General features: G+C 49.7%; 4 protein-coding genes across 6 annotated transcripts; 2 read left to right on the top strand and 2 right to left on the bottom strand.

Moving 5' to 3' along the window:
- Positions 1-1,113: 1,113 nt before the first annotated feature.
- DDX24 (DEAD-box helicase 24) lies at positions 1,114-17,597 on the top strand. Its single transcript, XM_080917253.1, has 9 exons — positions 1,114-1,155; positions 2,438-3,157; positions 7,901-8,425; positions 9,144-9,297; positions 9,562-10,077; positions 11,051-11,126; positions 14,407-14,595; positions 15,624-15,753; positions 17,111-17,597. Exons 2-9 carry the CDS (start codon positions 2,443-2,445, stop codon positions 17,374-17,376), a joined length of 2,571 nt encoding a protein of 856 aa, XP_080773379.1. The 5' UTR covers positions 1,114-1,155; positions 2,438-2,442; the 3' UTR covers positions 17,377-17,597.
- Positions 17,598-19,157: 1,560 nt separating this feature from the next.
- Positions 19,158-36,961, bottom strand: OTUB2 (OTU deubiquitinase, ubiquitin aldehyde binding 2). Of its 2 annotated transcripts, XM_080941357.1 has the most exons (7): positions 36,797-36,961; positions 32,056-32,373; positions 24,904-24,999; positions 24,164-24,282; positions 22,600-22,684; positions 22,077-22,271; positions 19,158-21,295 (listed from the first exon to the last, which is right to left on the bottom strand). In XM_080941357.1, exons 1-7 carry the CDS (start codon positions 36,797-36,799, stop codon positions 21,089-21,091), a joined length of 1,023 nt encoding a protein of 340 aa, XP_080797483.1. In that variant the 5' UTR covers positions 36,800-36,961; the 3' UTR covers positions 19,158-21,088. The 2 variants fall into 2 exon arrangements, with proteins under 2 accessions (XP_080797483.1, XP_080797484.1); XM_080941358.1 differs by lacking the exon at positions 32,056-32,373.
- A 29,857-nt stretch (positions 36,962-66,818) lies between these two features.
- On the top strand, positions 66,819-100,070 carry ASB2 (ankyrin repeat and SOCS box containing 2). Of its 2 annotated transcripts, XM_080928416.1 has the most exons (11): positions 66,849-66,976; positions 68,035-68,133; positions 75,161-75,436; positions 82,303-82,407; positions 84,368-84,534; positions 85,327-85,482; positions 86,947-87,192; positions 90,001-90,172; positions 95,525-96,086; positions 97,172-97,325; positions 99,538-100,070. In XM_080928416.1, exons 2-11 carry the CDS (start codon positions 68,066-68,068, stop codon positions 99,672-99,674), a joined length of 2,043 nt encoding a protein of 680 aa, XP_080784542.1. In that variant the 5' UTR covers positions 66,849-66,976; positions 68,035-68,065; the 3' UTR covers positions 99,675-100,070. The 2 variants fall into 2 exon arrangements, with proteins under 2 accessions (XP_080784543.1, XP_080784542.1); XM_080928417.1 differs by lacking the exon at positions 68,035-68,133 and having other exon boundaries at positions 66,819-66,976.
- A 2,615-nt stretch (positions 100,071-102,685) lies between these two features.
- FAM181A (family with sequence similarity 181 member A) lies at positions 102,686-103,593 on the bottom strand (the record flags this gene model as incomplete). Its single annotated transcript, XM_080930060.1, has 1 exon — positions 102,686-103,593. Exon 1 carries the CDS (start codon positions 103,562-103,564, stop codon positions 102,686-102,688), a length of 879 nt encoding a protein of 292 aa, XP_080786186.1. The 5' UTR covers positions 103,565-103,593.
- Positions 103,594-129,720: the final 26,127 nt, after the last annotated feature.

The following is a 129,720-nucleotide window of genomic DNA, read 5'->3' as shown; positions in this document are numbered from 1 at the left end:
CTGTCAAGTGTGAGCTTGATGCCGAGAAACAAACCTTGAGTCCTCTATTATCAGCCATTGCTCTCAACCCCTGAGCTTTCTCTCTGGAGTCTATATTTTGTTTCTTTGTGTTAGAGAACTTTATAAAATCTCTACCACAAGAGCCCATCTGCACATATACACTACTATTAGGTTGTTGTGAGTCACCCTTCAATCCAGATGCAATCCAACTTGTGGCTTACAAGCCATGGCAGCTTCATGGCCTTGGTGTGGGGAGCTCTCCCCTACAACCCAGAGACTAGAGGATGAAGGAAAAGCAGAATTTCAGAGACAAGACTTCCTACCTGACCAGAGAGAGAGAGGGAGAGAGGGAGGGAGGGAGGGAGGGAGAGAGAGAGAGAGAGAGAGAGAGAGAGAGAGAGAGAGAGAGAGAGAGAGAGAGAGAGAGAGACTTACCTCTTCCTTCTTCATCATCTTCTTCCTCCCCCACTCCCCAACCCATGCTCTGTAGACCAGACTGGCTTTGAACTCTTTCCAGACCTTTCTTTGCCTCCCCAGTGCTGGACTAAAGGCATGTGCCATCACTACCTGGCCCCTGTTCTGTTTTCTTATTCTTGTGTATCCTTATAGCTCTTAAGAAAACTTGTTAATTTAATCTAATTAATGTTAAAGCCTATTTTGTCCGGGTCTAAAAGTTGCGTTTGAGACAGGCAGCTCTATCTTAACCAGTTTTGTAAGTTAGGGAGGCACTGAACCGGAGAACATGGCCTTTTCAATGCAGGCTTAGGTGGTTTGGAAATTAAGGAAATGTTTTAAGGCTCCTGGTATTCAGTTACCCATTGAAGTGCGACAGCTACTGCACACAAGCTACGTTACGCGGACACTTGCGCCCCCTAGTGTACAGAAAAGAGCGCCAAATGACTGCCTAAGCCATAAACAGGAAGCGTAACCTAGGCCACCAAAGGCATCCTAGCCCAGCCCTCCCGGTTCCGCCCTAAGTCCTGAGGGAGTGCCAATCAGATAGACGCTTCCGCACGGAGGCGGGACTTCCTTCTGCAGTGTGCACGCGTATATGGAGACCCGCCCCGGAACTGTGCTCCGGAACTGCAGTACAGAGCTGCTGCAGTTCCGGGTCGGGTTGGCGCAGGCGGCCCGGAGTGTGTTGGTACAGCGGCGGTGAGTGCTCTTTGTGGGTTCGGAGCGGAACAGGCCTTGGCCAGCTGCGGGTGTCTCCCCGGTGTCCCCGAAGCATAGTCGCTCACGGGTGTCCGCACAGCTTAGTTCCTAATGGCTCACGCCTTGATTTGGGCATCAAGGCCCAGCAACCTCCCTTAAAGTCTTTCAGCTTTAGTGCCCGTGGGACTCTTGCAAGCGGTACAAGCCACTCTCCCCGCCTTATTTCTAGTGACGTTCTCTTCCCCTTGTCAAGGTGGGACCGAGGTGCGGTGGGGGTCGGGGATTGCTTTGCGTCCCATGCCAGAGACTGCTTGGCGAGCCTTGTCTGAGAGTCAACATGCCTCTTTACACAGGCGCCATGTTAAGCGGTTTTTGATGTGCGTCACTATTTCGTGTTCAGTGACGACCCAGTGGGTTAAATATCTCATTATCTTCATAATTGTAGATAAGGAGACTGAGGCACAGAGACGTTCGGCAAACACTCAGAGCTGGCAAGTGCACGATCCAGATTTGAACCGAGTTTTACCTTATGCTCCACAGTATCCATTCTTTTTCATTTATTTTTCCTTAAGACTTATTTATTTATTGTATATGAGTACACTGTAGCTCAGACACACCAGAAGAGGTCATCAGATCCCATTTCGGATGGTTGTGAGCCACCATGTGGTTTCTGGGATTTGAACTCGGGACCTTTGGGAAAGCAGTCAGTGCTCTTAACCCCTGAGCCGTCTCTCCAGCCCTTCTTTTTCATTTAAAGAGGGCCATGTGGAACCACTTCCACTCAGATGAGTCATGCCTAACCACTCTCCAGACTTTAAAGTCAGGGTTTTGTGTATAGTCAAGGCTGGCTTTGAGCTCCTGATCTTCTTACCTCTATTTCTGAGGGCTGGATACCCTCTGTGTACGGTTTTACACAGTGCTGGTGGGGCTGGAACCTAGGACTTAACGGGTTTTAACTTGTCTGGCCAGAATGATGGAAATGGCATTTGTCTAATACTAAATTCTGAAAGGCCTAAGGAGTATTGTTGAAGGTTGTGTGCAAGCTAAGTGCTGGAGCTAGGATCCTAGCCAGAGTTAGCTCTGGTATCTTTTACTCTGTTGCCCGGGTCCCCTCTGGTTTAAGCCAGACTGCCTTTTCTGTGGGTATGTTTTATTTTCTTGAGGAGAGCATCTTCATGCCCTCGGCTGTCTGCGGGGTCTAGTACATTTTAGGAAAGTGTGTTGCCCTAGAACTTGTGCTCCATAGTCACTAACCCAAAAAAAAAACAACATTTCTTTTCAGCAACCATGAAGTTGAAGGAGACAAAATCAAAGCCAAAGTCGGCAAGCCGTGGCGTATTTCAGAGGAAAGGCATTAAGGTTGTGGGGAAATGGAAGCAAGTGACGATCGACCCGAATCTGTTTGCTGATGGACAGATGGATGACTTGGTGTGCTTTGAGGAACTGACAGATTACCGCTTGGTCAAGAATCCCTCCCGTTTGTTCTCAAATGAGGGGACCAAGAAGAGAAAGGCCCAGGCTGTTTCAGAAGAGGAAGAAGAGGAGGTGGAAGGAGAGTCCAGCTCCCCTATGAAAAAGATCAAATTGAAGAAGCAGAGAGATGCTGCTTTAGCTGCTGAAGGCAGTGCTGCCCAGGATGAAAACGAAGTCAAAACTTCTGAGCCAGAGGCTCAGGGAAAAGTCACTGTTTGTTCTGATCAAAAGGTAGGAGGAGCCGCTTCAGAAAGCCTGGCTCAGGCTATTCCAAGAAAGAAGAAAAACAAAGGGAAAAAAAAATTAGATCAGAACACTGCCCCCAAAGTGCCCAAAAAAGCGAAGACATGGATGCCTGAGGTGCATGACCAGAAGGCAGACGTGTCCGCCTGGAGGGACCTGTTTGTGCCCAAGGCTGTCCTCCGAGCACTCAGCTTTCTAGGCTTCTCTGCACCGACCCCAATCCAAGCTCTGACTTTGCCCCCTGCCATCCGTGACAAACTGGACATCCTTGGAGCTGCTGAGACAGGTAAGGGCTGTTCTGTCTGTCCCGGCTATGAGAGCTTCTGGATCCAGTCTTTGGTTGCTCATAGGCTGGAAAACTGGGAGGGGGATTGTTGGGAATGTGACCACAAAAGCCATGGAAGGTGTTGCAACCATCCTGTTCTGGACTGAAATCTGCCCTGCCTGACTCTGGTCCTCTCGCTCTGAGGTCCCCTGTGAGATGAAGGTGAGAATACTACTTCAGGTCTGCATTGCTGGACTGTCAGGTGGAGAGTGTTCTCTACAGAGAGTTTTTAAAATCAAAAATTCGTGTTATAGTTTTTACAAATGTTCTTATGTATTCAGGTATGTTTTGTTTTGTTTTGTTTTGTTTTTTTTTGATTTTTGTTGATAAAGGCAAATCATTGATTTTCAGAAATGAGAACTGAACGTTCCTGCTGCATAGTGAGCTTACAGTGTGTTTATGTATTACTGGGTTTGGTCAAGTGCAAATATGGAATTAGAATAGTCATCTGCAGTTTTCCTGTAATGTTGTCTGGTGTTAGAATTAGTTAACAGTGTTCTCAGTGACTTTTGAAGTGTTCTATTTTTGATTATCAGAAGTAGTTTTAAATAATTGATGTTTTCTTCACCCTTAAATATTTGTTAGAATTCATCTGGGCTTGCTCTTTTCTTCCTAGGAAGATTTTAAAATACAGATTTAAATTTTAAAATAATAGTATTATTTTCTTTCATTCATATTTTTCCCCTTGAGTGATTCTTTTCCACTTAAAATACCATCCAGCTTTTTGTTTCATGTGGCTGACAGTCTGTTAGCAGGTTCACTAATATTTATATATTAAATGAGTTCTGTGAACTGGCCCGTTTTCATTGTGAAATAACCATCTAGGACTTCTCTGTCCTATTGTCTCCTTTCATTACTATAGCTATTCTGGCTTTATTGTGATGTTGGTATGATATGTCCTTTTCCATATGCTCCCGTAGTCAGTCTTTCTCTCTGGACAAGCATTGCTTTTCTGTCTAATGTGCATTTCTTGTGAGGAGTACATAGCTTTTGTTTTTTAACTGAATTTTCAGGCCATTTATTCTTAATGTGATTATGGAGAGCAGTTGAGTTTAAATCTGTTGTTTTGATTTTTTTTTTTAAATCCTAGCTGATTTTTGTTGTTATCTTACTTGGGATTGAAATTTTGGTGATATTACAGATGAAGCATTTGGTATTTGAGACACTTAGTGTTTTCAATTTAGATTTTTGTATTAATATTTGCATCTACATAATGGAATGCCTTAGGGGTAGGATCCAAGTCTATATATGCAATTCACTTATATTTCATACACTCCTTAAACATACAGCCTGAAGATCATGTTGGCACTGAGAATGTATAAAGTTTTTTAGTATTGGGGAATTCAGATGTTCCGGTTGGAGTACTCAACTTATATTAAGGTCTTTTTGAAAACAAACAAAAAAAATGTGAGAGTGCATGCCTTTAAGAAGCAGAAGGGTGTGAGTTTGAGGTCAACCTGGTCTACAGAGCAAGTTCCAAGCCAGCCAGGGAGATGTAGACTCAGACACAAAACAAAAAAAAAAAAAAAAAAAAACAAGATGTTTGTGCCCACAATGCACTTCTGATACAACAGGTTCTCTGGGGTTTTACCAAGCCAACTTCTTCTCTGCCTCAGCTCCAGTCAGATGTCCTGTAACACAGTTCACTTCTGACAATACCTGGAGTGAAAGTCATTCCCCAGTAAGCTCAGCTCCTAGTCTTAGAAGACTGTTTCCTTATTGAGCAACCCCTAGTCCTGATTTATTCTGCTTCAAATTGAGCTTATGATACCTTCCACAGGTTTAATGCTTTTCTCAACGACTCCCAGAACTCAGGGACATGTGTTTACTGCCTTAACAGCTATATAACTTGGGAACAGTCTGGTAGAGGCTCAAAAGGCAAACATTAAGGGTAGTAAGAGGGCTCCCCAGTCTGAAAACTTTTTAAATCCCATTGTTGTAGTGTTCTTACGGAGCTTCCATTGTATGGGCGTGGTTGATGAAACCTCATTGGAGATTGAAGACGATCTTCAGTCCCTCTCTGGTGGTCAGGAGAGAGAGAGAGACAGACAGTGTGTGTGTGTGTGTGTGTGTGTGTGTGTGTGTGTGTATGTGTGCGTGTGTCTGAGTCTCTGTGTGTGTGTCTGTGTGTGTAGAAGTTCCTGCTCTGCTGCCACCAGTTCCCAACTTACAATATCTAAAGACAATTAGTTTTTAGCTCATGGTCATCTGTTTATTTTTTTAAAAAGACCATTGTTATTTCTGAGGTTTTTGAGCCTCTGTCTTACACAAGGAATGTAGAGGTGAAAACTAAAAACCATAACAAAAGATGCTCCTGTCAAGAAGTGCCAAGGTTTTCCTTTCAGGAACTGAGAATGAGACCCAGTATACACTCACTGTACTGTCTGGCTCCTCTCTTGTTACCAGCCAGCTATAGGTCTTTTTGTGTCTTTTAGTGTTTGCTTTAGGGTTCACTGACTACTATCATAGTTTATCCTCACGTGTAGCCCAAGAACCTCTCAAGGGTTGATTTCCATCTCCCCTTCCTTTGTGCTTTCTGTTTTGTATTTCTAGTTCTGTGTTGGAAACTCCAAAATATGCTTTTACTGTTTTGCTGTAAGCAATTTTTTTAAAAGAGGTTTAAAAAGAAAACAGTTTCTTTCTGTTTCTGTAGTTTCTGATACACTTCATTTCCTGTGTGAATGGATATTTTTTCCTAAGCCACCATTCTTCTTCTGCATGGAAGGCTTCAGATTGCATTCTGTGATGGTTTTTTGCATATGCTCGACTCAGGAAGTGTCACTATTAGAAGGTAGCCTTTTTGAAGGAAGTCTGTGTCACTCTGGGAGTGGGTTTGCAGACTCTCCCCCTGCACCTACCTGGATGTTGCCATGTTCCTTGATAATGGTCTGAACCTCTGAACCTGTAAACCAGCCCCAATTAAATGTTATTTATAAGACTTGCCTTGGTCATGGCATCTGTCCACAGCAGTAAAACCCTAAGTCACATTCTTTATCGAAGATCTGCAAGTGAATTGGTTCAACTTTTGTAAGCCTTTGTATTGTATTTGTCTTAAAGAAATTTTTTTCTGGGTAGTTCTGAGTGTCAGTTTTATTTTTCTGAGACTGTTAAATACAGATGCTGTTATGATATCTTTCAGCTTTTATTGTCTTTAATGAAAGGTCTTTTCTCTTTCCTTAAATTTTTGAGTTTTTTTTTTTTTTTTTTTTTTTTTTTTAAAGCTTTTGCTTCTAATGTTTTGCTTCTTTGGAGAAGTTGTTTTTCACTTAGAACTGTCATTTTCTTTGAAAACCTCATAAAATATTTTTCTCTCATTTTCAAAGTTTTAAAAACATTTATTTCTGTATGTGTATACATTTATGTATAGCTTCATGCAAGCCAAGGCCTGTATATAGAGGACAACTTGTAGGAGTCAGTTCTTAACTCCCACCACATAGAACTTGGGAGTGGCCTCAGGTGCTCAGGCTTAGTGGCACCAGCTGAGCATCTCATCGGCCTGTGGGAGCGCTTTGAAGCTTATGGCTGGTACTGTTTTTCTTCCGGAGATGGTGTATTGATTTTTTTCTGGGGCATTCTTACCTGTCAACTTGAGTATCCGGAAAGATACCTGAAAGATCCCCAAAACAGATGAGATAGATGATGCTGAACCCTGTTTGTATTTTTCCCCTGAACATTGATGGACTGAATGTGTTTGATATCTTGAGCATTCATGCTCTGTGGTCTTACTTTGTGCATGTTGATATGGCAGTAAAACTAACATTAACGTCACAGTTTCATGAAAAGAACATCCATTCTTATTGTAGTTCTTAGTAACCAGTTCATGACTTTTTTTTCTGTAAGTCGAGAATTTCCAGCTTTTCCGTCAGAGAGAAACACTTTACAGCTTCTCTTTAGCCTGTCTTAGTAGCTTGCTGGGGTAACTACGCTCAGGAGCTAGGACAGTGGATAAAGTAAGAACCACCTGAACATGAGCAGGCACCAAGTCTGAAAACAGATCACTGAGTGACACGGGTGGGTACCATTTATGGTGGGGAAAATGCTGCACGGAAGGAAGATCCTGTCTTGTGTAGATAGAGCCAGGCAGTGTTCGAGTCCCGTTATTACTTGGAGTGATATGTGGCTTGAAACTCTAAATGTTTACTTATGGAATTATCAGTTTAATAACTTTTTGGACCATAATTGGCCATGAGCAACTGAAATGTAGAAAGTAAAATGAGAGTAAAGGAGAAAAGCTGTACTTCAAATCCTCAGATTGGGGTGTCCTGTGTGTTTTGACCCTTGGGTGTTGTGGATGCCATATGCCTTCAGAGGTCAGTTTTTGTAAAGACAAACATGTTAAGATTTCTGAAAAGAGTGATTTATTTTATTCCTTCCTTCACTGAAGAAGGTCTTAGGGACACGTGCTGTGCAGATTTCTGTACAGTGCAGGACTGACCCTTCCGTCTTTTCTGGTTTCCTTGCTTGTGTGTCTGGTCTTTGTCTCTGGTGACTTTAGGTGTAGTGCCAGCATGCTGCACTTTTCCTTGTTTTGTCTCAGATACCCAGGTGCCGTACGCTGGAGGAACCTGTGTAGAGCGCTGGTGCTTTGGGTTGGCCGGGGTGGCACGTGGCTCTTTCGGGTTTCCTTATTTCTGTGCAAAGGCAGGAACTTCAAACAGTGACATGCACATCACAGATCCCTGGTGTTTTTGCTTTACTTCTAAGGGAGCGGGAAAACTCTGGCTTTTGCCATCCCGATGATTCACTCAGTGCTGCAGTGGCATAAGATGAAGGCTCCACCCATCCTGAGTAGCGCTGGGATGCCACCAAGGGAGACGATGTTCGGAGCTGCAGCCCATCTTGGGTCACCTTGCAAGGATGGAGCTGAGTCTGGAGTATTGCCTAAAGAGGCCAGAATTGAGACTGAAGCACAGCCCAGTGACTCTGGGGTCCAGGCCACACCCAAGACTCCTGCCTCTGCCTCAACCCAGGCACTGCTCTTCTGTGATGATGATGCCGGTGAAGGATCTTCTTCCTTAGTCGAGGAAAAGCCTGTCCCCAAGCAAAATGAGGACAGAGAAGAAAAGTTTGATGAAGAGGAGGCTGGAAAGTTAAAACAGGAGTTGTGTGACCAAATTGCTGTTTATAAAGTACACCCAAGGCGCCCTCTGCTCGGACTGGTCCTGACTCCTACCCGAGAGCTGGCTGTCCAGGTCAGACAACACATTGATGCTGTGGCCAAGTTTACAGGTGAGATTTAGTTTCACATAACAAATGTTTCTAAGCAGGTCTCTGAATGCCAGGTGACAGCAGTGAGAGCTGTGGCCCCTGTCCTAGGGAGCATTCCTACCTGCTCAAGTATTAAGTCCTTTACAAGTCTGTCGATAGTTGTTCAATCTATAACGTGTGTGAGTAACCGGATCTTTTATTAACAAATTTGCTCATCTCTACTTTGAAATAGAAACTTACTTCTGGTCCTTGGGGAAAGATTTTCACAGTATAGTGTTTATCCTAACAAAAGGCACGTTGCACGGCTGAGTTCAAGTCCAAGGTACCTGCTTAGTGCCTCAGCTGTGTTACCATGTGCATTCACTTATATCCCACGGCCCCAGAGCAATGCTGTCTTAGAAAATAACACCGGACCCTAACGGGCTCCTTACGGTGTGTCACAACGTAAACACCCTTCCCAGCACTGTGGTACATTACTGCTCACCATCAGAGCCCTGGAAATAGTGACGGGTTCAAATCCAGCCTTTCTCTTGTGGTTAGGGGAGAGAATGGAAAGAAATGCAAAGTAGACAGGGTCCAAACCATGAAATACAGACTACTTAGACAGTCCTCTAGGAGTCAGGCCAGGCCAACTGTCGCAGCATTTCCTTGGCATAGGAAGCTGTGCCAGTGATCGTGTGCTGATCCATAGGGTGACAGCCAGATGCACTAACATCATCTGTTGTTTTCTATCCTGTAGGGATTAATACAGCAATTTTAGTTGGTGGAATGTCCACACAAAAACAGCAGAGGATGCTGAACCGCCATCCTGAGATTGTGATCGCCACCCCTGGTCGGCTCTGGGAGTTAGTCAAAGAAAAACACCCTCATTTGAGTAACCTGCGGCAGCTCAGGTGAGAGGTAGCCCCTTCCCCTTTTTCTCCTGACCGGCTCTGAAGTGAGCCTGAGATGGCTGTGTGGTTGGTGTGCGAAGTGTTTTCTTGCTATTACAGAATCTTGTAGCCAGCCCGCCCTATTCTCAAAAACTAAGCATGCATGAAAAGAGGTAATGGGTGCCTAGTGGTGATGGCAGGGTGCAGTGCGAGCGCACGTGGATGAGAGCATGCGAGTGGGGTGGAATCGGGACGTCCGTTCTATAGAAGTTTCCTTTCCTGCAGGTGCCTGGTCATAGATGAGGCTGATCGGATGGTTGAGAAAGGCCATTTTGCTGAACTCTCTCAGCTGCTAGAGATGCTAAATGATTCCCAGTACAACCCCAATCGACAGACTCTTGTTTTTTCTGCCACACTAACCCTGGTACACCAAGCTCCTGCTCGAATCCTGCATAAGAAACATGTGAAGAAAATAGATAAAACAGCCAAACTTGACCTTCTTATGCAGAAGATTGGCATGCGGGGTAAGCCGAAGGTCATCGACCTCACAAGGAACGAGGGTACAGTGGAGACGCTGACGGAGACCAAGATCCATTGTGAGACTGACGAGAAAGACTTGTATCTCTACTACTTTCTCATGCAGTACCCAGGTCGCAGCCTGGTATTTGCCAACAGCATCTCCTGCATCAAACGCCTCTCTGGGCTCCTCAAGGTTCTGGATATCATGCCACTCACCCTGCACGCCTGCATGCACCAGAAGCAAAGGCTCAGAAACCTGGAGCAGTTTGCTCGTCTGCAAGAGTAAGTGAAGTCTGTCTCTAGAGGCCATGAACCATGAATGCAGGGGGGCAGGGAACCAGGGACCCCACCTTCTGCCATAGGTGCCCTAGCAGCACAAGGCAGGCTAGCTCTTCCCTCTAACTTTATTTCTATATTTGGCAAGGCCACTCACTCATTGTGTTTGTTTGCTATTAGTGTTGTACAGAGCCTTCCAGTAATTAGACAACCAACATCCAGTTACTTTTAACATCCTTGGAAGCAGCAGAGAAGCTGCGATTGAGAGAGCACAGCTCCAGAAACAGTATCTGAGAGCAGATCCTGAACCCTTCACGTCCTCACTGGTCACGTTAGTCAGTGCGCCTGTGCTTCACTCTCATACGTAGGGTGGCAGGTGTTGCTGGAGTGCCTGGGAACAGTGCAGGGAAAGTGTTGGTGCCGCCCACTGTGGCCTTCCATAACCACGGTGCCACACTGCTTGTTACCGTTGCTCTTCTCACTTCGTAGATGATAGAGTGACTAGAAAAGTTCACCAGCTCACCCAAGCTCCTACAACGTGCAAGTGACAGGCTGGGTCTCAGATTGGACCCCAGAGCCCATGCCTCACCTCGTCATGTTTGTCCATCTGCCTGTGGACCAGAGGATACAGGGAGTGGGTATCTGTCTGTCTAGGGGAGAGTGAGGCAGTCTCTCAGGATGGAGAATAGTGAGAAGGTATTGGGAGACAAGGACAGTGACCCAGAATGGATATGGCTTCACTTAAATCACAGCACCAAGCACAGCATGTGCTTGAGGGCAGTAAGACCCAGGTTTGGGGTCCTGATTCCACAAGACTAGCCATGTACACACCACAGAAAATTTTCAACCTCGCGTTCTTAATTGTAGAAGTGAGATACTAGTATTACCTTATAGGGCATAGTGTGGAGTGCTTAGCAGGTGCTAAGCTGACTGATAATTGCTGTAATTTATAATTATGGATGTGCTTGTTTCCACACAGCTGCGTTCTCTTGGCAACAGATGTGGCAGCTCGGGGTCTGGATATTCCTAAAGTTCAGCATGTCATCCATTACCAGGTACAACTCTTAGTATTAATCTCTCTCTTTCTCTCTCACACACACACACACACCCTCCCCTGTCCTGCCCCCTACGATGAATGAGGAAACGTTAAAGCAAAGGTTGAACAGAGGAGAAGAATATTCCTCCTCAGGTTCCCTGTAACATGTTCTCATTAGCATCTGGTGCCCACTGTTACTGCTCTTCAAACAGTGAGAGCCCTATCAAGTAGCCTTTCTTTCAGGCTACTTGATAATGACAGATTAAAGTATGATCTTAGTCTACTTTCTGTTACTATAACAGAATACCTTAAACGTGATAATTTTTAAAGAGGGTGTGCCTATTGATTCTGGGGATTGCAAAATCCATGGGCATGTTACCAACATCTGCTCAGCTTCTTGTGCGAACCTTGAGGCAAAGGGCAAGCATGTGGTAAGCATGAGGTAACATGCAGAGTACCTTCTCATACCATGAACATTAATCCACTTAAACACTAGTCCATAGGGTAGGTTCTAGGCAGGCACCAGCTCAACTTCTCCATGTTCAGTGAGTTCCATAGGTGTTGTCTTTAGCTGAAGGACTTTACTATCAGTTTGTGGAGAACAACAATTAGCCTTGGCAGTTGCCTGGGTTTTGGGGGCAGGGTTCTATAGGGCCCCTCACAGCTGTGTGTTAGTTAAATGGCTAGTCTGGTGTGCAGTTCAAAGGTGATGTAAAGACTTCCCTTAGCTAACCCACTGTGTGGCCTTCAGTAAATAGTCTCCATCCCTTGGTTTTCTCATTTTGTAAGTGGCAGGGTAGTGCATCTCTGGGTTAGTAAGACACATACGTAAAGAGCTTGGGCGGCCAAATTGGAAACACTGACTACATGTTCTGAGTCAATAGTAGCAGTAACATTAGTGATTGTGAAAAGCCAACAGTAGCATGTGGTTGTAGCTGGGAGCACGGGCTGCAGATCCTGCTGCCAGGAATTGAACAACTCTGATGCTTTAGCTTCATAGCTTTGGGCAGGTGAGAGCCCTCCCCACTCAGGCCATGACTGCTGTGGTGTGGTTTCACATATCCTAAATATTCGTCAGGGATGCTGTGCATGTCATCAGAAACTGGCAGTCATGTATTTGCGACACAAGCCCCCTTCACACCCTGAAATGTGTGTTCTAGCAGCCAGTTAAGGCAGTGGATGGGGTCTGGGTCATCTCCCTGCTGGGAGTAGGTTCTGACACTTGAGGCTCCGCCTGTGGCTTTCCACACACACAGGTACTTTGGGAACATCCATTTCAGTACATTATCTGTAAGCTGGAAGCAGCAACCGCACCTGCCCCATCGGGTTGTTTTGAGACCTGACTTGAGTGGATGGTGACACCTAACACAGTGTAAGTGTGGAAAGCCTGGCGTGAAGTAGGATGCTTTTAGTACTTTTCATCTTTAATTCCATTGCTTTTAAAATCTTTTGAGGGTATAGATTTCAGAGTGGTACATTTCTGGGACAGAGGGTCTGGGTCTGTTGTAGAAGATATAACCACATAATATAGTCCCAGCTCCTAAGTCCCTACATCCTGTAGAGGAAAAGTAAGATGTGACCACTGCTATGACGTAAGGCAGGAGATATTAAAAAATTATCACATGCAATAAAATTTGAGACGGTGCTGAGTGCTTTCTAGAAGATGCTGACATTCCAGGATGGAGAGGTTGGGATACGCAGAGGGGACAGGTAGTGTGTGGTTCGAGGCATGATTGGGTATGTCTTAGGGTTCTTCTGCTGTGGTAAACACCATGACCAAAGTGACTTGGGAAGGAAAGGGCTTATTTCACCTTAACAGCTCACAATCTTCATGAAGGGAAGTTAGCTGGAACCTAGGGCCAGGAACTGGAGATGAGACCGTAAAGAAGTGCTGCCTACAGACTTGTTCCTCACGGGTAGCTCAGTTTGCTTAAGACAACCCAGGACCTGCCCACAGGGCATCGCCACAGTGATATCACTGAGGCTGGGTCCCCTCACATCTGCCAAATGAATCAAGAAAATGCCCCGCAGGCTTATCTGCAGGCCAGGCAATCTGACGGCAGCATTTTCTCAAGCGAGGTTCCCCTTCCCAGATGACTCAACTTACATCAAATTGAGAAAAGCTAACAAACACGGGGCTACTTGACCAGGAGTGAGAGGAGGACTTTGTTGGGAAAGGAGTAGGTGAGCAGTTGCTGAGCCAGCAGAGTAAGTTGGGAGCAGGTGACCAAAGGCTAGAGAGTCATGGGGAGGAGCTGGCTCTTGATTCTCTAAGATGAAGAATGGCAAATCTCATTTCTAGAATCATGGTAAACAGTTCGTAGTGATACTGAACCTACTGCTCTTGATTAGTGGTGGCTGCTACAGGAGTCAGGAAGAGGGCCCCGTTACCCGTGCCTTGTGTTTGTGGACAGCACGCCTGTTATATAGGCTGTCCTGATTAACATGGTTGGAGTCCTGTCTCCCATGGAGTTGGATAACCTAGAGGAAGTGGTGGATCTCAGTGTACTTTAGTGATAAAGCATTTCATATGTCTAGGATAATACTGTCTTCATTACATTTGTAAGACAGTGTGATCAAGGTGCTTGGAGAAGAAATGGTTTATTTGGCTCATGGTTCCCGAGGTGCGAGCTCAGGACAGGGAGTAGAGCTAACGGGTGGGAAATGGGTGGCGTGGCAGCTGAGAGCTCAGCTGCAAATATGAAGCAGAGAGAGGGCACTAGAAATGGTACCCAGCTTTTGTGAGCTCAAAACCTGCCACCAGTGACACTTCCTTCAGCAAGGTGATGCCTCCTAGGCCTCAATAAAACAGTTGCCAATTGGGGACCAAGTGTTCAAATGCCTGAAACTTAACAGGGTACATCTCATTCAAACCACCACATAGGAGTTTTGCAGTTGGTTGGCCTAAAGCATTCACTCAGTAACTGTTGTTATAAATGTACCGTCATCAGCCATGCAGAGCTGAAGAATATGTGGAGTTTCAAAGTGGAGACTCACATAGATGGTATTGGTCGCAAGGTGGGGTGCGAGTGGAGAAAACGAGAGAAAAACAGACAATCAGATTGAATGTGAAGAGCTGAACCATTTTGGAGGCTGGAGGGCGGGAGGGATAGAGCCTGTACAGTGGCTAGACTGTCAACTTAGGGACAGACTGTGTGTCAGCATGTGTGTAGCATGTTTGTCCACAGTGCTAGAGGGGTTCCTGTCCCACAGAGAGATTTCACCAGTTTCAGGGTGTGCCCTTGAGGGAAGGAGCAGTTTTGGACACTGTGTGCTGACCCTTGTTGCTGCTGTGGCAGGTGCCTCGCACCTCAGAGATTTATATCCACCGAAGCGGTCGGACTGCTCGGGCCACCAGTGAAGGCCTCAGCCTGATGCTGATTGGACCTGAAGATGTGATCAACTTCAAGAAGATTTACAAGACTCTCAAGAAAGATGAGGACATCCCACTATTCCCAGTGCAGCCAAAGTACATGGACATGGTCAAGGTAAAAAGTTAAACTCCAGTGTACTGCCTCCTCACAGAGCACCTCATCCTAGGGAACTGAGAACTGCTTCTGCTGATGGCTAGACAGTGGCTTTTGTTAACAAGGCTGAAAGTACCAGATCTGGGAGAAAAGCAGAAAGGGGAGTGACCAAAAAAGTGTGTGTTTTGTCTCTCATTCACTTTGATATTTGGTCCTGAAATCTCCACCTACTTCTGCTCCAGAGCTCAGCCACAGAGACATCTGTCAGATGTGAGCAGCAGGTAAGTGCTGAAGGCTTGGTGCACCCTGAAGCAGGAACAGTGCGACTTCCTATATTTGTATTAACTCGGGAGCTGTGTACCCTGGGCCCCAGGTATCAGGAACTAATAATGGGGTAGTTTTCCCAAGGCTCGCCAGTGTGCGTCTAGGGTAAGAAGCCCACAGCACAGCGAGGTGTCCATGGAGCACTGGGCCTGATAGGTGTGTGGTTGTAATGTGGGGAGCAGAGCCCTCATTCTACTGAACAGATGAAGAAGGGTGACAAGAAGATGGAGTTAGGAGCATTGAGGGCGTGAGAACAAGGGGCAGTTTAATGGTGTGTGATCACTCTGACAAGAATGCTAGTTGTATAAGGACTTAGATGGGGCTGGTAGAAGGTAGGTTTATAGAGAATTCCTCTTAAGGCTCCTGGGAGCCATCCCATTTTCATGCTTATTCCCATGGCATATGCTTTCTCTGTGTCAGGATGAGCAGAGCAGTGTGTCACTGCAGTGTGACCTCAAGAGCCGTAAGAAAGAGGGTTGAGGAAAGAGGAGACAAGCTCACTCTGGGCCACATATAAGTGGGACAGAGCTCTTAGAAGGTGCAAGCAGGCTTCTGTGGTTGTGATAGTCACCTAGGCTGTCAGCAAGAACCTGGGCAAGGGTTTTGTAGGATCTGTTGTTTCTCACTGGTCACTGATCACGTTGCAGTTTAAGAACTGCCTCAGTAAACTTGCTGAGAGGCCCAGACCCTCTATCAGATGAATATCGTGTGTTACTGCCCCTCAGGAACGGATCCGTCTAGCCCGACAGATTGAAAAAGCTGAATACCGGAACTTCCAGGCTTGTCTACACAACTCATGGATTGAGCAAGCAGCTGCAGCCCTCGAGATTGAGCTAGAAGAAGAGATGTACAAAGGTGCGCCAGGGCAGGGTGTTTGTTTTCCCTTTAGCGTTACCTGGTTGAGACCCTCCTTACTTCTGTGATCCCATCAGGAACAGCAAGGTGCCCTCTTCATTTCTCATGGCTGCTTATTCTGTGTGGGTCAGATGCCTTGGGCCTTTCTTGTCCGTCTGACTGCCTCATATGGACAGTCCTTGGACTCCATGACTCGGGTAGATCACAAGCATAATATCCTTGTTAATTCAGCTGTCCTTTTACTGTATGATTGGCCTCTGTTAGGCCTCTTCTTCATCTCTAAGACAGGTGATAAACACCCTAGCTCCTGACGAGGCTGAATAAAGGAGACTAAACTGGATACACTAAGGCATGAAAAATGGAAGTATTGACACTGCTAAGTCGTTATTTATCATGGTAGTTAAACAGCACAGCACCTTCCTGTCTCATTTAACTTCTCTGGTTTCTTGGCATGAATTGAGTAGGAACTATTGTCCTTTTACATGAGAGATAAAGAAGTCAGAGAGCCAGGCAGTGGTAGACTTGCCCAGCAGAGGGCAAGCCTGGTCTACAAAGCTAGTTTCAGGACAGACAGGACTACATAGAGAACCCTATCTCAGAAAAAAAAAAAAAAAAAAAAACAAAAAAAACAAAAAAAAAACAAAACAAAAGACTTGCAGAAAGAAGGAATTTGTACATCAGAATAGCTCTACCACCAGGCACCACCTAGACCCTCTTCTGTCTGTGGGCCAGAAGCCAAGGAAGAGACCAGGGCTGAGGGGCTGCATGACCTGCATAGCATAGCTGAAAACTGCATCTGGGGCTAGGACAGCAGTTATAGCTGATGCTCCTTCTTCCCAACAAGCAAGACTCATTCCCAGGCAGACTGCTGCTCGGTGTAGGAGCCAGGAGTCGCCAACAGTGTGCCCCTCCTTGTAGCTCAGGTCTGGGGCTCAAGCAGAGATGTGAGCCTCCGCCTTTCCTCACTGAGGCCAGGCTTGGGTGGGGACTTGGGCTGTGCCCACCTCTGTGTGCACTCACAGCGCTCGTGAGCTATGAGAGTCAGGCTGCACTGTCTCCTGAGGAATACGGAGGAATACGGTCATCATACCCCAGGTGGCAGGTGTGGCTACAGGGGTAGGACAGGAGACTTCAATCAGGTGAGTTCTGGTCCCTGACAGTTTGCTCTGTGGCCATTATGTGACTCTACACCTGAGTTGCTTTACCTGTAAATTGTTTCTGTCGGACAGTGGTCTACCGTATCCTTCCTAAACGGGTTATCCACTTAACGGTTCTGAACTGTCAAACCAGCACAGCTTGATTTAGTCTGAAGAAAGTATTTCTGTGTAAACATGATCTTATAATTGTGTGTCTGAAGGAGGAAAAGCTGACCAGCAAGAAGAGCGTCGGCGACAGAAGCAGATGAAGATTCTGAAGCAGGAGCTACGCCATCTGCTCTCCCAGCCACTCTTCCAGGAGACCCTGAAGACCAGATACCCCACACAGTCTGGCAGGCCGCCTCAGCCTGTGGTGGCCCTCAGGAATGTCGAGTCTGCGCTGAGCTGCCTCTCCAGGCAAAAGAGGAGGAGGAAGAAGCCAAAAGAACACCAGGCACCACCACAGCCAAGTCCAAGCACAAGCTAACTGCCTGGCCAGCGTGCTGACTGTTGAGTGATGTCCCCCAGTTGTCTGTGAAGCCTCCCCCTCCTTGCCTTCCACCTGGGGAACCTCCTGCTCTTCCAGCCTGTCGCAGGAAAGACCTCCCGCACATGTGTTGTGGAGTAAGTGTGTCTGTTTCCATGTGTGCAGCTTCTTGTGCTCACCTTGTTTTCCAAATTAAATCAAGTACGAGTCAGACACCTTGAGGGTGTTGCAGTGTTTTATCACTGACTTTGAGATTTCCTCAGGCAGACAGAATGCTGTTTCCTTGATAGGGGAAATGGCGTCATAGGCCCCTGGCCATGAGGCACTGTATCACAATACTGTCAGGGCTTCTGCACATGTCCCTGTCCTTCTCCGCAGCATACAGTATTGCTTCTTTGCTCTGTCACACTACCTTCTTTTCATCTTACCTAAGCTGTCCTGGAAGGTGGACAGGGAAGATCTTGCTGGCTGCCCCCAACTCACAAAACTGTCACAAATCTGCAGGATCAAGAGAGAGTGCACGGGATCTGGCCCAAGCTGGGCATGGATCCATGTAGTCCTCTGTCCTAGCTTTTTTGTAAGACAGACTTTTCAGTCTGAACTGTCCTATGTCCATCCTGGAGTATAGCTGTGTGTTCTCTATGAGGAACAAAGCTCTGTGCTCTGGGCTACCTGCCGTCTTGTATTGGGGCCTAGTATGCATACAGTGCAGGAACGTGACCCATGCTGCCCAGCTCACAGCCAGTCTGGCTGAGCAACTCACTTTCAGGTCTGGACTTTGTCGTTCATGGGCCTGCTTCCAATGTCTGCTTTGAGCAGTCCCGTGGGCTTGAATACAGTACACAGGCATGCCTCAATATCCTCAAAGCTAAGAAACATGGTACTCCTCAACTCTCAGCAGGGTTGGGAGGTTTCCATGAGACTTGGATTCTGGTGTCACTGTTGACTGAGTGCCTGGCATTAAGATGCTTTCTAACCCTCTGCCTCATGTGCTAAGCACTTTATACTGGTTATCTATATCACCACCCCTCCCCCCTTTAACTGAATATGGAATGTGATGGAGGATGGTGGCTGCTCACACACTCGGATAACTGGTTCTCCCTGCCACCTTTACCTGGTTCTGGGGATCTGGGTTGCTAGGCTTGGATGGCAAGTACTTGGACCCATTGCTCCTACTTTTTCATTTGAATGGTTTCAGTGTCTAGACGGGCCTCGAACTAGGAATCCTCTTGCCTCAACATCCTCACAAGCTAGGAATGTAGGTAGGGCTGTAATACCAGCCCTGTTAGATGCTTTTATTGATTTCAAGTCTCATTTGGTTGTCTATGAGGTCATGGTTAATCTTAATACTTTTTTCCTTTCCTTTTTTTTTTTTTTTTTGTAGTAAAGGAAGTGGATATTTATCGGTTAAGGTTTAGTCAGTTTGACCCAACAGCCAGACTTCAGGCACCTTAGTTCTGAGTGCGTTCTAATAGTCTGAGTCTTTTCCATGACCCCACTTTGTCCTCCTGGCCTGGCTGAGAGGACAGGTGGCCTCCACTTTCCAAGCGATGCTGTGAGATGTCAGTTGAGTTGAAAAGCAGAAGGTGGGATCAGTGTTCAGATCCCATCTGTGCCCACCTAGTATGGTCAAGTGTGCATAGCTCACTGCATCTGCTCTTTGAGGGGACTAGGGGCCACTCTCTTAGTGTAACCCACTCATGAGTGGCCTGTGGGAACACAGTGGTGGTCTTCCAAACATAACCAATTACCCAGCATTAAGAAGCCAGACTGAGAGTTGTTTATAGAAACTTTTAATGCTAGGAAGGTGTTTTCCCTTGTGGGAAGCTGTGGGGCTTGGCCTTGGGTACTCACTGATCCCCAAGCCACAATTTCCCAGGCTGGCTGTACACTTGGCTCTTAGACCTGTTTCACTTTGAGGTGGCATGCTTCTTTGTTTCAGAGGTGAAGAAGGGGTTTGGCCAGGGTCACACAGTTGAACTTGGGCAGCTGGACCCAAAACTTCCATGTGCTCTCAGAAGACAGACGAAAGCAGGTGTACCATGGTTACTGTCCCCACTGGCTGTTCTGGGAGAGTGAGGGATTCAAAGCCTTTTGAAGATGATCTCTCAGCACCTTCATTCCACTGTTTCTTCTAGAAAGAGCTGGCAGGACTTGTTGCTGTAACCTAGCCATGAAATTGCCATGCTCAACCAGGTTTTAGCATGTTCCTAAGCCCATCCCCCTGTTCCCAGACATTTGAGCTCCTGTGGAGCAGCCCAGGCCATCCGTCAGTCAGGTATCCTGTGCTCATACCATTAAGCCTGGAAATGGAGAATAGTGGCTGAAGACAGTCATGGAAATAGGTGCCTACTCTTGTGGGGTACCTGTCATAAATGCCCACATCAGGGTGAAGCACGGAACACATCAAAAAATGAAGGGCAGACACTCTTGTGCCAGCGATAGGCTCACGTAGCTGGAGCCTTTGGATCTAAATGTTGGCAGAGGTCCCACACTGCCCAGACATCTAGGTGCTTTTGGCTTTCACCAAAGAAAAGGATAGATGTCTGAGATGTGTAAGACTCGGGATCAGGATCCTGCTCCCAGCCTGTGTGCGGCTGTCAGCAGACCCTTCACAGTAGCACCAACAGACTAATTCCTGCAGAGTGGAGCATGAGGGAGCCTAGTAACCAAGGAAACACTAGGGGGCAGTTCCATGGTTGACCTGTAGAGGAGGGTGTGTCCTCAGGTGGACTCCTAAAGATCTTCAGGCAGCAAGGCAAGGTAGAGGCTATTAAGGGGTGGGTATGTGCAGAGGGGGAAATGTCCCTGCTGCCAAAGTTTATGGCTTTTCTCTCCTTTCCTTCCTAGCTGCTTATGAAGCAGAGCTAGGGAAAACCAAAGAACCTTGGGAAGCCTGTCCTCAGCCCTTCTAGGTTGCTGCGCATACCCAGCCTAGACCTAGACCCTACTTCTAGAATTCACCAGGGAGGATGGGCAACTGTAGCCCTTTGGTCCCAGACATGGACACACTGACTCAAGTACAGGCCCTAGTCCTTGGCAAGCCTTATCCAAGCAGGGTTGACAGTAGAACCCTGAAGGGCATGTTCTCCAGAGTCAGGAGTTCTGGTCCCGAAAAGTAGAGGGACCTCACAACCTGAGCTTCATGTTGAAGTCCTTTTCTGGACTACGCTAAAAGTCTTTTGGTTTTTATTCCCTCTTTCCTTCAGTGGATGGGAAAGTATAGCCACCATGAATAAAGTACACACCCTCACATTCAGACAGCCTACCATGACCCACCCAGCTAGACTCTTCATAGGTCCGGTAAGTCATCTTAACATGACAGCTGACCTGAGCTTTTCTTCCCTCTGAGGGTCACTGTCCTGTGTGAGGATAAGCTGATATCCCCCATTTTCACACAGCAGCATAGCAACACTGTCAGGAACCTCTCTGCCAGATAAATAGGTCCGAGGTTCTTGAAGTAAATGGGTACAAAGACAGAGTGTCTGGCCATGTGGTCCAGAGTTAGCAGGCATATCATCTATCAAAATAAATACTAAAATTCCTAGGAAGTCATCACAGTCCATAATGGGCACAGGTCTCAGTTCAGTGGCTTTACCCAAAAGGCTGTATGTTTTCTAGTTGTCTAAATCACTTAAAAAATTGCCAAGGCAGAATGTTCCATTCCGAATGCAGTCCATCAGGTGACAGGCTCAGGCATGGCCTAAAACAATCAGTGTTTTTCCGCTGCATAAAGGATGTTGTAGTGGGATGTTTTATAGAGCAGATAAACAGAAGGGATGGCAGCCTCGGGAAACACGTGGTGGTTCAGAGCGGTGTCCATCTCATCCACGTACTCCACCTGCAGAGCAATGTTCAGTGCCTGCGACAGTGCTGTGATCTGTACGTGGTCACACTCCATGGCCATGGGCTCTACTTCCTGAAAAGCCAAAATAAAATACTTGGGAGGGAGGCCAGGGCAAGGGGATGTGTGCAGCCCTGGCTCCCAGGGTCAGCCACCTCTTCTGTGCCAGGGTGGTGATGCCCACCTGTCACGGAAGCAACACAACCAGACATTGCTGGAGTTGCAGAAAATGAAGCAACACCATTTTTATTCTAGACCCTTGACGGGATGTGCAGAAGAGGAATCTTTCAGGCTGGCATCAAAAACTTAGAACTAAAAGGACTCAGATGCCAGAGTCTTCCAAGTATAAGGCTGCAGAGGCCAGAGCCTGGGGGTGAGGCCTGATGCTGCAGAGACAATAGAGAGGCAGAGATTGTGGCGGGCCAGCATGTGTATCCCAGAGGGCAGCTGCTCTTGTGCCTGTGGTAACTGCCATTTAAGTCAGGGCCCAGTACCTCCTAATTAAAACAAAAAATCCAGATAGCCATATGAAAATTGTCCATTTCTTAACATGTGGGCCACTCTTTCAGATAAATACTTCTGAAACATGAGCCCAGATTAAGGGAAATGTGACAGGAACTGTTACTCTGCAGTTGAGCAGCCGAACAGTCTCAAGTCCTGTGTTCCCAGAGATTCCCTGAGATTACACGCAGCCTGCTCAAGCCAATCGAGGAAGATGTCACCTGCAGGCTCATCTTGCTAGTTGGCTTGTAAGGGTGTCCCTCTGGGCAGAAACAGTGGACCTGGAGTGTATAAGGGACAGACAAGCAAAGCCCAGGCTGGGAGCTACATCACCAGGGAGGACCCAGGGACCTACATGAGTGCAGAAGTCTTTGATGTCCATCTCTTCATCAATGAAATGTCGGAAGAAGTCGGCTCGGTTCCTGATGAAGGCCGACGTGAGGAGGCGTAGGAACTGCACGATTCGGTCCGAGGAGCTCTGGTCGTTGAACACCTTCAGCAGGCTGGACACGGAGCTGTCCTTCTCTACCAGCTCTACCACACTGTAAAACTTAACATCCCTCACCATCAGGGCAGACCCGGCTAGCACCTGCCCCCAACACCCCATAGGACCTCTCATTTTGAGGCTGAAATGAGTATTATTGTTGAAGCCCAGAGACACATCAAGGGCCCTGGCATGGAGTCCCTTCCACCATAAATTCAGAATGGCAGGAGGCTGAGTGTCCACCTAACTGAGACCCCTGTACTCGCATATCCTCACAAGAAAGAAATGACCCTGCCCTGTCCCAGCTACAGCTGCAGAGCTGTGGACCTCCAGCCTGTCTGCTCCCATCTGCTCTGCCCTTGGGCCTCAACCAGTGTGGCTCAGGTGAACTCACAGCATTAAAAAAGTTTCTGAACTTGTGTTCCTCAAAGCCGGCAGCCAGAAGGTCGTTTGGGGTCTGTAGCACATGCTCTTTAAACCTGGAGGGAAGGAGACCTGATGACCACAGGGGACACACAGGGTGCTCTTTGACCAGCAACTGCCTGGTCCACGCCAGCATCACAGAATCGTGAGCACATGTGCTGCCTTCCCTGCTGTAAATGACTCCGCTTCTCAGATGAAGAGACTGGCAGTCAAAACACCCTCCCCCAGATATGGCAATTCCCTTTCCAAACCTTCCTTATCCCTGTGGACCTCCAGAGTGACCAGCAACACTTCTCCCATGTCACAAATTTGCTGGCCTCTGCCCATGGCACTATGCTCACAGGAATGTGTCTCTCTCATCCTCTGCCCAGGGTCATAACTGGCAGTTCATCTACAGCCAACCCTCACTTGCGCTTTACCTGGGCAGGGCCCGTTAGGTCCCCAGTATGCCCCCTCTTTGGGAGCTGCCAATGTGTGGCCCATTTTAAGCTAATGAACTGTTATTTCAAGACTTTGACCTGGCAGGATTTAACGTCCCTTACTAAAACCCAAATGGGTAAAGGTACAAGGAAATAAACCATGCTGGAAACCGGATGGAGATGCTAAGTAAGGTTCCTCCGTTTGATTCCAAGCACAAGTTCACAACCATTCCAGTTCCAGAAGATCAAATGCTCTTTGCTGAACTCTTCTGGCACGGAGGACACATACAGGCAAACACTTATACAATTAGTAAAGTAATGTTGAAAATAAAGAATACTCAGAGCCAGTTTCCTGTTTAGTACTCACTATGCTTCTAGGTCTGTTACACAGGTGAGGTGGGGTAACCAGTAATCAACCCTAATGCCATGTGCCTGGCCTATCAGGTCAGGCCTTCCTGCCCTCAGCCCCAGCCCATAGCTGCTAATACACATCCCTCCAATGCAAGCCCCATCTTGTCACCAGCCACAGGGCCCTCATGAGCACGCTGAGGCACCTGACATGGCCACCAAGCAATTCTTCATTAACCTCAGGACCAGCCTGGCACTGGGCTGTCCTCGCTCTCTATCAGGGTCAAGGGCCAGCAAGAGGGCTTGGTAAAGTGGCTGCCCCTCCATGCGGTGGAAGGGAAGAGAAGGCTCCTAAAGTTATCCGCTGGCCTCTGTGCGCGCACACACAAAACATGACCAAGGCCAGCAGGGACAAGCTTCCTCAATATTCTTTCTCCCTTTCCTTTCTTCCTTTTCCTCTTCTCCCTCTTCCTTTTCTTTCTTTCTTTCTCTTCCTTTTCTTCTCCTTCCTTCCCTCCACCTCCTCCTCTTTCTTGTGTTGGTGTTTGAAATACCAAGTAAATACCAATCGCCCACCCAATGTTGCCTGAAGAGGCAATGCTAAAAGAAGTGTCAGACAAATACAGACGCCTTCCTAAGCCTCTGGGCTGCCATCAACACTGGCACAGTGGGCAGCTAGGTTTCCAGGCAAGTCATGCCTCTACCGGCCAGCTCTCAGCTCCCCTGCTACACAAGTCCAGCAGAGGCGTCTACACGGGTCCCACTCACTTGAGGATCTCTCTGCTCTTGCCCAGCAAAGACTCCAGGTAGGAATAGCCCAAGGCCCTGTAGAAGCAGTTCCCGTCTCCTTTGGTCTTTCGGATTGAGGTGAATCTTTTGCTGAGTTCCTAAGGAGAAAGGAGGACACATGACCTCAGCGGCAGCGACAACATTGGTGTGGGTCAGCCACTGACCTGGCCACAGCTCCCTCTCTAGGGTTCCCACCCTTACCCATCCCACAGATACACAAATATATCGAGGTGTCAGACACAGAGGATATCAGCTCCTGGGCACCAGCCAGCTTCCGTTTGGGGGAGGTGCCACAGAATGAGATGATGGTGACAGAGTTTGAGAACATGAGCTGGGGTGTCCTGGGTCAGAGACATCCATATCAGACTTTGGCAGTCAGGGAAGGCTTCCTGAAGGAAGCTGGCAGCCGAGTGGGGTGGGTGACTAAGCGACCTCAGCAGTCCTATAAAGGTTTCTCAATGGTGTGAGGGGGCCCAGCCCATACATAAAGAAGACTCAAGCAAGTGAATCCAGCTCTTAGAACAGTGGTTAGCTTTAAAATGTATGGTGTTCCCGCAAACGGAGGTGCTCTGTGAGGCAAATGTACAATTTCAGAATGGTCTAAGTATGTTTGCACAGGGACCTGGCCCAAACTCCACACCTACCAAAAGCTGCCCCCGTTATTCCCGACCTCAACCCTCTTTTTTTTAGGCTCTTGGTCCCTCTACCCTCTTCCCCACCTGGATTTTCCTCTGGTAAATCCTGTTTTCAGGATGATCCCGAAGAATGGATAGAATGTCACATTTTTCTGATATTAGGTTGAAAGATGTTTCACTCTGAAAGAGAAAGAAGAAACACTGAGCTGGCTTCAAAGACACCCACAGGGCTCACAGAGCTGATGGCCTCTGAACAGCCAGGTACCCAACCTGGAGGATGCCCTGTTCTCTCAAGGGATGTGCAAGCATGTGACCAGGACAATCAGGACTGGCACCATCATGAAGTAACCTAGTTATAAAGAACTAACCGTATAGGTTACTAACAGATTCATTTCATAATATTTAATACGTTAGACTTAATAAATCTCTATGCTGAGTATGCTTCCACCTCATTCATTCATTCATTCACTCATTCATTCATTCTTTTCTTTACTAACCTCCATCTTCCCCTAGTTCCTGAACCTGTGGCCTGTGCCAAGCCTGGCATTACCACATTACCTGTGGGGAGCCAAGGTCTCCAAGACTTGGAAGGATGAGAGCAGGTAGGAGATAGGGAGAGGGCGGCATAGATGGGGAAACAGCAGCCACCTGCCCCGTGTTTTTACTAGACTTGGGGTGAGTGCACTCAGGGGTTGGGGCTCAGCCAACTGGCCACGTGCTCTTGCCACCAGTCATCCAGGAATGGAGCTCTCTGCAGAGAAGACGACTAAGTGTGGGGCTGCAAGGCACACGCACCTTTAATCCCAGCACTGAGTAGGTAAAAGCAGGCAGATCTTTGAGTTCAAGTCCAGCCTGGTCTACAAATCAAGTTCCATGACAGCCAGGGCTACATGTAGAAACTCTGTCTCAGAAAACAAAAACAAGCCAAAACTACAGGGCTGGCGAGATGTCTGTTGCTAACGAGCCTGACCACCTGAGACGGATTCCAGGATCCCACATCGGGAAAGGGAGAACCAACTCTCACAAGCTATCTGCTAACTTGTGTCAGTGGCTTGTACACACACACACACACACACACACAATATACACACAATATACACACTGTCTCTCTCACACACAATATACACAAACTGTCTCACATACACACAGACACACATAAACACACATTCTCTGTCTGCTACATACACAATCTCTCACACACACAATTGCTCTTTAAGTGCTACTTGACTTACATAAATACTTTCCAGCTTAAAATAAGGGTCCTGTGTCTGAGGACACGGCTCTGTAGACACAGTATTCACCTTGTAAGTGTGGGGATCCGAGTTCAGATCCCCAGAATACATATTCAGGTCAGATGAGCAACCTGCCTATGATCCCAGCTCTCAAAGGATTGGTACAGGGGATCCTTGGGACAAGCTGACAAGCTAGATTACCCAAATCTAAAAAGTCTTCTGGGAAAGCTTTTGGTTTGGGATAAAGGAGCAGAGATGCTGATGCAATGTCTACCTTACAGCAGCCATCTTGTGACCAGAAGATGTGACCAGCCAACATAAGGAGGATGGTTTGATGATCACCTGCTACCCTAAGCCCAAGATGTGTGATGTGATGACAGGTACCATCACGGGGCACTGCTGTGTGCCAAGATTGGGGGCAGAGGCGCACGTGGTCCCATTATCTCAATCATCACAGTGCTCCTGTGAGGTGGCGATTACTGTACCCACTGCCAAGGTCAGGTTGGTTGAGCTAGGAAGTGATGATTGCAGATCAGTGTGAAGTTCAGACACACCAAACTGCTAGGCATACACAGCCCGGATGCCCGAGTTCTCAAAGGACTCATCTGCCAGCCCATAAAGTAGTGTCCTGTCCAGGGCAGTATGTGGCCTTCCTACCCAGAGGCTGGGTCCAACTTCGCACTTCTACTCACCCCCAGAAACACTGTCCTCCCCACCCCACCCCCACTTCCTGATAGGGGTTCAGTGTGTCCAAGAGCCTGGCCGGTGTATGATGCTTATTGCAGAGTATCAGGGGACAGTTCCTAAGTGGCTCCAGGCACAGCCATTGAAAGGTATCGGCAGGCTGGGAGTGTGGCTGAACAGTGGGTGAGCTTCTCTGGCATGTGCAAGGCCCTGGTCCATCCCTATAGCTCTGCAAAGCAAACAGAAAAACAGAAAAGCAGAGCCCACCGACAGAGGAGAGAGATGGCCCCTCCTCTGCCTCCTTTGAGCCTTCTACCTGTGCCAAGGGACCAGCTTCTTCCTTTATAAAGCTTTTTTTTAATGTATCCATTTATTATATATAAGTACACTGTCGCTGTCTTCAGACACCAGAAGAGGGCACCAGATCCCATTACAGATGGTTGTGAGCCACCATGTGGGTGCTAGGATTTGAACTCAGGACCTCTGGAAGAGCAGTCAGTGCTCTTAACCTCTGAGCCACCTCTCCAGCCCACCAGCTTCTTCCTTATGTTCTTCCTTCCCACTTCCTAGTCATCTTCCTCTCATAGGTCCACAGACCTGATTGTAGCTCGAATAGGCTCCATTTCATTTGCAGGTTTAAAAACCTTAGGCCAAGACACCTTTGTTGACTTCATAGATGTGTATATGTATGTATGTATGTATGTATGTATGTATGTATGTATGTATATAATATACATATAAACACACATATGTATATACATATATATTTAAAACATAATTATGTATAAAATATATTTAATATACTATATTTAATATATTAATAACAACTACATATATATAACTATATATATGTTGTTTTAAATCATGAAAGCATGATATCATTTACATAACTCACAGCTGCTGGTGTGCAGTTAAGTGTGTTAACTCTGTTGAACACACAAATCCCTGTGGGTCTGTTCTGAACAGCGCTCTCCACAGCTTGTGTGCATGGCAAGTGGCCGCATGTGCTGCTCAACCAAACTCCCTGCTCCCTTGATGATTCCTTCAAGTCCTGCTACCTGCTTCAGGACTATTTGTTCATAGAAGTATTTTCGCAGATGGCTGACTTAAAACAGTGCGCGGGCTTTCCAAGCAACAGGCTACAGAGCACAATGCCCCGAATGTATTTAATGAACTTGCACTCAATCCTGGCCCCAAACAAACCCAGAGAGAAAGATGTTGGGGCATAGGAGCACAAAAGCATGCCCCGCCAGACATGTTTACTTGACAGTTTCTGAGACGGCATCAGGGAGCAGGGCAAGAGGAACTCCATTTGCCCTCAGAGAGGAGTCCTGAGGAGAGAGGTACCACACCAGGGAAGGCTTCCCAGAGCCTGTGTTTGCCTGGCATGGTAGATAAGCTTGCTTCCCGAAAGCTGTTTGCAGCCACCACACTAATAAAGGAGCAGCTTCGAGCCGATGGGCGGCCCCCTTGTCCATCTCAGAGAGTGTTCTAAGTTTATCTCATGAGCGCCTAATCTGTGTTGTGTCCCCCTGCCCCTCACTCGTGCCCCGACCCCCAAGTCCATGTGGCATATCTTTTGAAATGTCTTTAGAGAGTAGGGTGGTAAAATGTATATAACACTAAACATACCATTTTAGCCATTTTTATGCACATGGCTCTGCTGCTTTAAGTACTCCCCTCCCCCCATCTTTGGAAACCACCTCTCTGCTTTCCACTGTCTTTACAAATATGATGAGATGTGTTTTCGAATTTTTTAAAGACATGGAGTTCTATGTTTTAAATTTGCATATTCATTATACTATGCTACACACACACACACACACACACACACACACACACACTTTACTGGATACTATTTAAAAGCCAGCCCTGGCTGGGTATGGTGACAACAGCCTATAATCCTATTATCCAGGAGGCTGAGGCAGGGGGATGGCAAAATTGAGGCTAGTATAGGCTACACTGCAAGACTGTCTCAAGGGAGGAGTGGGGCAGAGGGAGGGAGGGAGGAAAGTAGATGGGTCTTGGGCTGGCATCTAGTGTCTCCCAAATGTATATGTGAACCTAGTGACAAGCAGGTTTCCACCCTGGCACTGGAAATCCCTAAACACCTTTGGAATGACCCAAGTCCCCATCCAAACACACTGCCATGCCTGGGTGAGACCAGCCTCAAGATCCAGGAAGAACCTAGGAGCGGTACCAGTTCACTAGTCCCTGAAATCTGGAACAATGCTCTGGGTTTTGACCTTGGCTAACATTAACTAGTGTTTGCTTTTAAAACCCTGGCTGAAGACTTCCAGGTCGTTCTGGAGCAAGAGAACAGACAGGTCACGCCTGACTGTCCTGTCAGACCTCAGCAGGCCCTGGCAAAGACACTGGCTCTTTAGTCATTAATTAATTAAATAGATGCTAATTAATTAAGCTGGGCAGACAGCACCTGAGCTTGGCGACTGCTTTAGCAGTGGAGGTAAAGAGGTGTGTTTCACGGACCAAACCCACAGCCAGGCCTCAGCTCACACCTCTGCCTTCAAGTCACATCTGCCAGCCAGCCATTCCTCGTGGCATCTGAGCATGGCCATCTCTCAGGTTCAGCAATGCCCAGCAGACCCAGAAGGCGGTCATCTTTCTCTGGGCAGCTTGGGCAAGGTTGACTCACCTACTAGGCCCCAACGCCACCACTCACCACACGGCCTGACCTGAAGGCACCTGGGAAAACCAGAAATGCCAGCCTCGCCTGCCTGCCAAGCAGGTTCTGAGCCTCAGCCTCTTCTTTAGGCATGCTCACGTCTTTGCCAGAGGCAAGCCTGAGTTGAAGCCTGCTCTCCTGGAATTCCACAGACACCAGAAGGTTGCCGAATAGGTAATGAATTCACTGCTTAAGCATGAGGCCTAAGGTTTGTAACACAGCAACTGTATAACCTGAGCCTGCCACGCTGCCTGCACCTCAGCACTGGGAGGAGGATGTAGAGACGGTCAGCTCTCAGGACTAGTGACTGGCCAGTCCAGCCAGTGAGTGCGCTTTAGGTTCAGTGGAGAGCCCCCATCTCAGAAATCAGAAGAGTTGGGGAGAGGCCTCAGTGAGCAAGGTGCTTGCTACCCAGGAGGATAAGAGTTCAGATCCCCAGAACTGGTGTGTGGCAGCTACCTGCAATCTCAGCCCTCAGGAACCAGAGGCAGGATCCCCACAGCAAGCTGGCTAACTAGACCACCCAGAGTTGACAAACTCCAGGCTCAGTGAGAGACCCTGTCTAAATAAGCAGTGATCGAGGAAGACACCCAGTGTCAGCTTCCAGCATCTGCGTACAAAAACACCTATGTGCATGCAAATCCACATATACATGTGCCTGCACACTTATGAAGCAAGTTCCTATGCACACCACACACACATGCATAGGTTACATTTTTAAAAGGAACACAATAGAGGAAGGTATCTGATGTCAACATCTGGCCTCCACATTCATGTGCACAGGTCAGTACAATCCTCTGTCATGAACACATACACATGGATACACCATACATATACCCAAATCTCCTCATATATATATACATATATATACATACATACACACACATATACATACACACACATATATACATATATATATGAATATGAAATGCATACATATATGTGAGATATATGCATATGTGAGATGTATATGTGTGAGATGTATGTATGAGATGTATATATGTATATATGAGGTGTATATATATACACATATATACATGTATATACATGTATGTATGTGCACATATATGAACATATATTTATATATAATATTCAGATATGGGTCTTCATATGTGAATATATGAATACACATGTGGAGTGTTCAAAAGTCCATTATTAATGAGGTGACTTAAGCCAAAGACCACTGAAGCCACGGGTGCAGGGAGACCTGTCTCGCTGGAGGACCCATTCCTGCTCCAACCTCTGGAACATCACCATTTCACTTCTTTGCAACGGAAAGTCAGACTCCCAGTCCCACCACGGAAAGACAAGCGGTGGGCAGGCTGTGCTTTCAGGGCCTTCTGGCCTCGGCCTCAATGAGGGCCGCTTCCCTCAGCTCCTAAAGGCTGCCTGGGTGCTCTGTCTGAGTTCCATCCCCAGGCCTATGTGGTGGAAGGAGAGAACTGATTCTTTCGTGTTGCCCTCTGACCACCACACACACTCCCTGGCACACCTGCACCATACCCCTGGCACCCTGACACACACACACACACACACACACACACACACACACACACAAATAAATACACGTTTAAGGCTGTCTGGCTTCCATTATGGATAACCCCTTTCTCTCACCTTGTAACCTTTCTTTCTAAGGTCCCCTTATCTTCCCTCCTCTTGTAGAGATCATAGTGGTGTCCTCTCTTGTGCTATCCTTGATAACTAAGGGTGATCTCGCACTTCGGAACCTCTCCTGCCATGGTCCTATATCCACAGGGTCTAGGGAACCGGATGTGCTAATCTTTGTTGACAATCCCTCAGCTTACTTCATGACCCTTCCTGGTGGGGCCCCACCCCTTATCTCAGTGCTGGCTATCTTCAGAGCTCCTGAAGCTGGGCTCTGTGTCTCTCAGATAACGTGAACTTGTGTAACACTTTGAGCGGCCACCTGGTCTTAGCTTGGCCTCACTGCTCCCTAGGACTCCAGCCTTAAACAGCAGGCAGCCTCTCAGACATTCAAACAGCCCCCCACCCCCACCCCCGATTCATTTACCCATAATTACTGTTGCCTCATCTGTCTCCACCAGGCTTCCCTAGCCCCTAGGATATCCCTCCACCCACCAGAGTGTACCCCCAAATCCTGGAGTCCTCTTCCATTGTCTCGCCCTGCCCCACTAGTTCCTGGGTCTGGCCTGAGAGCCCTCGCCATTTCCCACAAAGAGGACACAATGCACCCTGCCTAACTGACCTGGGGGCTTCCTCTCCCAATCAGCCCCACATTCTGTGCAAGCAGTCAGCACAGGCTGCTTAACAGGCAGGGTCTCTCCTTAGTATTCTCTGCTGTTTAACTGCCAAAGTCACAGTATCAAAAGGCAGCACTCTGCCTTCGTGACTGGACTGACATCATGACTGTGAATTGTACACAGTGTTGACTCAGTTTCCCTACCACCCCCTTCTGCCAAGCAATGCCTTCCCTCGTGGTAAGAAAGCAAGAAGCCCCTGGACTGATGCTGGCACCTCGTTTTAGGACTTCCCAAGCTCTCTGAGCCTGAGAAAGCTGTTTGGTATAAATGGCCCAGTGACAACCTATTACCGAAATACAACCAGGCCAAGACATAGCCAGGACTCAGGAGCAGAAGCTGCCGTAACTAATACCTGCAGACTGGAAGGCTTCAGGGCAGGGCAGTGGCTACAGCCGGGACACTTCCCAGGCGGATGGTGGAGCAGCCTTCGAAGCTGGGAACAGACCGAGGAGGGCGGTTTTGGTGTGGGCAAGACAAGACGGAGAGCAGGAGGGAAAGTGGGAGACTTCCCAGAAGATCCCGTGTGAGAACGCCGGCAGGAACTGGCACAGAAAAGGCCATGAGGATGCAGCCTCAGATGGAAGTGAGGAATGAAGTCCTGGAGACTGGAAGGAAGGGCCATCTCCTCGAGTGGCCAAGAACTCTGCTGCAGGGTGTCCTTTCCCCGGGTCTACGCAGGGAAACAGAACTTAAGAACAATGAAGTAGGAAGGACCTGGGTGGCAGAGCCCTAAGGCGGCGGCGGAGTAACGTCATCTACTGAGACATGTGGGTAAAGGCAGGGTTCATAAAATGAAGAGAATAAAGGTCTTGGAAAACTCACAGCCTGACTAAGTAAAAGAATGACATAGCATCTTAACACCCAGGGTGTGGCCCCGAGGCTGGCCACCTGCTAAATAGCACAGAAGGTGTCACTCAGGGAGACAGGGGGTAGGGGACCCCTCCCCCCAACATGGTCAAGATCCATAGGCTGGCTATGCCTCGAGAGCCCTTTCCAGGGAGCCTCTCAAGTGTTCCCACATTTCAGGGCAGCAGGCCACCTGGGTGACCAGCTGTGGCAGGGCCTGAGGAGGGCTGCTACTCTGGTGGCCAAAGCTGTGGTCTCGGTGGAGAGTCCACATGGACAGTGTGGTGCACAGTGTGGGGGCCCAGACTAACAGACACAGTCTCCACTGGGGTGATGCCCATGGGATGTAATATGGTTGTGATATGAGCTGCTGCCTAGGCTGAGCCCAGTGAATTCCAGAGTGGGCAGTTCCTTCAGCCGTCAGAGTGGAGTGGACATGGTGCAGAGTCAGCCATTATTCTGGAATGTGATTTGCTGAAGTGGGTGTCAGACTCGCATAGGATGACTGACTCCTTATTTCTGGTCAACTTCCCACTCTCGGGACTGGAAGGTCTGTCTCAGGCCTGCCCACCATCACACTTGGATGGCAGGTAATTTCAGAACTCACAGACCCTCAGCTGGTAGGAAACTGGCTGCCACAGCTCTGAAGAAGTCCTGGGATAGAATGGATGTATCTTGTATGTGAAAAGAACAGTGTGTGTGTGTGTGTGTGTGTGTATATGTGTGTGTGTGTGTGTGTGTGTGTGTGTGTGTGTGTGTGTGTGTGTGTCTGTGTGTCTGTGTGGGTCTGTGTCTGTGTGTCTCTGTGTCTATATGTGCGTTTGCCTGTGTCTATGTGTATATGTGTGCATGTGTGTGTGTGCCTGTGTGTATGTGTGTATACGTATGTGTGTGTATGTGTACATGTGTAAGTGTGGTGTGTGTGTGTGTGTGTATGTGTGTGTGTGTAAAAAGCTATGGTTTGAATGTCCTTTCCAAACCAACTTGTAATTCAGCTGCCAATGTGACAGTTTTACCAGAGGTCACTGGGTCTGGGGACTCCCCTCACATGAAATGATTAACAGCCATCACAGGGAGGGGTTTCCTCTAGTCCACTCTCCCCTCCCACCATACTATAACACAGCAAGGAGACATGTGTGCTCTCACCGGAGGCCAGCACCCTGATGACCTTCCCAGTTGCCCGCAGAACCAGAAGCCAATAAATGTCTGCTTATTATAACTCACCCAGTCGATGACATCGTGGCAGTGTGAAACCTCTTAGCCCCCCTCACCCCACTGGCTAGCTGGCTCCATCTCTGACAACCTCCCATCCTGCCCTCCTACACCTAGATGCCCTGGTCACAGTGTCTGCCCTGTCCCTCCAACACACGCTACCTCAAAGTCTTTGCTCCGTCTGTTTCTTCTGTTTCCGTGTTCTACCTCTTTAGACGGCTTGGGAGATTCCACCTCAGCAGAAAAGCCTCCCTGCCCTCCCCACTATCCTATCGCCTTATTTGCTTGTTGAAGACAGGATCTGGAAGGTGGGCTCACTGGCTGATGTGTTCTGTGTACCTCCACTCCAATGCCAACTCCACAAGGGCAGGGACCTGTCATCTGTCACTGCTAGATCTTCGCTTCCAGAAATGTTGGAATGCATTCTAAAAATGTATCCCGAGGGCTTCGAACTGGACTCTTGAAGCCCGAGCTCCAGGCCTCAGATTGGAATTTTATTTTGGAATAGGGTCATTGCTGATATAATTAGTTAAGATGAGGTCACAATGGAGCAAGCTGGGTCAGCAGCCCCATGACTTATTAAAAGAGTACTATAAACACATGCACGGGAGAGAGCCATCTGTGGATGAGTTCCAATGTCACAAGTCAGGCTACTGCTGGAAGCTTGGGGAAGCTGGGGATAGAACATTCCTAAACACCTTCAGAGGGACTGTGCCCCTCCCTCCCTACACATTCACCTGAGACTTCAGCTTCCAGACTCATCAGAAAACCAGTCCCCGTGGATGTATCCCGTGGAAGGGTTTTGTTGCAGTAACCCTGGCAAGCATACTGAATGAGCAGAAGCCTGCCTCTCCCTCCAGCTGGCCACCCACGACCCAGCATCAGACAGAGAGCCAGCAACCATTTCATATTCATCAAAAATGATAACAGGTCCCTAATGTGCAGACAACCCAATGCAACAGCTCAGCAATGCGAAGCCCTGCACAAGATGCTCAGAACCCAATCCCAGATTCACTACTCTCCGCAGGATGCCCATTCCTGACCATGTCCCAAGGCGATCTCCCTGCTACCTGGCCCTTCCTGAACACTCCTCTACACCGCTAGAGTCAGCTTCTTCCTACCGGTGGAGTGTGCCATGCTCCTGGACAGACCGAGACCCCTGTTGGACTCTCAGGCCGTGTCAGTAATTCAGGAGCTGTGACCTGACCCCTGGGCATGAACTGCGGAAGAGGGCAGGTGACATGTCTTTCTTACCGTTGCCCCAACATAGGCTGAGAACGCCAGCGCTGGTCTATTTAATGCCCAAGAGGAAAAGGCAGACAGGAACACGTGCCTGGACTGCCCAGACCCACACTCACTCTTCTCCCCAAGAGCACACAGTGAGGGAGTGAGGTCGAGCCCCTCACCGTTTACAGCCCTGACTCCCAAGGGCTTTATGGCTTCTGCCTGGCCACCTTCAAGCTCGGCCCAGTGACACTGACAGAAACAGAGGAGGATTCTGCCAGTCCCACAACATTCTCCTGTATCAACCACACATGCCATACAGTCTCAGCCAACATTAAAACACTTCACAGGTAAATCAGCCATGGGCCTCAGGACTTACCAAGGTGCCCAACACACAGTGGTTGTATAGTAAACACCATGTAAATGGTTTCTAGTTCTGTCCTCGTGACTCCCAGACAGATGTCCTATTTGGTGGGTTTTAACTATTCTCCCCACCCCCACACCCTCCTGAGCACCCAAACTCCCCAGAGGGGAGTTGCTTTGCATCCTAGCTGCTGGTCTTCTGGGCTCAGGGCAGATCCAGCTATACATTAAGGACAGAAGTTACTTAGGGTCCCAACCCCTACTGCACTGGTGTGCTGTCTGCTACCACCAGTGGTAAGTGTCCAGAAGCCACACAGCGTCCAGCTTCTACATGGCTAAAACTGTCATTTCAATAGCCCGACTCCCTGGCAGGCAATACAAAAATACCCGAGCCACTTTCCAAGAGCAGCAGAGCAGGTAAACCCTTGGGTACCAAAAACAAGCAGGAAATTAGTGCTTACACACACACACACACACACACACACACACACACACACATATGAACTCCTCATAATAACCACTAGGACAGCCCAGACAGGAAGTAGACTGGAGTGTAGTTTAGAAGTCAAGCCTTATCTAGCATGCATGAAAACCAGGGTTCAAAACCCAGCATCACCAAACAAAACTGAAAGAGCAGGTGATCCCAGAGCTAAGTGATTCCAGTAACACTAAGGATGGTCAGGCTCCCTAGAGCCCTTTGCTGGAAGTTGAATAGCATAGGCTATCCCCTGTAGGAGGCCTGACCCCATGGCAACCTGAAAGGTAGGCTGATGCAACACAGAACACTGGACCAGAGGCTTGGGTCCAAGTCCTAGCTGTCACACCACCACAATCCCTACCAGTTTTCTCCCTATTTGGTCTCAGTTTCCCCTCTTGCCCAAGCTCTGGGTTTGACCAGCCCAGAATGTCCTGGGTCTGCTCTGCTGGAAAGTTCTTCTAAATCACTTTGCCTGGACTCCGAATTCACCTCTCAGAACCGGGGCCGCCTCTTCATGTGTCCTCACTCTACAGACCTGTTGCCATCAGGAAACTGAGCTTACATCAAGGGGCTCTAAGGCTTGACGGGCTGGTCGGATCTCTTGTCCCTGGGGACAGTTGGCTAGGGTACGATCTGGCTAGGGTCTGTGGTGGCTAAGTCTGTGATGGGTGAGCTGCAAGCTGTCCATAACAAAGAGTAGAGACCACAACCCAGAGGTAACCCATTTCTCCACAGCCAGGCACATGCATCGGGACTTAGAGGAGGTGCCTGGGGACCACCTAGAGTCGCCACGAGGCAGCAGGGCTCAGTCTGAGCTGGATCTTCTGGCTGCGGGTCCCCGAAGGAATAGCGCGGCGCACCCCGGTGTTCATCATCCCGGAGGGTGGAAAGGGTTAAAGCCTCGCGCCCAGCCGCGCGCGCACGCACACGCGCCCTGGCGGCGCCCCCTCCCCGTCCCGCCACCACTGACCATAGTGACCGGAGCCGTCGGGCCACGTCCCGCCCCAGCGAGGAGCGAGCCGGTGCCAGGGGAGGCGCTGGGCGGCTCCGCCGTTGGGTCGGGCGGCGGGGGCCTCGCGGGTGTGGGGCGAGCTCAGAATACACCCGACCGCCCCTCAGACCAGAGCGCAGACCTCCACTGTGTCCCAGCAAGACGCACGCTCCGCGATTGACGTCGGAAGCCAGCAATCAGAAGCCCGGAGGCGGGACGTCACAGAAAGTGGGTGGGACTGCACGCGCCTTTGGCCTGTGTTTTGAGGCCCGTTTGACAGGAGGCCGCCCTCCTTTTAAAGACAGAGTGCTTTAAACTCGCAAAGGAGTTAGCCCAATCTGGAGAGTTGGTCCTGGTTTGCAAAGACAGAAGGACTTTTAACTAAAACGGAACATTGAAGTCGTCTGGAAGAATAGATGTCCCTAATTAATTAATCAACGAGTTCATATAAGTATATTTCCCTCAGGATCACAAGATGTGTGCTTAGGAAACACTTGCCCCGTGACATTGTTACTTGTATGCTTCTGTCTAGCTACAAATAATACTTACCTCTTTGTAACTCATGAGTCAGACAGGTATCCAGGCAATATCTGTTGAATGAATGAACCTTCGAGATAGTTGAGCTTGGCTCTGGGGATGTAGAGGTGTGAGAATACACAATACTGAACTAGGTATAGATGAGTCACCCTGTGTACAAGCTCATTATTACTGGACATCAAACAAAGTATTACTTAAAGGTTTGTTTGCCAGCTCTTGACCCCTGAAGGCGTTATTGTAAGTGCTGTGTGAAGAAGGGGGCTTCTGTACAAGGCACATAACTATTTAGCAGGCTCTGGTACTTACATGGCTCTACTTGACTGTAGTATAAACGTGATAATATTGGATAGACACTGTTTGGCTCTTTTCCTGAGCTAATGATTGATTGGTGAGTCTCATACCCTCAGAAAACTAGATCACCAAATTGAATGGCAGCTTCGGGCAGCCCCACCAAAGGAGACAATAGATGCGCCCCAATGGTTTGTGTTGCAAAGCCAAGATGGTCAGTATATTTGGGGTGATGCATGCATAATGCATTTTTCATCTTGTGATGTGTGAGTGTCTATGTGTGTCTGTGTATGTGCATGTGTGTGCATGTGTGTGCCTGTGCTGCATATGCCAAAGCCAGAGGTAAACTTAGGTGTCTTCCTCTGTCTCTTTCCACCTTATTATTTTTTAAGGTTTATTTTTGTTAGCTGGGTGTAGTAGCACAAGCCTTTAACCCCAGAACTTGGGAGGCAGAGGCAGACTGAACTCTGAGTTTGAAGCCAGCCTGAAAGAGCAAGTTCCAGGATAGCCAGGACCATACAGTCAAACCCTGTCTCCAAAACTCTGTGTGTGTGTGTGTGTGTTGGAGGGGTCTTCCTTCCATCTGTATGATTACAGGGAAGTCTTTATTACTTGTGGGTAAGGCTTTTCAGGTGCCCGTTGGAGGAGGGAGAGGAGCACTCACCCACCCCACCCCCATAACTACCCCTTACTCTGTAAGTAAGCCCAATAAACTCAGTTTCCCCAGAGTAGACTTTAATGCAATTGTACCTTGGTTTGTCATTAAGACCTTGGGAGGAAGGGTAGGCGCATATCTGATCCCTAGGAAGGAATTTTAGCAACATATGTGTGGGGGTGGGTGTCTGCACGTGGTTGTGTGTGTGAGTACAGGTTCGTGTGGAGGCCGGAGGATCTGTCAGATGCCCTGGAGCTTGCATTATAGACAGCTAAGGAGCTGTTCGTGCTGGGAACAGAACCTGAGTTCTCAGGAAAAGCAGGAAGCACATGCTCCTTCCTTATGCCCGTGGAGCAAACACCTTTCCAACTGAGTCATCTCCAGAGCCCTTTATATTATATTATAAATGTGATTGCTTTATCAAGCACAACTCTATTGCAGAGTCAAGGCATATCTGTATTAATACTTCCAGGTGCCTATATACAGCTCTCTTCTCTCATATCTTCCTTTACCCTCCCCCTCCAACTACCTAGGTTCTTGTTCAAGCCAGCATCTGTGTCTTTGACGCTACACCATCCATCGAGTTGGGGTTGTGGAGTCTGACTGGGGTCGAAGGAGTAGCAACAGCAACTAAATATTCAGTCATTTGTGTGGGAAATTCATGATCAGACACACTGAGACCCCAGGCCATACTCCTTTACTTGCTTTCCCATTCCAGTGTATGGAAGTTGGCCCTACATTCCTGTCCCTGCATCATAGGGAGATTGAATTACTTGCTCAGCCCAGCTTGATAACTCGAACCTTTGATTCCAGGCAAAGCTGGTGGATCTCTTGGCAAGCCTGTCTATATAGAGAGTTCTAAACCAGCCAAAGCTAGAGAGAAAGAGAGAGAGAGAGAGAGAGAGAGAGAGAGAGAGAGAGAGAGAGACAGAGAGACAGAGAGACAGAGACAGAGAGACAGAGAGGAAGAATGGGAGGGAGGGGGAGAGGGGGAGACAGACAGACAGAATTTGCTTGCCCAGATTGACAGCACATGCCTTCGCTGAGTCCTAGTAACCTGAGTACCAGTCTGGACTTGGTTCAGGGAAACCACATGCCAGTGTGAGAGTTGTAGACTACCCCCTGCACTAGCACCATAGGCTCTTCCTGAACTCTGGGAAGATGATTAGAGGAGGAAAAGCTGTAGAAACCTGTAGCTAGTCTTTGAGACTCCGTGGGTTCTTCTTTTTTTCCACCCTTTATCCCCCCCATCGGGGTTTCAGCCCCCATTACCTGATAGGAGAGAAACAAAGATAGAGGGAGAAGAGAGAGAGATATTGAATCCGATTTCTTTCTTCTGTGGGCACAACTGCTAACAAATCGCAGCAACACACACACCCAGCGACCTCCAAGCACCAAGCCCGCCTATGAGCCCTAATATTTATATACCCTCTGAAAAGTTCCCATGATTCCAAATGTCTCCCAGTCACAGAAACTATCAGCAGCTGGCAAAACCATGTCTCTGCCAGACCAGGAGACGACTCATAGTCTGCTACTGTGGACAGTCAAAGCTGCCTCATATCCGCACACCTGGGATCAAAGCTAAAACATATTCTTATAATATCACTATTTTTTTAAAATAAGCCAAAATTCCAGAATTCCAGGGCTGGAGAGATGGCTCAGTGGTTAAGAGCACTGATTGCTCTTCCAGAGGTTCTGAGTTCAATTCCCAGCAACCACATAGTGGCTCATAACCATCTGTACTGGGGACCCAGTGCCCTCTTCTGGTGTATCTGAAGACAGCTACAGTGTCACATATATAAAATAAGTAAATATATTTTTAAAAAATTCCAGAATTCTCACTACAGAAACCTCCACTGAGCTCAAAAGCTGTCTGGATGGTCCTTCAATGATGGCTCCTGTGCAATGGTCTTTTCTCTCTGTATCTTCTACCTGGAGTTCAGATGACTCTGTGGGGGAGAGAAGCCAGGGATGGCATCTGTGGATAGATGTGGCCTCACAGGGTAAGAAAATAATCAAGTCCCCAGTGAGGACCCTGGACCTCTGTGTGGATAACCTGTGAGGCTGTACTGTGCTGCTCAGATGACTGGGTCTCTCCATTGCTCTTTCTCAAGCTAGACAAGGCAGATGGCTCTTCTAGGATTCCCACCACACTCTCTGTTTACCTCTCCCCCTTTGTCCCCTTGTGAATCCTAGAGTCTCTGCAGGCATTTAGGGGTCCAGAACCTTCCCCTCACTTGCTTGCCCTAAGCACCTTCTAACCTCTGGATATCTCCACTCTCCACAGCTGCCATTCTCCACAGTCTGACTGCTCCACGACGCCTTTCTGGGCTGCACTGGGGGGTTGTGAAGTCCACTGAACTTCCAGGTCGGGGACCGGACAGACTCCTATGGCAACATGTCCTGCTGTTTTGATTGGAGGGACAGAGGGATGTGTGGTTATGCCAGTAAGCAGTGACATCAGGCAGACCCATGACATCATTCCCTAGGCATCGATGCCTGAACAGGTCAGACCTCTCTGAACCTGTTTTCTTGCCTGTAGTTGGGAAAGCGTTCTGGAAATGTGGGCTTGGCCTGCTGGCCCCAAGGGCCCCAGTCTTACTCATTCCAGTGTGCAAAAACATAGCACAACAGTCAGCGAGTCCTGACACACCCTGGCCTCTGCCAGTCATGTGGATTGACCCATGGCAGTGATGCCCCAAAGAGGTCTGTGTGGTGTGCTTAAATGAGGCTGTTGATATCTCTCAGAATCAACACAGAGAGTTTTTGCCAGAAGTAAAAATAACAAAACACACTCATGCACACATGCACATGCACACGTACACCCATACATGTACCCCTCCTAGGGTGCACCTTGCTCTTTGTCTTTCTCTTTCTTTTTACCTACCTACCTTTCTTTATTTATTTCTGTCTGTCTGTCTTTCTTTCCTTCCTTCCCCTCTCTCTCTTTCCTTTCTTCCTTTCTCTTTCCCCTTCTTTCTTCCTTCCTTCCTTCCTTCCTTCCTTCCTTCCTTTCTTTCTTTCTTTCTTTCTTCAGGCAGGGTTTTTACTGCATTGCGTAGCCTTGGCTATCCTGGATCTCACTCTATAGGCAGACTGGCCCCAAACTCAAATAGACTCCCCTGCCTCTGCTTCCTGGTTGCTGAGATTAAAGGTGGGCACCACCACCGCCTGTCTTCTGTGTGTTTGCTGACTGAACAAAACCTGTCCTTGCCAGCCGCAGGTTGAGTGAGCTGCAGGGACCTGGAGATAAAGCACGGGCCTTGTGTAAACTTTAGGTTTCTCTGCTCAGTGTCAGCTCTCTCTCTCTTACTATGTGCTGGAAAATGTTTTGAGGTCTAGATTCTGGGGCTGTTCTAAGCTAGAAAAGAAGATCTAGAACCCCTTGGCTTCCAAAGCCACCCCACTTCTACTCCTCACCTCCCTCTCCCAGGGAGCAGAGCCCTGTCTCCCACCTACCAGGGCACATTTGGGGAAGAAGCTCTTGAAGAACAGTGGATCTGGAGACTGGAGAATGCAGAGGTAAAACTGGCAGAAAGAGATCTTTCTGGAATCTGGAAAGGCAGAAGCACATGTCCTGGGAGAGAAAATTCCTCACGGTCTCAGAGGGAAGGCCTGTGCTGTCCGAGGGAAGTTGGACCCCCCAACTGACAAAGCCCCCTTTGTCCCTCCCCTCAGAACACTGTGCAACTGTCTCCTCCCTCAGAAAACTACCCATGTTTGGCCAGGGGTTACACCGATCTACTTGCTCTTCTGCTCTGAGAAGATTGCCTGGGCCTAGCCAATGCCAACAGGTCAAAGGTGAGGAGGGAACATCGCAGATGGAGGTCACCTAATTTACCAGCAGGTCTTTGGCTTCTACCAACCCAAAGGCTGACAGTATCTTACCCTAGGGTAGAGTTTCCCCTGCTTCACTGCAGCCGCCCACCAGATGTATCTACCAAGATTTCTTTGTTTTATTAGTAGAAAAACTTCATCAAACTATCCCCATTTGGGACCATGGTATTTGTGTGGCAATCTGAATCTGTTCCTAGGCCATGTTGACTCAACTTGGACTCCAGAATTGACCCTCTCTTCCTCCCTTTGAGGTGAGGGTTGTGTTTTTGCACCCATCAAAACCCAGTTTCTCGGCCACTGGGCTGAGGTATCATCGATCTGGGCTCTTGCTTCCTCCATCTTTGGGCACCCAATCAAGGTTTTTCACTCCTTCACTACGTTTTGAGAACTAGCCTCCCAAAACCTGCCGGGAGGGTGTGGCACTTCCCTTGCTTGGGACACTAACGGATCAAGAGCATACCAAGAAGAATTTGTTTCTGTTTCTGAAAAGTGGGATTTCTTTTTCTGGTGACAGAAGATAAACATGTTTAGTGCAGACACTTTGGATAAGATATAAAAAGTATACAAAACAAAAAACAAAATGATAACCGGTCCTGCCATCCATCCTATTGGTTCCAAGACAGGACAGACTCCTTTCTGCTTTTTATTTTATTTATGAGTACATATATGTCTGTGTGAGTATACACACACGGGTGTGTGTGTGTGTGAATGTCCACGGAGGCCAGGAGAGAGTCTCATATTCCTTGAAAGCTGGGGATACAGGTTCCCAGGAACCATCTGCTGTGTGTGCTAGGACCAGAACTCTAGTTCTTCTGATTAAGTGGCAAGTATTCATAACAATTGAGCCATCTTTACAGCCCTCTGCCATTTTACATACGTGCATCCTGGTGTGCATGTGTGCGTCACTTACATAAGGAGCCCAAAGAAGTCACAAGAAGGCATTGGATTGCCTGGAATCGGAGTTACAGGTGGCGTGAACTGCTAGGAGGGTGCTGAGAATGGAACCAGGGTCCTCTGCAAGGGTAGTGAGTGCCCTTAGTGACGGGTCCATCTCTCCTGCTCAACTCCTCTCCCATTTAAAAAAAAAAAACAGGCTGTGATTTCCTTGAAGACATAATTCATGCACAACAGGAAGACTGACTCCCCATGGTGATGACTCTCTTGGTTTGGTGTGTATGAGACCGAGTGTACAGGTGTATCAGTCAGCTATTGCTGTGTAACAAGCACACACACACACACACACACACACACACACACACACACACACTGGTTTTTTCTCTAACCAAATGGTTTAGGTAGATGAAGTCTGTTCCATTCTGCCCGCATCTTCCTGGGAGCCCCTGCTCCCTGAGGCATTTCTCAGCATGGTCAAGCTCATGGTTACTAACACACCCCATACAATCATGTATTAACTGTCTGCTATAGCCAGAATCCAATAACATCTTATTGGACAAAGGAAGTCATGTTGTTAACCCAAATTCCGAGTTGGAAAAACAAACTGTCTACCAGGGAGTTCAGGCCAAACATGAATTTACACACGGTCACAACAGGATGGCAACCTTGGGCCAATAATTCAAACTATCATGAGAGGTGGGTTTAATCATAACCAATCACAAGGGGCTTGCCTCTCGGTGCAGGCAAAGTGAAAAGCATACCAAGAACTAAGAGCATCCAGAAAGATGCATTGCCTATAGCAGGTCTGCAGAGCACAGGAGTTATTTCTGAAGCGGTGGCATCTTCAAACACAGAAAGGTGGTGAGGGTGGGCCGCCAAGGAGCACATTCCTGGGCATGCTCAGTCTGAGGTCCTAATTTAATGAGGAAAGATGGCAGACACATTTTTGGGAAGTGCTTCGAAGCATTTTGAAGAACCAAAATTGGAAAATGGGTGGAAGAGAAATGGGCGCATAGGCCAGAGACCACCGTGCCAACCTGTATTGTTAAGCAGGTTCCACAACTGGTTTTTAAACTCTGTGGAACACACAGCTTTCTAAGAGGGGGTTTCCTATCCAGGTGATTGACAGGACCATTTGGATTAACTTTAAAAGGGGGAGGGGACAGCTGTCTTGGTTTTTATCAGAAACCTATAGGTAGACAGTATTTTTTTTTTGCAGGCTGTTTAGAATGCTCTCTTCAGAATCAGAGATACAACTCAGGTTCCATTTTTTAAAATTACTTTTTCAATTTTAAGATTTATTTATTATATATAAGTATGCTTTTGCTGTCTTCAGATACACTAGAAGAGGGCATCGGATAGTTGTGAGCCACCATGTAGTTGCCGGGATTTGAACTCAGGACTCCTGGAAGAGCAGTTAGTGCTCTTAACCACTGAGTCATCTCTCCAGCCCTTACTTTTTCTTTAGGTGGGAGCATGTGTGTGTACCCTGGCACACATGTGGAGATCAAAGGACAGCTTACAAGAGTCAGTTTTCTTCATCCACCCTGTGGGTCCAGGCGAGAGAATGCAGGTCATCCAGCTTGGTGGCAAGTACCTGCTCTGGTTTGACTGTTCCGGTTTGATAAGTACCATGGCCAAAGGAACCTGTGGAGGAAATGGTTTATTTGGGTTACACTTCCACGTCACGGTCACACTGCTGAGGGAAATCTGGGCAGGGACACTCCTCATCGATTTCCTCCCAGGCTCCAGTTGGACTCTTACACAGCCCTGATTCACCTGCATCAAGATGGTACCTCTCACAGTGGGCTAGGCCCGTCAAGAAAATGCCCCAAAGACAAGCCCACAGGCCAATCTGAGAGAAGCTATTCATCACTCAAGGTCCCTCTTCCCAGCTGGGTCAAGTTGACCACAGAGACAAGCATCACAGCACCTTTACCTGCTGAGCCACTTGTTGGTCCCTCAGACCCCATTCAGTGCCCCGACGACATCAGTTTCCGGCATTACGAGCTGTTATGAGGGAAGGGTGCATATTCCATGACCTCGAGTCCATTGATATTTGACTAGCTACCTAGCGCTAGGATCTCAGATCAAACTGCAGACCAAAAGAATTATGTAAACAGAACCACCGTGTCGGAGAGCTCATCGCAGAAACATTCACGCAGTAGCTCAGTTTGTATTTTATACAGCATGTTTCTAGGCCATCCTTAGTTAATTTTGAGATTTGCTTGACTCACCCGTACCAGTTTGATTTTGTTTATTTTTGTGAGTTTGGGGTCCTGGGGCTGAATGAAAACATGAAGACTGAAAAATGAAGTAGACACCACCATCTGCCTCTCTCTGCTTCCCCAGAGCAGACACACTGTGACCGGCTTCCCCACACTTTTTCCTTTCTCTGATGCCTGCAGCCCTGCAGTGAGCCCCCGCACACCCGCACATAAGCTGCCGTTGCTACTATTTTGTCAATAAACAAGAGAAGCAACTAACACTATTCACCGTGGCCTTGGGACTCAAGTCCAAACCTTGTCCTTGGCCTGCTGTTGGGGTTCTTCAAAGTTTACCCTCTTCTCAGGCAGCCATGATGGCCTTGGCCCTTTAGGCCTCTTGAAGTATCTGTCCCAGTGTCTTGGCCACTTTTTTTTTTTTTGGCTCCTCCCCAACTTCTTCCTTCTGAGATTCATGCAAGAGGATGGTGTCCTCCTTCCTTTGACACTCAGCCTCCTCCACTGTTCTCTGTCTTGAATGACACATGCAGCCTTCCTCTCCCCCTGCTACAGAACTCCCTTCCCGTTCTGCCCAGTGGTGACAGCCTGTTGCAATATCCTCTTCAACCCAAATAAACCCATTCAATGAAAACACAACTCAGTAATTAGGAAAACAAGTTGCTCGTCTATTTTGGGCAAATTTACCACTACACTCTCTATTCTGCTCCTGGGAGATCCCTTATAACCTGCCATCCTCTTATTCCCGTTCCTTCCTCTCCTTCTCCTCCTCCTCTTCCATTTTACTCCCTGACTCCTCCTCTTCCATTTCCTCTCCCTTTCTCCACCTCCTATCCCTGCCCAATCATGTATTGACTTAACATAAATCTACAACAGCCCACTGTCATTCCCCACCCACCACCACACACAACTCTCCATGGCAGCTAGCTCACGGGATGCTCTTCACCACCCTCCCCCATCAGGACTGTGGAGTGAACATTACAGCCGAGGTACAGCAGCCTGTGGCTTCCTGGAGACACATGTCCCCAACTCTAAAGGAGGCCTTTCAGGCTCTCTGTGTATGTGGGTGATTCGCCTCCCTACCCAACTTAAGGGTAGGAAACCAGCTCAGAGAAGGGCCTTCTTCTGCCAGGCCTTCTGAGGGCTGATATATTCCCAGCGGTGGGAAGACACTCTGTGTGGGAAGCTTCTAGGGGACCTGTGATCAGAGCACCTACAAATCTAGTCCCGTGTTAGCTCCCCGGCCTTTGTGGCTCAAGCACACCCCCACGAATCTGGTGACATGGAGACCCCTCCACATTCCCCATGACTGATATTTCTAACAGACAAACCATCAGAAACATGTATCAAGAGGCCACAGTCACAGCAAGAAAGGTTGTCCTTGAACCCAGAGGTGACAGGCCACATAAATAGAGTCCCTACCCTGCTAATGCCACCAATTCCCTTTCAGCCTACCCCCAGGCACTTGTGACAAGACCCCTGTATGTGTAACAGCACCTCAAATCAGGCAGGCTCCAGAACCTTGCCTGCCCTCCTGTTGGCCCAGTCCCCCCAAAGTTCATATGACTTCCTCCTTGTCCTCTTGCTCTTCCTCCTCCTCCCTTCCCTCCCTCCTCAGAGGAAAAGGAGGCAGAGTCAGGGGGCTCATGGTGATGCCTGGGACCTAGGCCAGCGCACATGGGAGCTCTCAGGACTGGGTGCTGGAAAATGGGGTCCTAGAGCTCACACCTTTGGGGATGTCCTCAGGGCTGTGCTATACTGTCTGAGCCTTTGATCTTAGAAGCTGTTTCCTGACAGCATCCTTGGGCTTCATGAGTAGCAAGCTCATTCTCTGGGTCTCCATTTTGCCTGATATAAATTCCTGAAAAGGAAAATAAACCTCTCAGCTGCCAGTCTGTCAGCCCAGACACCCCTTCCCAGGGGTCACAGCAATGACAAACAAGGGGGGGGGATCTACAAAGGATCAGGCATCAGCAACCCAAGGCAAATGCAAGAAAGCAGCTCAGAAGGAGCTAGTGTCTTATCAGAAGTTACATAGGCTGCTAGTGTTAGAAGTAGATGACCAAGAGTCTAGATTCTGACACTTCCTATGCTTTGTTCAAAAGCCAAACTGCACTGAGCATGGCTGACCCACACTGAACATGGCTGACCCACACTGAACATGGCTGACCCACACTGAACATGGCTGACCTACACTGAACATGGCTGACCCACACTGATCATGGCTGACCTACACTGAACATGGGTGACCCACACTGAACATAGGTGACCCACACTGAACATGGGTGACCTACACTGATCATGGCTGACCCACACTGAACATGGGTGACCTACACTGAACATGGCTGACTCACACTAAACATGGCTGACCCACACTGAACATGGCTGACCCACACTGAGCTTCCCTCCCTGAGGAACATTCATATCTCCCGCCCCATCTCCAGCTATCCCTAACTCAATGTTGGCTGCATTTGGATGCATGGGTGGACTGGTGTCAGTTGAGGGACTGATGGAGACCCACTGGCTTGTGAGGTGTCACAGGAGAGGCTTGAGATTCCCTGACTCCACCAAGTTATTGGAAAGATGGTGAAACGAACATGTGGCAGCCATTTAGACACATGCACCTTACCCAGAAGTCACACACTGGCTATAATAGGAAGGTGTTGCAAAAACCCTAGGGCCTGACAATTACAGGAATGGCTGCCCTGAGCTGAGCCGCAGAGCAGCCTGGGAGAAGGCCTTCACCAGGCAAGTCTTGCTCACTGCTACTGCTGCTTCTGGGCACTCAAGATGTGCAGAGGGGAACGGGAGTCTAATGCTTCTATTGAGCTAAGGTGGGTCTGTGCTTAAGATGGCAGACAAGACGGGTCCGTCAGCTGCTGGGCACTGGGTCACACTGCTCCTAAAAACCCACTCTCGACACCAGACTTGTCCTGACAGAGGAGCAAGCACTTCACAACCTTGACTCCACTACAGATCAACAGCAATGTCAAGACGGCGTGGCTTTGGTACAAGAGGAGTCAGACAACTCAAAGGGACAGCATCCAGAGGCTGGGTTAACAGAAGGGGGCTAGCATCGCCTCTGAAAGGCGATGGAATGATCTCGTATTTAAACAGTACAATTTTGACGGGCAGCATTAAGGGCATACTTAAGGGAGGTGCATTTTTAACCTATGTGAATGTTATCTCAAAAAAGCTTTAAAGAAATAAATCCAAGCCTTGCCATTGGTTGAAGTCAGTCAGATATTTTTCATTGCTGTAGTGATGGCATCTCAGTGGGGGTGGGGCAGGAAGTGAAAAGTGGTAGCACATGGTACTTGGCTGAGCCCCAGAGGAGGGAGTCGAGGCTCCTCCAGTCACTAGTACGCCCAACTCTAGTACAGACACATGCATATTCCTGTGTGTCCTCTGGTGTGCAAGGTGATGATGATGTTGGGGCCTAGGACTTCAGCCTGGTTATGGCCAGATGCAACGGCTTTGTCTCTCAGCTTTGAGAGAAAGATGTACTGCAGGATGTAATGGTATGTTTTTGCCAGCCCAGCACTTGGTCAGCAAAGCAGGAAGTCTGTGAATCCAAGGCCAACCTGGGCTGCATACTGAGACCATGTCTTAAAACACAAGGTGGGGAGGGCGGGCAGAGGGTCTCTACTCTGGTGCCCAGCACCCCCTCTGCCCCTTGTTTGGAAAACAGAAGCCTCCAGACTGGATTTCAACGCTGGTGTCTTTTAAGCACAGGTCCCCAAGGGCCATGTCAACTCTGGCTTGGGAAGGCTCTGCCTTTGCCTCTTGGCACAGACTGATCCCTGTGCTGATTCCAAGGGCCCTCCTGACTGGCTTTGGAGATAGAAGGCAGATATGTGGGGCTTTGTGGATCGTGGATGATGAAGGGGAAAGTCAGAATATGTTTCTCAGACCAGGAGAGGCCTTTCGATGCCAAAATCCCAGGTCCTCGGTTAAATCTCTGTGTTGAGCGCAGCCAAGACATGACCAGATCACCAGGATGACCAGAATAGCTCACAGAGATACTCAAACACTACTGTGCCCACTGCGAGTGCTGCATAGGTTTGAGTAAAGACCCAATGTCATGCCAGGCTTCAGGGGGACTGGCAGGTCCTGGCTATAGGAATTAGCAGAGCTAGCCTCAGTTTTCCCATCTGAAGGCAAACATCTGCCCATCCTGAAGGATGCCTGTGGAGGCAGATGGCCACCGAGGAGGGATAAGTGGGATGTACGGGCTCTGCGTCTCCTGTCTGTATGTGTCCGTTTATCTGACTAGGTCCGTCTGCATTCCATGAGCTTATACACGTGTGTGTTTGTATCTGTATTTACATATCTGTCTCTAGGTGTCTCTGTGTCTGTCTGTCTGTCTGTCTGTCTGCCCCCCCCTCTGTGTGTGTGTGTGTGTGTGTGTGTGTGTGTGTGTGTACGTGTGTGTGTAGTTGTATATTGGGGTGATGCTGGTTGCCGGCTAACTGGATTCACATTGTAGCTTCTAGTATGTAAATATGTATCAAATATCAAAGCTAGATTGTATATCAAAGAGATAGCAAATGTCCCTTCTGGAAAGGGGACACTGGCTTCGGATAGCTGTCTGTGCCACCTCTGTCCTTGACATCTCTTCTGCAGCTGCCAGTCAGATCTTCAGGCACTGGGGAGAGGGGAGGAGTCATCTTGGCTCAGCAGACTCTTTAGGATATGCACACAGCTTGCTTCTGCCCAGAGAAGTTCCGTGCCACTATCGTGTGGGTGGGTGGACACTCAAGGCCCTGAAAGATGCAGGGCAAGGTCAGAGTTACATCCTTGGCACTGACTGAGGCTCAGGACACTGGCTTTGGGGCTATCCTAGGCAAACAGACACCAGGATGTGATTGGAAAGACACAGAGCTGACAAAGTGGTCTCCTTTTTCCCATGTTAACTTGCAAACGAGAATAGTCTAGCTGAGATGCTTCCTAACACTTGGTAATAAGCCATAGTTTCACTCAAAGTTCTGAACTCACCATCAGGAGTGAAGAGTTATAAGGAACTAAACAATCGGGTTTTAGGTAAAGACAAATATATTCCTGAGTACTGTGGGAAATTCCAGTGTGGACTCAGGATGCCCTCCAAAGAAAAGCTACCAGGTGGCGCAGTTCCCAATTACTACCACTAGGGGGCAGAGGCTCTGCAAAGATATCATTCTAGTCTTGAACTAACCCAGTTGCCAGCCTTCCTTGTGGCTCCTGGTGGGAGTGTAACTGGGCAGTTTCTCCTACCTGCCACCTCCTCACTCTGGCAACAATTCTCCTCACTATGAGATAACCAGAAAGAAGAAACTGGGGAAGCAATATTTTCTTTAACTCTTTGAATGCAGTTGCTGTTTGGCATCTCCCAAGAGCCCCTGTCCTACTGTGTGTGACACGTAAGGAAGCAAAGGCTCAGGGAGGGTACAAATAAGTCACACAGACTGTCAGAGATTGGTCTTGGACTGAAAACTGCAATGGTCTAAGAAAACAGCCTTATCTAGACTCTCCCCAGGTACAGAGCAAGGGGTCTCCAATTCTCTGGTCCAGGGGAAGTAGTTTAGGCTTTAGATATCAGGTATGGCATAGTGGTTCTTTATTAGAGACTCCAGGCTCTGGAAGATGGCCTGTTCCATCTGAGAGAAGGGCTCCTGGAGATGCTGGGCATCCTGGATGACTGTGAGAGCTTGCCACGGTGATCCACCATGGTGCCCATAGGGGATAACTGCGATTTTGCCCCCATCTCTGCAACCTGTGGAGATGGAGCCAAGTCAGATGGATAGATGATACCTTCAGCAGCTACACCACCAGAATATAGAACCCTGGTGCTGAGTGGAGCTAGGCAGTCAGGCCAGGTTTACTCCAGGACTGTGGGGGGGCAAAGCCAGCGGCTCTCTGACTGCACCTCTACTTCCTGCATTCTCAACAGAAGCCTGGACACAGGACATACCACCCGATGGCTGGGGACACTGTGGGAACATAATATCATACAAGCAGGAGAAGACTGGGGAGTTGAGCATAGGAATGTCCTGTCTGAGGGAGCAGGTTCCGCAGGTGCAATAGGTGTCTGTTGCAAGACACATGACCGTAGCTCAGCACTCAAGGACAAATCCTGCCCATATCTCCCACTAATCCTTGAATTCAGAAACTTTTCATCACGAGCCTGGTATGCAGTTCTGTGGCGCCTCATCTAACCCCATCTGCCTTCCGGGGCCATTTCTCTGCTGAGCCCTGCCAGAGGTCACCTCTGACACCTCGTCAACTCCAGGGAAGAGGTGGGATTTCAGAGCCCATTCCCTACATCAGAACCTTCATTGTGGCTATAAAATCAGATGGGGGTTGGTGCCCCAGCACACCACTGCCAGCCTGCTTGGCTGACCTTAGACAAGATCTTTATCTACCCTCTTTGTGCCTCAGAGCTCATGAGAAGATCTGAGAGAGCCTATCTAACATAGAGTAAATATTATACATGTTCTGGTTTTGTTTCTGTTGCTGCGATAAGCATTCTGTCCAAAACTAAAACAAAACAAACAAACACCCAACAGGTTACAGTTCATCATTGGCCAAGTCAAGGCAACAAGAACTTAAAGCAGTCACAGCATATCTGTAGTCAGGAGCAGAGACGTGAAGACATGAATGGTTCCTTCCTTGATTACTCAGTTGAGCTCAGTTAGCTTTCTCTACTCTTAGATAGTTCAGAACTTCTTGTCTAGGGAATTATGCTGCCCACAAGGGGCTGTGCTTTCCCACATCAATTAAAACAACCAAGACAACCCCCCACAGAGATGTCTTCAGGCCAGCCCGATGCAGCAGACAATTCATCAACTGAAGCTATCTTCCCAAGTGGTTTGAGGTTGCATCAAGTTGACAATTACAGCTAGCCATCACAACAACAATTCTTATTTTTGATGGTGTTGGAATAATTATATAAATATGAGTTCTATGTACATTTATTTGTATAGCTATGTATGTACGTATGTATGGTACATGCATGCATGTGCGCGTGTACATGTGTGTGTGTGTGTGTGTGTGTGTGTGTGTGTATACACATAACCTCTTTGCTGTATAGAAAGAGAAGTCAAGAGCCTGAGACCAGCCCTGCAAGAGGTTGCAAGCTATTACTACTAGGGCAGCCTAACCCAGGCACCTGAGCCCTTATCCCCTTATCTATTTATGGTAGCATCAGCATTTGTGTGTCCCCACTCAGAGCTGAGCAGCTGGCTGCTCACAGAGACACACATTCAGAGTCCCCTGGCCAGCCAGGATAGTACTGGGTACCCGGCACAGCATGAGTTTCAGTCTTGACTCCCCAGGGAACACCCAAGCCAGATATTCCAACAGGCAGGTGAGTGTTCGGGGGTTAAGGGCTGGATAATGTCTGCCTTGTGCCCACAATGGCTGAGGTAGGATCTCAGAGGAACCACTAAGCAAGCCACATGAGCCACTGTGGTCTCTGCTTTCTTACTCACTTGAGCCTGGAAAGGGAGGGAAAATCCCATAGTGAAGCCTCCAAGCCACCATGGGTGGAGTTCCTCTGGGACTCTCCGTTAACATTCCTTCTTGGCTCCGCCCCACAGTTACCTGGCAACAGCCATGTATGCCTGACTCACTATAAAAGGGGCTGTTTGCCCCCACCTCTCTTTTTTGTTCTCTTTTTACCCTCTGTCCCTTCTCTCCCCCTTCCCCTTCCCCCTCTCTCCAGGCGTTCATGGTTGGCCTCTGCTCCTCTACTCTGTCTGTCTGTCTGTCTGTCTGTCTCTACTCCCTTCTCACCTCCCCTCCGCATGCCTTAAATAAACTCTATTCAGTACCATACCCATCTATGGCTGGTCCCTCAGGGGGAAGGGATGCCTCAGCATGGGCCTGCAAAGGCACCCCCTTCCTCCTCACCACACCGCACCTCCACCAAACATCCCTGGATTCTCTTTTCTTTTTTATTACACGTAACACTCAGAGCTGCTGGTGACACCGAGGGAGCTTTGCTTTAGGAAGCTGCTCACAGCTAGGATGTGGTGGCTATGGGTTTGAGGCTAGCCTGAACTAACTACACAGTGAGATGGGACTAGCTTGGGCTATAGTGTCTCAACAATAAAGCCAAGTTCTGAGATCAAAGCAGGGCTGCCAATGTAGGAGTGTGCCCCTCTCCCTTCAGCCCCCCCCCATCTTGATTTACTTTAAAATTCAGTCCCTTCCTTGGCCTCAACTTCCTTGGATGGTTTTTCCCTGCAGAAAAACTAGGGAAAGTACTAGGGAAAGGGGCAAGGCAGGGACATGGCAGGGGCAGGAGCACAGCAGATGCAGGGTAAGGCAGGGGCAAGACAAGGGGCAAGGCAAGGGGCAAGGCAGGGCAGAGGCTTGGCACAGCCACAGCAGGAGGGGAGCAGAAGCAGGGCCAGAGCAAGGACGGGGGCAGGGCAAATCAGCTCATGCTTGGCTCGTAACCAGCTAAGCTCCTGCCACAGCATCTGTGTGTCTACCTCCTCATCTTCAGGATTCCCTTGGACTGCGTATGTGGCCAACCGCAGTGTATCTCACCACCCCAAGCAACGCTGAAGCCAAGCAGGAGCCATATAGCCTAATCAGTGATGGTGGTGACTTCCTCTCTGGGTCCTCCTAGTGAGTGGTCTCTGGGGGCCAGGTTTATCTTTTCTCCTTCACAGAAGGGGAATCAGAAACTCAGCGATGGACAGCGACCAGCCCAAGGTCACATAGCAGGGTTGAGTCTGGACTCACTAAACCTAAGTCAATGGCATTACTGTTGTCCCTGCACCGTAACTGGCACACCGTAACTGGCACTGCCTCATCATTCCTAACTGTAGCATCTAGTACCTAGGGGACTTCTAACAGGTGCTGACTTCCAAGAAAATTCAGAAAGGACTGTCAGGCTGAGGGCAAACTAGTTCAGAGAGAAGCCAGGCTCCACTGTCTCTGTCTCTGACCGTCCACCCACACACCAGCTCATCTATTGCCAGTCGGCTTGTGGGGTGCCCAGTGAGCCTGGGGGAGATCAGAACAAGGCCACCTGGAGCCCATTCATGGCTAAGCCTGTCCCACACAATCTTGTTGTTGGTGCCTGGGTCCATGATGAAAAGGAATTTCTGGTGTGGGCACACACCCACCTTTGGTACTGTGGTGGTTCCCTGGTGAAAATGGGGCCCTGCCTAGAATGCTTTCTTGCCACACTGGAGAAAAGCCAGAAGAGCTGTTTGAGAGCGCCAACCTACTTTTTTCTTTTCCTTTAGAGCAGGCCCCAAAGAGTCCACAAGAGGGCGATAGCATGCTTTACCAGATCCCAGCAGGATACCCAGCCCAGGACAGCAATCTCTTCCTCTGATCTGGGAAGCAGCTCCCTGGGAAATGTGCTGCTTGGAGCTTGGATGAACATCCCGACCTGGGTGGCTTTTACCAGCTCCCTGGGTGGTCTAGACCCAGACCTCCTTTTTACTATCACGTTTAGGGTTCCCAATGTACTCTAAAATCCTAATTGTAGGGAGACAGCGAAAGGGTCATGTGGGAGCTGTGGTCAGGAAGGAGGGAGAGCAGGGCATTTTGGGAACCAAGAAGGGAAACCAGTCCCTAAATGTCCTGTTACTGTTCTCAGGGTCCCGAGGCTGTGGATACCTGCGCGTGCTTCCCATGGGACCAAGGGTTTCTCAAGCATGTGAAGGCCACAGACCAGTCAATTTGAGATAGACAAGTCTTCTTGGATTCACCTGAGCACACTGGGTGCTTCAACAACCTTTTCTGAGGAGTCAGTGAGGCTGGAGAATGGGTTTCTCGTGCTGAGAGAGCAGGGGTAGTGGGCAAAGACCATGGCAGCTACAGCAGCTGAGAATGTACCCTGCCAATGTTGGGCAGGACAAAGGACCAGAAGAGCTCTGTCAACATGCTGGTGAATTTTGGACAGTGTCTCCCTGGGGCCTCTAGATAGGAGCTCCAGCTGTGACCTTGGCCTTATGAGGCCCTGAGAAATGGCCAACATCAAGCCCTCCCAGACTGTGGGCCTGCAGTCTAGGTCTAGGGAGAACCCCGTGAGACACACTAAGAATTCAAAGCCTAGAGCTTTTGTGTCTCCAGACACAAACAGGTGGCCGTGGGAGAAGCAAGGTCAAGGTGAGCTTTGAGGCTCTTGTCTAACCTGTCTCAGTTCCAAACACCCCAGAGCCTGGAGAACATTCAGATCTGGCTGAAATCTGGGGCCTGTCTGGGGCAGGTGGGAGACAGGAGGGCCACCCACATGCTCAGCTGGGCATACATAGCCCTGGAAACTGTATGCTTAGGACCTCTACTCTCTGAACAGCATCATCCTAGGGAGGGGCTTTGGGACCCTAAGACTGATACTCTTGGCTGCTATACTTCCTGATGGCATTCCCGGTACTGATATGGCTGTGTATTGCTCATCAGCTCAGTTCCTGCCCAGTCTGTGATTGCTATTATATTTATATTATATATTATAATTCCTATTATGGTGTATAATATACACACAGTATATTCCTATTATATTGTGTGTAGCTGCCTGTATCCCCGACCTGTAAACGTGGTGCTGGGCCTCAGCCAAGGTCAATCAGCCAAGGTCAAGGAGCTAGCTGACTCTAGGCAACATTTTGACTCCCTGCCATCTGCTGCATTGGTTGCTAGACCTCTGTTTGGCTGAGGATAGAGCTGGGCTCTGCACACTGTAGGTAGTTTACAGGGGCTACCCTCAGCCCACCTCCTGCTCTCCATATGAACTGGGACAAACTGCAGTGCAGAATTAAGGTCCCATGGGCATGAAGGAACCATTAGACCAGAGGCACAGGGTCTGAACACCAGCCACAGGCTAAGAACTGACCCTTGCCCTCTCTCCTCATGGACCAATCCAGAGAGGGATGTGAGTATCTCCTGTATGTCTGGTGAACATAGAAGATACTAGATGCCTGTCCTTGTCCCCTCACCTTGACCACTGGGTACTTCCATCCAGCCCTCTACTTGTCAGTCCTTGCCTTCCTGAAGTACCAGAGAGAAGACTCAGTCCCAAGACTCATCTCCTTCTTTAATGACACCTCTAAGGTGCTGGACCTATGGGGACTTAGTCACCTGAGGCTAGGCTCTTGGTTGACCTTCCCTCTCTCATCATCCTCCGTGCAGCATTTTGTGAGATCGTGAGATGATTTGGACATGGTTCATCCTCATGTATCAGAGACAAATCCTATGGTAATAGTAATAGCAATAGCAATAGTAGCAATAGTAGTAGTAGTAGTAGTAGTAGTAGTAGTAGTAGTAGTAGTAGTAAATAGTAATAATGAGGTAGTGTGCCCTTTAAGAGGTGGAGCCTAGCTGGAAGTGGTTGGGTCCTTAGGGATACTGCCCCCAAGAGATTGACATGGTTTTCATGGGATCCCTGACCAAAGTGAGCTGTTGGAAAAGAACACATTTAACCCTTGATGTGCTCCCTCTCTCTGGCTTTCCATCTCACCGTGTCATCTCTCTCTCTGGCATTCGCTTCCGCCATGATGCCATTGGCCATGAGGAGACCCAACTGAGTGACCTCACAAAAGGCTAGCCTACGGGGCTATCCAATCAGGGACAGCCAACTGGCAGCCATGTGAGTTAAGTAAATCTCTTTACAAACCACACAGCCCTGGCTGTTTTGCTCTAGCAGTGGAGAGCAAAAGAATACACACAGGGTCCTGGTCCCAGGACCTGTTTCCGGGGAAGCTCAATGAGATGCTGCCTGGCATCTCTCCATCATGGAGTCCTTTAAGAGACAGAGGACTATCCTCCTAGGGCCTCCTTGTTGCTGGGGATTGCTAGAGATGGCACAGGAGTGTGGGTGAGCCCTGTGGCTGCCATCAAACTGTGGTCTTTTCTTCCTGGGAGAAAGACACTTGAGAGCTTGAAAGTCACTCCCAGTCTACCTGAAGTGGCCTGTAGAGTGAGGGTCAGTGAGAAAATGGCCCTGTAACGCCTCCTCCAGCTCTTCCCTCTTCCAGCTTAACAGATGGCTGTCACAGCTGAGGGCCACCCACATCTATCAGAGGGCAGAAGCATCCACAGGAGCAGCCTGGGCTTTGAATCCATGGGAGAAGAGCCAGTGTGTGGAAACTTAAGAGTTAAACCTTCTGTGGCGCTTGCACTGTGATGTGTCATGGAGTTCATTTGTCCCAGCAACCAATCCCGATGAGTTGCAGTCCTGAGAAACTGAGGCCTAGAGTCACATGCCCAGGAGGTGACTTCAAAGCCAGCTTACTATCCACAGAAGGGCTCTAGGTCTGCCCAACCCACCCCTCTAGCTTCCTAGTATGTCATACCATTGCTAATGGCCAGTGCCTGCTTCTGGGTCTGTCCCTATTGTCCCATGGCATTTTGGATGATGAAGCTAGATTGTGGAGAATGTCTTGGCTGGTCTTCTTACTCCTCTATCTCCTTATTCCTTACCCCTACCATTGTTAGGTGATGGATCCTGTCCCCAGCAAACCCTTCTACTGCTGTATCCTAAACCCTTCCAACCCAGAGGCTGGGCTTCCCTTCCCCCAGCCTCTGATTCCCATATAGTTCATCCATTTCCTTCATATCCTTTCTTGGTGTCTCTCTTGGTCCGGGGTTCCTCTCCTGGCCTGCTTGCTCTCTCTCCCCCTCCCCTCTCTGTTCTCTTCTCTCACCCCCCACCCCCATCTCTCATGGTCCTGCCCAGTCTGGACCCGTCCAGATGCCTCTGGCTCTGTTCTTCCTCAGATCTACAATAGGAACCTTTGCCTAAACCATACCTAAGAGCAGTCACGTCTTCATTTGTCATTCAGTCACCCACACTGTCTCTATGCTGTGGGGGCCTGGGCTTCTCTGCTTGCTCGTTCTGTAATCAGGGGTTGTGGCCATTTCCAGTGACCTAAGGCACAGCAGCCAGGGCCCCTGAAAATAGGATTTCAGATAATCCTGTGCAACTTCAGGGCTACACTTACGCTGCAATCGTGTTCTTCTGAAATCCAGTCTTAACTAGGCATTCTGTATCTTAGCTGATGGTCCTACCTTCAAGACTTAGTAGGCTATTAAAAACAATAACTTCATGAAATTCTTAGGCAAATAAATGGAATTGGAAAATATCATCCTTAGCGAGGAAACCCAGTCACAAAAGGACACACGTGGTGTGCACTCACTGATAAATGGATACTAGCCCAAAAGCTCAGAATACATAAGATACAATTCACAGACCACATGAAGCTCAAGAAGAAGGAAGACCAAAGAGTAAATGCTTCAGTCTTTCTTAGAAGGGGGAACAAAATACTCACTGGAGGAAATACAGGGATAAAGAGTGGAGCAGAGACTGAAGGAAAGGCCATCTAGAGACAGCCCCACCTGGGAATTCAGCCCATATATAGCCACCAAACCCAGTCACTATTGCTGATACCTAGAAGTGCTTGCTAACAGGAGCCAGAGTCTCCGGAGCAGCTTTGCCAGAGCCTGACAAATACATAGGCAGATGCTCGCAGTCAGCCATTGGACTGAGAACAGGGTCCCCAATGGAGGAGTTAGAGAAAGGACTGAAGGAGCTGGGGCGGGGGTTGCAACCCCATTAAGAAGAACAACAATATCAACCAACTAGACCCCCCAAAGCTCCCAGGGACTAAACTATCATCCAAAGAGTACACATGGAAGGACCGGTGGCTCCAGCCACATATATAGCAGAGGATGGCCTTGTCAGGTATCAGTGGGATGAGAGGGTCCTGTTAAAGTTCAATGCCCCAGTGTAGGACATTGCCAGGGTGGGGAGATGGAAGTGAGTGAGTGGGTGGGGGAGCACCCTCATAGAAGCTGGAGGAGGGGGGCTGGGATAGAGGGGTTTCTAGAGGGAAAACCAGGAAAGGGAATAACATTTGAAATGTAAATTTTAAAAATTCAATTAAAAAAAAATACTTAGTAGGTACAAGCAAAAGAAGAGAAGTTACTCGGATCAACCAGGATCAAGGACATTGAGAGAGGCTGTTACTATCCCTGGCTCAGAGTTGTAGAGGGAGAGCCTACGGAGAATCTGCCAACTGGAGTTGCACCCAGGATAAGTCCACTAACACAGCTCAAAGTGCAGAGGAACTGGAAAGAAACAGCCTGACCTGACCTCTTCACCCCGACCAGTGCCCCGCTGGTTGGGAGAGCAAAAAGCCTGGGATGCTTTGGCCAGTGTTAGGAGAGGCAGAGCCTGGGCCTGGGCCCGGGCCTGGCGGCTAGCTCTTGGGGACCAGCATAGGGGAAGCCATCTTGAATAATTGTCCTTGGGTTGTGCCCCCTCATACTTACAGAGGACTGATCCTGCCAGGCTGGGTGCAGCCAGTGAGTGTGGGCAGGGTTTCAGAAGGTTTTATCTTTCCCCACCCCCAGGGCCTATCCTCTCCCACCCAAGCCCCTCTGCTCCAGCCCCTGTCTCTGCCACAGACCATTCCCACTGCACACTTTTCTAGCAGGTCCTGGCAGGTAGGCCACCCCTTGCCTCTGAGTCTGGGAAAACCTTGTCATAGGCAGCAGAAATTAGAGAAGAGGTTAATTCTTAGCTTTCTCCCTGCCTCCCAACCTGGGTACGATTGCAGAGCTCCTGACCCTGTGTCTCCAACTGCCTTCCTGGGATGCAGCCGAGGTCCAGGTATAACTGCAGTGTCCACAAAGCCCAGACTTCTGTCTATACTTGGTTCCTTTTCCCTGGCCTTCTGGCTACACCCAAGCCCAAGAGGTACCCAGGGACTCCAAACCTTCAAATCCCCGTCCCTAGCCCTTTTATCCTTTTCCTGGTCCCTCCGTATGCCCTCTCTGCATCTTCCCCACCTCCCCATCCCTTCTGCTCGCCCCCACATTTCCCTTCATCCTTCTTGTTGACCCCTCTCCTCCCCTCCTTCCACCTCTTTGTCCCTATGTCTCCTCCCATTTACCTCTGTTCTCTGCAGGGCTGGGTAGGGGTAACATCACAGCAGCTGACTCTGCTGCTGGCACCCAGTAGGGCTTGTGACTTTTGAGTTATGCTCAGGGGATAAAAATAATAATAATGATAGCTACATTCATTCAGTGTTATCCTCAAACAGTCATCGAGCTAGACACCCTCACTGGGACAGCCAGTAAGGGGCAGGTGGGTGAGGCAAGGCCATAGAGGCTCAGAGGAAGTCACAGCATCGACCCAGCAGTCTCCAAGTCCCTTGCAACCAGCTGGAACCTGCTTCTGTGAGCAGTTGTTGCCTGAGCCTGACAGAGACCTGGGTCAGAAACCAGGCCACCGGCTGCAGCGGCCGAGAGATGATCCAGGCCGTGTGGTACAACAGACAATTGATCCTGCTGGGGCAGGAGTGGCACTAAATATAGGGCCAGGGGCCCGAGGGCAGGACATAGAACAAGCAGCCAGCTGGCCAGCCAGGAAGGTCCCAGAACAGGCCCTGCACCAAGTCAGAGTCAACTCTGGTCCCTGGAGCCTGCCTGACAGTTCTCTTGTATATCGGGTCAACCATCCTCTTAAATATGCCCCAGCTGACAGCAGGCCAGAACCTGTGTGCCCAGTCACATGCTCTGCAGGGCCAGGCCAGGAACTATGACAGTGCAGTTTGGAGGGGAGGTTGGGGGGGCTTCTGTGTTGTCAAGAAAAGTGCAAGCAAGGGAAGGGAGGATGGGGGGTGGGGGGAGAGAAAAAGAGATACTTGCAATGTCCAGACCCTGCCATTAGCTGGTTTAGCTGGGGACAGTCAGGGAGGTAGAGCTTCCCCGACTTTGACCAGGGAGCTTAAACTGTAAAAGAGCACATGTCACCTCTGCCCCAGGGACAGAGGGAGCAGCACAGTCTTCTTTCCAACCACTGGTCCCTGAACTTTAACTGTGTCATGCCCTAGGGTCACCTGTGCACGAGCAGACAAGAACACCATGGTTAGGGAGCCCTGATCCGAACGCCAACCGGTTTATACTTAGAATGGTGGTTGTTGTGAGTGTGGGCCCAGCAGCAGGCAGCTGCTCAGCTGTTCTCTGCAATTCTGGCTTTGTTCTGTGGTGCTGGGGACTGAGTATAGGGGACACTCCACTTCTCAGTCAGATGTTCAGTCCTGAAAGATATAATCCAGGTTGGCTTTGAACTTACAATCCGCCTGCCTCATCTCTAGTATTTGCCTGCGAGCATGTAATTAGTCACCACGACCTGTGGTAGTTTGCAGTCTGGATAGCAGAGTATGGACTTTCAACCCTTGGGACTCCTGATAGGAGAAGGTCTGAAGAGAATCACACAGAACTTTTCTGAAAAGCTAACCTCGGCACCCGGCTAGGCCCGCGTACTTTCTGATGTGTCAGGAGCCTCACATACTATGGTGCTGTAAGTTTGCACATCCCGTGTGCACCCCTCCCCCAACACCTACACCAGACAAGAGATGGAGAATAATGGTTTTAGAAAAAGGAAGGGGAACCTTTCTATTTCGAAGCCCGTCCCCTCACCCCCTCTCCTGTAGACTAGAGGCTCCAGCTATCTTTTCACTGAAGAATAAAAAGTCTGTGCCTGAGACACTTCGCCAGGCTTGCTCAGCACTCGTGGGCATGTCTAATGGGGCCTGAGCCCAGCAAGGCTGAGACCCATCTGAGTCCTCCTTCTGTTCTCAGGAGGACCTCACCTTCGTGATGACCAATGGTGCTTTGCTGGTTGGTCCTCCCAAGATGCTCTCGTGCCCCGTGACCTTCAGAGCTGGTTTCCGAGCCTTTCCTGGCTTGCCCAGTTATGTAACAGTCACAGGGCTTAGGAAATGCAAGCATCCAACTCCCTGCCCTGAGCAGAGGCCCCTCCCCTCCTGCTGTGGGCTTCCTCCCAGAGCACACCAAGGGCACCGTGCAGGAGATGGCAGCATCCTTGCCTCTGCTCATTGGAGGCACATCTGCTCCAATCCCCCATCGTGACAACAAAGATGACCTCAGGAGTGTCAAGTGTCCTCTTCAGAAGAAGTGTCCTCAGTCTCTCTCACACTGGCCATGCCTTCTGACACTATGAGGAAAATATAAGCAACTGAGAACCCTTATGTTTGTAAGTCTTCATTCTAAGGGGTAAACATGTGCATGTATTCATTATACACATGGATAACAATATACATCATAATAAAACATGTGTATTTAATATACACACACCATATATGTACACATGACTATATATGTGAAGATACATATAGGATGCTTATATCATTTTCTCCCCTTTCTTGTAGATCAGGAAACCAGGGCTCGAAGAGGACAAATGAGTTGTTTGAAGCCACACAGCTAGAAAGAGCTGTATCTGCAGGGTTGTGGCTCTGAGACACTGTGCTTTCCAGGGACACCAGCACCCATCACCTTACAAATGACTCTGTGCTGGGAGTAGCCTTAGGACTGACCGTCTGTGGGAAACAAACCAGATTAACATTGACACACAGGTTGCTTGGACTCGGAAGTGGTTGTTTGTGAGCCTGGGGCCCACCATCATCCATCTAGACCTGGGCACCACCAAGTGTTTCTGGCTCACCAGGGAGGCAACTTCTAACCTCCCAGATGTGGAAGTCTAACCTGTCTGTAAGGTAAGGGTCATGCCCGCCTGTTCAACTCAGGTCTCAGATAATCACTTAATGAATGTGATTATCTAAGAGTGTTAGGGAGAACCCTGCAGAGGACCTGACGTTGCTACCAGGGCTGAGCATTTCTCTAACTTTATAGTTTCCCTTCCTCTGGACAGGGGTGTGGTTCCTTGTGAAAATGAGGCTGCATATCAGAAGCTCACCCTGGTTGGGTCTGGAAAGTCGTCAGAGAGCCCAGGTTCCTTTCCTGTGACTTTAAGATGACAGCATCTCCCTCATAGCACCAGAGGAGGTCCAAAGTAGAAGCATTTTGCTCCATCCCTTTGCATGGGCAGAGAAAACAATTCAGCCCACTTTTGGAATATCAAAATCCCTGACCCTTCCCTATGTCCTAAGCCCAACTTCACACCATGACCCAGCATCCACAGCCCAGCAAGCCCAGGGCCTTCCACAGAAGGCCATGTCTGTCCGCCACGCTATGGTGGATGCTGTATCTCTGGCCCCTCAGACTCTGGGGAGCAAGACTGAGGGTGAAAGCTGAGACCCACAGCAGCTGTCCTATGGTTGACCGTCCCTGCAGGGGCCCGAATGGGTGACAGCTGCATGTCCAGCGCTTGGTTCCCTGTAAGCATGGCTCCACAATAGCTGGCCAGATCTCTGTCTTCCTGCCCTCTCCGTCAGAGTTATGCAGGAGGTTCAGAGGATGCTCTGATGTAGCCAATCAGAAAGGTCAGGAGCCGCTGTGTGCAGCAGGGTGAGCAGGGTCCCACACAGCCTAGCTAGTCCCAGGGGAAGCTGGGTCTGCACATTCTGCTCTTGCCTGGGGCTCTCCCTCCAGCTGGTGGGCCATAGACGGTTCCCAGCTCTGCTCTGAACACATTTATATTTGTGGGAAACCTGTTCCCAGCAGCTAACTCAGGCCCGTAGACTGGACTGGGTTTAATTTAGTCCCTGAGTTCCCCAGGGCGGTTCAGGCACCATAAGATCAACCTCACAGGGGGCCAAGTGTCTTGGCCAACTGAAAGGAGCAGCAGCTCCTGGAATAACTCAGTCCCAGGCTCCCTGACTGCCTTGGCCCTCTGATCCCTGAGCCGTGGGAGGGGACTTCTCTTCTGCAGGTGGGTGTGGGAGAAAAAGTGTTCTCAGACCAAGTGTGCTTGTCTCTGGGGGCACAACTTGAGCTCAGATCTAGCTGAATCCCCACAACCACCATGGGGGGGTCACATCACTTTTATTCTCAGATGACAAGGCTACAGATGGATCCCTAAGCTAAGAATGGGCTGGGGTTATCTGCCTCCAGGGCCCATGTTGGAAACTGAGGATGCAGTGGACATTTTCTGCTGTAGGGTGGTCCTGTCTGTGCAAGGCTAATCTAGTACACTCCTAGCAGCCGAGAGGCAGCATAGTGCTATTTTGGCAGTCTGTCAGTGGGGAAGGTGAGCTCCCTCCCTGGAGTTTGCTTTGACCTCTGAGGACCTTAGCATCCCCTCCTCCAACCCCTTTCACTGTGCCCCTCCTGCCTCCCAGGACCGAGCCTTTGTCTGCTTTTCCCTGACCCCCATTCTAAATGCTCCTAGAGGCAGCCTTGGACTCTTGTTTGTTTTTCTTCATCTCGGTTATATGAAACCAAAATAAATTTCTATCGAGGTAGAGAGGGCTCCAGCCAGGGCATCGGGCTACACGGTGCTTAATTTAGCTGTGATGTTCCACTCTCGGTCAGACGTCATCCTGGGCCTTGGTATTGTCCCGGCCCAGTTTTCATGGCCTCTGCCTGGTTCTTTCCTGCATGCTTGCTCCTTCCATCCTTCATGGAACAGGGCTCACTGGCAAAAAAGGCGTGCTGGGTTTTAACTTCACCACTCCTTTGGGTCCTGCAAGAGAGATCCTATAGTTCCACAGGGGTTCTGGGGCTTCTAGAAAATTCCTTTCTTCTGATCTCCTACAGTCTTTGTGTCTGTCCCTATTCCACCCTTTCTTCCTGTCCTTGGGAAGATGATTTCTAGGGCTATTCTTGGACCTTCCTTGATGTTGGTGACAATGGGATGCTCCTGGAATCACTAGTCCAGGTCATCAGATGCTCAGTAAGACTAGATACCAGGGACTTGCAGTTTAAATGGCTATGAACACCATCAAGAAATGAATAATGCCCAGAGATGGGAAAGCCCACACACTGAACATGGAGTGATTGCAACCATTTCCAGCACTCGGGGGTGTAGTCAGCTGACCTCTGGAGCCCTGGGTTGGGGCATCAGAGATGTGGCAGTCAGACCCTGCTGAAGTATACTTCTCCTATTGGGCCACACGCTGTGTCTTCCATATTGAGTCAGATATCCAAATCCCAGGTCCCTCCCTATGTCACAGGAATGTCTTTACTGCAGGACATGGGCATCTGACCCCATGGGCCACAGTCTTCAGTGTGTGGGTTGTTATGCCCTCCTTTGCTGAGTGCTCAGAGGAGTCAGAGTGCCACTCTGGGTCTCAGTTGGAAAATGAGGGGTCTGGACAGAACATCTAAGGGTCCTTCCAGATGGCGAGGTCACAATGCTACCTAAGACCAGGGAGCTGCTGGTCTGTCACAAACCATGACATGATTGAGGACGACATCCTATCACCAATGGGAAGAGAGAATAATGTTGAGTCCTGGTTTTTGTTCGTTTGCCTTTTGGAGATATGCTTTTGCAGCCAGTGCCTCTACCTGTTGAGCCATCTTGATGGTTCCACATATTTGTGTGTGTGTGTGTGTGTGTGTGTGTGTGTGTGTGTGTGTGTGTGTGAAGCTGTCAAAAGCAAAGAAGAAAAACCTCCCAAGCTTGAGGCTAACTTTTAAGAAGATATTTGAGGTTGGTCCTGCATATTGGCAGCCCCAGGCCCCAGGACCAGAGACATGAAACCATGATCCCACTCCATCCCATGATCTGTTTGCTTTGGGGTTTTTGTTGTTTAAGTTAGGGTCTAACTTGGTAGCCCTGGCAGTCCTGTAACTTGCTATGTAGACCCAGGCTAGCCTTGAACTTATAAAGATCCATCTGCTTCTGCCTCTGTCTCTAGAGTCCTGGTGTTAAAGGTGTGTGCTACCACATCTGGCCCACCTCGTTATTTTGAGTGTCAGGAGTGTGTAGGGTCAGCCTGGATGATTATCTCTGCCACTGTCTGGGGTACCTGTTGGGTTCCTTGCTCAGGGTTTGAGGCCATCAGCTTCCCTGCCATCTTCCTTCTCCCTCAGTGACTTACCTGGGTCCCTGGTTGTGGTTTGCAGGACTTTCTCAGAACATGCAACTACAAATTGTCCCACTGCCTAGTTTAGATGTCTACAAACATTACTACCCCTGTCTTCTATTCCTAAGTACGTGGCTAAAGACACCGAACAGATGGAAAAGAGGGAACAGATTTTTCTCTTAGATCACCTAATCAAGAAATGGAGATGCTCTTTTCCAGACCTGGGGTAGTAGGTCCCTTCTGTGGCTGACCCTTTCTGGGATTGGAGGATGCTCTGTTGCTCATTAGTCCATTGTTTTGTGCCCTGGCCTGTGTTCCTTGGCTCCACCCCAGAGCATCCAATTCTGAGCAGCTGGTGTCTCCAAATGTTAGTCTTGGTCACCTGCTGAATGCCCAATACTGACCCTTGAATTTTCTCAAGGGTATTATGCAGGGGTTTTTATGCAGTGCACCTCCCTCGTTTTGTCTGTCTTTCCACCTCTTCTTTTGGGCTCTCTTTCTTTCTCTCTTGCTTTTTATTCTCTTTCTCAGTTCTGTGTCTCTTTGTGAGCCCTCCCTGTCTTGTCTTTCTGCATTTCCCTCCTCTCTCGCTCCCGCCTGGGTAGTTCTAGAAACATACCCATATATGGGCTCCATGTCAAGGATCACAAATGATGACATCACGTGAGTGCCAAAGCCCGGGATGTTCTCTGAAGCGGGAGCCTGTCTCCTGTGCCTCTGGAGAAGGGCGGGATTACGGCTTCCTTAGTGCAATCTTCAGAAGGGAAATCTGAGAGTCATAATGTCTTATAGCTTGGCTTGACATCCATGGTCATGCGGTGGGCCAGAAATAAACTCCCTGCTTCAAAGGAGAGTGTTTCAGAGCTGCCTGGCACAGCAGCTGGAAGCTCAGGGCCAGCACAGGAGGCAGACTCAAAGAGCATGTTCTGAATTCAGACAGTCAAGAAAATCTCTTTGTTGCCCAGACCTGTGCCCCTGCTACAGAGCCTCGCAGGTAATGCTTGCTTTTGACTTGGTCATGGAGACTTTGCAAAGAATTCTGGGTGGGCTGGGACACGCAGCTTCAGGGCTCACTAAGACCTGTAAGCCAAACTGTTCCCATGCCTTTCTCTGATTCTGTCTGTCTCTGTCTCTGATTCTTTCTGTCTGTCTGTTTCTGTCTCTGTCTCTCTGTGTCTGTCTGTCTGTCTGTCTGTCTGTCTGTCTCTCTGTCTCTCTGTGTCTGTTTCTGTTTCTGTCTCTCTCTGTCTCTCTGTCTCTGTCTCTCTGTCTCTGTCAGTCTCTCTCTCTCTCTCTCTCCCCTTCTCTCCATCTCTGCACATACTGGGAGTCTCTGGGTCTGGCAGCAGGAAACCAGCACTCAGAATACATGGTAGCTATTCTTTTGGAGGAATCTGGCTTAGTGTGTCACCCTGTTGTGTGCATCTAAACTTGGACATGTGAAAAGAGTGTGAATGGGTGTGTAGGGTCTCCGGTGATGCCTGTGTCAGACAGGTGACTTTTGGAAATGCTTCCAGGCTGAGCCAATGATGGTTGTTTTCCTGCAAGAGCATCCAGTGTCTGTTACACTAAGGATCATGAGTGAGCAGTAATGTGAGGCTGATGACCATCCAGGAGCCATGGGCTCGCTCTGCCTGCCATTTCTGAAGGTTTAGGAGAGGGTGTGGAATGAGAAATATTACCTAGATGAGAGTAAAAAAAAAAAAAGCTTTGGGATGCAGAGATACAAAACTATCTCACATATACATGCCTGTACATGCCCACATCTTTCAGGATGCAATGGTCTTGGAAAAGACAGATGGGATGTCACTGTGGTGGGCAAGGTGTCTCTGGATGGAGGGACAGCTGAGACAAAAGGAGATGCAAGTTGGGAAAGAAGGGGCTGCTGAGGGAAAGACTCCCTGAGGTGGGAGGGAGAAATGAAACCTTCCTGGAGGCTGGAGGGAGGAGCTTTCACTCCAGGACCTGGGGGACATGAAACATACTTGCAAAGTGTATGAGCAGAGGGAAGACAGGTAGGGTTTTATCTCAGTCTACATCTTGCATTGCCAGGGAGATAGACCGACATGAACAGACCTGGGACATGAAGGGACAGCAGGGATGTAACCAAGCCCTGCTTGGGGCAAGAAAACTGTCCTGCATGGAGTCCCGGTAAGGCAAGGCTTAAGGGAATTCAGAGGGGACCTTAGCCACTCGTGGTTGTTGACTCATTCTTGTTCAAAACACAGATGTGTGCCCACCAAAAGGAGTCAGCTGATATTTCTGGTCCCTCCTGGTATGCACCGACCACTAGTGTTGGGAGTCTTGAGGCAGTAATTGGGAGCATCATCTTTCTCCTCTATATGGGGGTATGAAATGATCTCACAATGAAGAACAATTCAGTTCACGTTAGCCAGTAGCCATTAAAGACTTAATACAGGTGAATTATTTCCCTGACCCTCTCAAGGCCACCACGAGTATGAGGTAAATGTTGACACCCCTTTTCAAGGTTTGGAAACTGAGGTTGTGAGAAGTTAAGGGTCTCGTCTGAGGCTGGGCAGAAATGAGATGCTGAAATTAGGAATCAGAACTAAGCTTCTGGACCTCAAGGGCTCACACACACAGCCATAGCTCCTGAAGCTTTCAAACAGACCCTGTGGCAGTCAGCATCACTGTGAACCCTGAGGAGCATCCCCCCACGGCGTCATTAGGTCCTTGTGTTGTTCACAGACGAGATCTAAGAATCCTCCTGCAGGGGACACAGAATGTGTCCAGGCTGACCCAGAGTCCTCTCTCTTCTAAGCTGCGGTCCTCGGCTGCCTGGAGGGAGGGGGAGGAGTGGCCAGCCGTGCCCACCCATCACTGTCACCTCAGGCTGCTGGCAGATGGCAGAGCTTGGCATTTCTAGAGTCTAGGCAGAAACTGGGTCAGGGCCCTGGAATCCTGTGTCTAGCCCTGAGGACTGAGCCACACTGATGTGTCTGGATTCAGTGCATGAACCTGGGACACTGCCAGTTCCTGCAGGACCCGGAGGCAGGGGACAGGCCCTGTACTCTGGCATCTGAGACAATGGTGGCTTGGTCCTGGAGATGCAATAGTATAGGGGATGGGGGGGGGGTAAGGGGAAACCAGGCTTCTGGAGTTCTCTTAGCTACTGCTCACAGCAGCACTTCAGGTGGCCTTTAGCTCTGTGTGAGACTGGATCCTTAGAACACAGTAAGATTTTTTTTTCTGCTTTTCTTCTTCCACCCCATCTCTCACGCTCTTCCTTACTGTCTTTATGCGGTGACTTTTCCCAGTGTGCTCAGACCTAGAATTCCAGATGACTTGAGAGAGAGAAAGAGAGAGACACACACACAGAGAGAGACAGACAGAGACAGAGACAGATAGAGAGATAGAGAGACAGAGACAGACAGACAGAGAGACAGAGAGAGACAGGGAGAGGGGAGTGTTTTCTCTTCATACAAAGGAAGAAGAGTCCTATGTGGAGAGACTGCATTCTCTAACCCTGAGCAGATTATAACATTTTTCCCCCACACACCAGGACCAAGTCTCAGAATGCTCAAAGCCTTGACATACCAATGTCACAAGCTTGGCTGAGACCGGTATCAAGACGCTGAGACTAGCAGGCGAGGCTATTGTGCTTAGGAGCTGTGGGGCCTGTTCCATGTGTTTTTCCTGGAGAGACACCAACAGATGTCCACTCACTCCAGATAGGCCTCTGACAACAACCCAAAGCACGGCCCCACCCAAGTCAGCTTGGCTGACCAATGAGCCATTTGCAGAGCATGGATAATGGGTTACTTTGAGGAGTGTGGGTGACCCCAAAGAAGCCACACCAGTAGAAAGTCTCACCCCAGCATAGACATTCCCATAGCTGTGTAGATGAAGTCACCCTGCTGTTGACTCTCCACAATCTTTAGGATCTAGCACAGTGGCCCTCCGCCTTCCTAATGCTGGGGCCCTTCAACACTGTTCCTCATGTCATGGTGACCCCCGACCATAAAATTATTTTCATCAGTACTCCGTAACTGTAATTTTGCTACTGATATCAGTCTGTGTTTTCCAATGGTTTTTGGTGACTCATGTGAAAGGGTGGTTGACCCCAAGGGGTCACGTTGAGAACGGCCCTAGCGCCTCCTGCAAACAGGAGACCATGTGTAGTTTGGGCAGAGTTGTACACGGCTGGGAGGAATGTACAAGGGGGAGTGACTTGTTATCTCAGATTTGGGTTACCCCCTCGTCTATGGAGAAAGGTCAACAGGCTGAGTCTTGAGGATCACTTGCAAGTCACATCAGCTCCTTTGATGACGATGACCAAATGGTTGATACGCTGAGAGACAGGGGTCTTAAAAAGACCCTGACACCAGAGGTCCTTCAGTCCTGCCCCTTGTGGTAGTGGCTTGGATAAGAAATGCCCCCATAGGTTTATAAAGTTGAGAACGTGGTCCCTGATTGGTGGCACCATTCGGGGTGGGCTGGGACTGTGGGGAGGTGAGGTTGTACTGGAGGCAGTGCATCTCTGGGGGTGGGCCTTGAGAGTTCATGCCCCTACTTCCAGTTTGTTCCTGCTTTGTGAGCTCTCAGCTTCCTTTCTCTTTTTGGTGCCATGTCTGTCCTGTGTTGCCATGGTTCCCCGAAGCCCCTTCCACAATGGACTCTATCCCTCTGGGACTGTGAGCCAAAATAAATTCTTTCTGTCATAAGTTGCTTTGGCTCATGGTGTTTCATCACAGCAACAGAAAAGCAAAGAATACACTTGTCAAAGGCTCGCTCTGGGATTTTTGATCCGGGTCAGGGGAGCAACTCTGATGAGAAGGGTGAGGTGAAGAGTCGCTGTAGGAACCTTTGCCATTGTCTTCAGCATTTAGGGCTGGGGACCTAATGAAAAAAGGGACAGGTAGATGTGCCATTGGCCAGTTACATTCTGGGCCTTAGTCTCCCCATCTGTACAGTGGGAAGGAAATGCTCACCAGGTGCTGCTCTAGTTTGCTTCCCTGTCGCTGTTATAAATATATTTGGTGAAAACAATTGGCATGTTACAAAAACAATTGGTATGTTGTGCTAGGTTTGGGGTTGGGGCTTGTTTGGCTTTCACTTCTACACCAAAGTCTAATACTGAGAGAAGCCAGGGCAGGAGCTCAAGGCAGGAACCTGAAGGCAGGAACTGAAGCAAGGATCATGGAGGAACACTGCCTATGGACTTGTTCTGCACTGGCTTACTTAGCTCGCTTCCTACACAACCCAGACACACCTGCTCAGTGTGGCACCGCCCACAGTGGGTGGCGCCTTCCTTCATCAACTGAATGTCCGCAGGCCAATCTGATGTTGGCAATCCCTCAGTTGGGAGTCCCTCCTTGAGGTGTCACTTGTTTGTGTTAAGTTGACAAAAACTAACCAGCACAGGCCAAGAGCAGCCTGTTTTTAAGATCACCCGAGGTTAAGGGTCTTGGGACTTTCGGGAGGCCCTGAAACTTTCACAACAATGTCATCTTTAGGTCTACATACACACATACATTCACCTGTACCCACACATGTAAACCCACATACACAGGTATACACACACACACACACACACACACACACACACACACACAACACACAAGCCCCCCTTGTGTGTACAAATGCAAAAAAGGAAAATAAGCAGCAGCTACATGAGCCCAGAGTCTAGTGTGATGTCAGCACTGCCTTCTAGCCCTTCTCTTGTCACCTTCTCCCTGGATGTGCCACAGTTTCCCCACCATCAGACAGAAAGACAACATCCCCATGCACACTCACGATGCAGTTCCAACAGTAGCAAACATGAACGTGCACACTAGTGGCAAGGGGCCCTTCTCTTTGGTTGGCAGGGCAGCTCTGAGGTGACACCTGGCTCAGCGCCATGGCCTTGCTCAGGGGCGCAGCACAGCAACCCACCCTCTACACGCATGCTCCAGTGTATATGTGACCCCCAAACTGAAAACCACATACTGTGCTTGCCCTGCACCATTATATAACTCAAGAACCCCCTGAGGGCCCCCACTTCCTGTACAGAGTGTCACCTTGTATAGAGTGAAATTGGGACTTTGAGGAAAAGGGAGGCCGGGCAGGGGTCCTAGTATGACTAGAGGGTGGAGGGGCTGGGGATCTGTAGCTCGGTGGACTTGGGGCCAGCTTAGGTGCTGACAGCCAACCTTTCCATAGGAAGAGAAGGCTGGCTTGGGGATCTTTTCTACGTGTCCTGTCTTCATTTTAAATGGAGGCAAACCAGGAAGAAGGTAAGGCTATCAGATGACCCCTCTGAGGACTGCCAGTCATAGCAGGTCCTGAATGGACAGGAGGAGGTGGGGCTGCCCCCAGGGAGCTTCAAATCATATTCAGACTTTTTCAGGTCCTCGCTGTGTGTCAGCTGGTGTCTCCACATCTGCTATAATACCATGCATGCATCCTGCAAACGCAGCTACTTCCCAGGCTGCAATCCCTAACATGGCCAGGAGATGGCAGGGCAAGGCTAGAGCAGGTAGCCAGGGGCCCCAGTCCAGAAACCCGGGAATTAAATTATTCGATTCTATTGTTTATTCTCCTGCACTTATTAAATACTTCTTGTGTGCCTGACCTTTGGTTAGGTCCTGGGGTTTTGACAGGAATGTGGAACTAGTTTATGAATTCTGTAGGCTGCTAAGTCCATCACAAGCAATGCAGTCGGCAAGTAGTCTTGAGGGTCCCTGGGAACCTGTGTTCCTCTATGAACACAATACATCTACCCTCATACCCAACCCAGGTCCCTGGCCAGAGGCACTGGATGCAAGAGGGTGGCTGCTTTCCAGCCACACACACTCTGTTGTATTTCTTCATAGGAAACCCAGAATATGATCTCCCACTGTGGTCCCAGATCTACACACAATCGTACACAGGAGGCCCCACATTCTCAGTGGTGACTCCACCCAGCCCCTGGCGCTTACATTTTCTACTATTTTCCTTTGAGCCATGAGAGGCTGGTGAGGTTGTGTTGCTTTGGCTTTAAATTTGAACCCCTCAACATTAATGAAGTGGCTGCCTCTTGGTGTTTTGGCGGTAGGCCATTTGGATATCCTCTTGGAGATGTGTTAAACCTGTCTCCTGGGTACCAGTTAGCCAGAGCCACAAGATCGGCCACACGGCAAAGCTGTCTTTAGACTAAGCACTGGTAGCCAAGGTTATACCTGCAGGTGAGAAAGACTCTCTGAGCTGCAGGCTGGGAATGGGAGCTGTGCCACAGCGGTTCCCACTCAGTTGAGTATAGTTTGGGGTGGGAGTAGGTGTTACCCTCCCACTGGCTGAGGGGAGTGTCTCATTGACTAGACAGGGATTCCCTGATGGGTGGAGCTTGTCCACCCTCTCCGGAGCCTGATGCATTCCTTCTTTCTGGGACTCAGTCTGCAAGGAAGCAGGTGGGGAATTCCTATTTGCCCTGGGTAAGACAGAAGAGATCTCTCATGTGCCTGGCGTGTTGGCCCCACTAGCTTCCTCTTGGGAGAGCAAGTCACAAGGACTTAGGCCCACTATCTGAGGGGAAGGAGAAGAACCCTGTCTCTGGGAAAAAGAACATGAGTATTTGACAGAGCAGAATGTAGCACCTGGAGGGTGTTTTTAAAAGGCCTCTTGTGACTTGAACCCTCAGCCAGGGCTGACGACCTTTGACCTGTGGTCACGTTGCTGCAAGCCAGTAAATACCATCGCAAGTCAGGCTGATTTGATTTCATTTGCTGACAGCTTCACTCTGCCTGCTCTGCTCTCTCAGAGGCATTTGTAGCTTTTCGAAGAGTCTCTGTAATGAAAGTCTTATAATGGTGGGTTTTAACTAGACCATGAGAGCCCAAGCATGAGCCTGTGTCTGACTCATCCACAGCATTCTCAGCCTCCCACACTGAAGGGCAATCTTGATGTGGGACACAGCTGTGACTGGACGGGAGGGATGTGCCCAACATGGTGTGGGCTCGAGAGGCAAGGCAGGAGGCAGGATGTTGAGATCTTTGTGTCCCCAGAAGGGTGCCTGACTCAGAGTAGTTGCACAGGAAATAATATCTCAGTTAACGCATGCGGTCATACCTGTATGGGTAGATAGGCTTCCTGGAAGGGAAATGGCGAGGGGGGTAGCTCTCTGCATAGGTAAGTGTAAAGGGGAATGGGGAGGATATGTGGCTGAGGAAGTGAACAGACAGAAGGATGGATGATAGACAGATGGGTGGTTGGAAGATCAAATAGGCCTGTGAATAATGCTAGAAGAGCAGAGGGGGTTGTGGCTGAGTACAGCACTGCCCAGTGGGGAGGGAGATGGGTGGATGGGCATGATAGTCGGATGTTTGGACATGTGGGCGGATAGGAGAGTGAGTGGGAGAATGGGTGGGAGGATGGTGGGAAGATGGTGGGAGGATGGGTAGGAGGATGAGTGGGAGGATGGATGGGAGGATGGTGGGAGGATGAGTGGGAGGATAATGGGAGGATGAATTGGAGGATGGTGGGAGGATGGTGAGAGGATGGATGGGAGGATGGTGGGAGGATGGTGGGAGGATGGATGGGAGGATGGATGGGAGGATGGTGGGAAGATAGATTGGAGGATGGATTGGAGGATGGTGGAAGGATGGGTGGGAGGGTGGTGGAAGGATGGTGGAAGGATGAGTGGGAGGATGGTGGGAGGATGGTGGGAGGATGGATAGAGGATGGATGGAGGATGGAGGGAGGATGGTGGGAGGATGGATAGAGGATGGAGGGAGGATGGAGGGAGGATGGAGGGAGGATTGAGGGAGGATTGAGGGAGGATGGGTGGGCATAGCCATAGGTGGATGCATGAGAGGATTAGTAGGTGGGTGATGGTTTAAAAAATAGGGGGGTTGGCAAATAGATGAGCAGATGTACAGCTATGAGGATGGGTGGGTGCTTAGACAGATCCCATGACCAAATAAATGACTTAGGAAAAATGAGTGAGCTGGAGAGGTGGTTCAGTGGTTAAGAGCACATGCTACTCATGCAGAGTACCGGGTTTGGTTCCTCACACTCATACTGAGTGGTGTGCAACCACCTGTAAATCTACTGGCAGGAGATCTGTCTGGCTTCCATGTGCATCCACACTCAGGTGTACATGCAGGCACACACAAACATATTTTAAAATGTATAATCGAACAGTCTGCCCTGTGGGCAAGCCTTGGCAAACACTCTGACTGGGGGGTTGGTTTTCTCACAGGCATCTGTCACCTGTTGTGTGCTGGCTAGTCCTGAGCCGGAAGCTGGAAGCTGAAGGAGAGGTAGCCAAGATGGCGACTGAGATCTCTACTCGGGGCAGACAACGTGCCATCGGGCATGAGGAATACAGCCTGTATAGCAGCCTGAGTGAGGAGGAGCTGGTCCAGATGGCCATTGAGCAGAGCCTGGCAGATAAGACTCGGGGCCCAACCCCTGCCGAGACCCCTGTATCCTCTCAGACCAACCACCAGCCAGGACATTTCCACCCATGGACCAGGTGAGTGAGGGGAGTCTAATGGGGGGGGGGGGGCAAATGGACACCGAAAGATTCAGACGCCCCAGGATCTTCATCCTGAACCAAAATATTCTGGTCTCTGACCCCTTAATGGTCTGCATTTGTCATCCAAAGTCATTCTTTGGTGTCACAGTGGGAGGGGATCCAGGACGCTTGTGGCCCAAGTCTTTCACATAAAATACTGTATTTGCCTATAAATTATGTAATCCCATTAAGTGTTTTAACTCATCACTAGGTCATTTTTTATTACAAATATAAATGCCCCACAACCAACAGTGTTACAACCAACAAGAAAGACAGTCTGTACAGTTCAGGACAGACAGGTTTGTCAAATATTTGTCATCTGAGGTTGGCTAACTCTGTGAGTGTGGAACTTCCGCTCTCTCAGGGCGGATTTCCTATGCTTTCATTTTTTAAAATTCTCTTAAGGACCCCCTAGGGTCTCTATGTTGGGGAACCTGAGGCCTACGGCTGACTGACTGGCCCAGGGTCACAAGACTAGAAACTTAGAATGGACTCTCCGAAGCTCAGGCTTGGCCTTGTCTGACTGATTTATGCTTGAATGCAGGGGACTGTTGCTCAGTGTGGTTAGTGTTTCCAGCTCTGTCTGGGCAGCATGTCTACAGGAAACACACCTGCAAGGCAAAGGAATCTGTCTGGTCTCCACATCTCCCCCTCTTCCACCCCTCCCCACTACACTCATCTTCCCAGCTGCTGGGCTCTCTAACATATGACCCAAAGCCACTTGAAAAGCCACCGACTCAGTCTACAGTACCACTTAAGTAGTAGGAGAACAAGTGAAGTTTTCCATCATGTTATTAAAAATATATGTTTCGTGGCCAGGCTCATATTGCATAGCCCAGGCTAGCCTAAAACTTTGAATCTCCCTGCCTTGGTCTCCCCATTACCGAGAAACCAGCCATGTACAAGCATGACACATGATTTATATATATTTTATTTCTAAACATCATCATTTGTACTAATCATCAACATAAAAATTATACACGAAGGGCTGGTGAGATGGCTCAGTGGGTAAAGGTGGTTGCTTCCAGGCCAGATAACCTGAGTTCGAACCGTGGTATCTAATCTCCAGGAGGGTACCATGAACACACACACACACACACACACACACACACTACATAATGTTTATTCATCTCTTGTCAGACCTTTAAAACCCTGTGTATCCCACATCCACAGCAGCCACATTCCAAGTGTTTATTGGTTACCTGTGGCCAGTGGCTACCAGGTGGAGCAGGACTGACCTAGGGACACCTTCTTTGCAGTGGCAGCCAGAAAGGTACTTGGCGTCTGCTCTTCAAGTGCTTTGGGAAAAGAAATATATAAATTGTGAAGATGCTTCAGCCGACGTTGTGTGTGTTGGAGGAGAGGTGTGAGGGGGACAGGGAGTCACGTAACAGATGATGTCTATGTGACTATGGGCCATGGGCCTCAAATCTCAGTGTCCCCAGCAGTCAGTGACTCCAATGTGACCTTGACCTTGGAAACGTCCCCCACTCTCTCAGAAGGTCTGTTTCTTTGTCTAACAACTTCGATATACAGATTTTTGCTAAGATGAGCACAATGACTCTAAGTGGAAAATGAGCCATCTCGGCCCTGTCCCTGCCCTAACAACCACTGATGCTTACACCAAGTCACACTGTTCCTTGTTAATGGTAGTTAACCTGTACCCAACAGGCTGGGCCAAGGCCTGGGCACCCTGTTCTGAGAGGTCCTGGCTACAGGGATGCTAGGTGGGTTTCTTGGGCACGGGGAAAGAGAACAAAGCCTTCATGCTCCTAAGCTAGCTCTGACCACATCCCACCGGGGCCTCAGAGACTCTGTGCAGGGACTTGGCTCATCTGGTTCCTGTTTTGGTTGGTTTGGCTGAAGTCAAACGCAGGTTCCTCTTTCTCAGGAGAAAACCAGATAGAGATAGATGGGACTTTACAGGAGCCACACATGGCTGATTGCCTGCAGCCTCTGCAGCAGCTCGAGAGCCCCTCCTGGGGCCAGACAGTCTGTGGGTTCTGCTGATGCTACAGAAAGGTTTCCTCTTGCACTCCCCACATTGAATCAGGCTTTAGACTCGTTACATGGACTTCCCCCTTGCAGAGGTCTAGGGTCCCTAAGACTCATGACCAGAACCAGAAGTTAGAGAGCATACAGGACTTGAGCCCCTCGAGTATCTATCTTTGGATATTACAATACTATCAAATAGACCCGGGGCATCATATAGACACCAGGGGGCTCCTTGTCACCCTTTGGGTCTCAAGTTAGCCAACGCTTTCTCAGTAAATCCTGCCCTAACCATTTATTCTTTGTCCTGGTGGCTCCTGCATGGATGGCCCTGGGTGTTACCTGTAAGCCTTATTTGTCTGCTTCTATTAGGGACCCGTGAAGTTCATTCTGGGCCTCAAATGCCTACCCTGCTTTCTGAAGCCTAGTCCCGACCATATGGCAAATGATCACTTATAAACAAGTGCATGGGTGATAGAAGGGCCATAAAGAGAGAGGTGGCTTGGGGGTTCAATGTTTCCTGTGTCATTTACTGCATATGCAATGGTCACTTCAGGTTAGATGCCCCATCTCAGGTGAGATTAGCCCTGACCTAACCGCTCCTTACTGTCTCTTCCCAAAATGGCGATAGCTGATCTCAAAGTATACTCTCCTTCTTCCTCCACCTCCTTCTCTTTTGGTGATGGGGAACCCAAGCCCTTGCTTGGCTAGAACTCTTCTGCACACCCTCAGATTCCCCTGCCCCGTGTAGTCTCCTAGTAAGAAGCAAACCCAGAGAAGAAGGATGGAGTCTTTCCTACACTGCAGCCTTCATTCACTCCCCTTGTTCCCTAGGTGAGGAGTCCCTGAGACCCCAATCTCATGACTACCTCATCTTCACAGAGCAGCTCCTGTGTCAGGCTGGGAGAGTCTTCTGAGAGCTTCCCAGTGACATGACTTCTTGGAAACTAGGAGACGTTGTTCACTTGTGTCTCCGAGCCTTTGTCACTATAGGTACCTAATGGATATTTTTAGTCAAATAAACAGGTCAAAGACAAGAGCATACTTTGGGAATGTACTTTGTCATTGTCTTTAAAATGGAGTGCAGGGTCCTAGAAAAGGAAACAATAAAAGAACCCCCCCAATAAAGCATGAGGTCTCTTTTTAGAGCCATCACCCCACAGTCAGGTGAACAGACAAAGTGGAACAGTCATGAAAACCTTTTGCCAAGCCTGGGCCCTGAGAACTCCCAAGAGGCACTTTTCTTCTTATCCAATGGGGAACTTGGGTCGATATGCCCCTGAACAAGGAAGCCTGAGGTCACCATGGAGAGGCAACTCGAGCTGATCTTCAAAGCCTTCAAATGTCTGTATTCTGTTTAAGGTTGTTCTTCTCAGAAGTCCAAGGACAGAAACCTAAACCTGGACTTGCTTGGAATGGGGTAGATGGTTGCAGAGGATTCCAGTCAAACCCCAGCCTGTGCAGGGTCCACCCTGGCACCTGGTCATGCCCCCCCTAGGTTTTCAGCCTGAAGAAGGCAAAGGCTGAAGATGCATGGGAACCCTGCAGGGTAGGTCGAGTAGTGGTGCTTGCTGTGTTTCAGAGAGGAGCAGACAAGCCCTACCTGGACCTCTTTCAGGTCATAACCTGTAGCCACATCCCACGGAAGCATGTCTCTCTTAGATGACTCAGCCCAGTGGTTAGCTTTGCTGGGAATTCCCCTGCTGCAGCCAGCAGAGGGGAAATGGGGCCTTCTATTCTGCTTTGAAAGCACCAAAGTCCCTTGGCTTCCCATCCAACCTGAGACTCAGAGCTCGGATACTGTGAGCAAGTCACACAGCTGACCCCCAGACCAAGGTCATGCAACCCAAGTTCAGTGCTCCTAGAACAAGTTCTCTTTCTGTGATCTCAACCCCTTCCTGCAGCTCTGTGGGTGTGTGGCCTTGTCACGCATCTGTGGCCTCTGAGCAGTTAAACAATTCACAATACTTGACCCAGAGGTCTGCAATCCCAGTCCTTGACACCAGGCTTGGGACAGAGCCAGGGCTGTCACATTGCAGAACCTGTCATATCTGCCTCTTCATTTTGCCAGAATGGAAATGACACACCCCTGCTGCCTTGGAAGGTGGCGGGAGTGTGCTTGGAAGGGCTCTGAGAAGTTTGTGTTGCACACTGGTGACCTGTGACCCAACCGTGACCTTACGTTCCGTCAGCCCCAGCTCCTCACCTCAGCTATAATTCTTGTTGTTCGTGCTTCACATGGAATGGTCCTCATTTTTAGGTGAAGGTGGAAGGTTTTGTTTTTGTTTTTTTTAACTGTGTGTATCATTTGCAGGAACATTTGATTGGTAGCTAGAGACTAGAGGCCACATGTACTAGGAATCCCGGGGCTTCATAGAGAGCCCAGACCTGCTGACTACAGAGATAGGCTGGCTGAAGCTGCTGTCCTAGGGCCAGGAAAGAGGGGGGCATTGGGCCTGGGCAGACAGGCCAGGTGAGACAGGCTGTGCACATCCTTATCCTGGGTGATGGCTCTTGGATCTGTGCCACACTGAGTATCTTCAGCCCCATAGGCAGTAGTGTACAGCCACCTCCCCCAACCCCCGGTTTGGTCCTGACCCCACTTTGAAAGTAAAGAAACTGAGGCACAAGGTTGGGGAAGAGTATGTACACATCCAAAGGCACAAGACCAGTGTGGAGGTCATGGAGCAGAAGGGAGGGTTAGAAGGCAAGAAGAAGCCAGGCCCTGGAGGATGGGGGAGTCTTAGGCACTATCTGATCCTCAGCTCTGTTCATCTGCCCCATAGGATCCTGAGCGGTACCCACTCTCAGCTTGCTCAATCACGAAAGGCAGCAATGCCAATGCCCACTTTAACAAGAACGGAAGGGAAAGTGCTGAGTGGGTGCCTCGGCGCCGTACGTAGCTTGGAGATACGTATAGAAAGATGTGGTGAGTTAGGAGACAAGAGGAGCAAAGACATGGTGGACAGGGGTGGCCAGGCCTCAGCCTGATTTGAGCCAAGCCTCCTCTTTTCTTCTCTGTCAAGGGCCTCTACTCTGTACCACAGCTGGTTTTGCTGATGGATCCACAGAGTCTGAGGCCTTACCCTGTCCTGCCTTATAAGGTTAGAATCCTTCCCTAGGCCCTCTTTACATCGCCTGTGCCCCATGGGGTACCAGCCTCAGAATGAGCTCCTGGACTCCACAGACAGTGCTCTGCTTCCCTGTCTGGGCAGCAAGGAGAGAGTGTGTGGTATTCAGGTTGACCTGCTAGGAGATGATAAGGGGTGAGATCTATTGTCCCTGCAGCCCCAGACAGGAGCAGACTGACTGGCTGTCCCATCTCCACCAGGCCTTCTGGTAGAGTAGAATCAAGGCTCAGTATAATGAAAGCAAAGCAAAACGTTGGCCCATTGTTGTAGCCCAAGGTACAGCTTCATGGCGGTGGAAATTTGTGGCTTAGGAGGCCGCTTGCCTCGTAATAGCTAGGAAGCAATGAAGGAGAAGGACGGGGCAGAGGACCCGTTCCTTTTGCCTGGGTCTTATGTTCTTTATTCCCACTATCTTCCTACAGTGTCATCACCCTCATTTCATTTCTGTTCCTATGATAAAAAAAAAACTAAACACTTTGTAAAATGCAACTTGGTAGGAAAAGGGCTCCCCCTAGCTTACAGTCCCAGGTTCTAGTCTGTCTCTGGGGGAAAGTCCCAGCAGCAGGAGCCCCAGACATCTGGTCACTTCACAATGGCTGGCACTGGAGAGCAGAGCGCTTGTGCTCAGCTTGGTTTTGCTCCTCACACACAGCTCAGGACCTCTTGCCTAGGAATCAGTGCCAAGCACAGAAGACTTGGTCTTCGAAGATCAGTATGATTTAGACAGTACCCACAGACATGCCCAGAGGCCAACCCAATTTAGCCAATCGAATTGAGATTCTCTCCCCAGCTGCTTCCAGGCTGTGTTGAGTTGACAATTAAAGTTGCCTGTCACACCATCCAATTTCGAACTGGACAACAGGATCAAAATTCAAGGCTGAGAACAGAGCCCTCTCGATCCCTGCCTCTTCCCCAAGACACACCATAGAACACTACTGAACTGGGGACAAGCCTTCAACACTCGAGTCTTTGAGGGACCCTGTGCTCTACAAGACAGCTAAGCATTTTACACTGGCTCTTGAGACAGGGGCTGCTCTCTTCCCTCTACACAGGTAGGAAAAGTAAAACACACGGAAAGTGAGCTTGTCTGCAGGTCACACAACTGGCATCTGGGTTTAAATTCCCTTGCACACCCTTTTGCTGTACCTTCTAGACTACTGGGTCCCAAGAGAACAGTGGGGTGCACAGTCCTATTATGTGAAGCCAGCAAGGTGAGGTGGAGGGTCCACACATCTTGGCTTCTCAGAATGGCTCTCCTGTTCCCTTGCTTGTCCAGGAATCTCTACTCCAGCCCCACTGAGATGCCCCCATGGCCTCTCATCCTGACGCCTGCCACCGACCGACCGCTTCTCACATCCTCTCCGGTGAAGAATGTCACCTTGCTTCATATCTGCGCCCTTGTGGTTGGCTGGGGAGGGGGGCGGTGGGGGCGGGGTGAGGTTAACCTCATTGTTGTCTTATATGGTCATTTAAATCTCCAAGGGCTTCCTCCAAGGGCCAAAAATAATCCAGAGACACAGCAGCTGTGTCCAGCACACAGAGAGGACCCAGCCATCTGCTTTGGTTCAGAGCCCTGTGTCTGTCTGTCACTTCGATTCTTTCTCTCGGCTCACCCTCCGTCCTCCGTCCTGGCTTCAGCATGACCCGCTTCTCCTATGCAGAGTATTTTGCTCTGTTTCACTCTGGCTCTGCACCCTCCAGGTCCTCCTCGCCTCCCGAGAGCCCACCGGCCCGCGCACCCCTGGGCCTGTTCCAAGGGGTCATGCAGAAGTATAGCAGCAACCTGTTCAAGACCTCCCAGATGGCGTAAGTGACTCCCCACCTGGCCCCAAGACCACCCAGCTCACACCTCCAGCTGAGGCAGCAGGGAGAGGGCCAGGTTTGCAGCCCTAGATCCCCTTCCTGCTGTGTCTGGATCCTAGATTCCAGTGCTCCTACTGAGCTAAGTGCAGGCGCCACAGACTGATGCCCGAGGAGTGGCATTCAGGCTGCGCTTGGGACTGACCCCTCAGATATTCTCAGAGATTGTGACCCTGCTGCTGGAGGACTTTGATGAGACCGTGAATCTGGCAAGAGGGACTGGTGTGTTTTGGGAGGGGGAGCTGAGAGTTGGCTTTTACCCCTATTCATCCCTGTCTTGTGTCTCCCCATGTCACCTCCAGGCGTCCATCTGTGCACATCTAAATCTGCACCCACAACCCTTCACTTAAGGGTCAGATGCCGAAGCCCAGAACTAATCAATTAACTCGTGCCAAAAAAAGAGGGTTCTGCCTCAGGCACGGAGCTAATGAGATATTTGTACCCCCTCCTTGCTCTGGCTCAAAGTGGCCCTAAAAGCAGTTAAAAGAAAAAAGGGGGGCCCATCGCTGCTACCCCATTTCTGTGTGGCAGAGAGGAAGATACAGCTCGTCAGTTCTCATTCTCAGCCTCTCCAAGCCCTATGGGTACCACATTGTCCTTGGGGCTTTGGAACAGAAAAAGAAAGTTCCAGTTCTAATCTCAGGACAACTGCCTACCCCTGCATGTCAGCCATAGGAGCTCCCACCACCCCCACCCTCCAACAGTCTCCCTTTTCTGCAAGGCAGTGTCGGGGAAGACAAAGCTGTCTCCTAGTCTTTGGTGGTTTAACATGCCTGGCAACCTCTCCCTCTTTGGGGTGAGGATTTTGTCTGAGCTCATGGGCAAGCTGTTAGTGTGTGTGACACTGAGGGTCCCAGGATCTGTGAACCCCAGCTGGGGAGACCCACTCTGGCTGGTGGGTCCTGACAGCAAGTATTACCTCCCCTCACCAAAGACACAGGACCAGTCAGCCCTTCCCCTCCACGTCAGCAGTGGCCACATACCCCATGGGGCCCTCCCTGAGACTGATGGGGGTTGGTCCTGTTGCTCCTGAGTGGATCTCAAGCAGGTAGCTTTGATGGTGTTGATGGACCTTCAGAATCTAGCTGGTCAGTCGCTTGTCCTTGTTGGGCCTCTGGCTATTAATAACCCAGAGGCTGAGAGGCAGGAGGAAGTGTTGCATGCCGGAGGAAGCAGCTGAGAGGGTTTGGGGGCTGGTCCTAGAGATCCCCCTAAACCCATCCTAGCTCCTAATTCTAGGATCCTAGACAGTCATGGTCCCCACTGACTTGGTAGCTGGGGACAAAGGGAAAGAGTTCGCAGAGAACAGACAGACAAGTAAGTAAATAGATAAGTAAAAAATAAATAGTCTTCAATGAGCCAAACAAAGATGCCCCCCACTGTGGCCTTGAAATCATTTGACGTTTAGAAGTTTGAAACTGTGAAGGATTCTAATTTATTAATCCTTCAAGTATTGTCATCTCGCAGCAGCTGGGAGTAGGGATAATGGATTCGATGGGGAGATGGGGAGACAGGAAGGCTGGGTAACAGAGAAGGGAGGGACCTTGGCAGGTCCTTGCCTTTGAGAGTTCTTGCAATCATTCAGCCCTGTAGGTAGCTGTGTGTGGTTACAAATCAGAGGGCCATGTTTTGGGAAGGCCCCCAGTTACTGCAGATGCCTCTGCAGTTGTGTTAACACTCTGTGCCGGGAGTCTCCCTGGTAGAAACAGTTTGGGTGTGACATCAGCTTCGGCCACAGAAAGGCGGGGGGCTGCTGGGTTCCCACACTAATTTGCTTGCATCCAGTGAGCTGGAGAACGCAAGCATTGGACCCAGAACAGGCTGAATACGAAAGAAGGAAAGACCCAGGCCACCTGGCCCTTCCTCTGCCTACAGCTGACAACTGGGCTGCCGCTTGCTCTCACAGGGCTATGGACCCCGTGCTGAAGGCCATCAAGGAAGGGGATGAAGAGGCCTTGAAGGTCATGATCCAGGGTGGGAAGAACCTTGCAGAGCCCAACAAGGAGGGCTGGCTGCCGTTACACGAGGCTGCCTACTACGGCCAGCTGGGTTGCCTGAAACTCCTGCAGCAAGGTGAGGAACATCTCTGAAGGGCCAGCAGGGTGCAGGTTCTCTCTTGATGGGGAGGGCAGGCTATGTCATGGTCTCCACAAACACAGTTAAAATAACTGTTGTGGCAGAGATGGGTGGGGTGGGGTGTAGAGTGGGGTTTGGGGGTAGGGGTGGAGTGGACAGTCCTCTCCCTGTTTCTGCTCCTGTCCCTTGCTGCTCTCTCTCCATGCCTGTCAGCCAGGAAATCCTAATTCCTAGAAAAGAACGAGGGAAGAGCTAAGTTCTGGGGCAGCCGTTGTCAGTTTGTTCCAGAATGTTCCAGGAGCTGATTTGGTGTGGAAAGGCTCAGACACAACTGTGCCCATGCACTGCCAAGGCTGTTCCCAGAAACTGTGGGACCCTGAGCTAGTTCTGCCTCATTTTCAAATTCCATCTTCTTATTAGGCCAGATCAGGACAAGTAATACCAACAGGCAGGTTGCTCTGGCCATGGAATGGTCCTAACTCCCACCAGCCACAATGGAGGAAAAGTCACATGAGATATGGCCATTTTAGCAGTGACTAAGAGGGCAAAGAAACAATGGACACTTTAGAGCTAGGGGCTCAACCTCAGAAGGCTTCCCAGAAATGGCTTCTAGTTACATTCGATAGCCGAGAACCCAAGGGGGTCATGGGGGATGAGATAAAGATGGTCTGGGCTTCATAAGATTCAGAGAAAGCAGCTCCATGCCCATCCTTAGAACTGCGAGGAAGTCGGAACACTTGTGTTAGTAGGGTGGGACCTTCCACCACAGATTTCCTGGTCTCCCCCCAGCTTACCCAGGGACCATTGACCAGCGCACACTGCAGGAAGAGACAGCATTATACCTGGCCACGTGCAGAGAACACCTGGACTGCCTTCTGTCATTGCTCCAGGCAGGGGCAGAGCCTGACATCTCTAACAAGTCCAGGGAGACTCCGCTCTACAAAGGTAAGTCCCTAGGCCCAGCCAGGAAGGCCAGAAGCAAATGGGCAGCTTCCAGATTGCTCCCACGAGTGCCCAGCTCTGAGGGGCCCACTTTGCAGAGGGTAGACCCCCTTCAAGATGCATGGCACATGCTATAGAGGTCTTGCATTTACACATGGGGGTCACCCAATATTTCCCACAGGTCAACATGCTGAGGGGTCACTGAGGTCCTAAGTTGAAAAGGCGAGGGGGGGGCATTTGTCTGTGGCTTACATCAAGCATGGGCACACACTCAGACTACAAGCATTCAGGGCTTGGCAAAGGCCTGGGTGGGAATGTGTGGAGGGGGTGCTCATAGAGGGATGTCTAGCCTGAACCCCAACAGCAAGGAATTTACCAGCTGGCTAAGCTTCTTCAACAGCTTCTGCAACAACATGGGCAAAGGCCAGGCAGTAGGAGGAGTGCATACCTCTGCTATGTTTATGTATAAAAGCCTCCTGGCTAACTCAGTACTAGTTCAAAGTTATGCACCAGTTGCCATGGTAACAGATAACCCATCACAATAGCTGGCACCTGTTGAGTGCTGGAAAAGGCCCTCATATGCATCTCCACACCTGTAAGTGTTGCTAGTGTTCTCATTTTATATGTAAGGACCAAAGGCACATCTGTGATTTGGCATCCAGCACATGTAATACTCTATAGGCAGTGAAGGCTGGAGAGCAGGTACCTGAACTCAACATGGAAGTGTCTTCTATGGGGCCCTTAGCTGTTACCTGGGACCTCAGCTGTCCCAAATAGGGCTGTAGGAAGAATGCCAAATACCAGCCTAGTGGCTTGGCCTTGGACCTATTAGGTACCAAAACCTCAGGCTTCTGGCTCCTGAGTGTGGCCTTCTGTGGCTCCTCCCCTGAGCCTCCTCTAGGAAGGCTTTGCTGTGTGGTTTACAGAGAGAGGACCAGGTGCTCATGAGATGGAGAAAGAAGCCAATTGAAACACCAAAGGCAGCTGCTCCTTCTGTTTACTGTCCCCTCTCCAGGGAGGCTTCAAGAGCCCTTAATTGGCTCACATTCCTTGGTGACTCCAATGCCCTCTATAGCTCCCTAGTGAGAAGTGTGGGCCAGAGGGTGAAGAGGAGGCTTGAGGAAGGTGAGGAAGATGGGTTGAACTCAGAAGATAAAGCCAAGCTAACTGAGCAGCCTTTGTTGTTTTTAGCCCCAGTGTCTGAAGAACATTGAAGGGCGATGAGTTAGGGACACTCTAGAACATTCCAAGAGTCTCTGGACATGACTTCCTGGGTTCGAATCCCAGTTCTGACACTTAGTCTCTGGGTGACTCTGGGTAAGTGGCTCACCATCTATGTGTTTCACCCGGCTCCTTTACTGATGTAGGTACTGACGTTGCATTCTTCAAGAGTAGTTGGAAGGATTAACCTAGGCACTTGTCAAACCCTCAGGGCCACACTGACTGTCTTACTTCTTCCGGATTCAGCCTGTGAGCGCAAAAACGCAGAGGCCGTGAGGATATTGGTGCGACACCACGCAGACGCCAACCACCGCTGCAACAGAGGCTGGACTGCCCTGCACGAGTCCGTCTCACGCAATGACCTGGAGGTCATGGAGATCCTAGTGAGCGGCGGGGCCAAGGTGGAGGCCAAGAATGTCTACAGCATCACCCCCTTGTTTGTGGCTGCACAGAGCGGGCAGCTGGAGGCCCTGAGGTTCCTGACCAAGCATGGTGAGTGGTCACACGGAATGGCTGCCAAGCACCTCGGAGGTCAGCTTGGAAGGAAAGTTGTGCTGGGGCCATCTCTGATCCAGGGCCCTGCAGGGCTGTGTAGAGGATTCCGAGGCCAGGGTTAGATTCAGTAGAGCTATGGTGAGGTGCTACTGCATGCTTCCTGTCAAACCATGTCAGATCCCAGTTCAACATCCTCCTTTTACAAAAGAGGAAACTGAGGCCTGGAAAGGGGAAGTGACTTATCAACAGACTTAGTTGTAGAGCTATCTAGATTCTTGAACTCCCGATGCCCAACCACCACACATCACACTGCCGGGTCAGAAAGACCTAGGATGGGAATCACATCCTTGTTTTGCTGGCAATAAAACCAACGACCGGGGTGGGAAAGTGATTTGTCCAAGATTATTGATACATATGGGACTTGAACCCAGGTCTCTGTCCTATTTTCCCATAAACAAAAACAAAAACTTAACAGGAGAAACTAAAACCATAACGCTTGCACCATGATGTTCCAGTAGCAAAGGCCTAAAAAGCATAAATTAGAAACTATGTATTTTGACACCCCCCTCCCAAACTCTCCTGTGATTGACTTGAGGCTAATTGCAGAAGCTGTGCTGCAACAAATCAAATCGGTGAGGACCTACTGTGTGTCAGGCCTCCTACTAAGCATGAACCTGTGATAGAGTGTGACCCAGGTGCTGTCCTAACGCCACTGGATACTTGAGATTGGGGCTCACAGAGGTGAAGTGACCGCTCACTGGGAGAGCCTGGATTTGATCTGTGTCTGCCTCTCAGCCTAGGAGATTGACCCTGGGCCTGACTAAGGCTCTTAGCCAGGGGTGAATGCAATGAACACTCTGACAACACAGTGGGAGTCCTGGAGCCCAGGCCAGCAGGTCATGCTGAGGGCAAGGGCACGGTGGGGGAGGGGAAGCCCCCTCCAGGCGTGTTCTATCCCCTGCAGATACTGAGGCAGGGACTGCTCCCTTCGTGGGGGGTTAAAGTCGGTTCCTATACAAATATTTTCCTTGTGTGAGCAGGCTGCTTTGCTGGCAAACCTAGGCCTGCCGGAGAGCCTGAGCTGGAGGCCCAGAGGCTTGTTAAAGGTGTTCCTGTACTATCCCCTCTGAGGGAAGGGCCAGCCTGTACCCTGGGCTCTGTCCAGACAGCAGCTTCTGAGCCGGGCACCATGTTTTATCATCTTATTTATGCCTGTTGTACACAGGAGAAGGCACAACCAGGATTCTTGACTAAAAAACTGGTAAATCGAGGCTTCTGAAAGCTATCGAAGGCTCCAGAGCTTGCGGGTCGTGAAACAAAATCTTAAATGGTTCCAATGGGCCCTCAAGGCCTGTGCTCTTCTCACAAGGCCAGGCCAGTCACTGCTGTTGTAAAGGAAGTAATTGGGAAGGGTGAGCTGAGCAGGACTCTTGGAGAGGAGCTGTGGTTGACAGGAGCCTTTGATCTCAGCCTTTACTGAACAACCTCAGCTCATTTGCATCTGCAGTCAGCGTGAAGCCTACTTCCCTCAGCAGAAAAATCAGATGCAAACTGGTTCTCTCTCTCCTTGAGATGCGGAAGGATGTAGAAGATTAAGATGAAGGCAGGAAGGCTGCTACTAGGCTTCAGCCCGCTTCCTACAAGCATGGCTCAGGGTTTAATTTCTTTTTTTTTTTAATTTATTTTTATTATTTTTTTAAAAGTGTGTGTGTATGTGAATGTGTGTATGTGTGTGCATGTATGTGTGTACGTATGTGTATGTGAATGTTTTTGTGTATGTGTGTATGTGAACATTTGTGTGCATGTGTGTTCATGTATATGTGTATGTGTATGTTTGTGTGTGTATGTGTGTATGCATGCATGTGTATGTGTGTATGTGTATGTGTGTATGTGAATGTTTGTGCAGATGTGTGTGTGCACACATGTGTGATGTATATGTGAGCATAAGTACCCACAGAGATCAGTTTCACTGGAGCTGGAGTTAGAGGTGGTTGTGAGCCACTGTGTGGGTGCTGGGGACTGAAGCCAGTGTTCTCTGTCAGACATGTACGTGGTCCTCACCACTGAGCCATCTCTGCAGTCCCTCGGTGTTCCCTGACAAGGAGTTAGTTCTCTCCTGTTTCTGATGGAGGATGAAACAAACCCAGGACTGTGGAGGAGACTCGGTTGGGAGAGTGCTTGCCTAGCATGCACAAAGCCTTGGCTCACCTCCCGCACTGAACAAACCAGCATGGTGGTTCACATCTGTAAATCCAGCACTCTAGAGTTAGAGGCAGGAGGTTCAAAAGCTCAAGACCATCCTTGGCTACATATGGAATTCAAGGCGAGCCTGGGCTACATGAGATGATGCTTCAGACCAACCAAACAACCAACCACAACCAACCGTCAGTCACCAACCCCAAATCCAACTTTAAGGAGCTTTGTACTTAGCTGGAGCTGATGCTGCTGTCAGGGCACAGTCTAGTGCCCATAGTGAGGGTTGAGAGCCTGGTCTCCATCTTCTGACCATGTGTTCAAGTTTGGCTTCACATCTATGAATGGATTATCCTGGGTCCTTTCACGCTCTGTGTCCAGGTCTGTGGTGAAAAAACTTGACCCCCCAGGGCTGCATGTGGATTCAGAGAAACAGTGTAGGCACAGCTTTGTGATAAGGCACTTACCCTAGCTCTCACGTCTGAGGGACTCGTGTGAACTCAGACAGTAGGCATGGCCTGGCACACAGGGGTCAGCTGGGAGTCACCTCACAGTGGCACTAAATCACGGCAGAACCCCCGATCGTTCACGACTCCACTCCTCCCTCTCCAGGCGCAGACATCAACACGCAGGCCAGTGACAGCGCGTCAGCCCTCTACGAGGCCTGCAAGAATGAGCATGAAGACGTGGTAGAGTTCCTGCTCTCACAGGGCGCTGACGCTAACAAAGCCAACAAGGACGGCTTGCTTCCACTGCATGTCGCCTCCAAGAAGGGCAACGATAGGTCAGTCCATCGCCCTCACCACGCAGAACACATCCAGGGATGCCCATACAGAGGGCAGGGTGGGGCAGGGCACTTGCTCTCCGTGGCCAACCCATAAAGTTCTCTCAAGGGCTTGTTGAGGGGGAGGTCATGGTGGCCTATGTTATTTAGATGAGAAGGCTGGGATAAACAGCTTGTGTGACTGCTCCAAGGTCACACACTTGCAGGAGGCAGGAGGGTATCTGCTTCAAGCAGTCAAGTTACAGAAATCCCACTTAGGGAGCAGAGAGGGATCTGAACTCATGAGTGCTTCCTTCCTTCCTTCCTTCCTTCCTTCCTTCCTTCCTTCCTTCTTGCTCTCTTTCTTCCTCTCTCTCTCTCTCTCTCTCTCTCTCTCTCTCTCTCTCTCTCTCATTTGTTTTGCTGTTGGTGGGGTAGAAGGATGCAGAGATAACCTGCAGGGTAACGAGTTGGTAGCCAAGGATGCCTACAGCATCAGAGAGGGACCAGTCGCCGGACACTTCCCTGCACTTCATGCTCAGGTTGGAGAAGCTCGACTTCTCTAGAAGCAGTGTCCCTCCCGGGGCACAGACACAGAGATGAACAGTCCACACCCATTCGTGATGTGATGAAAGGTCATCCAGAAGCTCCATGGTGTCCCCAGTAGAAGGGACCTGGTAAGGGCCAGAGGAGAAAGCACTGGAGGCTGCCTGTATGGGCTTGTGTGTCCACTCCAGCTCCCCTCCCCCAGGAGTGTGTTCACTCTCCTCTTCAGCAGCATAACATTGGCCTTGGTGGGAGTGTATACACCACGGAGTGAGCTTCTCTCTGGCACCTCTCCAGCACCTCACTTGTCCGAGAGCCAATTGCTAAGAATTTAGCACCCACACTGTAGGTGGGAAAGGATGCTTGTTGGGGTCTTGGGAGAAAGGATGCTGATTATCCTCACAGACAGACCCTGGTGATTTCTAAATTGCTGACTGGGGGACAGCCCCTTTTACAGAACAAGAAACTGGGCAGGTAGCTAAGAGCCTCATAACTCAGTGGGACCAGCCCCACGCCTAGGACATTTTCTACTGGTTGGGTAGTTTCCAGCCACAGACACTGGCAAGCTTTTTATTTTAGACAGTTTCCATTAGTTCTTAAATGCATCTCTCTTTTTCCTTAAGATGGTTTTCAAGGGAAACATTCACCACAGTGGAACAGTGAGACAGTAATTAATGGTTACTAGAAACCCTTGCTCTGTGCCCTGGGCACTACACTGGGAAATGCTCTAACTTTTCAGACTCTCAGAAGAAAGAGAACAGGTTATGCTTGGCATTGTTAGTAAGACAGGGGGATTTATAGGGGAGAGAGACAGCCATGGAAAATAAAGCAAAGGCCCCCAAAACCTACACTGTTCCCCAGGGCCCCAGACCTTCCTGTAAGCACACACAACCTATTTCCTGAGGGTTACCCAGTGAAGGGTTAAAGTTGGATTCCCAGCAGCCCCTGCCACCTGGCTGGGCCACTGCTCTTTGCTCACACCCTGGGCATGTGGCATCAGAGGCCCTCCCCAGGCTGGCCTCCCACAGGCTGAGCAGGGATTTGATGTGACATTCCATAGGCCTTCAGCCACCTGCCAAAACACTCTGCCTACCCAGGGCCTGAGGCCATTTGCCAGATGTGCCTGTTCTTCAACACACTGGGTGGGGTGTGTTGGGGCATGGCTGAGAGAGGAACCTTGTATCCCCATCCCTTAGGCACATCTGTCAGTCACTGCTAGACTAGCAGAACAGGTAGATTTCCAAACAGCCTGTGAGCTAGAGAAGAATATGGCTAAGGGCCCTGAAGGCGGGGGCTCCTGACATTGGCTGCACAACCCTAATTTAGGCCCCCAACCTAGATAATGGCGCCCAGGCTGGCCTGGGGCGGGGTGCCAGGATTTCCACATGGTGCCTGAGTGAGTTCCAGGAACTTAGCACCTCTCTCATGGCCAAGGGTCAGGCCACCATGACCTCTTGACTAAAGTCTCCTCTAGCTTGGTGCAGCAGGGCAGGGTCTTCCGTCGCTGCTCAGGACATGGGCTTCTGTTTTCTAACTGCCTACTGTGTGCGGATCCAATGAAAGTGTGAGGTGTTAGCCTCAAAACCAGGTTAGGCAGATGAGACATCCAGGTTCTGCTTTGCCACATAGGTGCAAGTCCCCCCCTCCCCCACTGGGATGTATGAGGAATACACGAGGCTTACATGAGGCAAAAGGGCTCAGTTTGTGTTGTCACTTTTGAATTAAAGGAGGTGACTGTGAAGAGCACTTTAAAGGATGCCTGGAACTTATTCCTTGACACTGTCACTAGTACACCTCAGGGCAATATTGTGCGTGTGTGTGTGTGTGTGTGTGTGTGTGTGTGTGTGTGGTTCAGAGAGGTTAGAGGCATGCCCCAGATGGCCCAGCATTAGGCCATTGTCACCAGGTCCAGGTGATTCTGAGATCTGATGCTTCCTCATTGTCTATACTGTCCCCCAGGATCCCCTGTGCTCCCATACTAAGGACAACTAGCTTGAACACCTACTCACTGTTGCTGGTCTGGGTTAGGTCGAGGCATCAGCACCCAAGTCAGGCAGGGTAGCAAGACTGTATGCTTGTGTAACTAGAGTCTCCACCGGGATCCCAGCTCAAGGGCCAGGGTTTTCAAGCCTGAGGGGACCTAGAGTGATGTCCCAAGTCAGAGGCTGCCAAACAGTCTCTGATGTCTTCCTAGATACTGCACGGGGCCTCCCAGTAATCGTCCCGGGCTGGGTCTGTTTGGCTTTTGGGGGAAGTCAGCCCATCCTAACGTATTTCTTGGAATCACCTGATTACTTCCTGCCCTCTGTCCCACAAAATCAACTGCTAGAAAAGAGACATCTGCATGGTGGGTTGCCCACTCAGACACTGCCCATGGTTAGAAGTCAAAGACCTAAGCCAGGCACAGTGGCTTATGCCTGTCATGTCCCTCCGGAGGAAGAAGCAGGGAAACCAGAAGTTCAAGGTCATTCATGACCTCTGTATGAGTCTGAGGCCATCCCGGACCACAAGAGATCATGTCTCAAAACATGATAAAAGAAAAAAAAAAGGAATTAATTTAAAAGAGGTATGGCACCTGGCAAAGGCCTGGCCCTGGGTACCCAGCACCTCCACTCCGCCTGGTGTGATTCCTGCCTTTATTCTGAGCCAGATGCTTCTCCACTCCATCCCTGGCTCTCTGCTTCACCCTCTATAAAATGGCACCACTGTCCCTATGTCTGTCAGAGGTGGCCAGCACAGTACACTGACCCTTGATGGCTAAATCCTAGGGAAGAAGTCTGCAATGGCCCAATGACTCACTAAGTCACCAACTTTATGCTTCCGGGACTCGGGTCGGAGACGGTCAAATTCCCACATTTCTGCCCCTTTCCATGGGCTGGCCAAGGAATCATTGGAGACCAGCTGAGGCCTGCAGAGATCCCAGCCCACGGGCCAGCCGCCCAGCCCACGCCTGTCCCTGTTCTTTCTCGTGCTTGAGCGCGTCACGGATGTTACCCTGCATTTGTTGGTCATGGCGGTGGTCCAGGGGCCCCAGCCCAGCCTTTGACCAGTACCTCTGAAGAGGAGGTCAAGCCCCTGAGGCCTGCACAAATAGAAATTAGGAGGCAATTAGCTCCCCTGGGTGTGCGAATTTCCTTTTGAGGTTTCAGAGGCAGATCTTAGCCAAACCCAGCATCGCTGAATGCAATAATGTTGTCCCCGGAGACTCCAGCAGGAGGTCGCTGGCATCCCGGTTCCAGAAAGTCAGAGGCAAGAAGAGTGCCAGGAATCAAGAGACATGGGAACTGGGCTGGTGGTGGCACCTGCTTCCCCCTCCTTCCCTGAAATGGCCTCATCCTCCGAGCCCCGTAGGAGGCTGTGAGGTCACCTGTCAGCAGGGCTTGGATGGATTAGAGCCTGAAATCAACAGTGAGCTGAGCACTTGTTCTGGAAGGCAGTGGGGGTCCAGGGGATGAGAGCCAAGATGAGGATTCCTGGGGTCAAGAGCTGAGATGAGGGGTCCTAGGGTCAAATCCCTGGAGCCATTCTACGACCGCTGATGTGTCACTGGCTTTCTGAGCCCCATCTGTTAAAAAGATAGACACAGCTTGCTCTGGGTACGCCATGGGGCTACAGTGGAGGCGAAATGGGCCAGGCAGGTTGACACACTGAAAATTGCAAAAGCCTATGACCTGTCAGCTGTCACCCTGATTGCTACACCAGAAATGGGGAGTAGTTAAGAGTGTGGCCAAAGGGATTCGACAACCTGAACTCAAATCTTGGTGTTCCCACTTCCTGGTTGTGTATCCTTGGGAAGCCGTTCACCTTTCCTGGGCTTCCCCATCTGTAATGGGAATACAACCTCAAAGAGTCACCAGGACAACCATGAAGGTTAATAGGTGAAGAGCTGAGATCAGTGCCCAGTCCCACAGTCAGGAGCCAGGGCCGTGGGAGCTCCAGCCTCGGCAGTGGCTGGCTCCATGTCAAAACTGGGCAGAGGAGCTGGAGAAGCTGGAATCAGACAGTGGGGGGGGGGAAACGGCATCTTGTAGAAGAGAGAAGGAACCACATGGGTACAGTAGATGAAGAGGTCTGGGGCAAGAGTGGTTGAGATGTTTCCTCTTTCCTCCTCTCACTATACCTAGAAGTTTCACCAGATGCCAGAGCAGCAAGACAGGGAGGAAAGACAATTCAGCCCCAGAGTCTTCCCAGCAAGTTCCTTAAACTTTCCAAGTCTCAATTCTTCTCATCTGCAACAAGTGGGGGCAACAGGAATTGCTTTATGGGTTCTCCTAACAACAAAACCAAATCCCCAGTGTTTTCTTCCCACACAGGGCAAGGTTTGGTATCAGATTTCAGTATCTGTAGAGAGGCCTTCACTGAGTGTGAGGGGTTTTCCTGACACTTTCTCCAGATTGTTGGGAGCTGAAGCTTTTATTATTAGTGGAGCAGTATTTTGTCTGCAAGTATTTCCCTGCACCACGGGTATGCTTGGTGCCGGTGGTTGTCAGAAGAGGGCTTCGGATCCTTTGGAACCTGAGTTACAAAAGCTGGCGATTGTGAGCCACCTGTAGGTGCTGGGAATCTAACTGGTTTCTCTGGAAGCTCATCCAGGGCGCTTGATCTCTGAGTCATTTCTCTGTCCCCAAGCATCCTTTATTTACGGGGGAGTGAGTCCAGGCAAGATGCTTGAAGTCACACACAGCTCACCTGGCTGAGGTTTTTCAGAATTCACAAGCCAGTTCCAACCTTTTCTTGCTAAGCACGACAGGCCCCTGGGCGCCCTCTGCTGGCCGTGTCGTGCCTGTGCGCCCCGTCTCTGACCGGCTCGTGCTCGTCCTCCTACAGAATAGTGCAGATGCTGCTGCCCGTGACCAGCCGCACGCGCGTGCGCCGTAGCGGCATCAGCCCACTGCACCTGGCGGCCGAGCGCAACCACGACGGGGTGCTGGAGGCGCTGCTGGCCGCGCGCTTCGACGTGAACGCGCCTCTGGCTCCCGAGCGCGCGCGCCTGTACGAGGACCGCCGCAGTTCTGCGCTCTACTTCGCCGTGGTCAACAACAATGTGTACGCCACCGAGCTGTTGCTGCTGGCGGGCGCTGACCCCAACCGTGACGTCATCAGCCCCCTGCTCGTGGCCATCCGCCACGGCTGCCTGCGCACCATGCAGCTGCTGTTGGACCACGGCGCCAACATTGACGCCTACATCGCCACCCACCCCACTGCCTTCCCAGCCACCATCATGTTCGCCATGAAGTGCCTGTCGTTACTCAAGTTCCTCATGGACCTAGGCTGTGATGGCGAGCCCTGCTTCTCCTGCCTATACGGCAACGGGCCGCATCCACCCGCCCCGCGACCCGGCCGCTTCCACGACGCGCCTGTGGACGACAAGGCACCCAGCGTGGTGCAGGTGCATGGAGGGAGGGTACAGGAGGGTTTCAGGGAAGGGAAGGTAGGGTAACAGTCGTATTTAGTAAGCAATTTGGGAGAGTGGTTATAGCTTAGGAGGGCACGCTGGCTGTTCGAGAATGGACCCTTTTTTAGCAGCAGACTCATGCCAATGATGTAGTCCTCATTTTGATTTGGGAGCCCTTAAGGAACCCACGTGGCATAAGAGAGGAGGAAACTCTGCAAAACTTCAGGGCCAGTCGCCTGCATCAGATCTTCAGTGGACAGCAAGGGGACAGTAGAGCAGGCCGGGGAGGCTCCTAGGACACAGGACAACCAGGCATGTTGTATAACCCTAGTACCCAAGAGACAGAGGCAAGAGGGTTGCAGGTTTGAGGGTGGCCCAGGCTACAGAGTAAGTTAACGGTCATCTTTAACAACTTAGTGAGAACCTGCCTCAAAATAAAAGACAAAAGAGAGCCTGAAGAGACAGTTCAGCTGTGAAGAACACTATTGCTCTCACAGAGAACTTATTTTGGGTTTTCAGAAACACCAGGGCAGGCTCACGCCTACCTGTGTCTCCAGCTCAAATGTAATCCCCTGTCCTTGGCCAGTGCGGCCACCCAGACTCACATGCATATGGCCACACAATATGTATATAGGTAATTTTAAAAATAAAACAACTCTCAAATAAAATAAAGTTTAAGAAAGGACTAGAGATTGGATCAGTCTCAGAACACTGAACAACGCTGTAGTTCATCCTCAGTTTTAAAAAAAAAAAGCATTTAAAATGTAAATGGAGCTAGAAACTAGAATGGCTTGCAACCAGCATGCATGGCTTGTGTACTGTGTACAAAGCAGTTTATATTTCTAAAAGTCTTGGAGGGGATGCCATAGGCCCGATTTATGCACAAGGAAATCGAAGCTCAGAGAAGTGGGGGCACCAGCCCAACCTGTCTGTCTTGCATGCCAGGTATAGATACCAGTGCCCAGAGAGGCTCGTGCTGTGGGAGGGGTGTGGGTTGTAGAAGGAACCCTTCCAGGCCTTAGACAGCTATCCCACACCTCTCTGACCTCACCTGAAAGAGTGGTGTGCTCCTATTCCAGTTCTGTGAGTTCCTGTCGGCCCCGGAAGTGAGCCGCTGGGCGGGACCCATCATTGACGTCCTTCTGGACTACGTCGGCAACGTACAGCTGTGCTCCCGGCTGAAGGAACACATCGACAGCTTTGAGGACTGGGCTGTCATCAAGGAGAAGGCAGGTAGGCTGTGGCTGCTGACACCAGCATATCTTCTGCCCCACAGAGACCCTCACAGGCTGTCTGCACCCCGCTTCCTGCGATTCTCCCAATGTGTTGGTCCTTCCCCAGGGATGGTAGCCATGGGGCCTCTGAGAGGTCATGTTATCTGGGCCAAAGTCACGTAGCTAGGTGGTCGCAGGCTAGGTACCACAACATGTCAGTCCCTACTTCAATCTGTTTGACATAATCTTGGTACCCAAAGGAACTATGGATCCACTGCCCACACTTTGGTGTTGCTGACACGGGGGGGGGGGGGCACCTGAGAGGCAGAAGGAGGGTGGAGGAGTGGATGGTGACCTGCCATATTTGCAACTGAAAAGAGCTCACGAAGCACCCAGACCACACCCAGAGGACAGCTCCTGTCTCCACAGATCTGGAGTCTGCATCCCCACCAGATTTGGCAGGTCACCTGGAGCAGCCCAAGCCCTTATGGCATTTGTAGGGACATCGGAGGTGACTGTGAGGATGGCCTGTCACCCCTGAGCAGAGAAGGAAGGCAGGCTCATCGCCCAAACCCTTCCAGCACTAAGATGGTGAAGCCTGGCTAGCTTAAGCTCAGCAGGCTAGACCCTGCTCGTCTGTCCTTCAGTCAGGTGACACAAAGACTGGCCTGCAGCAAGTTGTCACCATGCCACCAAGGCTGCTTCCATTCTTGTCCCTCATAGGACCTTGAATCCGATAGACCCAGTTCCTTCTTGATCCCAACTGCTCCCTTGAGCCCTAATCGCAGCAGGACCTTCCCCCGGCCCGGATCTGGGTGAACTTCTCAGTTGATGCCTTTGACGAAGTTAGTGGGCAGCAGCAGGGGCAGTTGTCCTCTGTCTACAACCCACTCGGGCACTGCTACATCCTTCACTGGCTGCTGCTACCATGGTCCCTGGCCACTAGAGGGTGAAGAAGTCCACGCCCAGATATGGCCCCAACCAGTTTTGTCTTTGCTCCTTGCTTTCCTTAGAAAGGGGTCATCTCTCACAGCTAGACTCCACCCCGAGGACAGAGAACTTTAGTAAGTACTTGTGGACAGATGTTACATCATTCTGAAGCCTGCCTTGAATACTTTAAAGCAAAGATTTTTTTTTCAACCTTCCTCACACAGCGACCCTTTAGGACATTTGACCCCAAACCATAAAGTTATTTTGATTGCTACTTTATTGCTTTGGTTTTGCTACTGTTACGAATCAAATGGCCTGTTTTAAAGCCACCTTCCTCTGGCCAGCTCCCTGCACTAGGTGCTCAGAAGATGACATTATTATTCTGGAGAGAAAGCAAGCTAGCCAGTCCCCAGGCTCTCTGTCTTGTGCTACATACCAGTGGTCTTTAATTCCCTCTCCCCAATAAAGGGCCTTCCTGGAGTGAGGCTGAAGCCTGCTGCCCTGAGTGGCCTGGACACCAGGTGTTAGTCAGAGACAGCAGGGTTGTAGGCATGCTGTTGGGGGGGGGAGGGTGCCACCTCCTCTGCTGTCCTGTGGTTGTGCGATTGGGGGTGTGGTCTCCTCTGCTCTCCACTTCCATGGCACGGCCTCTGAAGCTAGGCAGGCACCTGCCATCTTCCTCATCGGGAATGCATTGGCTTCCGTTCCTCACCAGAAGCATTCCTCATCCTCAGGGAGGATGCTCCTCTCTGCATCTTCTAGATGCACCTCTGCGTTGCTGGTTCAGCGTGTGCTTGTTGAGTGAATGGGGGGGGGGGAGACAGATGGACAGACGGATGGATGGATGGACGGACAAATGGGTGACAGATGGATGGATGGACAGATGGACGGATGATGTGTAAATAAATGACAGGTTTTAGTTTGACAAACTACTTCCTGTGCCCAAATAAATCGCCCCATTTCCAAACGCCCCTTTCTGCCTCTCTTTACCCCACCTCCTGACTTGAACAAACACCACCACAGCATAAGGAATTCAAGGAGTGTCTGGGAGCAGCCAAGTAGCAGTCTACAGCCTTCAGGGAGTTCTCCAGTCCTGCTGTCAGGCTTTGCCTACTTCAGTCTCACTTCCCGGGGACAGCAGGAGCCTGGGGAGTGGGTGTGGCTTTTACCCTGATCACCTTGGGCTGTGCAGATCCATGCACGTTGACGGTATAGAGAAGACACTATGCCAGTTCCAGTTTGGGGGACTGAGCAGCAAGCACTCCTATGACAATTGAGTGTCCCATTTCTCTTCTTCCTAGAACCTCCAAGACCTCTGGCTCACCTCTGCCGGCTGCGGGTCCGGAAGGCCATAGGAAAATACCGGATAAAACTCCTGGACACACTGCCACTCCCGGGCAGGCTAATCAGATATCTGAAATATGAGGATACACAGTAGCCAGCCTGGAGAGAAGATATGGCCTTCAGACTGTTTCCATGACAACCCAGGGGGCCTGCATCCAGGACCGCCTGGGGTCCGAACAAGTGTGATCTTTCTTGGTCTCTACTGGAGCTTCACCCAGAGTGAAAGCCAGATGTATGGAGTGGGTGTGGGACTTCTGCTTTCAAACTGTCCAATGGAACGAAAACCTGCTCTGCTTCTGGCCATAGCCAGAGACCTTCACCCTGGGGGCAGGGAAGAGCTGACCTGGGCAAGGTGGCCCCAGGCAGGAATCCTGGCTTTAAGCTGGAGAGCTTCTAGGAGTGAATCTCTCACTGGACTCTTTCAGGCTGGAAGGTGGACCCCCAGCCCAAGTTCTTCACTGAGTACAATAAACGTTGTGTATGAAAATTCTGCCCTGTGAAGTCCTTAACTTCAGATGCTCTGGACTTGGGATTCTCAGGCCTGCTCTTGGCAGGAGTAGAGGTTAGGCAGGGGGTGGGTACGGGACATACAGACCTCTGAAAGTGTCACCTTTGTGGGGCTCCTGAGGGTGTGTCCTTCATGGACCAGGAGAGACGCAGTTTGTTTTCTGTTGGTTCAATCACCATGGAAACCAGAGCTTCCTCACTAGCCCGGGGCCTATGCTCACAGGTCCCTTTGATACCTGGGTTGTCTTTCACCCTTCATGACTCGCCTTCTCACTCCTCTTTTGCCGTATAAGTTAAAATGGTAAGAAAAGCAACCCGAAGCTGGAGAGATGCTTAGGGCAAGTGCAGAATCTTTGGCTACCATGCTCCTATGAGATAGGCAAGGCAGGCGCTGGCATCCTGTTCGCAGGCAGTGTGGGTGAGCACTGAGGCTCAGCACTGTCATTATAGCTGTTTCAAGGGCCTTGGGACCCAGAAGCTGAGGTTTTCCATGGAAGTTCTCCAGTGTTCTCCCTGCATGGCAGGGAAACGGGCTCCTAGGCCGGGTTGATCTTCAGCACCAACAGAGCAGGGTCCCTTGCCGAAAGCCTGCACCTAGCCTAGCCTAGCCTAACCTAGCCACTTCCTCCGAGAGTCTTCAGCAAGGGTCATTTCTGACCTTTCAAAATGGACTGGTAGAGGCATAATGACTAACGCCGGCTCTGGCTTCCTCTCCTGGGACTCAGTTTCCTTCTCTGTATATTGGGCTGTATGGTTCCTGATGGCCTTGTTGCCTCTGGCATTCGTAATTTTCACAAGTAGATTCTAGTGTTTATAAGAAAAGACTTCCGGGCCCAGAAGGGCTAAGCATCATCATGTCCACATCCTCAAAGTCCTGACGAGATAGAGGAGTGTACACGGCAAAGTCCCTGGTTCATTCCAGCTTCGTGCTTGGCTGCTGTCTCTGGATGTTTTATTGGAGAAAGTCTGGAGGGAAGCTCACATTCTCTCTCGTGGGGATGCTTATCCTCGATGGTACAGAGAAGGCTGCCAAGCGGGGTTTGGCTCAGGGTTCCCTGCTTACATTTAACCAGGAAGCAAAGCAATCAGAAAGGAGGCAGGGACAGAGCTAAGGCACTGACTCATTGGTCTATGAGCTGTTTGGGATACAGACAGGTGGATGAACTATAACACTCTAAGCCCCACTCCCCCCCCCCCCATTCAATCTAGAGTCCTATCAGACCTTGGCTACACACCTACTTCTGCTAAGGACCTGCTTCCCCCTCCCACATGCCAGAAAACGACTTAGGGCATGTGTCATGTCAGCATCTGTGACCCTGAAATCTTCTGAGGCCTTTATACAGAAAGCTCCAGAATACTACTGCCCTCGTCTCCTTGGCCAACTGCCCCTTCCCGTGGACTCCCTGTTCTGGTGGGTGTTGGGTGGGGGGAAGATAGGCTTGAAGTGAAGGGCCATGTGCAGCCTTCAATCCTGGATGCCAAGTTAGCTAAGGACCATCTCGGAGTCAGGCCATGAGGGAGATAGCCACAAACACATCTGATGGAATCCCGTGTGGGGAGCAGAGGCTTGACCTCAGCACCAGGCATGGCTGTAAAGAGCATGGTTTGATAGACTCTGAAGCCCGACCTCATTAGAGCACGACTAGACAGTGCTGGTCAGAATCTTTGCTGTCTGGGAACTCTCAGGATAAGCCTGTTCCTTTCCCCCCAGAACACACTTCTATCCAGCCACAGGCAATATTTCACTGATGTGGTTGCGAGAAATTGGAATACAATTGAGTTAGTCAAAGACTGTGGCTTTGGGGTTTGGGAGTTCTGGAATTTGGGGCTTGTTTTGGTTCGCTGTGGACACATAATCACTGTTCATGCTGCAAAGGAATGGTTTAGTCAAACCACCTGTCCTGATCACATGAAACTGAAATCCCATTTGTCCTGGTTTTATCTCTGACCAGGACTGTGCATGGTCATTCTGGCACAGCCAGGCACACCAAAATCATAGCTCTACCTCCCGGGGACAGAGCATCATGAACCATGGAGATCCAGACTTGGCCCACCTTTTCCTTCCCCAAGGTCTTCACGCATCCCTCCTTACCTCTTTCCTAGGAACTGAGCTGTGCTCCCCAGGCCCCACCCCCAGACATCGCAGAAGCCTTGGGCCATGCCCAACTGTAACCATTCTCTGTACTGTCCCTGCATCTGGGACTGTCCCACTTCATGACACCCAAGAGGTGGAAACTACGAAAGAAATCTTTATTTATTTTTTTTAACTTTCTCAATATTTACAAAAAAACAGAATGAACAAGTGAGATGCCCCCTCGCCCCTGGTGGATGAAACTGAACAGGTGTGTGTGTAATGGGCAGCTGCCACACTAGGGTCCCACTGCCCATGCTCTTCAAAGGGACAGGGAGATGGATCACCTGGGAAAAGAGTTTCCTATACCTTGGTCCACAAGCTGCAAGCTTCAAATAGGTACCTGTCTGAGGAGCCTTGTCCCTGAGGCAGCCTGGCCAGACCCCTGCCCAGCTCCCTCCTCTTATGAAGAACTTGTCAGTGACCCATTCCTGGAGGCCAAAAGAGAGAGGGCTGAGGGTCTTCAGCTAGAGGTAGCCAAAGACATTAAAGATGGGTGGAGGCATGGCTGGCTTAGTCGGGATAGGCTTCAGAACTACGGGTCTGTACACTTTTGGCCCTGGGGTGTCCACATCCTTGCAGAAGTGGGCCAGCTCCATAGGTGAGGCCGGGCCTTTCCTCCACAAGCCCAGACTGGGTACTGGGCCTTGAGGCAGGACCCCTGGAAGACCAGGGAAGATGGGCTGTCCATGGTACTGGAAAGGGAAGTAGCTCCAAGCATCGAGACTGCCTACCAGGGTTACCCCAGACATCTTGAGTGACTCTGTGTCAGCTAGTACCCTTGGGGACATGGGCAACGGAGCAGTCTCAGGCCCCAGGGACTCCAGACCCTTGCAATTTTTCTTATTCTCATACAGAGATGCCTTCCTGGGGGCCAGGCCCACCTCCAGCCCCATTGGGTAGCTGAGGGTGGGCCTCGGTTCCTCCCAGAATGAAGCAGGAAGCTGTCTCTTCCTCATGGGCACCTGGCCAGGTCTAGTAGCCTCTGGATTCAGGCCCCGGAAGCTCTGCTCCTTAGAAAGGCACTCCTCCCTGAAGGGTGTCCCCAGGGCCTTTTCTGTGCAGCCCCCACCCCCACCAGGGCTGGACTGGGGACAGGGATGGAGGGGTAGCTGTCCAGGCCTCTCGTCTGGCCCCCTTTGCAGGTGGGGCTCTGTCACCCGGCTAGGCAGGCCCCTAGGGAGTCGAGAGTACTTCTGAGAGAAGCGCTTGAGTTGTTTCTGCAGGTACTTGCGATGGTCCACAGAGCGGCGGCAGGGTGCGGACTTGTCCAAGGCCGCCTTGATGTCACTGGACGCCAGGTTTACAAAATTCAGAAGCATCTTCACGTCGCTGTCAGCTGCCATCACCACGGGAACCGGGCAGGGCTTCCCATGAAGAGGGTGGTCTCTGCTGGGGGCTGGCAGCTCGGAGGAGAGCACAGGGCAGACCTAGGAAACACAATAGGCAGCTGCAATCTCTCCAGAGCAGTTACACCTTCCCCAGGGCCTCCAGGACTGAATGCGCAAATCTCCCCCCCTTCGCCCCCCACCCTCCCCGCCAGGCATCCTTCTGCCCCAAACAGAATCCACAATGGGACTCGTGAGTCATTCAGCACATTTTGACTATCTGAGCTGAGACAGGTACGAACTCTTTGATTCAGTCTTCTGGGGTCTATTGCCCTCTTCTAGAAGTCAAGGCTCAGAAAATGCAAGCACCTTGCTCAAAGCCACCCAGCTACAAGTGGCATTGCGTGGGGCTACATTCCCAGTTGGTCGCATCTCCCACATATCGTGAGACCAACGTACACAACTATCCATTCAAGTTTTTATTTTCAAAGCCAAAGATAGTCTCTAAAGAAGGCCAAGCCCCTTCCCCCTTCCTTGGTGGTGGCCTTCCCCTCCCACCACCCCGCCCCCTCTGCAATCCCCATGCTCCACCCCCAACTCTCACACAGGGCCAAGCAGGATCTCTGTCTAGCACTTAATCTAGACCTGCCTTCAAGGCTCATCTCCGGCTGCCGGCAGCAGGGACTCCCCTGTAGAAGCATCTGCAGCAATTTCATGCCTCCTCGGCCACCACCCACAGTACTGTGCCCCTCCCCCAAGGCCCTAGCCCGCTCACGTCCTGCCCTCCACCCAATGCAGGCCAAACCACTTGGGACTCCACACTGACCGAAGGTGCGGGCCAGGGCCCCCGCCAACGTGGCCGGCAGGTTCCCCACCGTAGACCCCGGGCAAGCCTGGCGAGCTGGCGAGCAGTGAGCTCCGTGCGGGATGAGAAGCAGTTGTGCACAGCCCTTGAGTGGGCTGAATGGAGGACAAGTCCAGAGCTGGGGGGCCCTCAGGCCAATCAGGAGCGCCTCTCCAGATACAAAGCATCCCAATCAGGCGGCGGAGCCCCGGTCCCACATTCTTTGCCGTCACAAATTGTCACCATGGGGACCATCACAAAAAAAAGACAGCTCCCAAATGCAATCATTTCCCGGTAAATTTCAACCCTTCAGCCCCACTTTCCCCACACCCCTCCTCCCCTTGACCTTAGTGCTCTGGTTTCTTGAGGAAGGTGTGTGTGTGTGTGTGTGTGTGTGTGTGTGTGTGTGTGTGTGTATGTACATGATAAAAGTATTTGGGATCAAGGAGGGCTGGGTGCAGTGAGGCAGGCACCCAACCTTCCCCGTACTTCAGGCCTCCAGCTGCCATGCTCCAGTGCAGACGGACAATCGGACGGGGTAAGCCGGGCTGGGCTGCATTCCCTCTGCCCTTGAGTGTGAAGTGTGTGTTCTCCGAGCCCGTCTCTGTCTCTGGCTTCATGTCTCTCACCCCTTTCAACTGCCCTTCCTGAAGGGGGTCCCCTGGGATGGATGGAGAGGTGCGATGATGTGGGGAAAGGTAGCCCGGACAGGCTGGCTGAGGGGTGCTGGGATATCCATGGGAAGGGAGCCGAGGCTCTCAGGAATCTTGTCTTTATGTTTGCTTCCTCAATTGAGCTGCACAAAGGCTGAATTGCCCATTCAGTGCGGCCGGACAAAAGGGTGGCGTTGCACGGTCCCCTTGCATTTGTAGTCAAACAGTTAGGGACTTAAATCGAGTCGTCATGATGGAGAAAGAGGTGGGCAAAGCCCATAGAATTGCCATCAGCAAACATTTTCCTGTGTCATATTAGCTAGTCTCCATGGCTCCCCCTGGCCCAGGGACAATGGCACAAGTTTGCACACTTGGCTACTGTCACCGTGCCAACGCCGGCGGGGCTGCAAGCAGGGCCGCTCAGTTGGAGCAAGTGAGGGAGCCCAGGCTGCCGTGGCCCTGCCCGTCAAGTGCTCAGAAAGAAGGTGAGGCTGACGCGGTGAAGGCGGCTGTCTGGGTGGTGCTCACAGGCAGGGTCTCCATGCTAGGCAGCTCAGTGGACGCCCCATGCCCCTCTCCTCCCCTTTCCTGTCTTTCTGCCACCTTCTGTCCCTGTTTGCATAGTGGCCTACACCTTCATACCATAGCCTAAATGCCAGACAGGCATGGGTGCATGCCTTCACTTAGGAGCGGCACCCAGAGGCACCAGCTGTGGCAATGGGACACCCACCTAGAGTACCCCAAGTTCCCTCCTCTAGAGGAGATGGCCCGGGGCTAGTGAGCTGCCCATGCTCTCTGTGCAGAGCAGAACTGACAAGGATTTGCTGCTGGCATTGTGACCCCTGTCGTCACATTTTCCTGCAGCCTCTGCATAGCTGAGGGCTATGCTACTGTTATTTTAATCCTCGGGGCTTTGGAAGGGGAAATTCTGCAGCATGCCCCAGTCCACCTTAACAGGTAAGAGAAGGTACCATGCTCCGCTCTGCTGGAGTCCTGTGGCCACCGGGTTAGGCTCCTGCCAGCTCCTCTCCGAACCCTGGCTGCCTACATTGAGGTAATGTGTACCTGGTGTGTGGGACTACCTCCTTTATCTTCCATACATGCTGGGAGATCACACATCCAGCCCGTTTCCGACCTCATCTGCTCCTGCCCTGTGACCTGTGGGCTTCATTCCCTAGAGAAAGATGGCTCCCGAGGCTGTTGCTGTTGGCCGCTCAGCTTCCTGTTAGACGGCAGCATGCCCGTGCCCTTTAAGCACCTCACAGTAGTGTTCTCTCCACGCTTCTCACGTCAGCGCACTCTGTGGAAATCTAGTCTTAGAATGCCTTTCCAGGCTTGAGGTAGAGAGGGATAGGATGGTTCAGTGGTGAAGCCCCCAGCTTAGCACATATCAGAGCCCTTAATGTGTGCTGTCCTACCAAGGCTTGGCATGGGAAGGCTTCTTCTTTTTGAAAGTAACTGCTCTGTTCATTCCACTGAAGAGCTACATTTTGTTGACTGGAAATGGCTTGTTCTGTTTGCTTGTAGCCCTTTAGCAAGGTAAGGGCAGTGAGGACTCGGCTGCAGGCTTGTCCTGGGACCATGGATGCAGCGGCATTTTTGACAAAGGACCCTCAGGGCTGCTGCGAGTTTGTCTCGAGATTGTCTTGCTTCCCTAGAGTGATCGTGCTGAAAGCAGGAGGCATACTCCGGGTTGCACTCAGGTAGGAGTCTCTGCCAAGCTCTGCCAAAGGCCAAGAAGCTGAGCAGAGCAACGAAGTCAACTAGAGAGCAGGGCACCACATTTACCCTCCTCGGCCCTGTGTGCTTGGGAACCCCCACTGCCGGTTCTGAGACCCGTACCCCCATCTCTGCAATTAGAAATCCTGCTTGACCTAAAAGTATTAGGGGAGTGTGTGATAAATGTTCTCCAGATGCAAAGATTACTGTCCAATGAAGAGCCACTGTCCATGGGCAGGGAATGACAGATTCCTGCTGGCAGCGAATCCCAGTCTTTGGTTGTGACATCCCAATATGCTGTGGTCTGACAGCTGTCAACTGGAGCCAGACCCAATTTCCCCAGGGACTGTATCTGCCCAGAGAGCTGGCTTATTCTGACCATCCCAGTTCTGGGGATGAGTGCGGCCAATCACTCTGACTGGAGGAACATGCAAAGGCCACTTGAGGTGCAGCAGCTTGCCAGGAGCTCTGTTAATACGGGACACACATTACAGGGTGACTTATGCAACCCCTTACGTAACGGCAGCATTTATGTCGAAGTTCAGCCCACAGCAAGTGTCAACCACAATCAGCCTGAATAGGCACGGGAGGCGTTGGGTGGAACTAAACTCCTTTGGCTGCTGGGATAAGTGCTTCCTGCCCTGGCTGTCCAACTTCATGGTTAATGATGACCCCCCAGTATGACTGTGCCCACAGAACTGCTGGGACCTCAGGTGACCATGAGTACAGCCTTGTGTGGTCAGTCCCTACAGCAACAGAGGTAGGTGTTAACTAGGAGTCCCTAGTTGGTAAGTGCTTTGATTTCTCCCAATACAAATCAGGGTGGATTTAACCTCGCTAATTAGCCTTGGGTTTAACCTCACTTGCTGTATCCCTGGTATAGCAAGGGTTCAGAGGTGGAGTCTAAGGACAACAGGCTCCAGGCCGAGATGGCAAGGCCATTCTCCCTCCGTTACACAGGACCTCGGGAAGGCCAGCTTCCGGGAGGAATTTGACAGGAGCGAGCACACACACAGCAAGCCTCTGATGTTGGGAAAGTAGTCAGGTTTAAGTTGGATGGAGTACAGGTAGACGTGGCCATTACACATGCTCTACAGAGGTCACCAGGGCATGAGCTGTGACTCATAAAAAAACGAGAGGCTGTGAAGGCTTATTTATGGCCACGTGTCTTAAATCCCTCACCTTTAAGGTGTGGGCATTACAGTCCCTGGCAAGATTCACGCTACGATTAAAATCCCACACAAAGAAGAGGCTGCCTGGTGTGTAGCCAGCGCCCTTCCCTTCTCTTTGCTTTTCCACGGAGCTGGATCAAGTTTGCTCTGTAAATTGGGGCTGGTGCGGCACAGTGTGGTAGTCGTGGCTCTGTACCCCAGGATTCTGTTCCCAATGGATCCGGATCCTGGCCCTGCATTCCCGATACTCTTCTGTACCCTCACCCTCAGACCCACCACAGGCAGACACTTCACCTTGGCTGTGTCCTCTCCTGCCCTTCCTGTGCTGAGTCCTGTCCAGTCAGGGCACTGGCCAGGAATTGGAAGTCAGTTTAATCTCAACTGTCAATTTGGGTTTGATTGGTGATGCCTCCAAAGAGCCTCGTGGGACAATTCCAAGGCCAGCATGGAATTTGGAATGCTTTGATCAGCTAGTGATGTCTGCCCTGAGGGTGGATAGTGATGGTCCCTGGGTACCAGGTCCCTGGTTCCTTGTGAAGATGACAGGATGTAAAGCTTAGTGGTTTAGGGGATCCAACTCCTTAAGTTTGTATCAAGCACTTTTAAACCAAGTGATTTTAATAGAACACCAGAGGAGGGCGATGACTTAGCCATGCACACAGTCCTTTAAGCAGGACCCAGATCCCTTGCTTCCCAGGGGAGAGTGCATCTGTTCAACTCAACAGGTTTTTGTTTTTCTTGAGATAAGGTTTCACAGTATAGTCCAGGCTGGCCTGGAACACGTGGTTCTCTTGCCTCTGCCTCTCAAAGGGGGTGATATAAGGTAGGAAAGAAATGCTGAGTTCTTCCTATGTTTTGCATCCACGAAGCACATAGTAAATGCTCTGTGCCTGAGCGAATACTTGCATAAGAAGGACAGAGCATGAAGTAATATGGTCATCTGACTCTTGAGTGTCCCTTTGGTGCCTGACTTGACCCCTGGGCACACGCCCCCCCCAGCGGCACTTTGCAGCTACATGTCACCATCTTCACAGAAGCCCTTGCCCCCTGGCACTCGAATTTCAAAAGGAACAGTAGTAGAAATAACCACATACCTGCCTCCAGTGTGTTCAGTGTGGAGATCTTGCTGTCTCCAGAGGCAAATAAGTACCAACTAGACTGCCATCAGGCAGAGATGGCAGCTTGCAACCAGGCACCAAACACACCAGAGAAACCATCTGAGGTCCATTAACTTGAAAGGGTGATATATCCTGGGATGCTGAGCATTACCTGGAATTAGGTGACCCCTAGACATGTTCCCAAAGACAAGGGACCTTTATATTCAGGCACCTCTGTCCTCCCCCATCTTTGTTTTTATCTCTTTTTCTTTTAACACCTCTATCATGGCTCCTTTCACACACATGCTAGTGTAACGTAGATTCCAAAAACTGTGTCTTGCTCCTGCCTATGGAAAGTGGATAGTAAGACCTTCCCCTTGACATGGATTTAGTGACTTCCTCCTAACAGATTTCTGCTTATTAAAAGGACAGGTGACTTGCAAGTTCTAGGCAAGGTTGGAAGAGTGTGTGAGTGAATGTGTAGGCAGTTGAGTGGACAGGTAGGTGTGTAGATGGATGGACAGATAAGTGGTTGGATGGATTTGTAATAGTATGTATGTATGTGAGAATGTAAGTATGTATAAGTGGATGAATGAGAGAATCAATGGGTGGATGAATGGATAAATGAATGAGTAAATTGATGGATGGAAGAATGTGTGAGATGGATGGATAGATGGGCAGATGAGTGGATGGATGGATGAATGGATAGATGATAAATAGATGATGGATAGTTGGGATGGATGAATGGATGGGTAAGTGGATGAATGGATGGATGGATAAGAGGGTGGATGGATGGATGAGTAGGTGGATGGATGGATGAGTAGATGGATGAATGGATAGATGATGGATGGATGGAAGAATAGGTGAGTGGATGGATGGATGGATGAGTAGATGGGTGGATGGATGGATAGATGGATGGATGAGTGGATGATGGATAGATGATGGATGGTTGGGATGGATAGATGGATGGAATGATGGATGAATGGATAGATGGATGGATGGATGGATGGATGGATGAGTGGATGGATGGATGAGTAGATGAATGAATGAATAGATGGATAGATGGATGGATGGATGGATGGAAGGAAGGATGGGTGAATTGGATGGGTAAGTGAATGGTGACTGAGCAGTTGAATGGATGGACAGTTTAAAACTTCTGGGTTTCCCAGAAACAGTGCATTTGGTAATCATAATTTCTTCATATACTCCAAGTCTTTCTGTCTGTGAGGTTGCCCTGCATACAAATGCCTTGTCAACCCACTCCTTAGCTTCCATCTCATCTGGCTACCTGGTTCTACTGTCTGCTGTACCATTTTCTTCAACAAACGCTGTGTGCCACAGATACAGGTGGAAGGCACTAGGGGAGCATGGGAAGTACCACAGGATGGGGCAAGGGGCCACTGATGTCACATGGTAAGGGGCAAGTGGCTCTGATGTCACAGGGGGTAGAGGGTAGGAGTCTCTGATGTCACACGCCTGGCTGCTGGTCTTAGTCTTGCCTCTCACCAGCTTGGTGGCCACCTGAGCCTCTTCAATTCTGTCAGGCTATGATCCTCTGGCCTGTTCTTCAAACCTGGATTAGCTCTGCCTCCCATCGATCCATCCCATTTGATAAGGAAACACACTGAGATGTACGGCGACTTTCACTAAGCAATGTGAAGGATTGGTAGTTGAAATCTTGCTTCTCAAGACTGACTGTGTCTTCCCTCCCTTCTTTTTTTCTCTCTCTTTTATCTGAAAATAGATTTTTTTTATATAATACATTCTGATTACAGTTTCCCCTATCCCAGATCCTCCTAGATCCTTCCTACTTTCCGTCTCAAATCCACACCCTTTCTGTCTCTCCTTAGAAAAAAATATACAACCAAAATAATAATAATAATAGTAATAATAATTAATAGTAATAGTAATAGTAATAGTAATAGTAATAGTAATAGTAATAGTAATATTAATAGTAATAGTAATAGTAATAGTAATAGTAATAGTAATAGTAATAGTAATAGTAATAGTAATAGTAATAGTAGTAATAGTAATAGTAATAGTAATAAATAGTAACAATAACACAACTCCCTCTCTTCTGAACCCACCTTCAGGATTCTCTTTAGTGTGCTCAGCCTCGGGTCGCCACAAGGGGGCGCTCACAGAATCACTCAAGTTTTCCATCCACCTGCAAGCTCTGGGCTTGCCAGGCCAGCAGCCCCTCAGTCTTTTCTCAGAAAAGCATGGTGGCAGAATATGATGCGGCTAACACCAGCTGGCCCAGTATGACAAGCTGGTAATCACGGCTACTTGGAAGACTGAGTCAAGAGGACTGCGGATTCAAGGCCTGTCTGTCTCAGAATAAAAAGTAAGAAATTGGCTTTAACTCCATGGAAGGGCTCCTGCCTAGCATGTGTGAGACTCCCAGAAAATAAGACAATAACCGACCAAACCATAATACTTATTTCTATCTGTTGCATGGAAACAGGAGGAAAGCCTGAGAGATGAAGGCTCAGGGATGTCCTGAAAATTGCTGATCCTAAGTGGAGCCCCAAACTATGCCAAGCGGTTGGGCAGGAAGGAGGTTTCGGTCCTGACCTCTCAATTCAGTTCTACATGGTAGCTTGGAGGTAACCGTGTTACCAAGAAGCCAGCAGAGGGCACTGTGATCTTTTCTAAGCACAGCATAACAACTGAATACTATGAAGTTGGCCAAAGGGAGTCCATGCTCCTGGGAGGAGGGGACCCCCATTCTCCTGACCCTAAGCTGGAAAGCTAAGTATGGAAGGCAGGGGGAAGGACACAGCTCTTGGGGTTAGTGAGACCCAGAAGCAGTATCATGGAGCTAGTGAAGCAGAGAATGAGGTTCAAAAACAGATGCCCAAGGATGGAACAGCATCAGCTAGGGAGGCAAGACAAAGCCTAGCCTCCTCTTCTCACAGCAGCCCTAAACAACTGCAGTATTGTTCCTGTGCCGTTTCCACCCCATTCCCTGGAGAAAGGAGTCACATAGGGGACATAAGCCCCCAGGCCACCTTGGGACTGTAGTAGCACGTCTCCAGAATTTCAACAGCTGGAGAGGACCTTGATCGTCAGAAACATGACAACACCAAGATGCTCAAGGCTAGGAGACAGAAAAATACCCTGGTGCTAACCAAATTCTTTGGATGCCACAGCAATGACCACAGAATGCTTACCACGGTAGTAAGTAACTTAGGGCAATTCTTCCTGTCTCCCTTGATCCACAGATGGGAGCCTCTGGTGAATAAATGAGGTCCTGGCCTCATCACCCAGCCAAATTGGGTGGTGTCCTCTTCCTGAGTCTAGGCAAGGTCTAGATTTGCTCAGAACTCAGCTAACTGTTGGGTCAGCCATGTGGTATGGTAGCCAGAAATGCTCTGTTTCTAGGTAGGCACTCAGTGGCTTTTTGGTCACTGTTCTATTGCTGCGAAGAGATGCCATGACCAAGGTAGCCCTCATAGCAGTTAACTGGAGTTTGTTTACAGTTTCAGAGGTCTAGTCTGTTGTTATTATGGTGGGGAAATAAGAGCAGGAAGGCTGAAGAAGTAGGCAAGGGCTACATCCTGATTTGCAAGCAGAGAGTGAGACACTGGGCCTGGCATGGGCTTTTGAAATCTCAAAGCCTATTTCCAGTGACACACTATCTCCAACAAGGCCACACCTCCTAATCCTTCTAATCTTTTGAAATGGTGCCACTCCCTGGTGACTAAGCATTCAACTATGTGAGCCTAACAGGCCATTCTTATTCAAACCAGCACACTGGCCCTTGGCTAGCTTAAGAACAACTCAGACTCACTGCGCACCTACTGTGTGCACCAGACTCCATATGCTGGGTGCTAAAGGTAAGCAACTTGGGTGATAGATGGTTGTTCCTGGTGTCAGATGGGTCTACCAGATGAGATAGCCTTTGGGAGGGTGTTGATTTTCCCAGGGTGGCCACTGTTGAGGGAGCAAGGGTAGGATAGTTCGTTCCAACTGACCTTAATCCTAGACCAACCTGGGTAGAGTTCCGTGTTCTTGGGCACATAAGAAACCTCAGTCATCTGTGAAGATTACGGATTGGGTACTCTAGAGGAAAGACTGAGGATGGGCCAGTGAGGGGGCTTGCATGGTGGGCTTTGAGGCTCAGGACTGAGCACAGGTCTGAGTGAGATAGGTCACCCCTCAGTGACACAGGCACCAGCAATGAGGAGGGGCTTACAGCTTGCAAAGGGGCTGGGTCTGCCTCCCCCTTGCAGGCCCCAATGCTCGTGAACAGCTTGGCCTTGTGATTGGATCTTTTTCTGTAGTCCCAGTATAGGATACTCGGTTTCAGGCATCCACAAAAGTCGGTAGTTACCTTCCCATCTGAAAAGATGGCTGGCCCCACGCTCAGAGTGTTTCCTGGGTATGCACTGAAAAGGACACTCAGTGGCTCAGGGTCTGTTCTCGAAAGATGCAGAGAACAGATACGACTCCAGTCCCTACACCCCCATCCCTTCAGACTCACAACCTTTTTACCACAAGCTTCATGGAAGTTGTGTTTTCAAAGCCAGGGATGGCTGTAGAGATCCAAGGCAGCAGTCTGCTTCCACCCCAGGGCTGCTCAGCCCCCGAGGCAAAGAGCACGTGAGCCAGGGACACAGTCCACCAGGCTGCAGGGCATGCCAATCACGTGTTGTGAGTCACTGAAGCCATTTGTATCCGCTTAATCAAGGACATGTGGTCTTTCTAGTTGGCTTGGATTTGGTCTCTGAACTCAGCAGGAAGGACCTGGGGTTTGGCAGAGGCACCTCAAGGAGTCTCCCTGACCATGAGAGTCTCCCCACCTCCTCTTCTCATTGTCACTCTCTCTCTGTCTCTGTCTTTTTGTCTCTCTATCTCTGCCTCTTTGTCTCTCTGTGTTGTTTCTTTGTATTTCTCTGTGTCTCTCTCTTTTGCTGTCTCTGTATCTCTCACACATGAACATGAAAACACACACACACACACACACACACACACACACAGGTATTTTCTTTATGCCCACCCTACTACTACAGATGACGCACTGCAGGTTAGTAGGTTAGTTCCGTCCCACCAGCCACCTGCTTCTCTGCAAGGAGCCCCTGATTCCAGCTCTGGGGGCTCCTTCCAGGAAGAATGGGAAAGACTCTGATGGGTGAGATTCTCCGAGCCCTTCCAGCTGGTATATGTTTGCACACAGTGGGTCACACATTTCTGAGCACAGCCCTGTGCTAGGCTTTCCTGGATTTATATCCACAGTCAGACCATCAATGGGCAGTACTTGAAGAGACGGACTCTGCGCATCTCTGGCTGCTGTCACTTTAAATACCTGGAAGGGTCTGTTCATTCAGACTTGTATCATAATGTTGAGAGCGGCTCTTGAGCACCAAAGTCTGTGGTGAGTCACTTCTCCCTGAATGATTAACAAAAGACTTAAAGATATTTTGATCTGAAGACCGAACATTTTAGGAAGCGTCTTAATGTCATGCAACACAGTCTCCGGCTGTGGTGAAGAGAGGGGAGACCTTACTGGCTCTTAAAATCCAAGAAGTACAAAGTGCGGTAGATTGCAGGTATGTCTGGCCCCTGAATTCAGTGTCCCTAGCCCTCCACAGGCTAAAATCCTAGGGAACACTGGGAGTACCACAATTCTGTTCCTGCCTCACCTCAGATCTTAGGTTAGGGGATGAGAAGAGATTTTCTTCCTAGGAGTCTAAGGGTAAAGCTTCCTCTTAGTTCAACCAGACTAGGCTGCAGGCCTACATCTCAGAATTATGTCCCTCTCCCTCTGGCTAAAACGAAAACACCTAAGCTTTACAGCCAAGGGGGACACTGTGAGGATTTTCTTGTTTCTTTCTCAGGCAGCTGTCCAAGGAGGGCCGTGTGTAGGCTTCAGACCCAAGGTCTCCCCGCTTCAGCCTAGGAAGGAAAGGTGACCCATCCTAACGCTCTGTACAAACAGCTTGACTCGGAACAGTGTGATCTGTCATTTGCCATTCAGGCTCCTCTGTAGTCACCAAATTTCCCAAAAAAAAGAATAAGACGGAAAAGCAGACAGGACCCAGAGCACCAGCAGCCTGGCTTTCCGGGCATTTGAGCGGCCCAAGACTTGCCATTTCCGGAGCAGTTAAATGAGGATGAGATTGTGCGAATTTATCCCAGGTCACCCAGTGAGCAGGTTTTCCTGCCCTCAGCTCTTCAGGGTCCCTGTGCTGTTCTCACCACAAGAACTTTCTTTGAATTGAAGAGGAAAGCAAGGGACATTTGTAGATACTGACAAACAGAACGGCTCTGCTCCTTCGCAGCTGAGCTAGTGAGCCAGCCATGGCTGTGAAGATATGGAGCCTGATTGGGCGGGGCCACAGACTGGCCACACCTCTTATTCCTGTCTAGTGAGATTTAGTGACCATCTTCCCAAGCCTTGGCAGATGCCAGCCAGCATCAGCTCACCGCAGCTACCTGTTTTTATCCTGTGAAGCAGGGGACAAGAGACAACAAGGCTCAGACTTTCATAAGGACGTTCTTAGCTTTGTGAAGGGTAGGTTTGTGACACAAACCTCTTGTGACACAAAGGGTTTTCAGAGCCAAGTGGGTCCCTAGAGTGAATTCCTCTTCTACCTATAAGTATGGAAACCGAGACCCAGAAAAGCCTAAAGTTGCTTGAAGCCAATTGATAGGACAATTCTAGATTTCTAAACCTTATCACACAGAACAGGCACCCAAGATTGCTGGCACATCTGAGAATCTGTGTCTACCATAAATAAAATGGGATTACCTTTTGGCCCAGACTGCTTGCTGTGTGAGGGGGTTCAGGTTTTGGCCTATTGCTACCTGTCTGCAATTCCCAGTACATCCACCAGGTGGCCCAGACATTGCTAAACTGGGCTTTTGGTCCAAAGATCCAGGACCAAATCCTTCCAGTTGTGAGGGAGCGGAGTGAGCCCTTGTCTGCTTATCTCCCATTCAAACTTAATCAGAACAGAGAGGGAAATTCGAGTCTTAAAATTCCAGAGACTCGGTGCTGTAATGAATGGGTGCTGGACAGAGAGTCTGGGATGTGTCTTTTCAGACCCGACATAAGCTGGCGTGTTCACCTCAGAGCCTCCTTAACCCAGTGCTTCACAGATCTGAGATGCTGGCAGAGAGTGCCTGAGGCAGCATCAGGTCCCCGGTGCTCTGGACATTTATTATCAAGGCACTGCCCAGGTCCAGCCCTGGGGAATCAAACACTGACAGTCTGAGGGGACAAGTCACGGGAGATACCTGGGCTTTCTCTTGACACTTTAGCAGGACACGGGGAATGACACAGGAATCCTAGGTCACAGCCTAGCAAAATTTTGCCTTCGTCATCTTTCTACCCTGGGAAGGTTGGGCAATGTCGCTGAGATACCTCGCACACCAGAGGCCCACTGTCTGTGGTCAGTTACATCTGTGCCTGAGAGGAGGGGTGTGGCACACACTGGGTACAGTGGCTACTGTGGAATGGAGTGTGTGATGAAGTCCTTGTTACGAACACAGAGCTTATCCACGAGCCATGTCTGAAAGAAGAGATTTCAGGTTATTCCAATAGAAACATCACTTTTATTCAGTTGACAATCTTTCTAGAATGTTCTGGGCTGCAGTTGGAATCATCCCAGAGAAAATTGTGAGTGTATAGCCCTGTAGAATGGTCTTGGCAAAGGGGGAGGGTGAGGCTGGGTTTTTTTTTTTTTTTTTTTTAACTACTCTGAAGTTTAAGGGACCAGCTCTTGGATGTAGGGAGGATGTGTTGGTGGCTCTTCGAGGGTGAGCAGAGGGTACCAGGTGAAGGTGAAGAAGCCGCTGCAGGGCTGAGGAGAGCAGATCTGTGGATGGCTGACAGGGAAGAATGTCATGTATAGAGGTTGTTAAGGACCTGGATATCTAAGCACTTTCTAAGCCACACTAAGTGGGTGAGCTTGTTCACAGGGGACCTAAGGTGATATATCCATCTTTGTGAGGGCAGGGACTAAGGACAAGTGACATTGCTGCCACCCAGGGAAGGTTGGGGATCCCTAGTAGATGAATAACAATAGAGGTGAGAAGTAATTCCAGATGCCTGATGTGTTTGGGGTGTGGGGTCCTTGGGACACAGATTCACAGTGGGGCAGCCTCTGTGGGCTTGGGATGAGTGTATGTATTCCAAGAATGCAGTCTTGGAATGTGAATCCAGATGGGTGAGAAGAACATGTGACTTTCTGGGAATCCCTAGCTACTGACAAGCATGTGGATGGAAGTGATAGGGATAAAATGGCAGTCAGTTCTTGATGGAGGTGATGGATGGACCACGTGAGACCACAGGCGGGGAGGGCCGCAGACAGCATAGGGTGCCAAAAAAGAGCCAGTTCTGCATGTGATCTCTCTCCTTTCTGCCTCGGTTGCCTTCTTTATCTCATATAAAAGAGGCCAGATAAGATGACTCCACACGTCCCTTCTACTGTGAGCCTTCCAGAATGATCCGTCACAGAATATCTAAACTATATAGATTTCTACCAAATCTCCCTAGCCCATCCAGGATGAGCATCTGGAATGCCCCCTTCCCCGAATGTCCCCTGTGCTGTATCTCCGTCTCCCCGGGCTTTTCCCTTGCTTTCTCCATAAAGCAGCAATCCTCCATGAGTGTTTGCCGTAGAAGCGAGAAGTTGCTGGGCTCAGTCCTGCCCTCATCCTCCCAGCAGCCCCGGGAGACTCATTCCCAGCACCAACCACTTCCTCTTAACTGTGGCCATGGCCCGAGCTTTATGACAGACTCGGCATTAAGTGTCTGGCTGAGCTGACCATACACCACCGCTGACAGCTGGATGGTTCTTGTTCAATCCATCGATGTCTCTTTAAATCCCACCAAGAGGAAGTGGGATTTGTCCCAGTGTGTGGCAGGCAGGACAGTATTAATCTGGTGGATCCCCTGGCACATGGACAAGTCTGGGGAGGTCCATCACCTTGGAAGGGACAGGTCTCTCTTACTGACATGAAACAACAGAACAAGCAGCATGTCCTCTGTACCCCACAGTCTAATGTCCTCTGTACCCCACAGTATATGCGACCTTTTCCATCTCACCGACTGACTCAACAAACACTAAGAACAGGCATTGGGCTCGTCAGTAGCTTGGTGGATTTGATCCTGCTCTAGATTCCCCTCCAGTCTGCTTCCTGTGGGTGTGGAAAGAGAGCTCAGTGGGCCAAGTGCTTGCTGCCGAGCATAGGTGCCGAGTTTGGGTCCTCCACGGCTACACAAGCAGCTGACTGCGGAGGTTCCTTAGTTGTTTTCTTTGTTGCATAAAAACGAGACTGGATAAGAAGGCTCCACAGGTTCCTTCGACTGTGGGTCTTCCACAAGGATCCAACAGGGAGTTTCTCCATTTTATAAAGCTAATAAGGACATGGGACAATTTCTACCACGCGTGAACTATGCTGACTTCTAGATACACCCACGATTAGTAGCCTGAGAGTTCATTTTATGTCAGTTTCAGCCAGGACCGCTGTGTTGCCCACTGTACATTCCCTATAACTCCAGCACTGTGCAAACCCCTGGAGTTTTGTGTCTCTTATGCCCACCCTGGCTGGTTATGCACATCTTCCCACGTCTTCATTTCCTGTGCCTCAGTTTCCCCTTATACATCCAGAAGACCCAGCTCCAACACAGACATGGGCAGATCCGATGACTATTGACTCAGCAAATTGAAGAGTTCAGGCCCCAGCTTCAGTTGGCAGGACCACAGCTCTAAATCAGGACAGATGCAGCCCAGCCAGCTGACTGGATACAAGGCACTAGACCGAGACTGAAATACACACAACTCATCCAGCACACACCCTGTTACCACCTGAGCTCCCACAATCCATCACCGGGGATGTCTGCATCCTGGAGCTAAGTCCAGGATGTAACTGAGGTTTCCTCCCCCCTCACCGAGACCTACGCTGTGGATGAGAGGTGGAGAGGAGGCCTGTGAGAGGCTGAATCTCTGCATCGACACCCAGAGGGTGGGCTTATTGGTCTCTCACAGAGATAGGGCTCCAGGTCCTGTCCGCGTGCTCAGAGGTCCTCACCCACCCAGGCGAGCCCTTCTCGCACTGCATGAGGGTGAGTTGTACACACAGAGATCCTGGCTCTACCTCAACAAATTTCTGCATGCTCTCCCACCCTATCTAGCTTCCTATACTGTCCTAGAAGGATCTCTGCAATGGACGCTCAAGGAAACCTGGATCTTTGTCTCTCCGAAGCTCTCACATGGGAGACCTGGGCACAGAGATGGAGGGCACAAGAAAACTAAGTCTGGGTTTCATCTCTGGCCTCTTTCTCTTTGGGACAGCAGCCCCAACAGCCCGCTTGCTGTCTTTTGGGCCTCACAGGTTGGTGGCCACTCCTGCTTCTGTCCCAAGAGTTGTCATCAGCCTGTATCCTAAAACCTGGACACATGGCGTTGTGGCAGTCCCCTTTGTAAATGTGGTCAATGCTCCAGGATGCGGACCATGTCAGTGTTAGGAACCCTACTGTTCCATGTCCCAGGAGAGGATGGTCCACTACTGCAAAGGATAGCACACTGGACCCATAAGCAATGCCACCTTGCTCCCTGTCATTTTCAATCCTTTCTAGATTTTTCTTTTGCATGTGAATGTGGGGGTGGAGTCTCACATGTACAGTTGCACACATGCACCTGGCCAGGTATCCTCCTCGGGCACTCTCCTACCTTACTCTTTGAGGCAGGGTCTCTCAAACAAACCCAGAGCTCACTGATGTGGATACTCTTGCTAGCCAGTTCACGCTGACTCTGCCTTCCGAAGTCAGAATTGCAGGTGGTCTGCCATGTCTATTCAGCAGGGGGTTTGGCAGAGCTGAACTCTGATCCTCACAGTGTGTCAAGGAGGCACTTAAGTGCTGAGCCGTCCCTTCTGCATCCCCATCTCTTTTACTTATTTTGAGTTTATCAAAAGAAATAAAAAAAAGCTGGGCAGTGGTGGTACATGCTTCTAAGGCCAGCCTGGTCTACACAGAGGAATTCTGTCTTGAAATAAAGGTTTTCCCATTCAGAGTTCTTTTTTTTCCCAAACTGTTATCTTGGGGAACACTCCTTTTCATATTGGTTTGAGAGGAGTTGTGTCCACACCACCACCATCACCACCACCACCATCATCATCATCACAACCACCACTACCATCATCACCACCACCACGACCACCATCACCATTACCACCACCATCACCACCATCACCACATCATCACCACCACCACCCACCACCACCACCATCACCACCATTACCACCACCACCACCATCACCACCACCACCATCACCACCATCACCACCACCACCATCACCACCATCACCACCATCACCACCATCACCATCACCATCACCACCACCACCATCACCACCATCACCACCATCACCATCACCACCATCACCACCATCACCATCACCATCATCACCATCACCACCATCACCACCATCACCACCATCACCACCATCACCATCACCAACATCACCATCACCACCATCACCACCATCACCATCACCACCACCACCACCACCACCATCACCACCATCACCACCATCACCATCACCACCATCACCACCATCACCATCACCACCATCACCACCATCACCACCATCTCCACCATCACCATCACCAACATCACCATCACCACCATCACCACCATCACCATCACCACCATCACCACTACCACCATCACCACCATCACCACTACCACCACCATCACCACCATCACCACCACCATCATCATATCATCTAGACTCTGACTTTTTGCCTTTAAGGAAAAATAATGCAAAACATACTATGTAGGTCTGTACGATAATTCAGCAAGTAGAGACACTTGCCACTGAACATAACAATAATGCCTTCCACCCCCCATAGGCTCATATATTCAAATATTTGGTCTCAGGTCAGTGGAACTCTTTGGAAAGGATTGGGAGGCATGGCCTCATTGGAGGAGGTGAGTTACTGGGGAAGGGCTCTGAGGTTTCAAAATACCCATGTCATTCCCAGTTAGTTCTCTCTTCCTAGTGCCTGGGGATCGGAAGGTGAGGATTTAGTCACTGCTCTGGCTGCCTGCACCTCTGTGTCCTTGCTCCACCACCATAAACTCTGACCCTCTGGAACCATGAGCCCAATTAAATTCTATCCTCTCTAAGTTGCATGGTCATGAGGTCTTCTTACAGCAATAGAGAAATAGCTAAGATACAATGGAAAGTGCAAATGTGCTCCTACAACCTAGAATATGACAGTTCCTTTCTGTTTTGTGGGTTCCTTTTTATCATTGCCTTGGCAGAAATAAAGGTATTTTAAAGAGACACCTATGTTCCTCAGTCTGACTATCCAGTGACTGAAACAGTGAACCCTAAAGAAGTAAGAATTCCCCCCAGGAATTTCAGGCTGGGAGAAGGTAACTGTCCCAGTCAGAGGGGGTGCTTGTCTCCTGGAAAGAGATTTCCCACAGTTCCAACAACGTATAAGACCACCTAACAGGGTGAAGCCCAGACAATGATGGGTCAGCGGGGGCAGGGTACACCTTGACAGGAATTAGTTAGATGGGCATATCTATGACTACATTGATTTCTTTTTTTTTCTATTTTCTACTTTTAATGTTGTGCCTTTAAGAGGCTCATTAAAGATAGCTGGCTAAACCTGGCTTGGGGTACAACCTATGATCCCCATATCTTAGTTACTGTTCAATTACTGTGAAGAAATATTATAACTTTTGTTGTTAAAAAGCATTTAATTGAGGGCTTGCTTACAGTTTCAGAGGGTCAGTCCATAATCATCATGGTGGGAAGCACGTAGGCATGGCACTGGATCTTAACATCCTGTTCCACAGGCAGCAGGGCAGAGAGACACTGAGTCTGGCCTGGGCTTTTGAAATCTCAACCCTCCCTCCACCAATGACACACTTCTTTCAACAAGGCCACACCCATTCCAACAAGCCACACCTCCTAATCCTTTCCAAATAGTTCCATTAACAAGGGACTAAGTATTCAAACATAACAGCCTTTGAAGGCCCTTCTCATTCTAAACACCATACCCAAGTTTGCCAATATTATCAGAAAGAATGTTTATATTGAACATCTACTGTGTGCTAAGTCAGAGACTCCAGCAGGAAACAAGAGGAAGACCCTCATAAGACTTGCATGCTAATCACAGAGACAGTGACTTTTTCTAAAAAAAAAAAATATTTATTATATACACAGTATTCTTCTTGTCAGAAGAGGGTACCAGATCCCATTACAGATGGCTGTGAGCTACCATGTGATTGCTGGGAATTAAACTCAGGACCTCTAGAAGAATAGTCAGTGCTCTTAACCACTGAGCCATCTCTCCAGCTTGAGACAGTGACTCTTAACAATAATCAGGGTCCTAGCGCAACATGTCATAGTTGAATAGCAGTGCAGGGGTGTGAAGAGGACTGTGTGGAGTATTCACAATACAGAGAGATGGGTCTCAGACTAGTGCTGCCTAGAGTGGTGGCAGTGTAGAAAAGAACTCTCTAAGGAAGGAGTGATTGAGCTGGGATATTCAAGAATAAACCTGGAGAAAGGGACACCTTGGCCCCGCCCCATGTACCATGGCCACGCCCAGGGGTTTTGTCCTCACTCATGTGCCTTGACCCTGCCCAAGCACTGTAGCCCCGCCTATGTACCTTGATCCCACCAATGGGTTTTGTTCCCTCCTATGTGCCTTGGCCCCGCCCATGTGTCTTGTCATCACCCATGCTTCCATATATTTGAGCAACGGAAGAACCAATAGAGCATAGCAGGGTTACGGCATAACAAGCAGGGGTAGGAGTGGATAAGTGTGGAGCATTGAGCGGGTTTAGGTGCTGGAGGATTTGGAAACCTTAGCACATAGGTTGCAGACCTAGTCCAATGCACAGAAGGTTCACAGACAGGGTAGAGCAAGCCTGCTCTTAAGACCAGAACAAATTGTGAAGCTACAGAGAAAGAGTCTGGATTTCAGATCCTTTAGGAGTTTTTGCTAGTGGTCAGGAGGGTTGAGCCACAGAACAGGAAACCTGTAGGTGGCGAGCAATCTGCCCCAAGATGTATATAAGTATCTTAGATGGTGGAGAGGCCAGAGCCTAGGGAAGGAGGTTGGTGATTTTGTGAAATCAGCAGAGAAAAACATCCAAACTTGGTAATAATGCTCCACAGTGTTCACAGTGGCAAAGGATCCACTTCAAACATTTTAGCAGCAACCTGCTGGGATCTGGGCAATCTCTGGAAATGATTTATTTACATATAAAAATGAGACAGCCCCTGGGGTGAGGCTGCCATTGGTCAGCGACTCTCAGGGCTACAGGCTCAGGCCTTCCTCCCTACAGCCTAGGCAGGGGGCTGATTGCTCTCTCAGGGGATGTGGAGGGCCTGCCAGCCAGCACTGCAGACTTCCTTCTCCAAAACAAACCCTCAGGAGCATTTTAATGTGTGGCTGAGCCTGAAGTACAGTCAACATTTCATTCCAAGAATGCAAATGAGTCCCCAAAGGGCCTGCAAGAAGCAAATGCCCTGGCCCAGAACATCTTTTTGAAAGCCTTGAGTTTGGGCCCAGAAAATGTCACTTTCTTGGTTCAGATTTGGGAAACTGAGGCTCAGGAGTTTGGGCCCAAAGTTTCACTAGAAAGAAAGGGCAAGGCTGTCTTGATTTTATTTCTGCGGAGTCCTTGAGGCTTCCTCTGTTGCTTGGAGCATAGCCATCCTGCTGGATAAGAGGCCCTCAGGAGGAGAACGGAGACCATCGTTCACAGAGGATCTGTCAGGAGGAATTCATCACAAGCTTCTACCTGTGATGGCCACGCACTGGTGGCCTGAAGGCTGGTTCCCTTATGAGGCAAGTGTGATGCCTCATCATAGAGGAAGAGACGCAAGTTCTGAGAGGCCACGTAGTCTGGGCAAGTCAACCTGCTCAAGGGATGGGGTTTATCTACATGGACAAATGTTCCTGCAAAGATTTAGATCTTTCACTGACTGCCCCTCCATGACTGATCAACTGATCCGAGCCCTAATGACTATGGAGAGGTTGGAATGTTGCAGGTCCAGATCTTAATTTCAAGGGACTAGCTTTAGCCCCTTTGATAGCCATTCCTGCCTACCTCTGTGTCTAACCCAGAGGCTCTCAACCTTCCTACCACTGCTACCCTTTAATATAATTCCCCAACCATAACATCACTTTGTTACTACTTCATACCTGCAGTATTTCTACAGTTAGGAATCATAATGTAAATATTTGGTATGCAGGATAGCTGATATATGCCCCCCATGGGGGTCCTGACCCATAGATTGAGAACCACTGGTCTAGCCTAACACCCTGTGATGATTAACTTTTGGATCCTGCCAAGTAAAGGCTAAGGGTGCCTCCAAGGCCTAGAGCCAAAATCCCTCAGCTTTTTGGTAAACTGCCTACCTGATATTTTAGCAACAGACTTGAAAACTATCATGACTTATACTTTTTCTTTTGTTCCATAAAAGGTCATAGAATTGCTACTGCAGAGGAGCATAGAATTTGGACCAACCTACATCTGTCTTCCCAAGCCGAGGTCACTCATACTTGGCTCCAGAATAAATGATCATTCATCTTTTTACAAGTGAGAGCTGTATTTCTGCATTAACACCCGGGACTCTGAGACCAATCCTGGGTCTGTGCGTAGCACCTCCACAGCAGTGGGTGTTAAAGACAAAAAGACAGAGCCCCTTGAAAGTTCTGAACACAGGGCACAACATGGTAGGTCATCCCTCAGTCCACCGCCTTCCTCCATTCCAACCACCAAAGTCGAGCCAATGGGTCTGATCTGTCTTCTGTCCTGTATCTCCAACAAGTCACATCCCAGGTCCATGTCTCAGTTTCTTCAACTGTGAAATAAGGAGAACAGAATTACTCTTACCCTTCCTCTGTTCCCTGAGTCAGAGGAGAGTTAAGAAGGTTTAGTCAAGGGCTAGCACTCTGGGAAGATGGGAGGGTGGAGACTCCTGATACTCCAAAAACATCCTTGAGGATTCAGATATGTCAAAGGGCTTGTACTGATTGGGAGAAAGCACATAAGACCTCATTATAGGGGGAAGACAGAATCCAGGGCACATGTCCTGTTTTGTTTCTTTTTTTGTTTTAAAGATTTATTTGTGTGTGTGTGTGTGTGTGTGTGTGTGTGTGTGTGTGTGCAAGTAGGTGTCTTCAGAGGCCAGAAGAAGATACTGGGCTTACAGGAAGTCATGAGCTGCCCAATATGCATGCTGGGAACAAGCTCTGGTCCTCTGCAAGAGCAGGAAGTGTTCCGAACCACTAGCAATCTCTCCAGCCTACCTTTCCCTTTTTCTTTTCCCGGCCTGAACATCGGTTCATTCGGACATTCTGAAGCTAGCTCTTACAGTTTCTTCAACATACCACTCTCCTATAAGTTAAACCTCACAGCAGTTTGCAAGTTTTCTATGTTAGCTGATACTCAGGAGAAAACAATAGGAAGGGCATCTATGCTCTGATAGTTATGTGAACATCACTAGATGTTTTGGGCTCTAGAAAACAAAGGTTAGCAGCTAGCATCATCTTCTCTTTGGACAAAGTCTCATGTAGTCCACACTGTCTCAGACTCACTATGTAACTGGGGTCCCCCGCCTCTAACCTCTTTACTTCCAGGTCCAAATTCTGGTGGTTAGATGAAGGTCAGCATTCGACAGGAACTTGGGAAGCTGGTTCCTGTCTACCAAAGGAGCCATTTCTTTACCTTTGGCAGAAGAGACAAATGGCTATCTGTGGTCCCAATTAGAACAGCAAAATGCATGCTGGCCACCAGGCTCCCTCAGAACCACAGGTACCTATTAGAAATTTCAGAGTCTATGATGACTGGCATCCTGGCTCCCCTCACCCTCCCCATTAGCCTAAATTTCTCCAGCTAAAGGGCTTCCCTTTCCTAGTTCCTCATTTCTCTTTATAATCCTGGTATTTCGACTATACTTTCTTGCCTCCTTCTCTCTTGGCTGACTCTCTTCCTCTCTGTCTTTCTCCCTCTCTCTTCTTTCATGGCCAAGTCCAGTCTGTTAGCCTTGTTCAGTCGATTGTCTTATCTCACTGCTCTGGATTCTGCAGATTCTACAGCAGTTCCTTCCTGTGTATCTACAATAAAAACCTTCTGCTTAGCCAGACCTCAGCATGGTCACACTCTCGGTTTACACATCTGGTACTGAAACCCTCAGTTCACACACCGAGCCCCCTAGCCCCTCCATTGCTCATTATCTCAGAATTTAGATGGCTGGTCAAAGAGAGGGAAGTGACTCTGATCCAAGGGCAGATCACAAATAGTCACTGTTCAGCCCCCAGGATTCCATTACAATTGGGACAGAATGCTCTCCCAAAATAAGCAACTTCCTTCCTTCCTTCCTTCCTTCCTTCCTTCCTTCCTTCCTTCCATCCGTCCGTCCTTCTTTCCTTCCTAAGTTCCTGTTAGAAGACCAAAGGGGATGGATTCTGGTGTCTTTGGAGTACAACAGTAGACACGCCCCCTCAGGGAGAAGTGATGAGGTAGGCACATTGTTTGTGTCTCAGATCTCTATATACCAGTACCACCTCTGGAAAGTGCTGCCCGTGTTGAAGATGGTCTCCCCCCCATTAGTCAGACGTTTCTATAAACCCTGCTGGCCCAGATCTTGCCTCCCTCCAGCCCATGAATGAAGCCTACCAGCCCCTGTGACCCTTAGCAGGGAGGGGTGGGACTCACCATCACCTGCTGTCCTGGAACCCAAAGAGTAAGGTGGAGGTGAGAGAGAAAAAAACAATAAAGTAAAAGTTGATACCCCCCCCCCCCCAGGAATGCTTCACAGACAAAAATCAAAGAATCAGCCATAAGGTGTTTGTGTCCACTTAGGCTTTTATTAGGGTGAGGATGAAAACTGCATTCTGCTCAGGATGCTGGGAGCCTAGGGTGGGAAAACTCACTTTTTCTTTAGGTGGTCTAAAAGATAAAGTGAAGTTTTGAACCCAAAGATTTCACCATCCCAGTAAGAATTCAGTTTCCAAGGTCACCTTGGGCCCTATAGCCTGGTATACCCACATCCTTTGCCCCTAGCATCCTATAGAGTTCTGCAGTCTGCCCTCAGACAGGGCCTCTTCCTGTCTAGACACAGGCATTTATCTGCTGCACAGAGGGAGCCACCTGCTCCCTGCCCCACCTGCTCTTCTGACTCGGAGATAAGATAAAGTCTATAAACTGATTTAAGGTGAACAAATGCAAAGACTAGGACTCAGGGGCAAGGCTGGATGTGCACAGAGGTCTTCTGGGGCTCTTTGCTGGGGCAACAAGGAGAAAGATCCTAAGAAAAACCTTTTTCTTTTCTTTTTTTTTTTTTCTTTTTTTTTTTTTTTTTTTGGTGGCCCTTGGTTTTTAATCTTCCTGAGCTCCCACACTTTGCTGGGCCAGGTGTTGGGGACCCAGAATGGCAAAATGGATGAAGCCATGGGACCAAGTATAGTCCAAGAAGAGCTCTAAGTACATCCACAACATGAAACGACTCAGTGTTGTCATATGGTCAGGCCCCTGGCCCCCAGAACATGAACCAGTCATTGAGGCCATCCTCAATGGTCAGCCTCATCCTCAAGATACTTCCTTCCTGCTCTCAGCTTTCTCACACTGAAAAGAAAACAAGGAGGACAGGGCCAGATGAAGGTGTGGACTATCCTGTCTCCACTTCCTCCCTTGTCTTCTTTTATGGACCCCCTAGGTATGGTCTGTTTCCAGTGCCTTCTGCTCCATTCACCCATAGGAGCTGACTCGTGAGATGGGCAACAGCCATTAAGGACCAGTAATAGTGCCACCTGTGACATGTTTCTCTTGCAAGTCCCCTCCTTAGGGCTACCCAATCTGCTCTGCCTGCAAACAAATGCCCTACTCTGTGTATCCCTGACCCATCTGTCATGAGCAATAATTGATCTGTTTGTCAGCTCATGCCTATGGTGACTGGAGGGAAAAGGCCGAGACAGAAAACACAGGGGCACAAGCTCAGGGACGTGCTTGCAAACTGCTTGAACGCGCTGGGGAGATACCAATGCCAGCTCTACAGATTACCACCATCCCATGGAAGGCTGGGAACTGTTTCCCGGGATTCCCTTCTGTTACAGGCTATATTTGACCATTTAAGACATAAGTCACAGCCACCAGTACTTCAGAACAAAACCTTGTTTGGGAAGAGGATCTATTTAGGTACAATGTTGTCACGAGCAATGGTGCAGTTGCTTCGTAGAATATAACTGATGTCCTTGTGTGCAGGGGGGGAAATTTCTACACAGACACATATGCACAAAGGTGCAGGCAGGGGTCAAGGATAGCCAAAGATTGTGGACAGACAACAGAAGTTAAGCGCTCTGGAGGACAATTGGCCTCTGGAGGTGTGAGGTGAAGTCTTAGTCATAATTCTGCAGTTGTAACAAAATATTTGGGACAGGGTAGTTGACAAAGAACAGAAATTTATTTCTCACAGCTCTGGAGAGAGGGCAGATGCTCAGTACAAAAGTTCTGCAGGTTGGTTTGGAATCTGCTGAGTTCTGCCCTCCGTGGCCAGGTGGAACCTTAAAACTGCAACCCAGGGAGAGGTTGGGTGTTGTGGGTCAAAGACAGAGGGTGAGAGGGATTAACACCTCCTTCAGGCTTTTTGATAAGGGCAATTAGTCCTACTCCACCTTCATGACAAGATAACCTCCTGGGGACTTCAACTTTCCACGTGACTTTTGGGGGACTGCAACACTCAGGCCCTCCCACCCCTGTCATGTGTGTGCAAACCACCAAGTCTGTGGTGCTTGGTCAGGACAGCTCCAGAGTCGGTATTGTCAGTTTGAGAAACTCCGGCAAGGATTAGAAGGTAACTGTCTTCTGACCAGCCTTCCATAATGTTCTGCTTAAGGGCTTTTGAGACTTGCGACCTTCTGTTTGCCTCTCCAGGCTGCTTGGCTTTCCCGGATGCCCTGAGCTCCAAGCCTCTGCAGTTGTTTCATCCTTTAGTTCACTGTCCCCTACCTTGTCCACCCCACTTCCGCCAGCATCCTTCAGTACCACTGCCTGTCTTCTCAACCCAGACAAACCCACTTCAACATGTCATGTCAGAAGTCCTTGCTGGGCCAGACGTTGCCCTCTTCCCAGCATTGCCCCAACACGTTCTGAGTCTGAAAGGCAGGTCACTGCCAGCAGGAATGGTTGGCAGATCTGTGAAGTGGCTCACAGTGACAGTCACAATGACAGGCATGTGGGTGGATAAGTTTTGCCCTCTCAGCCATTATGGTGACCCTTGTTTATACCCACCCAAGAGAGCCCTCTCAGTGGGGTGACCTTGTCACTCACCCAGCAGGAGCAGAGACAGCTTGATCTGCTGTTTACAAAGCCAGAGGGAGTAATGACTTTTCTGGGATATATGTGGCAGGCTGGCTTCTCCAGGGATCTGATGAAAATGTCTCTCGAGTTTGAGGGCAATATAAAGGCTGCTGCTCTTGTCAGAAACCAAGAGTACTCTGATGTTCCACCCATTGTTTGTTCTAGAAGAATGTTCCTGATGAAGCTATTGGGCAAATCTCCTTTTTGAAGAAGGTTGAGTGTTTGTTTCCCAATCAGATTCTAAGACAAGTCCAGCTGAAACATTCCATTCTGCATGAGGCTCCTTAAACAGGAAGGTAAACAATTCAAAAGAGCTTTAGAAAGTTCCTGAAACTGAC

This window comes from Micromys minutus (assembly GCF_963924665.1).
Source record: "Micromys minutus genome assembly, chromosome: 1".
In the NCBI taxonomy this organism is placed as follows: Eukaryota; Metazoa; Chordata; class Mammalia; order Rodentia; family Muridae; genus Micromys; species Micromys minutus.
Note: the sequence above shows the minus strand (reverse complement) of the source record. Positions and strands in the feature narration are given on the sequence as shown.

Coding starts and splice junctions, on each gene's coding strand:
- DDX24 (XM_080917253.1), top strand. CDS start 2,443: ATGAAGTTGAAGGAGACAAAATCAAAGCCAAAGTCGGCAAGCCGTGGC. Junction 3,158..7,900: donor CCTTGGAGCTGCTGAGACAG/GTAAGGGCTGTT, acceptor TTTACTTCTAAG/GGAGCGGGAAAACTCTGGCT. Junction 8,426..9,143: donor TGCTGTGGCCAAGTTTACAG/GTGAGATTTAGT, acceptor TCTATCCTGTAG/GGATTAATACAGCAATTTTA.
- OTUB2 (XM_080941357.1), bottom strand. Junction 25,000..32,055: donor TGAAGCCTTCCAGTCTGCAG/GTATTAGTTACG, acceptor TTTCTCTTTCAG/AGTGAAACATCTTTCAACCT. Junction 21,296..22,076: donor TCAAAGACTTCTGCACTCAT/GTAGGTCCCTGG, acceptor TTGGCTTTTCAG/GAAGTAGAGCCCATGGCCAT.
- ASB2 (XM_080928416.1), top strand. CDS start 68,066: ATGAAGGGACAGCAGGGATGTAACCAAGCCCTGCTTGGGGCAAGAAAA. Junction 90,173..95,524: donor TCCAAGAAGGGCAACGATAG/GTCAGTCCATCG, acceptor GTCCTCCTACAG/AATAGTGCAGATGCTGCTGC. Junction 96,087..97,171: donor AGGCACCCAGCGTGGTGCAG/GTGCATGGAGGG, acceptor CTCCTATTCCAG/TTCTGTGAGTTCCTGTCGGC.